General features: G+C 43.1%; 2 protein-coding genes and 4 long non-coding RNA genes across 12 annotated transcripts; 4 read left to right on the top strand and 2 right to left on the bottom strand.

The window, feature by feature from the left end:
* The first annotated feature begins 53486 nt into the window (after positions 1-53486).
* On the top strand, positions 53487-57302 carry LOC125415190 (alpha-1B-glycoprotein-like). 3 transcript variants are annotated; one of them, XR_014998030.2, is made up of 7 exons: positions 53487-53601; positions 53679-53729; positions 54379-54711; positions 54881-55174; positions 55633-55929; positions 56864-57012; positions 57153-57302. XR_014998030.2 is itself a non-coding variant. In XM_048457357.3 (7 exons), the coding sequence occupies exons 1-7, from the start codon at positions 53568-53570 to the stop codon at positions 57158-57160; spliced, it is 1305 nt and encodes a 434-aa protein (XP_048313314.3). In that variant the 5' UTR covers positions 53487-53567; the 3' UTR covers positions 57161-57302. The 3 variants fall into 3 exon arrangements, 2 of the variants coding, with proteins under 2 accessions (XP_048313314.3, XP_048313318.3); XM_048457357.3 differs by having other exon boundaries at positions 56725-57012; XM_048457361.3 differs by lacking the exon at positions 56864-57012.
* A 3243-nt stretch (positions 57303-60545) lies between these two features.
* On the top strand, positions 60546-68156 carry LOC148118914 (uncharacterized). Its single transcript, XR_015735602.1, has 2 exons — positions 60546-64386; positions 65427-68156. It is a non-coding gene; the product is annotated as an uncharacterized LOC148118914 (long non-coding RNA).
* Positions 68157-70584: 2428 nt separating this feature from the next.
* Positions 70585-78081, top strand: LOC125415156 (uncharacterized). Its single transcript, XR_007236539.3, has 4 exons — positions 70585-70718; positions 70806-70891; positions 72007-72119; positions 77690-78081. It is a non-coding gene; the product is annotated as an uncharacterized LOC125415156 (long non-coding RNA).
* Positions 78082-79027: 946 nt separating this feature from the next.
* On the bottom strand, positions 79028-99252 carry LOC148118915 (uncharacterized). Its single transcript, XR_015735603.1, has 3 exons — positions 98904-99252; positions 87238-87329; positions 79028-79371 (listed from the first exon to the last, which is right to left on the bottom strand). It is a non-coding gene; the product is annotated as an uncharacterized LOC148118915 (long non-coding RNA).
* Positions 98348-101555, top strand: LOC146891086 (uncharacterized). The gene is made up of 3 exons (XR_014998184.2): positions 98348-98469; positions 100503-100933; positions 101037-101555. It is a non-coding gene; the product is annotated as an uncharacterized LOC146891086 (long non-coding RNA).
* A 17184-nt stretch (positions 101556-118739) lies between these two features.
* On the bottom strand, positions 118740-124582 carry Lratd2 (LRAT domain containing 2). 5 transcript variants are annotated; one of them, XM_085678941.2, is made up of 3 exons: positions 124092-124582; positions 122347-123558; positions 118740-119791 (listed from the first exon to the last, which is right to left on the bottom strand). In XM_085678941.2, the coding sequence occupies exon 2, from the start codon at positions 123460-123462 to the stop codon at positions 122530-122532; it is 933 nt and encodes a 310-aa protein (XP_085535067.1). In that variant the 5' UTR covers positions 123463-123558; positions 124092-124582; the 3' UTR covers positions 118740-119791; positions 122347-122529. The 5 variants fall into 5 exon arrangements, with proteins under 5 accessions (XP_085535067.1, XP_085535071.1, XP_085535068.1 ...); XM_085678945.2 differs by having other exon boundaries at positions 122329-123558; XM_085678942.2 differs by having other exon boundaries at positions 124025-124582.
* Positions 124583-144179: the final 19597 nt, after the last annotated feature.

The following is a 144179-nucleotide window of genomic DNA, read 5'->3' on the forward strand; positions in this document are numbered from 1 at the left end:
GAGGCTACTCTTCTTAGTTGACTGACTACTAATTATAAGTCTTAACCACAGTTTTAAAAAACACTATGATAGAACCGTCTAGACTACTGTTTGACCAAGAAGTATGGCATTGAAAGTCTATCCACATTGGCACTTGAAGGTAAGCATCTTACAGTTTGTACACAGTTTCTACATCTTCCTGACTCATGAACTTTACTCCTTGACTAGATATGTAAAACATTATTTCTTTGTTAAGGAAAAAATTCTGAAGGAACCTTGAAAAAGATCTTGTTCTATTTGACCTGTTGCCAGTCACCAGTCAGACCACCTAAAAGACATGCTCATACCATGCCCAAGTACCCAATTGCCTTTTAAAGATAGTATTTCCTTATCATAAAACACAGGCATGCACACACATATACTCATGTACTCACTTCATATTCATATGCACACACACACTTCTATACACATATATGTGCTTATGTACTCATGAACATGCATGTACTCATGTACTCACACACACACACAAACACACATACAAACCTAAAAGGCACAGCAAGTTTATCAAGATTATGTATACATATAATACTTTGATTGTGGTGATGGTTTCAGATGAAATCACACATTCAAATTCTTCAAGTTGTACACATTAAATATATGGAATTTATTACATGTCAATTAAACCTTAATATAGCTAGATAACATGTATTTCCTGCTAAAGATGTGATGAGGAAGAAAAGAGACTACTCCAGAAAATGTAAGTGAGTGATACTTGCTGCCACTTTGGAATCCTTTGTTCTAACATGATCCAGGATGTCCTTTTACATTTTAACTAAGTGACCAGATGACTGAAATCCCTTCCTTTGCTTCTTGCCCACTTTGGAGCCTGCATACAAAGCAGGAATGGTTTCTGACTTTTTTTCAAGTCACTTTATTTCCATGACCTGGAAAATTATTCTAATAGAACATTCATGTTAAAAAATAAGCCTATATTGGTATCTGTTGGGAATTATTTTGATTTTTATTGTTCAAGAAGTTCATACAGGCATAAAATGGGTTTTAACCAAGTTCACCCCTGATTTCTTCTCCTCCAATTCTTCCTCTGTCCCTTACAACACTCTTCTTTTCTAGTTTTACATGTTTTCTTTTAGAAACTCACTGAGTCTGTTTGGTGCTGGCAGCCTGAGAAAGGTATAAGGCCACCTACTGGGGCCTAGGTAACTTCTCAGGGGCCAAGTCCTTGAGGGAAAGATGTGCTGGATAATTTTGATAATAAATATGTACATTTCTTCTACCTCTGATGTGATTGGTGCTCTCATTGTCTATTCAACTTGCACGTCTGCACACACAACTGTAGATGCTCCTGTTATCCTCATTGTGTAGACAAGGAAATAGGCTCCTGATGCTGAGAAACTTGGCTGAAATCATGCCAGGAGACATCACTATGCTTAGGGCCAAAGCGACCAATAGTGTCAAGTACAAAGTGAATTCTCATTAATGATTAATTGCCGTTATTTCTTTGCTGGAATTGACTCGAATAGATGAAGAAGAGTTTGGTATTGAAGAAGAGTTTTCTTTAAACGGGAGGGCATTATAATGAATAAATTAGAGGAGAGAGATATTTGCATACCACATATAAATTGGCTCACTTCTTAATTGCATTGTGCATCACAGTTTTTAATCTGGTCTTTTTACGTGGTTAAAGACTGCTAATTATTAAAAATCTTGTATCTATGACATACTTCACTCCCTTCGAAGAGTTCAGCAATAGTCCCAGATGACAAAGGACTCAGGCTAGCATCCATAGTTCACAGGGTGAATGGAGACTTGTACGAGCCCCTCTGTATTAATCACTAGCTGCTAAACATTTTATCCTCTGCTCGGGAACATAATGCATCCTTAGGGATCTGGCTCTCAGGCTTAGATCTCCACTGAGTCCTTCTGTCTACAATCCAATGTGTAAAATTTGCAATGACTAGAAGCTAAGGGTAGCACCTCAGTGAGAGAAAAGTTCACATTTACAGCTGATCCTCTGGCAAAGCCTTCCTGCCACAATGCTTGCAGACAACCAGAAGCCAGGCAGCCAAATCCCACTCATGAACTTGTCATGTTACAGCCTTTTGGTGGTTATTCTAGCTTTCAGTGCTTTGTTTGCTTCACTGTAGATCTGGGATTTGATCACACACCAAGGAGTTAGGAGCACTAGATGAGGTTCTGTATGGTAGGCATTCATAATGGTGCTAGAGACCTGTCTTCATACAAGTGACTCTGAGGATACATGCATCCACCTTCCTTTCTTAGGCTAAAATTATTTCTTCCAGATCAGTCAGGAAACAGGGAAGGCTTGAGAATGAAAGTGAATGTCCTGAAAATTTTTCTCAAAATAGTTAAACAAAATATTGCTTGGGAGTCAAGATCAGAGTGTGCAACACAATTAACACATTTCACCCTCATTCGACACGTTTCTGGTTTTGTTTTATTTTGGCACTGATGAGAATGGAATTCTCACCCACGCAAGACAAGTTCTCTACCATAGAACCACATCCCATGCTTATTCTCATCACCACTTTTAAACACTCACAAGCTCCTTATGGCAATTATAGCTTGCAAGTGACTGACAGAAACATTCAGAATTAAGAATATGTTTTGAAAATAGGAAATATGCTTGCCTCTTATTTAAACTGAGAATATAAAATGTTGCTTACTTTTTTCTTAGTGACTCAGGATCTTGCTACCCAACCCCAACTGAACTCAAAGCTCTCTGATCACTTCAATACTTTGGACACACGGGAAGTCCGAGTTTGCAAACTTGTGTGAGAATAAAGGCCCTTTGTTTTTACATGCAGGACTCGGTCTCCTAGTTGGTTTTGGGGGGACTCCATGATCTGGACATAACACTTTTAAGTTCCATCAACACATGAATTTGAAGATTAAGTATCCAAATTGTAAACATGGATGTATCCATTCAAATCATAGTCATACCCTACAGCTCTCAAAGCTCTCAAGACTGACTCCATAGTAGTAAGACTATCTCGAAACAAAATTGCAGGATAGAAATAGAACTAATTAAAAAAATGAAGAACCAAGTCCTGAGTCCTTTGCCATCTCTATATGGACCAGAAACAAGAGGACTTGGATTAGCAGTTTGTCACAAAAAAATCTTAGAATCGCAAGAGCCTACCACATTCTAATACACATGTGTTGTGTGTATGAGTACACAATGTGTGTGTGTGTGTGTGTGTGTGTGCACCCTTATGCATTTGTACAATTAGAAGCCAGAGGCTGACATCAAGCACCTTCCATCATTATCTTTATAAAATCTATATAATAGTTTTATTTCTGTGGGAAGTTTTTACGTGTGTACAGTGTAATTGGATCATATCTACTCCCTACTTTCTACCTCCAGTGCCTCTCAGACCACCCCATGCTCCCGTATCCAACTCTCAATTTCATGATCTCTTTATTAAAAAAAAAACAATTCTGTCTTATCATCTGCTATATGATTTCTCACTGAACCCAAAGCTCACAGTTAGACCAGCTGGTCAGAGAGTTTCAGGGACTCCTTTGTCTCTTCTCCTTCCCTCCCAGTGACAGAGTTACAGGTGTGCATGGACAGGCTGGCCTTGAATTCAGAGACCAGTCTGCCTCTGCCTCCTGAGTGCTAGGATCAAAGGTATGTGCCACCACCAACACCCAGCAAGATTAAAAAAAAAATGATGCATATTGGAAAGAGGACTGTCTTGGTTACTGCTCTATAGCTGTGAAGAGATACTATGACCAAGGCAAGTCTTGTAAAAGAAAGCATTTTCCAGGAAGTGGTGGCAAACATCTTTAATCTCAACACTCAAGAGGCAGAGGCAGGAGAATATCTGAGTTTCAGGCCAGCCTGATCTATGGAGAGAGACCCAGGACAGCAAGGGTTACATGGAGAAACTCTGCCTTGAAAAACTAAAATCAACCAACCAACCAAACAAACAAAATTGTCTTTGTCAGGAAGTGGTGGCACACACCTTCAATCCCAGTACTCAAAAGGCATAGACAAGGCGGACCTCTGTGAGTTCAAGGGCAGCATGCTCAACAAAGAGAATTCTAGGACAGCCAGGACTACACAAAGAAATCCTGCCTCAGAGGATTAAAAAATAGTAAACAGATAAATAACAACAACAATGGTAAAGGAAAGAATTTAGTAAGGATTTAATTGAGGGCTTGCTTAGAGTTTTAATATCATCAACACAACATAAGGAACTGTATTAAAGGGTCACAGCATTAGGACGGTGGGAACTGAAGCTCTAGAATTCTACAGAATTCTGTCTTTTCTGTAAAAGCATTCTACCTGGTTAGAGGGCAAGTTGTCTCATGGTCTCAGATATGGGATGTTTGTTTCTCTATCCTCATGTCTTAGACATTGTGTCTTCTTAAATAAGGGAAGGGAGGGAAAGGGACTTCCAGAGAAACACCGCAGTCTGTGGATTGAGAGGTTTGGGAGTGGTTTGGGGGTAGCTGGGCTCCTGTGCCTTGGTTGCTAGGATAAAATGTGTTTGCAAGTCAGAAAGGTATTTAAAGAAAATTTTCCCACAGACTGACAAAATGCAGACCCCGGAGCACCCAAAAGTGGGTCATCCCCTCAGAAACAGAGGGCTTACTGCGTTCCCACACTCCGGACCTCCAGGGTCAGCGTGTTTCCTCTCTTATTAACCAGGCCCTTCTCCTGGGGAAGCTAAGCCCACTCCTAGCCTATACATCTATGGGAAGGAATGTAGAGACTGCTCATTAGGACTCCTTACTGTCACCCCCACACACACAACACCCGCCCTACCCAGCCCTGTTGCTTTTGATGGCTAAAGACCTTTTGAATGGGAATGGCTTCAGGTCTCTCCCTAGCTCTTTTAAAGAAAGCATTGTTCAACACTTTGAGAGTCCTAGCAGACGTTATTATGATTCAGCCTGAACAAAATGTATGTTTGTTAAATGTTTGAGACCTGGCTAGGGCTGAGTCCTGAGTTCAACTTCCCATTCTCACATGTAATCATTAGAAGAATTGGAACAAACAGCTTCGCTTCTCTTAGCTACACCTCCTCGTCCGGGCAGGCTAAATGAGGTGAAGTTGGGAATTCTTTTTACCAAAGTATATGACCCAAATTAAACCTTCAATTAACAAGCGTTGTGAGATCTTTTGCATTTCATCAGCTCAGCTGAGTGTTAAGCACAGGTGCAAAAGATGAGGCTGAGAAACCGTCTGGGAAGCTCCTGATCCAATGTGAGAGACTTGTATACAAACAAACAGCGGCAATGGGTTTGAATGAGACAAACATTCCCTGGGAAAAAAAAAAAAAAAAAACCTCCGTACCCAAGGAAGCCATGCCAGGGCTGAATCTGGCAAGAAAAGCAGACAGCTGCCGGGTACCTGTGTGGAAAAGGGAAACACTGGCAGATGGCAAGGCGGGTGCAGTTAAGATGAAAGGTTAGCAAACACGTCTGATTTGAGGAGTAGTGGGGACTTGGGAGAATGTGAGTTAAAGGAAGTGTGAGTACTGGGGCTGAGGCTCTGCTCATCCTTAAAATGGACAAAACCCTGGGTTCTCTCCTCAGTGCAGAGAGGATGCAACTGTGCACAGATCCCCAAGCAGAAGCTGTGTAGGTGTGTATAAGGATGTTCAAATTTGCCTCATAGAAACAGAGAGGTCATAAACTCCTGCAGAATATGTGATTGTATGTTACCATACGGTATATGAGCCCGTGTGTGTGTGTGTGTGTGTGTGTGTGTATGTCTGTCTGTCTGTCTGTCTGTGTCCATGTTTTGAGGGAAGGTATGATGCCTCTAACACCATAAAACACAATACCATTTGAAATTATTTCTTTATAGCAAATTTAGAAACTTCTGAAGGCTGAACGTTCAAACAAAATTCTTACATCGAGGGAGTCATGTATCTTTCTTCACCATTTGCTCCTTCAGTATGCTCCATCCTGAACTTTAAATAATGTTCTGCCACCCTGCCTACTAGCCCGGGGCCACCACATAAAACTGATGTACAGCAGCCCCAGCTCTGAGCAATTGGCCATCTGTTTACTCTTTCTATTAGGAATAACAGCCACCACTTAGTCATTCAACAAATGCTCAAAGACTGCCTGCCACTTATGGGACCTTGAATGAAAAGGTGAACAATGAAACCCCAGTGCCTGCTTTCAGGGATGTTGCAGATTGTTAAAGCATTCTTACAAGGGCTATACATTTTCCCCATAGTGGGCTACTCCCAGCAATGCTCCATGAGGCCAGTTTGTTACCAGCATCTTGGAGATGAGGGGAGTGGAGGTGATTCACCCAAAGCAAACAAATAGAATTTCTTTTCATTGATTGTTCTGCAGTGCTATGCACCAATTCTGAGACCTCATGCAAGCTGGTGAAGTGTTCTGCTGCTGAGGTACAGCCCAGCCCTGGAACTTCCTTTCTGTTAGTTAATTTTCCTTTTCTTGTTAACCATTACCACAGAAAAGAAAGTCTTCTTTTCTGCTGTTGATGTCTCGTTTTACTACAAGGCAATTCTGTTCAATTCACAAGATCCATCTGTCCCTCTTTACCCCTTCCAACTGCAGAGGAGGGCCTTGAAATAATTGCAATTTGGGAGGAGAGATTTTACCAACTTTGCCTACCTACTCTTTCTCTCTTGTCTTTTCGACTTGACCAATTCTCAAAAGAAAGCTCCTCCTGTCTGCCTTTGTGTTCACTCATCAAGCACAAACCATTAGCATTGAGTGGGGAAGCCGCTTCTCCATGGGCATTTGAAGCAGGGTATCTAACCCCATGTTAGTACTGAGAAATGAAACTGCTTGTTCATGGGCACTGAAAGCAGGGCATCTCACCTGGGAATCCACATCCTTGGCCATTAGCTTAGTTTATTATTTAACTTTTCGTAGCAGGAAATCACAAGGACACACATTTTATTTCCCTCACATTTCTAGAGGATATGAGACTGACATCAGTGTGTTATGTTAACAGGGCTGCTTTCTGCTAAATTCTCTCTCCTTGACTTATTAACAAACCTTATCTTCCAATAACTACATGTGACTCATGTCTGTGTGTGTATGTTCTAGTCTATTTTTAAAATTTATTTCTTTTCTTAATTGAAGGTTTTCATTTGTTTTACATCCCAATCACAGTTGCCCCTCCCTCTTCTCCTCTCATCCCCTCCCCCTCTCTACACCTTCCTTCATCCACTCATCCTCCTTCTCCATTCAGAAAGGGACAGGATTCCCATGGGCATCAACAAAGCCTGGCACATCAAGTTGAGGTAGGACCAAGGTCCTCCTCTGTATCAAGACTAAGTAAGGCAACTCAACATGGGGAATAGGTTCCCAAAAGCCATCTAAAGCATCTGGGCCAAGTTCTGGTCCCACTGCTAGGAGCTGCACCAACAGACCAAGCTACACGACTGTCACATACATGCAGAGCACCTACATCAGTCCCATGCCGGCTCCCTGGTGTAGGTCAAAAGTACATGAGCTCCTATGAGCTGAAACTGGCTTCTCTGTGGGTTCTCCCATTATGACCTTGATGCTTCTGGCTCTTAAAATTCCTCCTGTAATGATCCATCTATCCCTTTAAGAGACAAGCCACACCCACTCCCTCCCCTGTCCATCAAGGCAACCTGATCTTCAGCTTTCAGCCTGAGCTCTTCCTTTTCCATCTCCCTTGCAAAGAGGCAGTTTCTGTCTCTCCCCACTTCTCCCTTCCCCCTTCTCTATTTCTGTTTCTCTCTCTCTCTCTCTCTCTCTCTCTCTCTCTCTCTCTCTCTCTCTCTCTCTGTTTCTCTCTGCTCTTCCCCTTCTCCACTTACCCCTTCTTCCCTTTCCCCTCCTTAACTCACTAAATAAATATTCCTTCTCACTCTGCATGACATGCCTATCCATCTGTCTCTCGTCCACCATGTGGCTCCCTGCCTGGGATCAGCCACCTTCAGAGACCTGAGGTGTGGTCTTATGCCCATCTTCTGTCTCTCCTTGTGAGACTGGCTGCCCATCGAAGTCTCTCACCCACCACACAGCTCCCTGCCTGGGACTCATAGACTGCTGCAGCCACTCAGAGAACTGTGCCATCCCTGCCTGGGATTGGCTGCTCTCAGGACCTGCTGCTCACTGCCTCTGCTTGGGAACCTGCAGCATTTCTGCCACTGTAGCCACTCGGGGATCTGCAGTTTTATTTAATCCATTACACCTCCTCCCACTCTTCGACAAGACTCCTGAAGCTCGTCCCATTGCTTGGCTGTAGATCTCTGCATATGGTTCCATCAATTACTGGATTAAGGCTCTCTGAAGACGATTAGGGTAGTCATCAATCAGATTATAGTAGATGTCCACTTCAGACACCCTGCCCATTATTGCTAGGCTTATCTGAGGTCATTCTTGTGGATTCATGGGAGTTTCCCTGGCACCAGGTTTCTCCCTAATCCCAAAATGCCCCCTCCCATTAAGACATCTCTTTAACTGCTGTCCACTGGCATCGAACCCCTAGCCCACTCAACCTGATCCCTCATGTTCCCATTCCCCCACACCCTCTGCTACACTTTCAGCTTATCCAGGAGATCTTTTCTATTTCCCCTTTCCAAGGAAATCCATGCATCCCTCTTTGGGATCTCTTTGTTACCTAGCCTCTCTGGGGCTGTGAATTGTGACGCTGTTATCCTTTACTTTGCACCTAATACCCATTCGTGAGTACATACTATGCTTGTTCTTCTGGGTCTGGGTTATCTCACTCAGAATGATTTTTTTCTAGTTTTATCTATTTGTTTGAAAAATTTCAGGATGTCATTAGTTTTACAGCTGAGTAATACTCCATTGTGTAAATATATCACATTTTCTTTGTATATTCTTCAGTAGAGGGGCATCTAGGTTGTTTCTAGGTTCTGACTACTACAAATAATGCTGTTATGAACGTAGTTGAGCAAGTATCCTTGTGGTATGATTGAGCATACTTTGAGTATATGTCTAAGACTGATACAGCTGAGTCTCAAGGTAGATTGATTTCCAATTTTCTGAGAAACCACTACATCAGTTTCTAAAGTGACTGTACAAGTTTGCACTCCCACTAGCAGTGGAGGAGTATTCCCCTTACTCTACATCCTCTCCAACATAGGCTGTAATTATTGTTTTTGATAGTAGCCATTCTTAAAGGTGTGAGATGGTATCTCCGAGTCAGTTTGATATTCATTTTCTTGATGGCTAAGGATGTTGAACAATTCTTTAAGTGTATCTCAGGTATTTTAGATTCTTCTGTTGAGAATCTTCTGTTTAGGTCAGTACGCTATTTTTTAATTGGATTATTTGGTTTTTCATGTCTAGTTTCTTGAGTTCTTTATATATTTTGTACATCAGCCCTCTGTCAGATATGGGGTTGGTGAAGTTATTTTTCTATTCTGTAGGCTGCTGTTTTGTCTTATTGACAGTGTCCTTTGCCTTACAGAAGCTTTTCAGTTTCAGGAGGTACCATTTATTAATTGTCTGTCTCAGTATCTGTGCTACTGGTGTTATATTCAGGAAGTTGTCTCCTTTGCCAGTGCATTCAAAGATATTTATCACTTTCTCTTCTATCAGGTTCAGAGTAACTGGATTTATGTTGAGGTATTTGATTCATTTAGACTTGAGTTTTGTGCAGGGTGATAGATATGGATCTATTTGTATTTGTCTACATTTCAACACCCAGTTAAACCAGCACCATTTGTTGAAGATGCTTTCTTTATTCCATTGCATATTTTTGGCTTCTTTGTCAAAAACAATGTATTCATAGGTGTGTGGATTTGCATCAGTGTCTTCTATTTGATTCCATTGGTCCATCTGTGTGGTTTTATGCCAAAATCATGCTGGTTTTATTACTATTGTTCTATAGTAGAGCTTGAAGCCAGGCATTGTGATACCTCCAGAAGTTCTTTAATTGTACAGAATTATTTCAGTTATCCTGGGCTTTTTATTTTTCCATATGAAGTTGAATATTGTTCTTTCAAGGTCTGTGATAAAATATGTTGGAATTTTGATAGGGATTGCATCAAATCTATAAATTGATTTTTTTAAAATTGCCATTTTATAAATGCAAATAATGTAAGACTACATTAAGACCAGATAGACAGTATAAATGGACCTATAACTCCTAGGGAAATGGAAGCAGTCATTAAAAGTCTCCCAACCAAAAACAGCTCAGGGCCAGATGGTTTCAGTGCAGAATTCTACCAGAACTTCAGAGAAGAACAAATACCAATACTCCTCAAATTGTTCTACACAATAGAAACAGAAGAAACTGCCTAATTCTTTTTATGAGGCTATAGTTACCTGGATACCCAAAACACACAAAGATGCAACAAAGAAAGAGGATTACAGACCCATCTTCCTCATGCAAAAATACTCAATAAAATACTGAGAAACCCAATCCAAGAACATACCAAAGAAACCTGTTGATCATGATCAAGTAGGCTTCATCCCATAGATGCAGGAATGGCTGAACATCCAAAAAAAAATCTGTCATTGTAATCCACTATATAAACAAACTGAAAGAAAAAAACAATATGATCTTCTCATTAGGTGCTAAAAAAGCCTTTGACAAAATTCAACACCCCTTTGTGATAAAGGTCTTAAGAGATTAGGGATACAAGGAACATACCTAAACATAATAGAAACAATATATAGAAAGCCAACAGCCAACATCAAATTAAATGGAGAGAATCTCAAAATGATTCCACTAAAATCAGGAACAAGATAAGGCTGTCCATTCTCTCCATATCTATTCAATACAGAACTCAAAAGTTTTAGCTGGAACAGTAAGACAATAAAAGGAGATCAAGGGGATATAAATTGGAAAGGAAGAAAGAAAACTTCGTTATTTGCAGATGATATAATTGTATATATATATATATATATATATATATATATATATATATATATATATATCTCCAGAAATTCTACCAGGGAACTCCTACAGCTGATAAACACCTTCAGTGATGTGGCTGGATACAAGATTAACTGAAAAAAAATACTAGTTCTCCTATATACAAATGATAAATGGGCTGATAAAAAATCAGGGAATATCCCTTATAATAGCCACAAACAAAATAAAATCTTGTAGAGTAACTCTAATCAAACACATGAAAGACTTTTATAACAAGAACTTTACATCTTTAAAGAAACAAATTGGAAAAGATATCTAGTCTATTTTTATAAGAACATCATACAATCAAACATTGGATTACAGTTTAGGCAAGCAAATTTGTCAAACCTTAATTACCCTTTAACAACTGTATCTCATAGGGGTGTGTCTTAGTACAATTGTGATGTAACAGCAGAATATCATAGAAGTGGTAATTTATAAGCAATAGAAATTTGTCACAATCCTGGAAAATAGAAAGCTCATGATCAAGGTATTTATTGGGAGAGCGTCTTTCTGTACTCGAACAGTGTGAAAGACATATTATGGGCAAAAGAGGGTCATTAAGGACTCAAAGCACTTTTGCAGCAAATACAATTTTGTGATAATGAATCCACCTGCCACAGCAAAATTAACACATTCTTGAGATCTTAGTACTTATTCCTGTTTCCAAGGGAAAGAACAGAAACATTAACCAGGGGAAAAAATAGCACTACAAGGACAAGTTTTGTTCCCATATTGAAGCTGTTGAAATGAACCTTAGTGACATATGGTAACTTAAGAAACCTGGGCTTGATCCTGTTCAGGTATCTAGCTGCTGTGAGATTATGGGTGCTGTAGCCATGTCATATTCTGTTGACAGAAGTTTCTGCCCTACCCAGTCCTGCAGCCATTCTGTCCCAAAGAAACACACAGAGGCTTACATTAATTATAAACTGGTCGGCCTATTAGTTCAGGCTTCTTATTAAGTCTTATATCTTAATTAACCCATAATTCTTGTCTGTGTTAACCATGTGGCTTGGTATCTTTTCTCAGAGACATTCTTATCTTGTTTCCTCTGTGCCTGGGTGATAACTGCAGACTGAACTTTTCCTCTTATCCCTTATCCCTCTTTGAGGTAAGAGTTGTGTTTTCGTGTTGACCTTAGTGTTCCAAGCATTTCACATTTGTTTGTTATTTAATTCTCTCTTGGTTCTGTGAGGTTGATTGTTGCAAGGAGCTGCTTGTTTGTCCTGGTCGCCCAGAACTGAAATAATCACACAGAAACTGTATTAATTAAAACACTGCTTGGCCCATTAGCTCTAGCTTCTTATTGGCTAACTCTTATATTAATTTAACCATTTCTATTAATCTGTATATTACCATGTGGCAGTGACTTACTAGCAAAGATTCATCATGTCTGACTCTGGCGGCTCCATGGCATCTCTGACTCTGCCTCCTTTCTTCCAGCATTCCGTTTAGTGTTCCCCCACCTAGCTCTGTTCCCCTACAGCTCTGCTATAGGCCCAAAGCAGTTCCTTTATTAACCAATGAAAGCAACACATAGACAGAAGGACCTCCCACATCAGTCGGTGATAACACTAACTATCTTAACCCTGAAACTGTGGTTCAGAAACTGAGATCACACAGCTAGTCATGAGAGTAATCAGGACATGATCCCACAACTTCTCTTCTTCCCAGTAAACAATAATGACAAATGGAGTCCCTTGTTGAACACTCTCTGGAGCTGAGTAAGGCATGGCATAACCCTTCTCCTTCAGGCCCCCACATGTCAGTTACATGGGCATTACAGTTCAGGCAATACAGTTCAGGCCATTACAGTTCAAAGCAATAACAAAATACAAGGTATTTTATGAGAGAAATGGCAGGGTATAATGGGGATGGTCCAAGAATTAGGATTCCTCCAGCTGCAGCCTCAGTGCCAAAAAGGACTCATCAGAACTTCAACCTTCTGGACCAGGGGGAAGACTTCTAGGCTCTCCATGCTTCACCCATCCCCCACTCCTTCAGCTTCCACCCTGAGCACTGGCCCCAAGAACCACGGAGGCAAATTCCATTACACTCACTTAGCAGTAGTGGCCTGATTTAACATGACCTCAAGTGAAATTGCTTTCACTAATGCAAACTTAATTGGGGTTCTTTTAATCCGCAGAAGTGATTTTCTACTTGGAGCCTAGGGTCAGCTCTGATAGGAGCTTGCTGGTCGGGGATCTGAAGTTCAGAATGCTTGGAGAATCCCAGGAATGCAGCAATGCTGTGGATACTCTGTAGACAACAGCTAGAGGCTTTGAACTAATCTCCACAGAAATGTTTATGGGGGGAAAAAAGCAACAGAAACCATGGTTCCATATTACTCTATCTATTCTCTGGATTTCTCAGAGTGTGTTTTCTCCAATAAAAAAAAATATTTGGGGGCTAAGGCAGATGAGATTGCAACCAGAAAAGACAGAAGCTGGAAACTTCATGCCTAAAATAACTTTTAAAATTCAGCTCTAAATTTCTCTGTCAGGCTCGGGGTACATGAGGTGAAACTACAAAATAGACCTGTTTCAGTGTGACTTCCAAATATGGCTCCCGCTGGCTTGCGTTTTTGTGAATAATCACAAGATTGCCCACCTCCTCCATAAGTGAAAAAACAGAAAGACCCAAGGCCTCCCCGGCAGCTGTGGTAGAAGCCTGTCAACAGAGCCAGCCCCATCTGAAGGAAGCTGTTCTTGTTTGTAAAGAGCAAGACAAAGAGATGAATCGTCTGCCCTGCCCTGTCTTCTCCCTGCCGCATTATGTCACCCTCATACTCGTCCTGCATGACTGGGCAATTAGTGCGCAGGCTGGTTGCTTCAGTTCACTGATAAGAGCACGAATGTGCTAGAGAAGCTCAGCCCATTTGGCTCCAAACCAAGGTGCACAGGCGTAGCTTCGGCCATAATTGAGCCACAGTCAGCTCTCCTCCCCACCCCTCTCTCAGTAAACTGATTCTGTGGGCCTGGCCCACTATCTAAGCTCCTCTTTGCGGAGTCTTTTTGATCATCCCAAAATAAGCTTCGGCTGAACCATCCTCATCCACCCTGATCCATCTGCTTGCTTCCTGTCGGCCAGCACTCCTTTTGATCTGGAACTCTCCGTGCAGAGTGACCTTTCCTCCTCTCCGCAGAAATCAGCTTGGCATGCCAAATGTCCATGATAGCTACTCTCCCAGTTACTCTTAAGAGATCCCTTTTTGTACTAAACCCGTTCATCTGAGGGAAGTCATTCAATGGTTGCCCCACACCCTCCACTTCCCTCACCCCCGCAGGACAGGGCAAGGTTGGAAGCAGCCATCTCAGGAGCGGTCCTGTAAATTTAGAAAGCAACTGTGGGAAGGTGGGGACTGGGGAGCCCATCCTTTCCTGTGGGTCCTTGCATGGCAATGTGTTTGGTCCTCAGATTAGCTATGACCCGGTGGCATTGATCTTGGACATATAGTTCAGGTTGAGAAGCTAACAAGAGCAATGCATGGTAGGTGATTGGGGTCTCTTGTGTTTTCAAGCGCCTTCTGAAAGCCAAGCAATTAGGAACAAGCCTACCTGAGCTTGCCAACTGGCCAGCAGAGGGCGACCCTGGAAACAGAAGCGTGGGAGTACAAAGGAGTCTCTAAGCCTGAGCTCCTGGCCCAACACAACCCATAAACATATTCAGTCAGCAGCCCTCAGATGGACACTCTGGAGGTGGCAGGGTTAGTGCAGCTGCTGCGGTGAGCGCATCTCAAACTTGAATTCATCCCAGGGAATTGATCCGAGGTACAAAAGGCCTTGGGTGCTTTTCTGTGTTGATTCTGGATCCTGGAGCAGCTGACCTTAGCTGTCAACCCCCACCACATCCTCTCGTCAAACAAATCAATTAAAAACATCAGTTGCTACAGGAACACAAATACAGGTGGCGGGATGGGGCCTTGAGGGCTGAGCTTTGTTCCTGCTGCTCTGGGTTTCAAACACATTCCCAAAATCTAACTCTGCCCACACCATGACAGGACCGCCTTTGGTAAAACACAATGTACGCTGTACGATGTTGACACACAACAGACGGAACTCTGAGTGTTTGAAATGTGTTTTTGGTAAAAGAGAACTAGACACAATACATTTAATGTTTTGCTTAGAATATGGACTCTTCCCCACACAGCATACACCCCCAACACACAGAGAATCCTCCTTTCTTTTCTCTCCTTTTTCTGTCATTGCTTCATTCTGTGACTGGGAGTCCATAGAACTCCCGCTGCTCACTAGCCAAATGAAACTAAATTTATTGGTCATGTTTAGTTCCCATCTGGCTAAAAAGCAGCAGAGATGGATGCTACCAAGCTGTGAGTGCCCCGGCCTGCAGCAATTAAGTAAGGGGTCCAGTAATGGTTCACAAAGCTCTGACTGGAAGAGGGATCACGTTTCCCTCAGCCACCCTACATAGTGTTATAAGCTAAGTGGAAAAGATGGGTGTCCTCTGACAACCTGGCTTTAGGACGCATCTCAACCCATCACAGCCTGCAAAACCTTCCTAAGCTGATCACAAAATGTCCCTTCCACGCTCTCCTATAACTGTAGATAAGCATCTACAGTTCAAATAAATTCAGGATGTTCTTGGGGGAGGAGGTGTCCACCCCCACATGCTTCTATTTCCACGGTGGCAGTTGTTGTTTGCCAGATTGTACCCAACACTGTGAGCTGCGGGTTCAGACCCTGTCATGACAACCCCCTATCGGTTTATTGGGTGGTTATAGATGTTACTGGGAACTTGCTCAAAATCGGTTTTCAAATTTAACTCATGCCAACATTTGTTTTCCTTTTGTCCTGAGAGAAAAATAAAAGGAACAGCCAGCAAATGTCGAATCACCCGACCTTTAATTGCAGCCCGACAGACTCCTCAGACACTTGACTTGATGCTTAGGTAGAAAGGAAGACTTCAAAAGGAAGAGGAGAAAGATTTGTTGGCTTTCTCATAGCCTAATCAGGTCCCGCCATTTTAAAGGTTTTTTGGATTGGGAGGAGGTTGAAGGGGGTGTTCTGGCTTAAGAAGCTGTTATTCATTTCTCTGTCCATGTTAGCATGGTTATTGGTGTCATCCTTCTTCAGTTCATATTGGTGAGGCTTCACGGATGTAGTTTCTCATAAAAAGTACCCTTAATCCTCTGGCTCTTCCAGTCTTGCTGCCGCCTCTTCCTCAAGGACCCCTGAGCTTTAGATGTGGGAATGTGCTGTATGTGCATCAGTCTGGGTGCCAAGACTCTGTGTTTTGATCAGTTGTAGTTTTCTGTAATGGTCTCTGTCTCTTGCAAAAAATAAGGTTCTTTTAGCAGACTATACCTATCTATGGCTATAAGGACAAATATTTCTAATGTTTTTAGAGATTACGCTGATTTAGCAAATGGTGGTTGTAGATTCTCCTACAAGACCCATGACATCACTAGCCTTGGTAGTTGGCTTGTTTTCCGGGACCGCACATATCTTCCCTCTTGCTGAGCAGGTTTTTCCATCCAATCAGAGTGCTGTTGGCTACCACCAAGTTATGTATGCTGCTACTATACCCTTAGGGCTATCATGCCATGGTGATCATTGCCAAAGTTCATAACATCAAGGCTGGGAAGGACTGTTGGTTGCTTCCCCCCTTTGGAAGCTTGCATAGTATCAGAAAGCTCAAAATAGTCAGCCCTACAAACAAATACAAGCAAGTAACAATATACAGACTGAATAGGTTATATTTACATATTTAGGAACATATTTACATAAATAGGCATATATAGAGTGTGTGTGTGTGTGTGTGTGTGTGTGTGTGTGTGTGTGAAAACAATAAAGAAGAAGAGGCCATGAATTTGAAAGAGAGCAATAGGTGCTATTTGGGGGAAAGAAAGGAAGGGAGGAAGTGATACAATTGTACCTTCAAAAAATAAAAAAAAATGAAATTTAAAAGGAAAACAAAAGCCTGGGTGGTGGTGGGGGACACCTTTAGTCCCAGAACTTGGGAAACAGAGGCAGCAAGTGAATCTCTGAGTTCAGGCCAGCCTCATTTACAGAGTACATTCCAGAACACCCAAGACTACACAGACAAACCCTGACTTGAAAACAAACAAGCAAACAACAAACAAAAAAAATCAAACAAACAAATAAGCAGGTACTCCATGCCTGGAATATGATTACAGCTGTTTTTCTAGTACAGCCTGAATGGATAATTCCTTCAAACAACCTCTTTTTTTTTCCACAGAGAAAAAAGAAATGTTAAGATTAATTAATTAACTTTTAGAGACAAGGAAGAGATTGTGAATGCCCCATATTGTGAACAAGTTACAGAAAGGGCCGCTTGTTTCTTCTGTTTTGCAATTCAGACCCTCTGTGGTATGTGACCAAGAGGACACTTACCGTTTTGTTTGACCTGTTGGATCATAAATGCTATGACATAGAATATGCTCAATAAATGCTTCGACTTTGTCAAAATTAAGAATTTTTTTTCAGACAGCCTTCTGGAGTCCATGACCATGTGATAAGCAGGGAGACGGGATAAAGGGCACACTGCAACCACAACAGTTAGGATACTTAAAGCAATGAAGAGGAAACACAATCTGAAAAGTAGCTGCATAGAACAATCTTCTCATTTTATGGTACCTGTGTCAGAATGAGGTGAGCCTGGCATGGCTTGAATTCAAATCCTTTCTTGAGCATATATGAGGATAGTGATGAAAAACTCATCAATTATAACTGGAAACAAAACTTTCTCACAAGCTGAAGAAAGTCATATGAAAAGCACTTTGTAAATGAGGTACTAATACAAGCAAGTAATTTTATTATAAATGATAAGAAATCATGCAGTTCTTACAGCATATTTTTGTTTTCTAAGTGTGTCTGTGTGTGTGTGTGTGTCTGTGTGTGTGTGTGTGTTTCCTCGGCGATTTGTTCCGCTATAATCTACTTGCACCCTTACTCAGCATAAAAGAGCTAGTGCTTTCAGACTGAAGAGATTTGCAAAGATCAATGGGAGTTCCACCCGAGGCAGCAGCAGGCACCAGAGAAGATTCAAAGACAAGAGTCTTTTCCTGAAAGAATGTAGGTGCCTCACCCTCTGCCAAGGAATCTGACCACGCAGTGCATCATGCACGGCAGGCTTGGTCCAAGCTCAGCAAAAACTAAACGGTTCTGACTAGGCAAAGCACAAAACATCGTCCCACACGCACCCATCCATAATCGTGACACATCTTTCACAGTTTCCAAACCTTCCACTGGAAAGCCAGATTGAAGGATGCTGGACTGAAACGAAGCAGTGTGACAGCAGTGACAGCAGTCTGTAGTGAAGCAGGGAAGGAAGCCCAGCCCCCCTTACTGTGGTGAAATCAATGCTCTTTCTCTGGGCCATTGGTGACTGGTTATTATTGAGAAACGAAACAAAACCTGCAAATTTTATTAGTTACATTACTCTTCCAGATCTGTCCCAGTGAGTTTTCGAGACTCTGTAACTCCATAGCCTTCTGCCACATGGCTAGGGTCAGCCTCTTGCTATGGGTATTAGTACGTGTTCAATGAGTAGCATTTTGAGGAAAGAAATACTCTCTGATTCTTAGACTTGAGCTCTATTTCTGATCTCCATCATACAGATGTAGCAACACAGGCTTGGCAAAAAATGAAAGGAGGTGCCTGGTGCTGTTGCCTTTAGCAGGATGCAAATCCTAGTCAGGTGATGAAAAGTTCCGGAGTCTTGAAAGCCCACTGTAGTAACTATGAAAGAGTGTGGGAACTCACTGCCTGGACGCTTGGGGCAGCCTCTCTGGGATCGGCATCCAGCTTTGACCTTAGCAAAGCATCACCCCTGTTTGTCAGATACTGTCTTGAACAGCAAACAGACATGACTCCTTCCTTCAAGAACCATGCATGCTGGTGTGGGCGCAGAAAATAAAGCCATAACAAATTTAGTGTTGTATACTCGAGCTTACACCAACCACTGAAAACTATGAAGCTGGGAAGGGAAGGAATGCTGGGTCTCAATGTCACTGAAATTAGGGGCCCTTCCTTCCCTGGTTGGCCGGTCAAACACTACCATAGTGATTCTGTGACACCAGAAGTCATTTATTAGTCGTCCCCAGAGAGATGGTCCTATTACCTGAATCACTCTTCCCCTTAAAAACCAGATGGAGCATGGGAAAAAAAATAAGTAGAGGAAAGTAGCCTAGGAGTATGAAAATAAAGCAGGAGTGCTGCCTGCTTGCTGGAGGGAGGGAGCAAGGAAAACACAAGGAGGAGCGTACTCTCGCATCATTATACCACTGTAACATGAGGGGCCGGCTTGTTGGGGTTTCTATCCCACCGGGTACCTCGTAGCCGGCAAATCCCAAGGAAAATCACACACAGGACTCCATAAGGTTATAAACTGATTGGCCCATTAGGTCAGGCTTCTTGTTAACTCTTATAACTTATATTAACCCATTATTCTCATCTATGTTAGTCATAATGGCTCCGTACCTTTCTCTGCTGGGCAAGTTACATGCTGCCTCTTCGGTGGTCTGTACAGGAATGGCTGAGAGAGCTTCTGCTTCCAGAATACTCCCAGTCTCTTTGCTCCACCCCTACTTCCTGTCTGGCTTTCCCGCCTATACTGCCTGCCTGGCCAATCAGCGTTTTATTAAAATGATTGACAGAATACAGACAATTCTCCCGTATCATACCACAAATACGCCCTGGTTGGCAGCCAGTTCGGGAACAGTGACTCCAGTTCAGAAAGCAAAAGGACTGAACTTTCCAGGCAACCTGAGGGAACTCATCAAGATGCCTCTCCAAAGACTTTGAATAAGAGCCCAGATTGCTAGGACCTTAATTTGGACTTGGGAAACGGGGAGCAGAGAGACCTGCAAAGCTTGGCTGGTTGTGGCAGTGCATACCTGTAGTCCTAGCATGTGGAACGTGGAGGCGAGAGAAGCTGGGGTGATGACCAGCCTGGTTAGGTACAGAGCTCGGAACTAGCCTGGGCTCTAGGAAACCCTGTTTCAAAGGATATGACAGAAAGACAAAAAGAGAGAAAAAGAGAGATAGACAGAGAGAAAGGAAGGAAGGGAGGGAGGGAGGGAGGGAGGGAGGGAGGGAGGGAGGGAAGGAGGGAGGGAGGGGAGTTGGGAAAGGGAGGGAGGCAGGCAGGCAGCAGATGTAATTCACTGACACATGATTGAATGATAATACACATGTGTTGTCCTAAATCACTAAGACTGTGGGACTTTGTTGCATCAAAAATAGAAAATGGAAACATTGACCTTTTGAACACATTTTAGGATCCTCTCTCTCTCTCTCTCTCTCTCTCTCTCTCTCTCTCTCTCTCCTTGCCTCTATCTATCTCTCTCTCTCTCTCTCCTTCCTCCGTGTGTGTGTGTGTGTGTGTGTGTGTGTGTGAGAGAGAGAGAGAGAGAGAGAGACAGAGAGACAGAGAGACAGAGAGACAGAGAGAGACAAAAGCTAAGTCAGTAAAGTTCTATGACCAGTTTCCTGGGGCCGAGGGTATCTATATGAAAGATCCGAAAGCCTCTCTGCTTCTTTCCTCTACCTGTGGCTGCAGAAACCTTTCCAGGCATCCAACCCAGGCAGCAGCCTTTTGAAGTGCTGAAGAGCAAACTTCCTCACTGAGCTCATAAAGCACAGAACGTACTCATGTTTCCAACTGAGGATTTTACTCTCCCACCACATCTACCCACCTACAGCTCCAGCTCACCTCCAGGAAAATAACAAGGAATCTTTATTTCTGGTTTGTTGTTCTTTCTTATTTTTTTCAACTGTGGTATCAGAGACTGAATAAAGGCGAAATAAAGTTTCCAATTTTAACCATTTTAGCCATTTTTCACATTTATTTATTTATTTAGTGCGGGTGCGGCAGTCATTCACATGCCACAGCATTGTGTGAGGTCAGAGGACCACTTTGTGGGGTTGCCAGGAAACAAGCTCAGGTTGTCAGGCTCAGCAGCATACACCTTTACTCACCAACCTGCCATATGGACCCCATTGTAACCATTTTTGAAATGCCGCATCTAGTCACACTGAGTGGGACACACTCACTGAGTGTAGGACTCACAGTGTCCTACAGAGATCACCACCGCCTAGTTCCAGAACTTTTCTTCCTCACACGCTGAAACTCCAGACCCACTAGCAGTTCCCACAAAGGAAAATTAACCCTTAAGTAGGCACAGTCATATCACATCTCTCTATAGAACACATCCATGCACGCTGTGACACTTGTTCAGCGTGCACTTGGAAGAATTAAATGTTGATGCTACTGTGCATCTAGTGGATTGGGAGGGACTGTGTATTTTTGTCTGTTTGTTTGTTTCAAGACAGGGTTCCACTGTGTAACATCTTTGGCTACACTGGAACTCATTTTGTAGACCAGGTTGGCCTTGGATTCACAGAAATCTGCCTGCCTTTGCTTCCCGAATGTTGGAATTAAAGGTGTGTGCCACCACCACCTGGTGAGAGGCTGAGTTTTAATGAATGAAGACCTTTCAGGAAGATTCCAAAGTCAGTCATCTTTCTGAATATCCAATTATCGTTATTGTAAATATAGATTTTTTTCTTTAACCACTGCACTGTAGCTGGCTTTAAGAACCCATCAAGGGAAAAGCTAGCAGACATAACATTAACTGCCAGGTACGGAATATATTGAAGTATTTAGCTCAAGACTTCACTAGCTTCAGAGAACATTTCTTTTTCATTTTCTGTTATCGAGAAAAATCTACAGAAATTAAGACCAAAAGATGTCATCCCAAGAGGGATATAGTCTAATGAAATGGAGATGGGTTTTTGTTGTTGTTGTTTTTTGGGGGGAAGACATGCATTTGTGCCATCAAATTCTAAGCTATATGACTCAATAGCTAGACGAGTTCAGATCTGCTACTTACCCTCTTAATTCCCAGTTGCTCCCCTGCAAACTGGGGCAGCACTAATACCTTTTTCATAGGGGAGTAATACATGGTGCAGCATCTCTACATGGTTAAAATCAACTCCTGAAATGAAACATGTCCAAATAAAACAGAATAGTCTTTTCACCCCAAGACATTCCCCTTTATCTCCTTCAGGGCAATATATGTCTAAAAATAAGCAAACATAGTTTGAAACATATACCACCTTCTAATATCAATGATAACTATTTATTATTTAAATACTTTATTTTACTCCACTAAAATATAAGTTCCATGAAGCCATGCATCTTGTTTGTTTTATTATTATGTATCTATAGCTCAGACAGAGTTTCTCAGTCTTGGCACTGATATTTGGAACAGGAAAGTCCTTTGTTTCTGTGCCCTGTAGGGCACTTCTGACTGCTACCCACTAGATGCCAATAGCAACTTCCTCATTGGAGCATGCTAAATATTTCTGTATTATGTCAAGTGTTTTCCAGGGTGTAAAATCTCTCCTTCTTCAGTATGAAGGATCTAAAATAGTGTCTGACCCAGAACAAATGATCAGTAAGCATTTGCTGAGGGAAGGATAACAATGCCAAATTAATTAGCATGCCTAAAACATACAAAACCATTCTTGGTGCATGGTAAGTCATAGAGAGATGCTAGTAACAGCAATGAACAGATGTTTTGCTATTGTTGTTACTGACTGCTGCTGGAATAAGGCTTGGATGCAATCAAACTATTACATTGAGACTTTAGGGTTTGCCTCAAATTACCTTTAAACATAATCATTTTGTAAAAGCTTCAACACAGACACTCACACTTGAAAGAGTTAACAGTTGAATACCACTGGCTCATTAACCTGCTTTTCCATGCTAACTCATTTTTGCAGAGACCTCTGAACACATCATCTTCTGCTATTTCAACACACGCACATTAATTTCATATACATGTGCACGGATCAGGAAGCCTGCAATTTGGCAGTGCTGTTTATTTTTACTTCTGTCTATTTCTGTTGGCTCCTGTGAAACTGTTTGAGCCAGTACTCTATGGTGAGTTATATTAAATGTACATTGATTGAATCTGTCCACATTCAGTTGTACAAGCTGGGCCAAAAAATAGAGAAGAAGCATAATTTTCATTCACATGAGCCCCTAAATGCAAGCCAATTACTTCATCTGGTGCTCAGTTGAAGCAACAGCAATCTGTTCCACCCTGGAGGAACAACTGGCCACAAGAGACAGTGAAAAGATGGGATGCCATGCACAGAACAAATATAACATATTTTGTGGCAGATAATGCTGCAAAACGTATACTCTGAAACCTCAATAATTAAAAAAAAAAAGACTAAGAGAGATCTAAACCAATGGGCACGGCTCACGTGTTCACAGATGATCGTAGAGACTTAAAACTAATGTAAGATGTCAGGGTTGTTCAAAGGGATCTGCTGATTCAGTGCACCCCTCCTTCAGAATCCTAGCTGACTTTGTGTGGAGGTGGGGGTGGATGGTGTGGTTGGGTGTTCATGTATTCACGTGAGCCTGTGTGTGCAGGCTTCATTTCCACCTTGTTTGGGAATGAGTCTCTTGTTGCTCAGTACTGTGTACCCACGCTGTCTGGTCTCTGAACTCTCACTCTCCTGTCTCCACCTCCAATCTAAGTATCACTGGGATTAAGACCCCTCCCCCCCCAACACACACACACACTGTTTTTAACTTCACAAAATTTATGGGGATTTGAACTCATGTCTTGCTGCTTACAAGGCATGTGCTTTATCTGCTAAACTATCTGACTTGTTTATAGAGCTACACACCTCCCCAGCTGACCTGTTTGTAGAAATTAATGTTCTTGCTGGTGTAAGTCTTAAATTCCATAACTGAAGAGGCAGAGGCAAGAGAATCTCTGTGAGTTCAAGCCCAGCCTCGTATACATAGTGAATTTCAGGGTAGTCAAGTCTACACAGTGATACTACCTCAAACAAACAAACAAACAACCCCAAAGAGCCCCCCCCCAAAAAGAGGTAGTGTTGGTTTATGCCTTTAGTCCCAGCACATGGGAGACAAAGGCAGGTGGATCTCTGTGTGTTTAAGACCAGTCTTGTCTACAAAATAAATTCTAAAACAGCCAGGACTGTTAAACAAGAAATCTTGTCTTGAGAAAAAAAAAAAAGAACAAAGGAAAGAAAGGAAGGAAGGATGGAAGGAAAGAAGAGAGAAGAAAGGAAATAATGTTCTTTTTCTGATGTTTAAAGATTGGCAAATGCATTAGAATGGGTTCTAAAATAATTCTAAAAAAGAACAAAGGAAGAAAGCTCACACTTGTCATTTACAAACTTAGAGCAAAGTGCTGGCCATCAGAAGAGTAAAGTGGTGTTTAAGTATAACCACAGAGACTACATTTAAGAACTCAGAGATAGAACGATGTACCTATATATAATGGTTTTTGGCAAAAGTGTCAAGACCACTTAGTGAGAAACTATTCTCAACAAAGAGTGCTGGGGCATTAAATAGTTACATGAGAAAGAGTGAAGTTGGATTCCTCCTCCCCAAATTAACTCAAAATGGATCAAAGGCATAGATGTAAAACCTAAACCTGCAGAGCTGTTCAAAGAAGACCCAGGGGTAAATCAACACCACATCAGACCTGGCAAAGGAGTTTTAGACATGAAACTAGGATCACAAGAAACACAACAAAAGTAAAAGCAATACTTTTCACAAAAGCTAAACCTTCTTGTGCTCCAAATGACACCATCAAAAACATATCAAAACATATAAAAATATAAAGATCAGTAGTGAATGTTACATACTATGCCTAATAAGGGACTGGAATCCAAAATACACTATAAAAACTCTTAGAAATCCAATAATAAGAAGTGAATCCAACTGAAAGACAGTCTTATGATCTCTGATGAAAAGATACAAATGGCCAGTTCATCTATGAAAAGATGCCTAACATCGAAAGTCTTTGTGGGGATGCAAATCAAAACACAATAAGGAAAAATGGCTCAGAGAGTAAAATGGAGTAACAAAATTCCCCTTATGCAGGTGTGATTGCAAGATTTTCTATGCAAATGGTACAATGTGCTAAAAATATTTACTATAACTAAAATGTGGGTTTAGAAAGATAATGGGCTATAAATTCAATTTACAAAAATCAACATGATTATAATAGTAGTAAATAACTGGACAGTAAATTTAGAATTTATATCAAACTGATTAACTTTTACCCTAAAAAAAAAAGTACGAAATGATAGTATTTACCAACAACTTCAAAAATGAAGTATTTGGGATAAATCAAAAAAAATATTTTCACTTTGTGTCTCTGTTGTCAAAAGCTATAATGCTCTGATGGCATAAACTTAAGAACTGAATAAGTGAATTAATAAGTGCTCATGGATTAAAAGTCTCACTTACATGTTGGTTCAGCTCAAGCCCAGTAAAAATCCTTGCAGGGGTTTGGTTAAGAGTGCTTGCTGCTATATGTTACAGTTGTTTAGCTTGATCCTCTTGTGGGTCTCCTGACAGTGGGAGCAGGGTCTGTCTCTGACTCTCTTACTGGCTTTTTGAAACCTTACTCCTCATATTGGGTCACCTTGCCCAGCCTTAATACACGGGGAGGTGCTTAGTCTTACTGCAAGTTGATATGCCATGCTTTGTTGACATTCATGGGAGACCTGCTCTTTCCTAAACAGAAACAGAGGAGGGACAGAGGGGGGATTGGTAAGAGTAAGAAACAGGTGAAATAACTTGACTGTGGTCATGGAAGATAGAGCTGTAGGTTAAATCCCATGAGTCTAACCCATGGTTCTGTGTTCCTTCCCAGTAGATCACAGCTTTCCTCCACAGGAGAGGTAGAGGACCTATCGTTGCTTTGGAGGAAGACTTATTTCAAAACCTAATTTTCCTCCTGAAAATTAATACCAACAACACATAACCTACGTCAGACAAATGGTAGTTTGCTGAATGCCGTTTCCAGTATGACTGATATCGGCAATGATCTTCAGAAGAAACACACGCACATTCCCTGGGGCTCCCTGCCAGGAATCCGGGTCATTTAAAGAACTCATTTAATATAACTATGCTTTGAAAGGCAACTGCTCTTAGCATGCTCAGAGGCACACTGCCAGAAGTAACCCACTCCTTAAGCATTGGTTGTTGACGACAAGGGCCATTAACTGGCACCCTCATTCTCCATCACAGAATTCTCCCACTGAGGGAGCTGAGTGATCTTCGAGTCAAAGGCCAATTGCCTGGAGTGTGTTTTCTGATGTTAAAATGTCTGGGCCTGGGTCACTGGCTGTAGTCAAGCATTATTCAGATGTTAGAAAATATAAACCTGAGTAAAAAGGGAAAAAATTACACCGTAATCCATCTGAGGTTGTTACAGCTGTGTTTAAAAACAGTGGGTAGGGAAGTAAATTTAGTAAAAAGCAGTCAGACTCTTAAAACAAATGGCATGGGGATGGGATGGGATGGCATGGCATGGGGATGGGATGGCATGGGAAGGGATGGGATGGGACGGTATGTCATGGCATGGCATGGGATGGCACGGCATGGCATGGGATGGGATGGCATGGCATGGCATGACATGGCATGGCATGGGATGGCATGGTGTGGGAATGAGATGGCATGGGGATGGGATGGAATGAGATAAGATAGCATGCGAATATATGGTATCGCACGGGATAGCATGGGGATGGGATGGAATGAGGTGAGCTGGAACAGAATAGAATAAAATGGGCTAGCAGGGCATGATGAGTGCCTTGTACCCATTATGACTATTTATTAATACCTACTTGTCCCTCATTTGTAAGTCTGTGAACTTCACATCAGCTCTAATGCATTTTTTCACTGTAGGATCATAGTAAAAAAAAATTGAATGGATGCAATCTAAAAAATAGACAACAGAATTTGTAAACAGAATTTACAGTGCTGCAAATGTGAAGCAAAATAGAGAAGAAGTTTTGAGAAGATAAGTGGGTTCTTCATCCACTGACTGGATTCTTCCAATGTCTCTTCGTCTCTAGCTCCCAGCAGTCTTTTCTTGGTTCTGCAGACATAACCCTGGGGAGCTGACCCTTCTGACTTCTCCAGGTCGCCTGTTCCCATCACCATTACACCCCACGCTACAACAATGCAGAACTACTTTCAGTTTGGATAACAAGAAAACGTAGGCACCCCCTTTGTTCCTACTTCTGCTTTTCCTCTCCCCAGAATTCTAGTTCTGATGGAGGCATTGCTTGGGTCACGCTATTTATGTTCCACTTCTCCATCATTTTGCTCTTTCTTCCAGGATGTGTTTAATAGTCACCTGACTTCCCCTATCTTCTCCCTTCTCTCCCTCTCTCCTCCCTCTCTTCGCCCCCCTCTCTCTTCTCTCCTTCTCTTCTACCCTTTCTTCATCCTACAACAGAAACTCAGAAAAGACAGACCTAGGTACTTAGGATCATGGCCAACAATGAAACTTCTGCCTCCCTGAAGCTGAATGCTTAATGGGCAGCATAAAAACAAATAATTTAAATACATACAATAATTCCACTAAAGAAAACTAAGGTCAGTAAGAAGAAAAATGGGCCGGTTAAGAAAGGTTATTCCAGAGAGATCTTTAAGCAGAAAACTGAACTCTGCTGCACAGCAGAAAATAACTGTATTTGGGAAGTGTTGGACTGATGGGACTTTAGGGACCCTGTTTCTGAGGCAGGACTAGGTTTGGTATGTCTAGATTTGACATGATGGATTGTTTCTCCCACAGGCTCCTTAGCACCCTCTGTGTACTTGCTTTACATCAAGTTATATGATTTCCTTTTTTTGTAAGCTTCCACTAAGTATGTATTTTAGTTACCTCTATATATTCGAGTGGGGAGGAAAAGGATATTAAGCAAGCAATTACCGGAATGAGTAAGAGAGGGAAGCGGCTTGAGTCCCCTTTCTTGGAGGAGAGGATCATGGGCTTCTGGCTGGCTGTGCACAGTGTTCTGCTCTAGGAAGACTAAGAAGTGTTTATCCTGGGCAGAGTTCTTCATAAAGAAAGAAACATGCTTCCTTAGACCTATCTATCCAGCTGATAAAGTAAAACCAAAAGAAAAGATGAGAAGATTAGTGCCATGATGAAGTTGTGCCTTTGTAGGTGGATCCCTCCATATTCATTTTGTTTGAAAAATAAATTCCATTTCAAAACATAATCACATTATATCATGGTTTAGAAATTCCTCTTGACTTCGCAAATACTATGCCCCTCAACATGTTATCACCTGTTTAGAAAATGTATCTTAGAATATCAGGGCTAAAAAAAAAAAAAAAAAAAAACACCACTATTCCAGAGTCGTTGTTTTATAACAGAGAGAGTCGCTGTCCAGATTATCAGAGGAAAGATTCAAATAAGATCACGTTGAATTATGTGTCGAGTAAAATGAGAGCTGGGAAATTGTAACTCCACAGACCTTCTGCCAATGAATGCCATGTTTTGAGGGAACTTCTGTGGGGGGTTCCAGGTCCTTGTGTATTGGTACAAAATACAGAGAAGAGACACAAGGTCACAGCAGAAGCTGGAACCGTGTTAGGAGATTGGATATTTACATGGGTGGTGAAGTATGAGGTGGCTAAGAGAACCTCATGGCACAGAGGCCATGCTATATAAAGAATTTAGGCTTGGGGGCTAGTTTGTGTAGTGGAGGTTTTTTCCACGCATGCTCCATTACACATAGTTCTATACAAAATGTCACATGTCATGTCTTGCTAGCATCTTAAACCTCCATAAAGAGTGTGTGCTTTGGTTAGTGGGACACGGGTCCTCTGGCCTACTTTTGTAGGCCTACCTGCAGAGGTAGCCACATATTCCAGTTTTGTAAAGTTTTACAAAAGACCTTTCCAGACCTGACTCAGCTCTGTTCTGCTTTGCCCCTATCTCGCTATTTCTCTTTGAACACCTATACCTCTAATACAATTTAATGTGGTCCCATCTGAACAATACTCAAGTTTCTCAGCAAGGATCTCTCTCGGATACTCGGATATTTATAAAACAGTGTACTTTTTGCCAATCTATTTACATTTCATTCACCTATGCTTTTGAAGACAGACTGTTGTATTTTGAAAATAAATATTTTAGTCAGGCATTGGTGGTCTACACCTTTAATCCCAGCACTTGGAAGGCAGAGGCAGGTGGATCTCTATGAGGTCAAGGCCAGTCTGGTATACAGAGTGAGTGCCAGGAAATCGAAGGCTGCACAGAGAAAGCCTGGATTGAAGAAGCATGAACAAACAGGTGTTTTTATTTTAGATTTTGTTGTTGTTGCAAAGATAATACAGGAATTTCCTTTATCTACCTCCCCTTGCTGCTAGCATTACATTACCATGCCACGTTTGTCACAACGAAGAGACCAAGACTTGTAATTAAAATCAATTAAACACCATTCTGGCAATTCACTAATATTTCCCTATTGTTCTGATCTCAGGGATCCACATTGGTGACTACATCGAGTTCTATCCCAGCTGTCCCGGGGCTTCCCAGACTGTTGGGATTTCCTGAAGCTTTAATTTACAGGACTTTGACACCTTTGAGAGCTGCCATAGATCAGGGAGTTCCCTTTGAGATCATCACTGATCTTTGTCAGCTAGCTTGGGGCTGTGAACTTTCCAGAGAGTTTTCAGGGCATGAGTCATCCCCTCGCAATATTTCAAGGACATGTTCTGCCAACAGAACTCCTCTGTGATGCTAGCGTCCATCGCCTACAGGAGACAGGTGTTGACCGGTTTCCCTAGGGTGCAGCTCACATCCCACACCCCATCCTCAATTCTTCAGGAGTTTCACTAAACTGCCTTCATAGGCAGGAGGTACATCTGTGTATTATGCAGGCATACTAATATTTGTACTCTGATATAACTGTGGACACACACACACACACACACACACACACGCTACCCCATCTTCAGTGAGAGCAAACCTTATGACTCACATCCCAGCAAATGAGAATGATCATGTATCAGTGAACTGAAACTGTCTTGAAGAGAAATGGATCACAGCACCTTATTTGCCAACAGTCCTCTCACTTCATTTTCCAAGGATGCAACTTCTTCCTCCTCCTCCCTTCCTCCTTCTCCTCCTTCTCCTTCTCCTCATCATCTTCCCTTTCCTTCTCTCTCTCTCTCTCTCTCTCTCTCTCTCTCTCTCTCTCTCTCTCTCTCTCTCCATTTCCCTCTGCTTCTCCTTCTTCCATTACCCATGCTGCTCCTCTACCTGGGACATACGTTTATCTTGAGCATCCCTTGCCTAATCATTCACCCATTGCTACTTCTCCTGAGACAAGCATGCTCGTTGCCCATTTATTCAGCTTAAGGTATGCTTACCTTGCTCTACAGTCCTATCTCTCATGTGCACAGCATGAGATTTCTGCTTCATGTGTGTTTGTCATTCTATACTCTCATATTTGTAAGCCTATTAAGGGATATGATTAAGTACTATATATTATTTTAATCTTTAGCATCTGGTATGCACAACAAACCTAGCAAACATTTGTGAAGGAAAGATTTAATGAATAGCTTTGGGCCTCAAAGCATTTGAACCTTTTAAAACTGAGACTTGATGATAGAAAGTAACTTCCTGATTTAAAGCCCACTAATAATTGTGGAGTCAGGACTCGATCTCACATTGTTTTCCATGTCTCTGTGTGTGTGAACATATGTGTGTGTGTTGGCATTTTTATGAATCTGAAACCCTAGAGGGACGGATATCTGCAAGCTAAGAAGAAGTATGAATCCCTGAGTATGTGGATATTGCCACTATGTTGTCTTAAACTGTTCCTCCAAGCACAGGATTTACTAATTGTGCTTTCATTTTGCTTAATGTACTTGATATTTAGTCCATGAAAGCACCAAACTGTCTCCCTAAATCCGGTGCAGGGTCCCCAAGAGATGCCAAAAACTTGTTTTCTTCAGGAGAGTTTGAGTGTGCTTGATGTTGAGAGAAAAAAATGTGATCAGTTACAACGTTGACATTCACCACCCTTAAGGTGTTCTACAGAGCAGTCATTGTTACCTCTAACCCAGCTCACAAGGACTAAAATTTTGACTTCTGCCTTTGTTTTACAGAGGGTGACAGAGAGCACCACAGTTTAACACCAACTGAAGGTCACTTGTCCAACTAGGAATGAGGGCCAACTCCTGGGCCTCTTCTACATGTTCTTTCCATCTCTCAGCCTCTCCTGAAATTGACTGAATTCCAAAACACTACAGAATATTTACAGTACATGCATTTGCCAAAAAAGGTGATGGAACTAACACTCTCAAGGAGGTGAAGGAAAAGAATATGGGTTATGAGTATAGCTCTCCCATCCTTTTCTTGTCTTTGGTTTGCTCTTCCCTTTCGCCCAGTCTTCCCACTACTAAAGTAAGTAGGTTACAGCAAGAGAGACCAAAGTGGGCAGATTTCCAATCTAATTGAAACAGATAAACTTAACCAGCAGCTAAACAAACACATGCTGGATTCCCAGGCAAGCTCCAATGTCAAGAATTCCATTCATTCTCTCTTAAGCATTTTTCACAATGTTGGATTCAAATGGAAAGCTCACCACCCAAGATGAATATGAATTTACAGAATAGTCTCAGCTAAATAAACTCTCTGAATCTTTCTGTCTTAGAATTTTATAACCAATTCATATTCTCATCCACAATTTCAGGCAACCAATTTTCCTTTTGTGACTACTACAACATCCTTTTCACTCATGTCCGTGACTCTGTACCCAAGTCAGTTCATCTCTGAGAGAAGTCATCTGATTGATCCCTTCTTACTGCTTTTCGTTGTCCACACAACTTGCCAATTAATAGAGGCTTTTTATGCTTTAATAATTGACAATAAATAAGGACAATAATACTTTGTTATGTGGAGATATTATATAAAATTCCAATTTAAGTGTTCATAAATAAAATTTAGCATTTTGTCAATAAAATATGCACCAAGTTAGTTTTCTCTATTTTATGTGAGTAACTGTATTAGTTATTCCTCTTGCTGCTGAGACAAAATTCCTAATCACAGCAATTTAAAGAAGGAAGAGTTTATTTTGGCTCATGGTCTGAGAAGGCAGGGTGGTAGACCCATGAGGCCGCTGGTCTCAGATTGTTGGCAGGCAGAGACTAAGAGTGATGAATTCTACCATTCATCTCATTTTCTTACATCATCCAGTAGAGGACCCAGTCTTTGGAATGGTACCACTTACAGTTAGCATGCATCTACCCATTTCAACTAATCTAAACCCTGGTTTGTCTCCTCGGTGATTCCAGATCCTGTCAAATACCAATCAACATTAACCATCACAATATCCATATAACATCATTGTCAATTTTATCTCTTGGCCCAGAAAGTCTAAAATATTTGCTCTCTCCTCCTTCACTTACAAATTTGCTTCTTGTTGCAGTGAAATATTTAATTTTTAAAAACACAAAATGTATTTATGTGTGTGAGGTCTTTGCCTTCATGTATCTCTGTGTGCCATGTGCATGCATGGAACTCTCAGAATTCAGAAGAAGGAGTCAAATCTGCAACCACAATTACAGGTCACCACATGGGTGCCAAGAACTGAACCAGGTCCTCTGTAGGAGCAGCCACTGCTCTTAACCAATGATCCAGCTTTCTAGGTCTTTTCGAAAGTTTTTGAGACAGGAGCTTGGTGGTTATTTCAGGCTTCCTAGAACTTGTAACTCCCCTGCCTCAGCTTCCTGAGGGTCAAGATTATAGGCACCCACCATCATGTTGGTCAAAACCTCAAGTCTTATAATCAAGCTGATTGGGATGGCAACCCCAGCTGAGGCACTTTCATAGCTGGGTGGCTTTGAACAAGTTACATGTCTCTTGAAAGGAAGAGGGCAGGGTGGGACTAATAGCTCATTCCATGTGGCAATATTGAGAGGATTGGATGGGGTGACATAGGGAAGGCAGTTTAGCTTGCACGCATTGGACACACTGCATTCTCAGCCTCCACTCTCTATACTTGCATCCTTGTTGTTCTTGTCACTCTTACTAACATGGTTCTACTGATGCTCAGAAATGAAACTTCTAACTTCCGTAAATGATCTCCTCTGGAGAGTCTACAGAAACAGTGACAATTAGGAGGTGGCTGATAATCAGAAAGTGTAAACACTATCTCCGGCTTCTCAGTCTGAAAAAGTCCTGATAATAGAAAGTTCCATGTGAGAACATTCTCTTTGTTAGATGTTGTTCTGATTATGTTTTTTCACAATGTGGAGACTAGAAGGCTTACTCTCCATAGAAGAGATATTAAAAGAGATATTAAAAGAGGTATTAAGAGATATTAAAAGAGTCCGTCATTGGATCAAATACACACTTTAATGGTTGAAACAAGTATATGATGTAGGACAGAAATGGGTCAGTAATGTGTATCTCATCTTGTGACACACAAAACAATCTTCATTTCACCCTTGCCATTTCAATGTCTTTTGCTAAATCTTGCTACACTCATTTAGTATTAGTCAATAAACTTTCCTCTGCCCACTTATGACTTAATACTCATGTGCATTTTATATAACACAAAATTCAATTCATTACCAACCAAATTGCATCTTTCAGGCACTATCATTTTATCTTATATTTGCTTTATTCACATGGGTGGTAAAACTGTATATCAGTGACCATTTGTCAACATGACTAACATGCCCAGCAGAGGCACCATAAGCAAGGAAGGTTTTGTTCTTGTTCATGGTTTCAGTGGGTTCTATCTTTGGTGATTTTGGTCCTGTTTGCTTGAGCAAGAAAGACATCATGGTGCCTGGAGCATGTGAGGGAGTCCAGCTGTTCATTTCAAGTCCACCTAGGAAGGGAAACAGGAATTGGGAATTGGCCAGGGATACTACTTCTCCAAAGCCCTCTAATAGCCCATTTCCTCCAATTAGACCTCACTGCCTAAACTTTTCTCAACCTCCCAAATTAGCACTACCCCAACCGTGGACCAAGTATTCAAACCAGGAGCTTGGGAAGGACATTTCATATCCAAGCCATAGATAACCAAATTACTGAAAATTTTAGAAGAAATAAAATATGAAGGAAAAGAGCCAATACCTCACATTAAACTTTATATTTACTAAGTGTGATGGCTAGTGTTAATCATTAATTTGACAGATATGTCATCAACAAGGAGACAAGCCTACAAGGCCACTTTGAAGGGATTATTTAGATTAAGGTTAGCCTCTGAGAATGTTAATGAGTGATTTTCTTGCTTAGGCTGCTTAATGTAGAAGATTCCATCTTCACTGTGGGAAGGTCCATTTTTTAGTTGGAATCATGGACTGCATTAAAAGGAGAAACCTATCTGGACATAGCATGCATTCATTCCTCTCAGCTCTCCAGATGTGATGAGATGTGAGAAGCTGCCTCATGTTCCTAATGCTCCTGATGCCCTGACTTCCCCACCATAATGGACTGTCGCTTTGAACTCTGAGCCAGAATCAACCCTTTCTCTTTGAGTGGCTTCCATCAGAACACTTTATAGCCATAACAGGAAATGATACTAAGCATATGATTTACTTTTTGTTCTTTAATTCACACCTAGTAAGTATACATAATATACACAATGTGGAATATAGATACCCATATTTATTGGGCTGCTCAGACCAGGGCAATCGGCACATGGATCACTGCAAACATTTATTATTTCGTTGTGTTAGTGACATTCTGGGTCCTGTCTATTGCACTGTAATATAAAAGTATGTGTCATCAAACATAATTACCCCAACGTGCTATACAACATTTAAGGCACTCCTGTTCAACTACACACCTATATGGACTTACTGTCTTCTTTCCATTCCCTATATGATTCTTCCTAACTTTACCTGACTACCATTCTGCTTCCTCCTCTCTGCTTCTGAGATAGGTTTTTTCAGCTTCCACATAATGTGAAAATACATGAGAATTAGGTTTGTGTGAATCATTTCATTTAATATAACTGTCCCCCAGTTTCAGCTATGTAACTGCAAATAACAGGAGTTTTTTCTCTTTGTAGCTGAAAAATATTCCATTGTGAACGCACACTATTCATTCATCTGTCAAAGGACACTCACAGTGATTCCCTATCTTGACTATTATTAATAATATGACAATAAACATGAAAGTACACATATTTCTTTGATACACAATTTTACTTTTCCTTTGGCTATATACTGAGCAGTGGAATTGTTGAATCATATGGGAGTTTTATTTCTACATTTCTGAGGAAACGTCCACTCTTACAGTGTCTAGATAATTAGAATTTCTGATTGATAGTTCATTAATTCTGACAGTTCTCCTAACTGTCTCCTCATGGTTGATAATGTGCTCTATTAACCCACAGAACTTGTGGAAACATTTGACTTATGTTTACTATGGTGGATCAACACAGCACCGCTGAACGGAAGCACTGTGTGAAGCAGAATATGGCGGGTGATGGAGAGACGGGATTCCAGGACCTTTCCTGCCTTCCTCAGGGAGAACCACCTTCCCAAAAGCGGGATATTTTCGGCAACAAGGAAGCCCATCAAACCTCACTGCTCCCGAGTTTCTATAGAGGAGCTGAAGATGTGGGTCAGCAGCTGAGAGCACCGGTGGCTCTTCCGGAGGACCAGAGTTCAGTTCGCAGCACCCATGGGTGACTTACAACTATCTATAACTTCAGTTCTAGGGGATTTGATTTCCTCATCTGGCCTCTCCATGTGCCCGTCACACAAGTGGAATACAGCTATACATTCAGACAAAATAGCTATATACTTTATGTAAAGTTTTATATATATATATATATATATATATATAGTAAAAATGAAAAAAGTTTGTATAAAGAATGAATCTCAATATTCCCTTTTTGAAGGTCAGTAGATGATGAAAATTTTAATCACATAATTACTTGGTTTCTCTAGTGACCAGCTACATCCTGAGACTGAATAATGGCACCATACTACTCTCCACACTAGACAAAGTTGGGTATCATTAAATTCTTATTTTAAATAATAAAACACACTTCATTAAATAAAAAATCCAAGAATTTAAATGTTCTGTGTTCCAAACAATTTGAACAAAGGCATCCCTGTTACCTTTATTATTAAGAATGTTACAAAATTTAGGAGTTATGGGTCCAGGGCTAAGAATAAAGAAAAAATATTTTTCTTATCTTATGACAGAATGCAAATGAGGAATGGGTCAGTGATTGGATATGTATTACTGGCACACTAAGGCTTATCTTGAAGGAAGTAGCTGAGCAATAAATAATACTAAAATAAAAGAACACCCAACTCTGCTCATGGTCTCTGTTCGTGGCTCCTTCCTAAGGATGAAAACTTTCACCTACTCATTTTCTAAACACAGAAGCTTCCATTTGGCCTCTGAAGTGTATGACATCATCATTATTTACACATTGGTTTATTGCTATAATAGAAGATTTCAATAAGCTCTCAGCTCCTATTTTTTGTACTTTTGCCTACTAGACATGCTTTTGTTATTGTTGTTTTTGTTCTTTTTCCTTCCATTGTAACATATTTCGGGGAGTGAATTCCCATTTGCACATTGGAAGTGAAAAGTACCCCACCGGAGATGGCGGAATGCAATGTATTCCACTGGGAGTACAGCGGAGTGTCTCGGGAAAATAAATGGAGCCAGTGGAAGAACTCAGTCAAGACAGGAGGGGAAGAATATAGGAAAATATTGCAGTAATCTTGAAGGAAACTTACCAATAATGCCTTAATTCAGAAGCAGATGTGGCAACTATCTTGCCATTCCAGGATGCACGCAGGGAATCTTCTTAGACGTTTCATTAGAAAATGCATGTTAAATAATTGACTTTCTAGTTTAGTGTGTGTGTGTGTGTGTGTGTGTGTGTATTTTATTTTTATTTAATGAGAAGAAACAAAAACAATAAAGTAGGACAGGGATAAATAAACTGTCACTTTTAGTTACTAGGGGGCTCTTCAAATTCATGAGTGGCACAGGGCATCTTTCAAACAGAAAGTGAGACTAACTGTCTCACTTTGTGTTGTGTGTTCATGTGTCTAAGGACATGTGAGAGCCATAGGCTAGGCGTCATTCTTGGAGCACTGTTTGGTTGTTTGCTTATTTGATTTGTTTTTCCCTAAAAGCAAATAAAAAACAAACAAACAAAAAACAGCATTTCTTACTGGTCTGGAACTGAACTTGTCAAGTAATTACGTAAGCTGCCTGGCAGTCACCCCAGGGAATCTGTCTTTCTCGGCATCTTTGGTCTCAGAATTGCTAGTACACACCACCACACTCAACTTTTATATGTAGTTTCTAGAGCCTGACAGACTCAGGTCCCCATGCTCTCACAGTCAATAGCTTATCAAGTCAGCTACTTACCCAGCCCAAAGACTGGCTGTTTTTCACAGTGACTCTCCCATACACTTCCCCAAAGAAACAAATTGCTGTGCTTACTGGACTGTGTGAAACTACAGTTTGACATCCATGAATCAAGTCAGGGTTCACCTAACGATCCTAGAATCACAGCCATTCCTTCACTTGGATAGAATCGCAAGCTGCCTAAAGAGGAGCCGCTTTTAATCTGTCTTCCTCAGTACCAGGAGCTATAACTAAACCTTATATAGACAGAAGGATAACAAACAGGTCCTCTCTGGATCCCAGCAAGGTAGAGGAGGGCTCCTGGCTTGAGCCATTTGAGCCAGACAGGAGTCAGATTGCTTATGCAGCTTGGTTCGTATGCATTACAGCTGCACCATGGCGCCTTTGATGCTAACATTGATTGCTGTCAGCATGCAGCATCTCTTCTCTCTCCAGCTCTGGCATGTGGCATATTTCAGGGTTGCCTCTGCCCAGGCCCCTTATTGTCCAGAAGGTTCTCTGATTAATGTTGTGACAAGCTTAGCTCAGAAGCCATGACCAAAGAAGGCAAAGAATAGTTCCTAAACATAGCTGGAAAACCCAACAGTGATTGAAAAGCGGGATCTAGCAATAAATATGGAAATTAAGTCTTTGATACATCCTGCAAAGACTTCTTTTTAAAAGAAATAAAAAAGCAATCTAAGAACCAGAGTTTAGGCCTGATTTTTACATCATTAAAGAGAATTATAGGAATCAAAACTTTTAAATGAAATTTAGGTCTTTTTCATTTGGAAGTTAACTTCTTGGTGCATACTAGGAAAAATTTATTGATACAGTCAAGCCAAAGACTTCAACTGTGCCCCAAGCTACCCAGTAAGAGACCTGGCAATTCCAGACCTAACACTCACCTCTCTGGAGATTAAAACTAAATTTGACTTTAGTTTATGTGGTACATTTAGTTCATGCTTCGAAGTTAATTTAGCTGTTAGATAGGGGGAGGAAATAGGGGTTTTTTTTCCTTTAATTTCATAGCAATGAAGATTTAGCTATATTTTGCATTTAGTTGCATAGACAGAGTTTAAGATGCCTGTCAGTCTGTTGATCACCGCTCAGCTTTGTGCATTTCCTGTCACAAAGGCTGGAGGCTTCCAAGATAGCTCTGCATTCTGTTAAAAAGAAAAGAAAAGGAGAGAAGATTGCATGAATACGACTTCTCCAAGGGACTGACTCCCGTACTCCCGGGACTGAGTTTTGTGTTTCTGAGTTCCGCTGTGTCTGAGAATTTTCCTTCTCGTGGCAAAGGCGCCTCGCTAAGATCACTGACATTTTTAGTCTTTGCATATCTATGCTCTAAACTTCTACTTCGAGCTGCTCTGGGCAAAGGCCAGAGTGGCCTGCCTTCCTCCTGGCACCCCAACTGCTTCTATAACTCCTAAAACATCACGGGGTAGATGGTTATTGAACGAATGAGGAAGTGGTGCCCTCAATAACACATGACGTAGTCATGATGTACAGATTCCGTGTATTGGAAGAGTTCACACTCTGCGCTCCTTTAGTTCTCCGCTTGTAGAATTCTTTACTGCCCTACATTGTTGAGAGATTGAAACTAGAAGACCAAAAAGACTCTTAGGTAGCCATTTTCAACCTGGTAATGACCAAAATTATGATCGGAAGTTAAAATATCAATTTCCTTATGAAATCCAAAGGTGGGGGATATAGAAACCAGTATTTTTTACTATAATCGTTACTATCGTTGCTTCCAAACTTTGACACACTTCTTTATATGGGGACGGTCCATCCTGTCAGTGGCCAGTGGGAATGCTAGAAGGAACAGAGATTTTTCTCAAAGCACAAGTAAAATTTGAAAATACATTTCCTGATTCTCAAGGGTTTTGTTTGCTTGTTTACTTTTTGGTTTTGCTTTTGTTTTTTGTTTTTTGTTTTTTGTAATCTCTTTTACTTCAAGTTCTTTAGGATGTACTACACACCTGTTTCATGTCAGCGCTCTGATGACTGTCGGCAGTAAGAGAAAAATAACAATAACCCCCCTTTTTTAATCATATCTGTGAATGTCCCATTGAGTGAAAAGTTCTATATGTGATACTCTGATAACACATTTATTAAAATTTATTTTCAGAATTTTAGCTTACAGAAATTAAATTTAAATTACGGAATTTTAACTCTCAAAGTGATTAAATTTCTCTTCAAGCTAAAAGACAAGGACTAGTTTTTAAATAGAGGTGTTTAGTGTTGGAAAATGTGGTCTCATGGGACAGACAGGTGTCTAAAATTGATAGCCTGTGATTAGATGGGGGTTCCCTCTCTGCATATTTCCTCTGCTCACTGCCTTTTCTAGGCCTGGGGACTTTGATAATGTCACTCAAACTGGAGATGAAAATCAGCCCAATTCAGCCTAATGAGGTAGAGAGTAGGTGACCGCAGGAAGCAGCCTGCAGAATGAAGATCCAGTTACTGCGATTGTGTTTAATACAATCCTCTTGAAAACTACAGTGCACGGTGATATTGTTAGCTTTGCCTCACCCTGATCTATCGTCTACATCTGAAAGCACCTTGAAGTTCCCTATCACTGCAAAATCAAATGGATGAGAAAAGACCTCATTTAAAGACATAACAAGGAAAGTAAAGGGCTTAAATGACTCAGAGTGGTGGCCGGTGGGGAAGGAAGACAGGCAGAGACAGGTGCTGCAGCTACGGACAGGGGAGAGGGAGGGGCTGCAAATCCTAGGGGTGACTCCAAGTTCATAGAAACAGTGCTCAGAGACTAGAACAATTAGGAAAGCCGCTCCAGAATGGACTTTGCTTTAGGGAACTCTGGTAATGGGATACAGAGTCTGCTCCCCAGGGCTTTACACTGGCTCCTTGGATTTTCTTCCTGCGGCTACTGGCTGGAAAGATGGCTCAGTGGTTAATAGCACTGGATGCTCTTCCAGGGAACTTAGATTCAATTATCTGGCACCTACACGGTGGTTCACAACCATCTGTAACGTCAGTTCAAGGGGAGCTGACCCTATCTGCAGGTACCAGGCATGCATGTGATGCACATTCGTGCATGTAAGCAAAATGCTCATATACATAAAATAAAATAAAAAATAAAAACAGTATACAGATATCTTCCATAACGAAGTGGAGCAAAGCCCAGGACAGGGGCACATCTTTTACAAACAGTAAGACCACTCTAGCACTCTGTGCAGCTGGTTAAAGAGCAGCTACATCCTCCTGAGGATCAAGAGTAGCGGATGAAGCGGTTTCAGAGAAGGCTCAGCAAGGTCACTTGCTCACTAGTGTTCGAAGATGATCCAAGCCTGACTCTAAGCTCCCAAGCACACAGAGGTCTGAAACAGGGAACTATGGAGAAAATGCTGTGGTGATACTGGCCTTGAACTCCAAACTTACCCAAATGCAGATGCACAGGCCTGGTCCTAAGAGTCTATCCACTACAGTACGGTCAGAAAGGACATTTAAGAAGAAAGAAAAGCAGGACAGTGGTGGAGCATGTCTTTAATCCCAGCGCTGGAGAGGCAGAGACAGACAGATCGCTGAGTTCAGGACAGCCTGGGCTACACAGAGAAACCACGTCTTGAAAAAGGAACAACTTTAGTTTTCTCAAGAGACAGCACAAGAGCAAGTTTGAAGATTGAATGGGTCATTGCTTGCAAAGCTGGTATCAGAGGACACCTCATTCCACAAACTAGTGTGTGTATGTGTGTGTGTGTGTGTGTGTGTGCACATGTGTACATGTGTGTGAGCACACACATGTATGTCCATGTGTGTGTGCACATGAGTGTGTACGTGCACATGTACATGTGTGTGTGCACATGTATGAGCATGTGTGTGTGAGTGAACATGCATGCACATGCTTCACCCAGCATTTCAGATGGGTTGGTTTGGGTAAAGCAGGAACAGGGAAACAGAAGCATATCTTTAAGACAAGTTGGTTAGTGTGAAGAGCTAAGCTCTCTGTATAAAGAGCCCATGCTGGTTGATGCTGCTTCTCTTCTTCTTCTTCTTTTCTTTTAGTTATACACTAATTGGCCCACTAGCTCAGGCTTCTTATTAACTCTTATAACTTATATTAGCCCATTATTCTTGTCTATATTAGTCACATGGCTCAATACCTTTTTCAGCGAGGCAACATCTTGCTTGCTCTGTGTCTCAATCATGACTGCAGACTGCAGAATCCTTTTTCCAGAATTCTCCTGTTTTCATCGCCCCACCTCTACTTCCTGCCTGGCTACCAGCCAATCAGCATTTTATTAAACAATACAAGAAACAAATGTTTACATGGTAAACACATTGTCCCACAGCGCTCCCCCCTTTTTGAAAAAGAACAAGAACTCTTAATCTAATATTTTTCATTTAGCTTTCTTCCTGACTATTATCCATAACAACTTGTAACCAACATTCTAAACAAAGGAAAATATCGATAGTCCATGTCTTGGGAACATAGGCGTATTTTATTCAGGCTACTTCCTGCTGATTGGGGGCACTGATAATCTTATAGGAACCTAAAGAAAATTTAGAGTCCTCATAGGACTTGATCATCTCAGCTAGCAGTTTTGAATCTCTTCTGTATGTGGAGCCCAACGTGTGAACACCTGCATCCACATAAAGTCTAAGAGAGCTTGGAAAGTAATTAACAGAAGATGTAGTTGGTATTTAGATGGTCCCTGAACCTGGATGGAAAACACTTTACATAGTACATATTTTTACTAACATCCAGCAGACGTTTTGTATTTTTAAAATTTTACATTTTGCCTGCATGTGTGTCTCTGTACCACTTACATGCCTGGTGCTCATGGAGGCCAGAGAGAGCATTGGCTCCCCAGGATGAACATGCCATCATGGGGGTGCTGGGACTTGAACTCAGGTCCTCTGGAAGAGCAGTCAGTGTTCTTAACCGCTGAGCTGACACTCCAGCCTGAAGTTTAGCATTTTGTGAATAGGCATCTAAGTAGATAGTTTGGATAGTGTAGGTGAAATCACCAGCAGAACCTACAAATTATTTTCAATGACACCTTTGTAATAGTTTAAGTAAAAATGCTGCAGTGCCCCGAGGGGTGCAGCAGCAGAAACACTGCAGATCCCTGACTGGTGGCAGTGGGCAGCAGGCCATGAGACCACAGCAGGCCATGAAGGCAGCCCTGTCCCAGGCAGGGAGCCCCTGAGTGGCCCACAGGCCATGAGGGCCAGCGGGTCCAAGGCAGGAAGCTGCATGGGGGGTGAGAGACTGAGACAGATGGGCACACCATGTAGAGTGAAGTTGGATATTTATTTAGTGGGTTATGGAAGGGAGGGGGAGGAGAAACGAAAAGGAAGGGACTCAGGCTGGAAGCTGAAGATCAGCTTGCCTTGGTGGATGAGGGAGGGAGTGGGTGTGGCTTGTCTCTTAAAGGGACAGGACAGACCATTACAACCTTACTCTACAGTAGATATTTCAAAATAATATTTATGCTAAAACTGTAAGTGCTATTAAACTTAGGATCAAATTAAATTTTATGTATCAATCAATAGGCCTACACATTACTTATAAGAGGAAATACATAATTATGTGAATAGTAGATAATATAGTTCCTTTCTCTATCCCTTAATTATAAATATTTATCCCATATTGACATATTTAGAATATATTGGTCTGGAAACATACACATATAATATAAAAGACAAAACAAAATTCTATTTCTTACAGACATGTCTCTGTTCTTCTAATGCAAATCTGGTGTCTCCGACATCAGGGACAAGAGGTCAATTTCTGAAAACCTGTGGGGTCTGGTTTGGAGTTGAGTACATGTGCGTGATTTTCTAATATATGGCAACTAGAGGGTGAAGAAAGAACAATGCATGAAAATGAGACCAGAGAATCAGCCAGGCTAGGGCAACTCTTCCCAGGACACCTGATTCTGGAGAGCCCAGGAATGCCACTCTCTCAGTCTTGCAGGTGGAGTCACAGTAAAGCAGTACCCACACCCAGCAGCCCAGCTGGGGTTTGGTATTTACTTCTCACAGTCACTGTGGGCTCCAGAAGGAAAGGTCCCAGGGTTTATATGCATGGCTTCCCTTGCCTGCCTACAATCCAGACCAAGAATGGGAAGGAAAACAGAGAGACTGAAAATCACAGCACAACAAAACAAAAAGGTGAAATTCCAGGAAAGCAAGATGTGGTTAGCCAACCAAAGATGGGAGCCAGGGATTCCTGCCCCCTTTAGCTTTCGACTCCTCTGGAAGTCTGGTCTGATCCTCCCTTGTAAAAGAATGAAAACGTTCTTGGAACCACAGAGGGAAAAAGTAGGCAGGCAGACCTACTGCTTGATTTCAAGTGTTTTTACTTGACCTTGGCTTGTTTTCCTTGTAAGCCACATTCACCTGTGGCTCCAATGAACAAAGAATTAAGTTCAATAGCTATTTACTATAAACCAGACAATTGACATATGTGATGTTATATAACCTGCTGCCCTGTTCCCCACTTGACAAGAGACCCAGACAGATAAAGGTCACCCTGATTGGCTCAAAGGGCCACTTACAAACCCTTCCTGTTTTTCACAGTTCAGCACAGTTTCTCTATCCTATACCAAGGAAGGTTTACAATTACTGGTGGAGAAAAATTACAGGTCATGTCTCTTTAATTACAAAATCAAACTAAAGATGACAGCATACACTCACATATTTATTCAGAGATCCAAACAGTAAAAAAGAGAAGAAAGGGGATATTTTAAGTACATATACTGAAGGACAAAGAAACCTAGAGGACATAAGTGCAACAACATGTTAGAAGCTCCAAAGCAGATCGATGACCGATGGAGACATAAGGGAAGGATGCTGACCTGTGGAGGAGCTGGGTGGGAAGGCTGATTTATGCTATATGTATCCCCAAACAGCAAATGATAGAGGTTCTTCTACAAATAGAAAAACTTACAGACTAACAAAATGGGGTGGGAGGGGGGAGGAAGCAGGCTTGAGGACTTTAAACTCTTCTTTTGCTTGGGAATGAATCCCACCCTGATGGTTTATCCTTCAAAAGGGACCAATTAAAATTGACTGGGGTTTTTCTTGTTTGTTTTTTCTTTTCTTTTCTTTTCTTTTCTTCTCTTCTCTTCTCTTCTCTTCTCTTCTCTTCTTTCTCTCTCTCTCTCTCTCTCTCTCTCTCTCTCTCTCTCTCTCTTTCTCTCTCTCTCTCTCTCCCGTGTGTGTCCTGTATAACAGCAGACAGTGCTAAATATGGAACATCTATCCCATAAACGATTATATAATGGGAAGGCCTGCAGATGTTTTGAGACCACCTTTTTTTTAAATCTAATTCTCAGAACAAAGTCATCTTCAGAAAGCAGGAATGAAGAAGACTGTTTGGAGACTCTGACTAGCTCCATAGTACATGGAGATTCACCACCCGGATCTCTCTTCAAGGAGCACCTAACTACATTTGAACAACTGTGTCTCGAGTCCTTCAGGTATCTGTCTCAACTATGGAAATGAAGTGGTCCAAGGTGACACTTTCCCTGAGATGCCACTCATTCAATGATTATTGGATTTGTCTTGGGTCTAGTCACTATCCAAGCTGGTTGTGAAGAAGTCAGCCACTCTTCCAGCCCAGTAAGAGGGGATTGATGGACAAAACCCCCCCGGTGACTCTGCTAGGGTTGCTTGCATGACAGTTTCAAGTCTTACCTCATGAGACCCTCACCCCTTCTCTCCATTACATTGTTGGTCTCTAACAATTGTTTTACCAGTAGTTCTGATTTGGTGTTGGCTTCCAGGGAAATCACAAAAGTTCCACCAAATGAAGAGCTAAAGAAACCATTATCAAATTCCTAAAGATAAAACCAGGCAGTATTTCTAACCATGAAATTCACAGCTCAGGAGTCTAGGATATGCACCGAGGTTTCCAGTCACCTTTGTGGGGTGACCCATTTAATATGAGTCAGTGATACACTTAGATATGAGATATCCAAGTGTGGTTCAACAACATAGGTAAGGCCTTACCATAAGCAGTTAAATGCAAAGTGGCAAGTCTGCATGAAATAATAGTATCAGTATAAGACACAATACCCACCAACCAAACAGGAAGCAAAAACGTGTTCTAGAACCATGTAAATCTCCATGAGCTAAATGGGTGTAACTAGGAAGAGTAAACAAGCATTTTGAAAGGTTTTAAAGGTGAAAGTATGGAAAGATTTTAGTATGTAGGGGGAAAAGACAGTGAGAACAAATACAAAATAATTTAAACAAAACAATAAGTTTAAGAAAATAGTGTTTGTGCTTTAGTCCTGGAGATCCAAAGTACCAATGACATCAATTCTAGAATAATAAAGCAGCAAAATAAAAAATGAAAACTTGACAAGTTGGGACTGGAGAGGTGTCTCAATGGTTAAGGGCACTGGCTGTTCTTTCAGAGGCTCCAAATTCAATTCCCAGCACCCGCAGGGTGACTTATAACTGTCCCTAACTCCAGTTCCGTGGTCTCCATGGTTAATACATACACAGACATACATGTAGGCAAAATACCCATTCACAGAAAAAGTAAATAAATATTTTTTCTAAAAAAAAGAAAACCTGAAAAGTATTTCCAGAATGGAATAGTAACTATCTAATTGACATTTAATACCTAACTAATTACTAACAAATCGTTGGGTTTTTTACAGTCAAAACACCAAAATCAAGGAAAAATAAATTGACACAAATTTGCTGGAAAAGATGAGAGTCTTTTCTCTGTAGAGGGTCCAGAATCAAAAGGTTTCATGCACATGACATTCAGAAGATATTCTCACTGGGAATCGTCCATGCCTTGCCCACTGCTGAGAGTATGGGTTTCCTAATGTTTTATTTATGTATTGAATAAGTCTAAGTCAGGATTGATGCATGACCTTATTTTGCTTGTCTACCATAGAACACCATATACAGACTGGCTCATAAATGCCAGTAATTTTCTCTCTTTGGTCCACACTAGAAGCTTGAAGATCAAGATGAAGAGTCCAGTAAAGCCAATGTCTACTGTAGGCCCTACTTTCTTGTTCATACATGGAAAATCCTAGCTGGGTCTTCAGATAGTGCAAGGGGCAATCAGTTCTGTGGGTCTTTTTAAGAAGAGACTTCCCAGAGGTCCTAGCACCTGACATGACCCCACTGGGAGTTCGGACATAGTATGCAAATGTGGGGAGAGAAAGAAGCATTCGTCCCATGCCAACGTTCAACAAATATGATTTTAGGCTTACAACATGTAAACTGTCAAATCCCATGTTCCTGACTCTTTGGTACCCAAGTTTAAGATGAGAGTTCTGAACAGAAGAAAATACACTACCAAACCAAGGATGCTGGGGAGGAGATGGTTCAGTGTATAAAGCACTCATCCCGCAACCATGAGGCCTTGAGTTCTAATACCCAGGACACCATTTAAAAGCAGAGATGGGATTTGGAGACTTGTGGCTCTCTAGAAGTTTATAAACCAATTAGCTCGTATACATAGTGACAGTCAACAAGAAAATGTGTGCCAAACAAGGTCTCAGGCAAGGTCCAAGAACCAATGTCATCTTCTTATCTCTATGGTACAATCAAGCACATACACACACACGGTGGTGGGGTGGAGGGACAAACAAACAAACAAACAGAAGATTCAAGGGATGTAGGAGTTGAACCTCATAGCAGAAAGTGTGACACCCTAGAATGATGGTAAGGGGGACACAGACACGGGTGTCCTAAACGCTCTGAGGCAGTCTTCTTCACTAAGCTCCTTTCACGTCTCAGAATTAAATGAAAGGGACAGACTCAGCAAGAATTGCTTACCAAGACACCCAGCAACGGAAACAAGCAGGGAAAGGCAATCATTAGCTCCAGCATAGGTAAAAAGCTGTGTAAGAAAAAAGGTGGGACCATGATGTCCTCTATGATTTTTACATACTTCTGTACTATACTGATGTAACATCCAATGCAGAACAGTAGCCTGAAGACAAGGGAAAATTCCAGTAACACTATCATTACTGTGCCTTTTCCATGTTTATATCTGTTGACATACATAAATGCCATTTACAGTGGCCTACAGGATTTAGCACAGGACTATACTGCACGGGAAGGTAGTTTTGAAGTCACACTCACCCACGTAACCTGGGTGTAGAGCAGGCGATACGATAATATCAGGCTCGCTGTGACATCTGCTGTATGGAACAATACAATGATTCCTTTCTCAAAATGTATCCCCACCAAGGGCACGTTGCTGTACATATTTGCATGGAGGCATTTAAATATATGAATGTGTACATTATGTTCATAGGTTTTGATAAATGAAACTCTCGCAGGCTCACTATAATTAAACAGGAGAACAGGAGCAAGGGAAAGCGCATCTGTGGTTACAGTCTGAGTGGGAGAGTGAACTCACCCCTCAGTCCCTAGAGTAGATAGAAAACAGTTAAAATATGCTGTACATATTTTACCAAAAAATGATATTTAGAGACATAAAGAGAATGCCTCAAGAGGAAACAGCTACCAGGTTTCTAATGGCTGTCTTTCGGAGCTTACAGATTGGAGAGGTACAGAAAACAGGCTTTTGCTTTATTTAAATAAGCCTTGGGGTTATCTGACTCTTTAAGCATGTTCATGGAGCACTTTAATAAAAATAGAAGCAAATTGTAGGAAGAGCAGAGGTAACCCATTTTCTCTCTCATGACCAACCATGTTAAGCTGAGTTAGTCAGAGATGGCCACCCATGACCCCCTCCTCCGTGGGTTCTTCACTGATGATCTCGTTCAAACCTGCTGAGTCTGAAGATGGTGCTACATGAGCCAGATCCTCCAGCAAAATGACCATCATTTAAGAAAGGAGGATGTATCTCGGATGGAGAGGGCAGAGGAGCAGAAAGGAAGCATAAATGACTGAACATGTTCCCAGAAAGGCTGATGCCAACAGCTGTTGAGGTGGGGAGGGCACTGTCGACCGTGTCAGCTTAGTGGCAGCTGTTCCAAACAGTTGCCAAACTTATGTGTGTAAATTACTCCTGAATTCTTCCAGCAGGACTTTTGTGCCCCATCCTTATCTGTTAGCAGTGTGTGGTAAGTGTTTGCACAGAGTCCTAGCACCAGGACAGTCACCTGGCTCAGCATTGTCCTAATGTCGAGGAACACGAGGAAAAGGTACACTTGGAGGGCCAGCACCTTGTGACTCGCTGCAATCATGCCTCAAATGCCTTCTCTGAAGTAAGACAGCAATGAAGAACCCTGGAGTCTCAAGGGATTGCTCTGGACAGTAGAAAATAATGTATCCTTTCCGTCCCCTTTTTTTACTTCTACCAGCAGGTGTTGAAGTGAAAAGACTAGCAGTGGGGGAGCTTAAATGTTTCTCCCAATGTCTCTGCCTTTCTAAAACTGAGTATTGGAGGTCTAATGGCACAATCTGGATACCAGCTCCTTGGGAGACTGAAGCCAAAAGATATCAAAATAAAGACTTGGCTGGGTTGGGAATATACCTCAGTGGCAGAATGCCCTCTTGGCATGCTCCAGTCTCTGTGTTCAATCCCCAGTACTGATAAATCAACCGTAAGTATATATAATAAGTCACTAATAAATTTAGGAACTTTGGCTTAGTCCAGAGAAAGGAGTTTCAAACCACGATCTAAGTGGAGAAAATTGAAGCCAAAGAAAAAAAGGTTTTCTGAAAATATAGTACTATGGTTTTTTTAAACGAATTCCATTTCTGTGTCCCAGAAAAGGGGGCTAAATCCTCAAGGTGTGTTTCTGGGATTAGAGAAAAGAAGAAATAGAAGGAACTGGCTACAGGGACGATCAGTTCTCAGTGAATAGAACGAATCAGAATGGGATATAATAAGGCTGTAAAAATGCCCTGTGCTTGGCAATGGAGGAGGAAACTTAGGGAGAGTAATAGCTCTTGCTGCAGTCACTCAAAAGGTATGCCAGGGGATATGGTCCCCTGATATTGTTTTAAATAAGGCGTTAAAAACCTTCTTGTAATAGTGTCCTTCACAAAATGGAAACAAAAATGAAAATTAAAGGATAGTGGGAAGTCAGGTTGTAAACTACAGATCCTACATTCATTGACCCATAAAAGTCCTCAGAAAACCAAGGGCGACATATTGGACTTCATAATTATGACAGAGATTTGAGTTCATGTGTGTAGATGTTAAAGGAAGGATGATCTGGCAGGAGGCAGAAGAAGCCAAGAACACCAAGAGAACCATGTCTCTTAACCACCAAAGAGGCTGGAAGTGATTATTATCTCTTAGCCATGGACTTCCCCCTTTGCTTTTGATTTATAGATAATGTCTCTTAGTCATTTCTCAGACAGTACAGCCATCAGAAAGAGTCAGAATGTCGAGCTCTGCCCTGCCAAAGCACGTATTCTGCCCCAATGTAAGCCTGCGAGAATACCCAGAAGCTTGGTGTTGAAAAGTGACTCGAAAGAGGATTTTATTCTATTTATTTATTATTAGGAAGCTATTTAGTTTTAGTGGCAAAAAAAATGATTGAGTTGTTAATAAATCCCAGAAAGTGTTTGAAAGTCAATGAGAAGCCTGAGAAACCTGCAGAGGAGAAGGAAGAGAACGAGAGAACTTGAGGAAACACTGCCTTCCTCCTGCCCCAAAAATGCTCTCCACCCAGAACACAGCCGGCTAAGTAGGGCCATGATGGGAGAATGAAGAAAGTTACATTTACTGACCTAGAAAGTTTCTCATGGGAGACAGTCTTGGAGGAACACGGGGATGAAGATCCCCAGTATTATATAGACAACCCTACCTTCTGCTGGCTGGGCCCATGGTGTAGATAAGAAACTATAATTGGGATCAGCATTGTTTCTCTTGCCAACACTCAGGTTTTCTGCCCCAAAGGGACTCCCACTAGAGCTGGAGCACTGAGCCTGTAGCTTGGCAGGGCTTGTGGGAGTGAGACTGATATGGCTGTACTGACCTTCACTATCTGCATGCCACTTTAGGTCGATCAGAACTAGTTTCTATTCCCTTTAGAAATGGCTCATTTTCCTGGATAATGGGGATATCAAGACCATCTTCCAAAGGTTAAAGTGAGTGAGTCCACACAAACACTTTGAAGACTGGATGACCCGGGTAAGGCTGTAGTTATTAAAATTGTGGTGGTGGTTATTGTCACCATCACCTAACAGAATTATTGGAATATGAGGCAGATTTGGGAAATAGTTGTTTATTTGAACACCATCTGTCATGGGAAAAGAGCAAACAGGGAATAAAAAATGTTGCTTGATAAATAGAAGCATGGGGGTGGCAGGGAGTGTCAGGTCCAAATGTCAGATCTAGATCAAAGCACCAAAGTCATCCTTCTCACCCCTAAAATTGAGGCAGCATCTCACTATGCAGTTCTGGTTTGACTGGTTGGAAGCCCACTATTGTTGCTCTTCGGCCCACAGAGATCCACCCACCCCCGCCTTCAAAGTACTGAAAAATGGTGCTCTTGACATAAACTCCATAATAACTCTTCAAGTTTATACTTTGTGGAAAGTGTCCTACTCCCTTGAAAGCCCAACCCAAGGCACCGCTCTTTGCTGACAGTTTCTCACACACAGAGAAAAGACATTCCACGGTGTGCAATAGACATGAGAGAAACTGGATCTGGTATCTGTGGTCCAAAGAGACCCTTAATTAGCACCAAGCCGATTCTTGTCTTCTGACTGGCTGCAGCCTCGTCAGCCCTCTAGACAGCTGTTGTGGGCTGCACTGTGTTCTCCACATGTTCGACTTCTAATCCAGCTAGGAGTGTGACCTGAGAGAGGAGTAGATCTACAGACACCTTCAAGCTTTGGGTTCAATGGACCCTAGGTCAGGTACTGGTGTTCTCATAAGAAGGGAGAAATTTCGTCAGAGAAGGAAAGACACACCAAGGACACTCAAAGTGGTGCATGTGTAAGCTAGGCACTGCCAAGGATTCCCAACAGCCCCCAGGCCCTAAAAAAAGGCAAAAACAGACCAGGACCTTCCCAAAGTCTTCATTGAATAGAACTCTAAGGAATACCTTCATGCTGTTTTAAGCCCCTGGGTATGGGGTAACTTGATACAGCAACCTCAGGAAGGTCTGCCAGCAATTAGCACTGGTCCCATTGTGTGCTGACTTCAGATGAGTCAGGGCTCCATTGCTCACTGAGTAGCTCTTTCCTGGAATCGTAAAGGGACAGAAGGAGGCATCAGTCTGTCCTAACTTGAGCCCTGTGTACTGCCTGACTATTCAGCACACCACAGGGAAGAGCAAGCAGGAGTCCTCATAGAATGATGTAGTGGGAATTTTGTTTCTGGTTCACCTTTCTTTCTGGGTGGGGTCACCTGGTATATGCTTGCACACTTAAAAAAAACCCTAGCAACCACTGATTTAACCTTTGTCATTTTACCCCTACCTCTTCTCAAAGTATCAAGATACATTTTTCTCAGCTTCACCAGAAAGAGGAAAAGTAAATTAATCTCACCAAAATTTTTCCAACTTTTCTCTCATGTATTGATGGCAAGAACGGGGACCGGGGACAAACTGACGCACAGTGATGGAAAACTCATAGTGACACATGTTTATTGGAGTCGAAGTCTGGCTCCTTACACAGCAGGTTCTCTGTGTAAAATGAAAAGAGAAATGGACACTGTGCAGAAAAAAAAATGTGTCCACTATTTTCTTTGAATTCCAATTTTGATTGTTTCTCTCTGGGTATTCTAGGAAATGTCGTGATCCTCGTGAGATAAGGGCATATTTTAAGTCAAGTGTGATGTGTGTCATACTTGATAGTTCTAGAAATTGAACAGGAGGATCTGAGGAGAGATGTTAGAAACCAGAGAGGAAGAAAGGAGTAGCTTTAAAATAAGATACAGGACACAAGTCATTAGGAAGAAACATCTCAAAATGCAGGGTCTTCAGTCCTGTTTCGAGGCACCAGGTTATAACACCAGGCAATGGGGGCACAGTTTAGAACCCCCTGCAATGGTCATGTGTCCACTCTTTCCTGTCTCAACTCTCCATTAGCTATCACCACTTGGAAGAAACATACAGCTTCAGCAAGAGATCTCTGGACAGAAGGGAGTGCAGAACAAAGCCTTCCTCAGTTGTGCCTATGGGGGCTGCTGTGTCTAAGCCCTGTAATGACAGCCTTCTTCTCACTATCTTCTCGGTGGCGATCCCACTGAAGTAGGAAGCCATGGCCAGCTAGGAGATACACTGTCAGTTTCCTGATGGAGGAGGTTTTGTGGAGAACCCTAAGGGCTCACTGATAAGGAGTAGGCCTTACCTACTGAGATCCTTCCCAAGTCTTATCTCCACTCTGCCTCCCTAGTGAAGTCTACAGAGCAGCAAGGACAGTCAACCTATCTTGAACCTTCCAAAGTAATAAAGGAAGATTTATTCTTTGAGTGACAGTGGCCACATCGCTCGTAACTTAGCACACTCAATGAGGGTTACATCTCAGGTCTAGCTTGTCCCCACCCCTGACTCTAGTCAGGACACAATTCTTTGTAGGCAACATGCAAGGCAAGGCCTCATTGCTCATTCTGCTACATGCTGAAACTCTTTCCTGGTTCCAGCTCACTAGGGAAGGACCCTATAAAAGACCAGAGAAACCATGGACTCTCTTGAGGAAAAGTGTCCAGGATCAGGGACCTGTGAAGCTCACCGTCAATGGACACAAACTAACACTGGAAGTATTGACAAAGCACCACTATAAATGTTGTGTTTGTCACCCAACATACACTCATGAACTCACACATACAAACATGACCAGATATGCACAAAAATACAAAAATTTTTAAAGATAATGTTTATTTTATTCATTTTAATTCATTGGGCTCTCAGCCTTTGTTGTTTTCATAGACCCTAGTGTATGAACAGTTTGAGAGATTGTGGAAGTCAAACTCCCATGTCATCCATGAGATAAACTATTCTTTCTTTGCTGGAAAGGCAGTGGGAACTGAGAGAGAGAGAGAGAGGAAATGCCGACATCCCCTTCCTGCTGTTCCCAAAGGGAGAGAAATTCTCACTGAAGGAGCCACGGGAATGGGAGGAGGAACGCACAGGGTGACTGTGACCCCCAATACTTTAAACGATCGAGGACAATTTCTGGATACCAAAATGGGTTTATGTATTCCTGGGTTTTGTTTTGTTTCTTGCTCTTTTTTAAATAGGGTCTGGCTCACAATGTAGCCCACACTGGCCTAGACTGACGGATTCTCTTACATTAAGAAAATATATGGTCTTTTTTTGAGTCTAAAATTCTGTTTTGCTTTGTGTGTGTGTTTTTTTTTTAATCTGAAGAAGAGAAGACTTTTTTACTGTTATTATCCATTAGGCTTGAAACTTTACACATTATTATTGATTAGCAGTGTTGCTGAATCCTCCTTGTCCCCATGCCAAGCAGCTGAATCTCTGTCCCTACTTTCCAGGAAGGGCAAACAAAGTGCAAGGTCAGGCCTGCAGATTAAATCGCCGCTGCAGGTGCTCCCTGCAGACACTCCAGCTGGACTGAGACCCAACCATGTCTCTGCTGGCAGCTGTGCTGCTGCTCTGGGGTAAGACGTCCTGGGGCCCGGGACCTCTGGGGCAGGTGTGGTATGGACGCAAACTCACAGACTCTGTTCCATTGTAGGTCCAGCAACAGATGCAGCCCCCAGCGTGTTGAAGGATAACACAGGAAACAGTGAGCATGGGTTGTGGGAAACCCCTTTCCTAACAGCAGCAAGCTAACCCTGGCTCCTTTGCACTCCAGGCACCACCAGTTAACCTAGCCTATGGGCAGACACTGGGTCCCTGCTAGAAATCTGGGCAAACCTGTCTCTGACTTGGAAGGACGTGAGGCTACCAAAATCCTCCAACTGCTCAGAAATGGGATGTCCCAGTAGCTTGCCCATGTTGACCTACCTCCCATGCAGACCCACTCCCACTGGGAGCAATTACAAGTGACAATAGGGACCTCTACCAAATTCAGTAAGGCTTGGAAACCTTTGGTGGATGGATAGAGATGAGCAATCTCATAGAGGTGACAGGGACAGATAGACAGGACCTTAATGAGGTAAGAAGACAGTGGGAAGGGGTAGATGGAGGAGCCTCCATCCATGCTTGCTCATCTGTTAAGTGGGAATGTTTATGCTGTCCTCAGAAGCTTATGAGTAAGTCCTATGGAGTGCTGGGGACAGGTGTGGCACAGAGTAGTGTTCTGCTCCCTGTCTCCAGCTTTCACCCCCACTCCATCCCTGCCTCCCTTCTATTTTCTGAGTCTGGAATTCATACTCTTGCTTCTTCTAGAGTGAGCCAGAAGTACTCACTGACCCTGCCCTCCCCCTCCACAGAGCCCTTGCCCAGACCCTGGCTTTCTGTTGAGCCAGTGTCCTGGATCACACCTGGCCTGAGTACATTCCTGGTGTGCCAGGCGCCACTGCCAGATGTAACCTTCCTGCTGAAGCGGGAAGGAGATGTTGGTTTCCCGGAAGTAGCTGAAACCGATGGTTTCCTGGAACTAGCTGCACCCGATGGTTTCCTGGAAACAGCTGAAGCCAGGAAAGGTGACAAGGAACTGGCCACTTTCCTAGTCCACAAACCTGGCACCTATAGCTGCAGCTACCTAATTCACACATCAGCTGTGCCCTCTGCGCCCAGTGATACTGTGACTATCAAGGAATATGGTGAGTGCTCGATCCCAACACTGAAAAGCTGGGTAGAAAGACCTGATGCATCATGTCCGAAGAAAAGCTGTCCCTGGGGGTTTGGGGTCAGACAGAGGACAGTTCTTCGTGGGACCCTACAAAACCGAGTGCCCTAGATTCCTGCCTCAGGACCTTCCCTGCTTTGCAGTCATACCGCCTCCACCGGTGCTGACCTCTTCCGGAAGTTTCACGGTGATCCTACTTATGAAGGTCCACAGGACCCTTGTCTGTGAGGCTCCACTGATGGATGTTGAATTCCAGCTGAGGCAGGGCGAGCACAAGCTGAACCTCCCCTCCATCAGCACCAGCCCAGAGCAGATCAAGTTCTATCTGAAACGATCGGATCTGGGGGACCAGAGCCCATTCACCTGTCGCTACCGTCTACACAGCAATACAGCTTGGTCCAATGACAGTGAGCCCGTAGAGCTAATGTGGAGTGATGGTGAGCCTCACGGGGGGACTGCAGATCCAGAGCAGGGGGTAAGGAGAGAGGGGTGTCAGAAGCAAGCAGGATAGGTACCTCAAGGCAGAATCCCCAAACCAGAACAAATTTATCCAGTTAGCCTCATTTTCCCAAGCCTCAAACAGGACAAATAATACAGCAACCTTGAGATCTGCAAAGAACTGGAACACCACAAAAGTCAGGCTCAGACCTTGATGGGATGCCTCTTGTCAGAGTATCCTAGAAAGAATTCAACTGCACGCCCAGGGTTTGCCAAAGCTAAGAGCCTGAGGCAGTGGCACAGTATTAAGTATGGTCCTGGCTGTCTTTCAGAAGCAGACAAGAAAGCAGGATGGGAGGTCACTTTAGGCATAAGACTCAGCCACATCACAGGCTGGACCACATATGGGTCCCTTGCTGTGCCTTCAAACTGGGCCAATGTGTCTGATCCTCTACAGAGACACTGCCGGCCCCGGAGCTCACTGCCGAGCCATCGAATCAGACCATTGAACCTGATTCCATGGTGCAGTTTCGATGTACCGCCCCTAAGGCTGGCCTGCGCTTCGGCCTGCACCGTGAAGACCCGGACGAGAGCATCCTGCTGCAGACGCTGAAGACAGCTGGCAACGAGGCTGTCTTTCAGCTGCACAACGTCTCAGCAGAAGACACTGCAGATTACAGCTGCATCTACGTGGAACTAGCCCCGCCCTTCTCAGGATCCGCTCCCAGCGAGTTCGTGGAGCTGACTGTGGATGGTGAGCTGAGCATAGCCACGTGGGTAGGAAGTCCCATGGGGTGCTCCGATAAGGGATCGGATTCCTGGACTGTGGTCCTGTGAGGGGCCATTCTTTCTATGCTGTGCCTTAATGAGGCTTTGGACTTTGAAGTCCTTGAAGTTACCTCTCTCAGATAAGGCATGGAACTCTGGTCTTTCTTCCTCTCCCCCTCCCCCCGGCCCCCGAGTTGGAACTAGAAGTGGGCAGGCGAAATCGTGTTCAAGAGGGTTAGGGTCTGAGCTGCTCCTGTTCAGATACACCCTGCTCTCTTTAGTTTCCTTGTGCTGCAAGTATGTCAGCTTCACTCAGTAGCAGCCACTGCCTGTTCTGACCTGGGGCTGTCCCTACGGTTTGAGCTAATGTGTAATTTTCCAGAGCCCTGGAGGCCCTGGGGTCTATTTGTTCCTCTGATTTCCTCATTGAGGTCTCCTTGGGTCAGAGGTCAGACAGGCAGAGAGACCACACAGAGTTTCCAGTCAGGCTTAAGTTTGACCCCAGACCTTTGAACTGTGCTTCTGCCTGAGCAGAATCCTGAAGGTTTCTTCACCTATCTGGGGAGTCAGTTAAGCCCTGGGGTAGGCTAAAGCCTGGCAGATCTCATAGCGCTTGTGATGCTGGAAGAGATACAAATGGGTAGCAAAGGAGCGAGGCAACAGAGAGAGCTGCCTGACCCAAAGTGGGCAGTGCAAACAAAGTAGCTAAAGTAAAGTCACCATGGGGCCAGGCAAGAAATGTTCAAACTGAGTATCTTCCCTCACACCCACCCCCAACCAGGGCCACCACCACCACCAAAGCTCCAGGCACTATGGACAGGTAAAGTACTTGCTGGCAGTGATGTTGTTCTACGCTGCCAGAGCAAGGTGCCTGGGGTCATCATGGAGCTGCTGCGTGGTGGCAAAATTGTCCCCTACAGGATACACAGAGTCACAAGCTCCTGGAGTGACCTGGGGCTACCCTTAGTGGGTCCCCGACATACAGGGAACTACACCTGCCGCTATACCTCCTGGGATCCTGATCCCTTCCACTCAGAACCCAGCAACCCTGTGGAGCTCATAGTAGAAGGTATGACTTCCAGGGAGCTGAGGTTGGATTTTGCCTCGTCGTCTTGGCTGTGCTAGGCACTGGTTAACTGTGTAATCCAAGCTAGTATGCAAAGTCCCTGTGGCAATGTGCTGCATCAATTCATCCATTTCTTTGTCTAGGAAGGTGATGTAGCTGCAGACACAGGACACAATGGTATTCTTGGAAAGAGGTGAAGATGGGCAGAACTCCTATGCTTCCTTCCCACTGCAAGACGCATTTCCCTCAATCACCCTGTACTTATTAAAGGTTAAGCAAGAGTTTACTTAAAATGTGTGTCTTCCACTTGTGGGTCCAATGTGCCTGGGGAGAGGGCTGTTATTCTAGGCCTGGTGTAGTCAGAGGCTGCTTGTTCATTTTTCAGCTGCCTAGACCCAAAATAATCAGTTGAAACTATATTAATTAAATTACGACTTGGCCAATCACTTAAGCGTATTGCTGGGTAGCTCTTATATCTTAAATTAACCAATTTCTATAATTTGTGTATCACCACATGACTATGATTTACCAGACAAAGTTCTGGCATCTGTCTCCTCCAGCGGCTACATGGTGTCTCTCTGACTTTGCCTTCTTTCCTGCTGGAATTCCCACCTTGCTCTATTCTGCTAAGCCACTGGCCAAAACAGCTTTATTCATTAATCAATGAAAGCAACACACATACAGAAAGACTTCCCATACCATTTCCCCTTTTCTGTTTAAATAAAAGAAAGATTTTTAACTCTGACATAATACAATTTCATATAACAAAACAGGTATCAAGCAAGAATTACAGTTATAATACTTTATCTTTTATCATAACTAGGGAAAACTATAATTATAACTATCTATTCAACTCCTTCAAAGACCCCAGAAGGATATAATATTACCTAAATAAGCAGGAAGTGCATTGTTAGCAACTTCCAAAACTCAAGAATTGACAGAGACATCTCACTGCATGGACAGTAACCCAAAGTTCTTCTGTATCATTGGGGCATTCATCTTCAGCCTACAGGTCCATAATATCCAGCAAACTTTTCCATGAAGCAAGAAATTTCAAAGACAGTTCCACCTATATTGGCAGTTTGTCAGTCACTTTTTTCTGTTTCCTGCAGAATGTCTGGCAGACTCTTTCATGAAGCAGGAACATCACCTTTAAGCAAGTTCAGCAGTCATTTTTCTATGGGTCTTGCATACCCAGTTCATAAAGCATAACATCAAGTGTAGCATGAGGGCCAGCTTGTTGGGGTTTCTGTCCCGCCCGGTACCCCAACAGCCGGCAAATCCCAAACAGAAATTACACACAGGACTCCATAAGGTTATAAACTGATTGGCCCATTAGGTCAGGCTTCTTGTTAACTCTTATAACTTATGTTACCCCATTATCCTTATCTATGTTAGCACATGGCTCCGTACCTTTCTCAGCTGGGCAGGTTACATGCTGCCTCTTCAGTGGTCTGCACAGGAATGCTGAGGGAGCTCTGCTTCCAGAATACTCCCAGTCTCTTTGCTCCACCCCTACTTCCTGTCTGGCTTTCCCGCCTATACTGGCTGCCTGGCCAATCAGCGTTTTATTAAAATATGATTGACAGAATACAGATAATTCTCCTGCACCATTTCCCTCTTTTTTTTTTAAACAAAGAAAAATACCCATAGTCCATTTGTTGGGAATGTGGGCGTAGTATTTCAGGCTACTTCCTGCTGGTTGGGGGCGCTGATGATCTTATGGGGACCTAAAGAAAACTTAGAGTTATAATTCAAGTCCTGACTGGAGTATCCTGTGAGTCTCGATCATCTCAGGCGACAGTCTTGAATCTGTTTTGGATGTAGAATTTAGACATCTGGGCCATCTGTTCCTGTCAGAGATTTTTCAGGTGGCCTCCCTTGATCAAAACTGATTTTTCTTAATTCAGAATGAATCCATAGCCTCTCATTTTCTGTGGAAACAAAAGCAAAATCTCTTCTCCAAAGTAACATACCTTTTGACTTCAGTTTTGAAGCCAAGGTATTTTCAAAATGTCTATCTTGGATTAATTCTGCAGCATTTATAAACAAAAGTCTTTTAGCAGCTGTTTCTCCTTCCTCAGCATTCAAACAATTTAAAGAGAGCATAATAGCATACAGTATCAAGATTCTCTGTGTATTTTCCATCTTTATGCGGCTTTATTTCAACCTCTATTTCTTTTAATTTTACCTTTAACTTTTGGCTTTTTGAGACAGGTTCTCTGTATATATCTTTGTCCTGGAATAACTCTGTAGAGCAGGCCGTCCTTGAACTCACAGAGATCCGCCTGTCTCTGCCTCCCCAGTGCTGGGATTAAAGGTGTATGCTACCACACCTTGAACTCACAGAGATCTGTCTCTGCCTCCCAGGCATTGGGATTAAAGGCGTGTTCTACCACACCTTGAGGTCACAGAGGTCAATCTACCTCTGCCCCTTGAAGTCACAGAGGTCAATATGCCTCTGCCTCCCAGGCATTGGGATTAAAGGTGTGTACCATCACACCCAACTACTCTCTTTCTTTCCTTTTAACTTTAAGAACTTTAACTTTAAACCTGCATATATTTTTAACATACTGTAAACCATTTAGAGGTTTTCTTTCTCTTTGAATCTCTCTTTACTGTATATCTCTCTTTTTTGACCACATGAGCCTTTAATTTACAAAGCAATACGGAAAGCCGTGGCTTTGAAGGCTAGATCCTTAACTTTCCAGCCTCTACGGAGGTACTGGCTGTAGCCATTTTTGTTGCCACAACTCTATGGCGTTTCAAGGTCCTTGTTAGCAAGTAAGCTGGAGCATTCTGCTCACAGACCACACTTAGTAGGACTGCCTGTCTGAAAGAGTCAGAGATTGCCCTGACAGGACAGCCCAGAAAGCCTGCATTTTAAAACAGCGCAGCTTTTTTCCTGCTACTGCTGAAAACCCGAAAAGCATGCGTTCAGCTTTTCATCAACACCATTTAAGTGCTTCGCGGCAGGACCTCTTAAAAGAGCTGCAAGGTTTTGCAGCTAAAGCTGAGTCAGGAAGCCTCTCTTAGATGAGGGCACTTGCTTGCCTCTAGCAAGCAGAGCAGACCCGAGAAATTGCTGCTACCAAGAAACCATGCATAATGCTGTTATTTTGTTCTAGAATTACTTCCCAAGCTGTCTCAGGCTTTATGTGGATACAGTTGTCCACACGTTGGCGCCATTTGTAGCATGAGGGCCAGCTTGTTGGGGTTTCTGTCCCGCCCGGTACCCCAACAGCCGGCAAATCCCAAACAGAAATTACACACAGGACTCCATAAGGTTATAAACTGATTGGCCCATTAGGTCAGGCTTCTTGTTAACTCTTATAACTTATGTTACCCCATTATCCTTATCTATGTTAGCACATGGCTCCGTACCTTTCTCAGCTGGGCAGGTTACATGCTGCCTCTTCAGTGGTCTGCACAGGAATGCTGAGGGAGCTCTGCTTCCAGAATACTCCCAGTCTCTTTGCTCCACCCCTACTTCCTGTCTGGCTTTCCTGCCTATACTGCCTGCCTGGCCAATCAGCGTTTTATTAAAATATGATTGACAGAATACAGATAATTCTCCTGCACCAATCAAGTATCTAGGAAAGAGTAGTTTTTGCCCAAATGGCTAACCAACTCCACAAGGAGTCTCTTCGATGCCCATCTTCCTTTTGAAGTAATTAGTGCTGCCAGGATAGATGTGACTCATTGTCATAAAAAGTCCTAAGTTTTTAAAAGTTTAAATACCATATTCCATAGGTCTTTGAAAGGTTTGAAGATTATTTATCTAACTGAAATATATCGCTATATATCTAGAAAACCTAACATGACTACAAGTTTGACTATTATAGATGACTATATATCAACCTGTATTTCTTAAATATACATTACATTTTTAAATGAAGTGCACAGACACAATACCTTAATCAAGAGCAGAAATATATATATACGTCACAAAATTGATCATAAATTTTTATTAATAAACCAAGATTCATACCAATGCAAAGTATCCATATCTATAGCATATCCTCCTTTTAATGTAAATGAACATTTACCAACAATATTTAGGGATTTGGACATAGTTATTTTCAAACTGCTTACTGCTTTTGTTGGGTGAAGTAATTTTGGGGGTTTTCACAGAAATCTTTTGAGTGGTCTTGGTCCATCAAAGCACATTACCCTGGCAGGAATCCACAGGTTCTCCTTCTCTGTGGAAACAAAAGAAGAACCTCTTTTCCAAAGCAACATATTATTAGGCCCAAATTTTAAAGTCAAGATACCTTTAAAGTATATATGTTGGTTTAAATTAGCAGCCTGTACAATGAAATGTCTCTCTGTACTTAGCTCATTCATAGTAAAAAAATTTCAAAGAAAACACAATAATATACATAATCCAGACTCTGTATATAATCCATCTTTACAGTTTTTTTGTTGTTGTTGTTTTTGGTTTTTCGAGACAGGGTTTCTCTGTGTAACAGCCCTAGCTGTCCTGGAACTAGCTCTTGTAGGCCAAGATGGCCTCAAACTCGCAGAGATCTGCCTGTCTCTGCCTCCCGAGTGCTGGGATTAAAGGTGTGCATCACCACTGCCCGGCTTGTATATTCCATCTTTCTGTGGTTTATTTTTCTTTATCCCTTTAATCTATGACTGTCTGAACTTTGTCTCTTTAAAGACTTTTTTTTTAAAAAAAAAAGATTTACTTTATTTTAATAACTCTCTGTGCTCTTTATTTCTCTCCCCCTAGCCTTCATGCATTTTTTTTCAACACACTGTCAAAGGTTTGTTTTTGTCTGAATCTGTCTTTACTGCATATATGTAATTATTTTCTGATCAAGAGTGATTTTTTTTCTTTTTAAATGCTAAGCAGGCATGACTAGTACTAACTCCACTGTCCTGCCTGTTGGCTCGGCCCAGTCCAACATGGAGGCATGTTCAGCACCAGCTCTCCGAGCCATGCTCACAGCCCCATTTTCTGGCACAAAGCAGGTCTATGATGCCATTAAGCAAATTGCAGCACTCTGCTCACAAACACCATTTAAATGCTTGGTGGCTGGACCTCCCAAAAGAGTCAAAGCCATTTATGCTGATAAACCATGAAACCACTGTTCTTAAAGAAGTCACTGTTTATACTGCATCTCTCTCAAAGGAACCATGGAACCCCTGCTTACCACGTGCAAACAGAGCTCATCTGAAAAAAAATGTGAATAAACTTTTTGTGTGTGTGTGTGTGTGTGTGTGTGTGTGTGTGTATCTAGAATTCCTTTGCAAGCTCTATCAGTTTTTCTGTGGATATGTTAGTGTGCCAATCTGTAGTCTGAGGCTGCTTGCTCATTTTCCAGTGGTCCAGACCTAAAATAATCACTCAGAAACTATATTAATTATATTACTACTTGACCAATCACTTAAGTGTATTGTTGGCTAGCTCTTATATCTTAAATTAACCCATTTCTATTAATCTGTGTATCGCCACATGGCTGTGGTTTATCCGGCAAAGTTCTGGCATCTGTCTCTTCCAGCGGCTACATGATGTCTCCCTGGCATCTGGCATCTCCCTGGTGTCTTCCTGACTCCATCCTCTTTCCTCCACTATCTGCATGGAATTCCTTTCTTTGTTCTGCTCAGCCACTTAATGAAACAACTTTATTCATTAACCAACAAAAGCAACACTTGTATAGAAGGATTTCCCACACCAGCCTGGAATTCAGTGTCCTTAAAAGGAGTAGGCTCCGAATTGGATCCTAAGGGCACAAAGGTGGGAGCCTGGCCCTGATTGCACATTTCTAAAGATCTCTTTCTCTTTCTCCTTTGTCTGGCTGCCTCTTACTTTCCAGGCACTCTGCCCACTTCTAGCAGATATGTACATGCAACTTGGAGTGCTGGTCATGCCTATCTTAGCTTGGAAGGGTCTAGCCCCACCCTGGCAGTAGGTTAGAAAAATGATACATTAAAGACTTTTGGCTGTGTTTTCATTTTTTACAAAAAAGCGCTGATGGGTGTCATCGGAGTGTGTCCAAATCAATGCATTATCTGAAGGGACTCAGCTAGAACAAACCAAAACAACAAAACATCTTCAGAGCTGAGCCAATCTTTTGTTCCCTTCAAGCCTCAGTGGAGCCTGAGACTAAAGCCTGAAGGACTGATCCCTGAAGCAGAAGTGGCCCTCAGCTCAAAACTACCCGGCCCCTGCCTTGTATCCCAGCAGTCCTTGCTGCTTCTGGTTCCCAGGATAACCTCAGAAACACTCCACGCCTCCCTGTGCCCCCTGCTCCTTCAGTGCCTTTGTTCAGAGGGCTCATCCTTCTCCCTTCACCTCTCACATGCATACTAAAATACTGGCTCATGCTTCAAAGCCGAAGGATCGTTCCATTATTTATTTTTTTACAAGTTTTAATTGGAAGTTCAGGAGCATAATTCAGTGGCCAATTTGGTTAGTGGAGACACCAAAGATGAACAAGACATAGTTCCTGTTCTTAAACAATATTCAGTCTAAGGCTAGATGAATGGTTTAGTGAGTAAAAGCTTTTAACCCACAAGCAAGACCATTTCAGTTGACACTCAGAGACCATAATGAAACGGATAACTGGGAAGGATGTGGTGGCAGGCATCTGTAACCCCAATGTTCCTACAGTGAGATGGAGGGGAGACAGGAGAAAAGAACACCTCCAGGCTTGGAGGACAGAGTGATCTAAAGGAAGAGACATTCTGTCTTGACAGAAGAGGTTGAAAGAATAAACTTCCCACAACCATCTTCTGATCTGTCTGAACACAATCATGTACACACCTGTGCTCACATATACACATATAATAGTAAATCAATGGTTTAGTTATGTGCAGTAAGACACACTCATAGCCAGACATGCAGTGCAAGAATTTTAGTGAACTCACAGTGTTGTGTATAGACCTCCATCTTGAACTCCTTGAGAACATCATAATAGGTCACACAGGCTCTCTGGGGTTGTTGGCCTCTGACATAGCCTGAGATGTGAAGGAGAAGACAGGAATTCTAGGGGATAGCAACCGTTTCACCTAATATCATTATTCCCAATTTAGAGCTGAGCAAACACTGAGTGAGTGTCCCCAAATGCTGAGTTAACAAACAGCAGAGCTGTTTCCTATCCCAATGCACAGCCTAAGGCAGTCTCTAACTCATTAACTCAGCCTGGCTTTAACTTATCCTGGGAATCCAGGCACAAAGGATCCAGGGGGATGACCTTTTTGATTTGTCTTGAGACAGATATCACTATACATCGCAAGCTAGCTTTGGACTCCTGATCTTCCTAATCCTCCTGCCTCAGCATCCAAACTACTGTGAATGCAGTCATATGTCACTGTGCTCAGTCCTACTGTGAAGACAAAAGAAGCAGAAGGAACACAGCAGAACAGGTATGGGCTGTTCTACACAGGGTCACACCCTAAGCACAGAGAAGGTTTGTGGTGGAAGCCAGTTAGTGTGGGACTGGGAACACCCTGATGGGATGAACTTTACCTTAAAGCAGGGGTTCCATGGTGTTCATGGAGCGCATGTGTGTGATAGGAGATGAGCATCCATGCTTTGAAAGTGGAACAAATTGGAGATGACTTCTGAACTGTTTGGTCAGTAGGGGAGTGTTTTTTATTTTTATTTTTATTTTTGAAAACATAATGTGGGTCTTCTCTTCTATACAATGGTGACAACTTGATTTACATATTATAGAACTGTGATAAAAGTCAAATTAAGTAATAACAAGTGAGAGAGTACCAAATCCATTTCCTGATACACCACATTAGCTGAATTCTCATGAACTTTTCCTATGTCTTGCAAAGATTTTCTACCCTGCTAATGAGGTGGATCTGGGCCCATTCATTTCCCCTGCCACAGATCAGGCAAGAGTCTGAGACCCTTCTCCATATATCAGGAGAGACCCTGGTCACAACCTTGTCATGGAGTGGCTTGGGACAGATCCCCAGGGCACTGAGCAGAGCTTGTTAGAGACAAAACAGGAGAAATGGGGTTCATCCTTAGCCATGGACCAAGGGAGCAAGGATCCACTCAACCCCCGAAGAAAGGAACAGTTAATTGTATCATTAATAATACTTAGCATAGTCCCACTGCTTTCTCAAGCTAATTAATTTTGCTCCAAATCCTGTAAAGCAAATGACTGGGTGTGTCAGAGAAGAGCTCTGTTTCTGAATTCGGTATGTGAAGAAGCACGGTCTCCACAATGTCTGATGAAGAGAAAAGCTGTATCTCTGCTTCCTAGAGCCAAGTTACACTAGACAAAAAGAGGCCATTAGGCACTGGTGGATATTCACCCCTTCACCAAGTCTGTCTTCATATAAGTACAATTACCCAAGGAAATAACAACACAAGAAATCCCATTTTGTCATTTTTATTCTAACAATGTCCCAAGAGACAGTACCAAGAAATCATATTTTCTTTTCAGCTGGTATGATGGTGGAAATCGGTTTTATTCTGGAACTTAGTGTTAAGCCCTTGTGCCACGACAGGACTCACAGTTAACTGCTCAACTCCACAGCCCTTTACTCCGTGTGTTTTGCCAACAACAATCTGAGGATACTAAGGAAACACACTTCCTGTACTTACATATCAGCAGACTTTCAACTATGAGAGACTAGAAGAGACAGATCAAGTACAAAATAAGGGTAAATCCTCCGAGCACAAAACCAAACCAAAACAAAATCACATACATGAACCTCGTTCCTGGAAAAGCCATATTAAACCGTTTGGAAAGATGGCGAGATGGAGCAACATCACTGGGAGACTGAAACTTCATCCTCCAGGCATGATGTGACCACTGCTGCTTGAAATCACAGCCGAGCTTGAAATCTGCTCTCCAAGCATCAGATGATCAGGCCTATAACATAATACTGGATGACAGGAGTCATCTGCCCCTCGGCGGAGAGTCCAGTGAGCATGGGCAGTACTAGCGTTAGAGACGATGGGAGGTGGAGTTGGAACTCTAGTGAAAGCGCACCTTTGGTGAGTTGTCACCAGTCCCAGTGTGGAGTTTTCCAATGACACAGTTCTCGTTAAGTCGCCCATGGACCTATAAGTACCCCTCACCCACGCTCCTTTTCATAACTCCACACACTCATTGGTTCAAGAACTAGATTTGGATATTCAAAAAGTAATCTCAAAAGTTCCGGCTCCTGCTGTAGAGGCAGCCATGACACTGTCAAAGGGGTTTCACAACTTCCTCTCTGAAATACAGAAAAATATCTGACATAACTTTCAGAAGAGTGTGACCCTGTCACAAAATCCTGGCAGGAAGAGGCACGTCTTTTGAGAAGGCACAGCCATGCTCCTAATGCAGACTTTCAGTCACATGACACACATTTCTCTAAGGAATGGAACTGACCTCGGTCTCTTTATTGGAAAATGTCCTCTGCAGAGGTCCTCAACCATAGTAACATTGTGTGGAGACAATCTCCTTATGACACCCATGTCCTACATTCTCTCTTTAAACAGCAAGTATCTGACGTGTAGCTTGTCGGATGTGGCTTGTAGTTGTAGGCTGGGGAGGTTTCTGGTGTGTCTATAATGTGCTGCTGCATATATGAAATTTGTATGTGGTCCGTGAAAAGTGCAGTGGACATAAGAAAACTCAGTTCTGTGTCTCTGCTCCCAAAAATGTGATTGATGATCTTTGTTTCAGTCTTAATGAAGGAAGATAAGTGCACTATTTATTTATTCATAAGTATTAGTCAAGCATCACTACAGGATAGCAAGCACACTCTATGCTTTGGGAGTCAATCGACAACATAACATTATACTTTTTCCCTGGTGGTATAATTATAAATGAGGCTGTCCTATCCAATCACCAATGCTCAATCTTTGGAATCATCCCAGAAGTTTCTTCCTTCTTCAGTTCTATACATCAGTTATTCTAGATCTAGAATCAGTTATTCTAGATCAGTTATTGTAGCTCTATCTACAGAACTTCTTCATCCCTGTTTGTTGGACCGATAAAGCTTTCTAGGATCACCCTGTCTCTCATATAATCATGCATGCTCCTTTTCTCCCTTGATCCTCACTGAGTTTCCTCAAACAAACCTAATTCAAGTACCACCCTGTTACACGGTCTTCCCTGATTTCTGGGAATCATTACAGTAACGATGGCTAATGTCGGCTACTTCCTATGTGTCGGTGACTGTCCTAATGGCTTCACTAACTTGATTCATCAGGTGAGTTTCATAACGAGCTTCACTGCGGTCATTCATTATCTCTTAGCGGACAGCTTTGCTCCTGCCCACCAACGTTCTCCATAATACCATACAGGTGTATGACGGCCTGCGAGCTGCGCTTCCCAAACTGCTGTGTCAACTGCCTTCCCTGAGGCTTGGTGTAGAAGTCCAAGAAATGAGCCATGAGTTTCTTCTTCCGGTGCCTTTGCCAGTGGTAGGAGTTGAAGCAGATTCTCTAGTGTATGTTACTGTAGTGATCACCGGAGAGCAGCAACCACAGCATCCTCCGGGAGTTCAGTAACAGAAACCTACCATGGCTCTCCTAAATACTGAGCCACACTCGCTGACTGAGATTGGCTCCCTTCTCCCCCTCACTTCTGTATCTCTACCAAAGCGTTGCCACAATTTCTCACCATCAAGTGTCTCTTTGCTGGAAATATATGCAGGGCGTCTTACTTTCTTCACTAGGCACCGGTACCTCATTTAAGGCACAGAGAGGTGAAGTAGTGTGTTCCAAAGTAGCCAGGCAGTAACCTAAAGTCCCAGTTTAAAAAGAGGCAAAACCCAGATGGAAACCAAGCCAGGCCCTCTAAGCACATTGTGAGAAGACTCAGTTGCTGTTTTTCTCTCTCCACCTACATCCCACAGTTGAATGGAAGGGGGGCCTCCCAAAGGAGATTGCTACGTGACTGAGATTGCTAATAAGTGAATGGGTATACATCACTCACACAAGCTCCATGTAAACCCCCACTGTGATCTTTGGCTGTAGTGAATGTTGGGTCAGTGAGTGAATGCATAATGATCAAATGAAGATGCTCCAAGTCTGGAGCAAATCAAGTTGCTCTCAGACCCAGAACCTGACTGTGCCTAAGAAACCGAATACTCCCATCCATTATATAGTATAAACAGCCCATAAGCACATATTTGTTAAACAAATAAATCACAAAAGCAATCAAATGGGCAATCAATCACACAACTGTGTGATGGTGTTGACAATTCCAGTTTATTGACAAACAGTTTTCCGGGAATAAGGTGCAAAAGCAAACCATTGCATTTTCTTAAAACAACAATGAATAGGGCCTCTAACAGAACAGTCAGTGAATAATTAGACATTAATGTCTCTAACTTGAAAAAAAATATAATTCATTCACTCTCAGGGGAGCTCCTGTGAGAACAGGGAAAACAATGTGTCACAGATTCTAACCTATTTATAACCTGGGACCACAAATGATCTGTTGCTAAAAGAGAAAAAATCCATTAATCTCCCAACACAGGGAGTAATTTTATATTTTGAATAAAAACGAAATAAGCAACATTAAGGCGGGAAATGAATCAGATATGCAGTAATTAGTTGGAAAGAGCCAGATTTTGCCGCCTAACTCTCCCTGCAACTCCAGCCTCATCCATCAAAGTAAAGTGCATCGGATGACGTGGGGATTTTCCATTCTCTTTTCAGACTGAATTAGCCAGTTGATGTGAATGGTAATTTGACAGGACGCTGGAAGGGAACACATGGGTGATAGGATTATAGCAGAAGTGGAGAAAATGCCTAGTAAAGTTTGGCGATGCCCCTGCTCTGTGCTTATAACCCCTTCCCTTGTGCAGTAGCCCTTCATTCATTCATTCCATTTCCCTTCCCTTGTGTTGTAGCTCTTCATTCATTCATTCCATTCTCCCTTCCCTTGTGTTGTAGCCCTTCATTCATTCATGCCATTCTTTTCTCTCTGGGAGATCTTGAGAAGCTATAATTTCTCTCACTAGAATCTGAGAAGGATTATGTGCATTTTCTAATCCATCTTTACAGACTTCAAAAGCTCAGGCCATGACAGTGACTGATTTGTTTATGTTGGTCCAATACAATCAACTGAAGCTCCAGGACCAAGCTGCTGGGCACCTGTTCCCAGCCCTGTGTCACACAGCTCAACAATGATAGAAGTACAGGCAGAGATGGCAAAGCAGTTCCTTGCTGAAAGCAGTCTTGATCTCCAGAGCCCTTTCTGGGTGGGAGCCCTCCTGTATATTCATGATGTAGAAGACTGGGTCTTCCTTTCTCAGGCTCCACATTCTGCATGCTGTTCAGACAATCCACCTCCAATCACATGTCCTCCTGGACTCTTGTCCACACAGGCAGCCTTTGCTCTGCCTTCTCCTGCTAACACTTTCTCCCTTCCTCACTTTGGCACATCCTGATAAGAGAAGATTTTTCTAGAATAGCTCAGTAACTGGTTCAGTGGTAGTAGAGGTAGAACAAGCCCTTCAGTTGTACTTATGTGCCTAGAACAGCTCCCTTGCCTAGTACGCAGGGAGATCTGTGAGCTAGCTGCAGGTGAGCAGAGAGAAATAAAACATACTAGATGCTTCTACTCCATGAACAGCAAAAGAAAGCATTAAAAACAAAAACCCAGTGATGAGTTTGAAACAGAAAAGTAAGAGATGATATTAGTACTTAATGTACATTATATTATGTTCTAGCGCATAAATTTGAATATTTTGATTATGTTGGTGTTTCAACCCAGGGTCTTTGTGGACTTCACTTTGGAGTTACAGCCCCAGCTCTATACAAGTCTTTTCTATTACATTTTGTGTTTGGAGATATATATTTTTAAGAAAAACAACGCATAATTGCTATTTTTAATAGAAAGTAATACACATAAAGAATTGCCCTGCCTACCTGAGAAATGTTTAAGAAATTCTGTCCAAGTGTTCTCTATGAACATGGAAACACTGCACTGTTGAGCAGGGCCTGTCACCCCAGGTTTTGGTGAACTACTTTGTTTCCTTTTTCCCCCCATAAGCTCTCAGGCATAGATGTGGGGGATGGTCTCTGTGGTTTTCACAGGTTTGTATCTATGAAATATTCTCTGTCGGTAAGGGAAGGGCCAAGTATTGAGACTTTCTATGTCTCAGCTGTTTGTGTGAGGAGAATTCTGAGTGCTTGTGAGAAAACTTCAAGAAAACAAGACAAATGTCTTGTGACCTCAGTTTCTTCCAAAATACGAAATTGTTCTTGGACTGCTTTCCTGCTCCTCCCAGGTGTAGTGGAAAGGAGTGAATTTATTCCAGATTATTCATTACAACTGATTAATTTAATGTTAAATGTTATCTGTTTATATGTCTCTGTGGGAAAACGTGTTTTTGCCATGTACAGCTTGTCTGCCCCATGAGGCTTGCCCTTGTGATTGTACATTTTATACATGTGACCCTCTTGACGCCCAGAGTATACATATTGCATGAGACTTTAGTCGGCCTCTTTTATGGACTCCTTTCCTCCAGGTTCCGCTGCTTCTAGAGTGGGGAGTAAACCTGTGTGCTGACCGTCCTAGCTCAGAAAGGCAGGTGTGATTTCTGCTACTTCAGACGCTCAGTCAGATTTTCTCCTGTGCCCAGGTTAATGCAGGTGGATGGCAGTAAGGGAGGAACAGAGAGGAGCAAGCCCTGTCTTCTCGCCCACGCCCTTGGTGACATGTGTGTCTCATCACTGCCTCAGAGTTTGGAGACATGGTCATCAGGGTCTCACCACAGGAGCTCAGGTAGTGATAAAGTCAGTACAGAAATGATAAAATAAAAATGAATTTAATGAGCGCATACTAACCCCATTAAACCAATGTTCCTTTTAGATTAGGGAACTTGGGCCCAGACACAGACAACTATGTAAGATGATGAAAGACAATGTGAGACTCAGAGAGAAGATGGTTATTACAAGGTAAGTAGGGGGGTGTTGGACAGATATTTCCCCCAGAGCTCTCCAATGGAATCAGTCCTTGATCTTGAACTTCCACCACCCCCCCCCCCACAGAATTCTGAAAGAGAGAAAAAAAAACTATTATTTGAATCAATGATTTGACGGTATTTTGTTATGGAAACCCTAACAACCCAATAGGATACTGTCTTAGTTAGTGTTTCTATTGCTGTGAAGAGACATTATGACCACAGCAACTCTTATAAAGGACAGCATTGAATTGGGACTGGCTTGCAGTTTTAGAGGCTTAGTCCACTATCTTCATGGCAGCTTGCAGGCAAACATGGTGCTAGAGAAGGCAGCAAGAAGTGAACTGTCAAACTGGGCGTGGCTTGACCATATATGAGACCTCAAAGCCCGCCTCCACAGAAACACGCTTTCTCTGACAAGGTCACACCTGCTCCAACAAGGTCATACCACCTAATAGTGCCACTCCCTATGGCCCCTATGGCCCAAGCACTGAAACACATATGTCTGTGGAGGATATACCCATGCAAACCACCACAAACATATTAAAGTCAATTTTGGTGGCAGAAAGATGCCCTTTGGTGCACAGAGAATTTGGGGTACTGGGGGTGGAAGTTGGAAGCTCAAAAGCAGATGGAAGAGAAGGTGGGTTTAGAATATGGGTCTATGAAGCTGGCTTGCTTTCTGCCTGTACCAGCCCTGCTTCCACAAATAGATCCGCGGCACAAATTATTCAGAAGCATGTTCATTGAAGCCAGAAATGCATTATTTAATTTTTTTTGCAACAGATGCACCTTTTAAATTCAGTTTGGGTTTAGGCCAAAATTACAATATTAAATTTTAATATTCAAACCTGAGCATGGGTTTCCATTCCTTGAACACATACTCACTTTCTCATCCAGAATAGGCTGGGAGGCAAGAGGAAAGGGATCAAAGTGGAGTCCGCTGGGATGGATGTACCTAACTCTGCCTTTAAGTGGTCATGTGGCCTAGAACCAATCAGTTCCCTGATGGAAAGTATGGTTGTACCTTCTGTGGAGTAGTGGGAATGGCCCGGGTGTTCTTTACGGTTCCTACAGCTGATTGTGATCTAAAGTCTGTGTATCTCATAGAGTGGAGGGAGGTGGATGAAGAACAACAGACAGCAGCTGAGCAGGAATTGACCTCGTTGTCAGAACTGGGATGGGTCTTGGAGCGCCACGAAAGTGAGCATTGCTCAGCTCTGGTAGGTATAACAACAGCCTGAATAGGCTTTCTGGGATGGCTAAGATCCCTGCACAAGAGAATTTCATAGCGGCTGCTCTCTCGCCTCTCCTGTAAATGGCAAAACTTAAACATAATGTAAGTGTCAAAATGAAAGATTTCCTGACTATATAATCTTAGATAATTTCCTCTGGTTCTGCTGCTGCCTATGTGTGGTTGTGCGAGAGTGTGGATATTACATATTTGCTTTGGTTTCCAAAGTTTCCCAAGCAAGTTCTTCATCGTTTTTTCAGACAATGGTGCTTGGGAAAGTGGGCTTTTTAGTATTGCATTTCCCTGTCTTTTGTAAGGGTTACCTTTGGATTTCTGCTGCTGGCCAGAGCACACAGTGATACCACTTTTACAGTCCTTGCATCTCCCCTTCAGTCCCCAAATAGACAGTTCCCTTGCATCTTCTTCCACGGGTATCACCATTAACATCATGTGTGTGAGGAAACTGAAGGTTGAAGAGGCTCGTCAACTTCCATTGAGTCCATACAGTGGGCAAGTATTGAGGCTAAAGTTAACCCTGAATTTGTAATCTCAGAATTTAGAGTTTTGAGCTCCACTGGCTACTGCTACCACCTCAAAAAAAGAGGGTAGGTTTTTGTTAGGATGTCTGCCTTCCCAAGGATCAGCATGCTAACCCAGAGTGGGAATGGTACTGCCTCCTTCAGAAACAGTCTGCTGAATTTTAACAGTGCCACAAAATGGAGCATCTACAACAAAACGGGGAAGATAGGAGACTAGCACCTAACCTACAAGTTTAAATACTGAACTAAATGGGCTGCATGTTTGGTAACACACAGAGAATTCTGTTAATTCTGCTGTGGCCGTTTCCTATTGTTGCTGTAGCAAATTACCATGATTTTAGAGGTTTAAAGCATTCCTGGTTTATTACTTTATGGTCCTGTAATATAAAATGGCTATTGTTGGACTAATAAAAAGTGTTGTCAAGACTGCATTTTTGATGTCTTTAGGATTAAAGGAGTGAGTGGTGAGTGTGAGTGTGTGTGTGTGTGTGTGTGTGTGTGTGTGTGTGTGCATGTATTTTCCAACTTTTGAAGGTTACCCATATTCTTTGAATTTTCAGTTCGTGACCTTTTGTTCAAAGCACTTGATACTGGATCAAGAACTTATACTGCTATTTCTTGGATTCTACCCCTTTGTTACTCTCTTTCCCCATTAAGCATCAACTTTATAAAATTATTTTGGGTCAATCTGGATAACTGAAGTTCATTGCCTTATTTTTAGGCAGGCTGATTAGAAACCAGGATTACACCTGTCATCTTAATTATCCTCTGCCGTGAAGAATAACATATTCGGATACAGGGGCTCTTAAGAGATGTGTTATTCTGGATGCTAAGACTATGTATTAGGTGAAGGCTGTGGATTATCTTGTGGTTTTTTTTTCAATCTTTTTTGGAAGCACATAGTGTGTAATTTACAAATGGTCACATATGATACTTGAAGTCGCTTCTGAGTGATGTGCCGAAAGAAGTTGCCTTAGTCAGTGACCTGTTGCTGTGAAGAGAGGCCATGACCAAGGCAGCTCTTACCTAGGAAAGTATCTAGTTGGGGGTTTGTTTACGGTTTCAGGTACATAGTCTATTATCATGGCAGGGAGCATGGTGGCAGGCAGGTGTGGTATTGAAGAAGTAGCTAAGAACTAACTATACTCTGATCTGTAGGCTGAAAGAGAGAGAACAACTCTGTCTCGTGTGGGCTTTTGGAACCTCAAAACCTACCCCATGCTTCCTTTAACAAGGTCTCACCTCCTAATCTTACTTCTAAACCTTTGAAAGGGTTCAACTCTGTGGTTTGAATACATTTACATTTTTTTCTAATAGAAGCACAAATAACTGAAAAAAAAATCAAGATAATAACAATCCTTGACCTAAGTCTGTAATTCTACATGCCAGGGACTCATGTGGCTCTCACGCAACTAGTGAAGAAAGTTCTCTTACATACACAGCACACACACACACACACACACACACACACACACACACACACAAAAGACTTGATGACTTGAAAAGCTAAATGCCTTTCCAGGTAGACTAACACGCAGGTACTGAACCCAGAGTTCCTTTGATACTAAAGCCTATGTTCTTAATGACTGTTGCGACTTAAACCAGCAAATGTGGGTTAAGAGCTGACATGGAGCTCTGGTGAGGGGAAGATAGGAGGAAAGAGATAGCTTGATCTTAAAGAGAACAGATCAAAGTCCTACAAAATATCTGTTAGTTGGTGGTTCTGGCCTTGGCTTAGCCACTTACAAAAGAAGAAAGGCCAATTATCCGAGTCCGTAGACGTGACGCTCTTCATCTATACAAGAAGATCATGAGATCCTTTTGGCTACTCATTGAAGCTCAGATGTAGTCACTTACACCACAGTTTAACAGGGAAGCTGGCTGTGTAGCTAAAAAAGCAGCAAATGCAGGCCCTGTCGGGATGTCGGTGTGAAGATAAAATGCTCTTAGGAGTGAGGACTGCGAAGCACAGTGACGTAGGAGAGTATCTACGGGAACGCCACCCTCACCTTACTATGCTAAAAATCAATTGAAGCATGAAGAACTCTTCCTTCATATAGAAGCATATCATTTTAATAGTTCCACTCCATTCCTCAAAGTCCTCTGCTTTTCCTTCATGAAAACGCTGCAGCAAACTCATGTGTAGAATAGCTGGCCCTAGGAGTAGCCAGAGACGTCATCCCAGAGCAAGTGCAGAGAATCCTGCTCATCAGACTGTTGCCTCCTCCCCTCAGCTACTGTGCCTTCTGTACGGGAATTCTAGTTGATATGGTGACTTGTAAGTTGTGATATGAGGTGTTAGTGAGTAGATGAAAACTGATGGTGTTGGATGCGTGTCAGCTTTGAACCCATGTTCTGCCAGAGCTGGTCAGTTTTCATAACTACCACATGAATACTTCAGGCATCTGCCCTCCACCCAGATCTGACCCCAAATACAGCCTATGGGAAAGATAAGCGATATCCTTGTCCTCTTAATTACAACTCTCGTGTAAAAATCCCCTTCCTCTGCCTCTTGTCCAGTTCTTCTTGGTTTTTAAGATTCAAGGTGTCCGGGGGCTGGAGAGATGGCTCAGCAGTTAAGAGCATTGCCTGCTCTTCCAAAGATCCTGAGTTCAATTCCCAGCAACCATATGGTGGCTCACAACCATCTGTAATGAAGCCTGGTGTCCTCTTCTGGCCTGCAGACAGAATACTGTATACATTATAAACAAATAAATAAATATTTAAAAAAAAAAAAAAGATTCAAGGTGTCCTTGATTTCCTAGCTAGAGCTACGGAGGACCTTCCTCAGCACTTCCTCAGGGTTCAGAACAGGAATTTTACGACAAACAAAAAATGGCTTGGAAATAGGATGTGAGGGGTAAAACAAACGGACTGATTTAGACATTGTTTTTCCTGCATGCTTCTATTCCTTAGGAAAGGATGAGCATAAGAGCTTAAGACATAAGGGTAAAAAAGGGTAAGGGATAAAGGTAAAAAAAGGGGGTATGATCTCCACAAAGCTTTCAGTTTATATGGGCATACAGAGAAGTTCCATAGGCGGCAACAATAGTATCAAGCATGTATTTTCAGAGTCACAAAACACTGGTGAATCTGGTAAAGATACCGATGTCTCAGAGGGGGCGTGGCTGTAAAGTTTCCCTGCAGCTGGGAACACAGCTTTGGTAGCTAAACTAACCTGCCGGCTTGATTTGCATTAGCATCTTGCTGGTCAGGTTAAAAGAAATCTCTTTTGGGGCCCTTGCTTTTGACTCCAGCAGAGTGCCCAGGTGAGATTTTTTTCTCTGAAGCTGGTTTTAGCAACTTTAGCATTTTTTGCTGTATAAACAGTTAATTTCCTGGGCTACAATCCTATGTTAGTTGAAACCGAGGTAAAAGGGAACACAGGATGTCAGTAATTTGTTAAGTCAGAGCAGAAGACTAGCAGAATTTCCCAGTTAAATTGGATACCCTTAGTTTCCATTAGAAACATGGGAGATAAAACACAAGTCCTTTTAAATGGGAGCTCGCCCCCCCTCCCCCATCACCACCAATTTGGCTTCTGCTGAGTCCTAAACTTCAAAGTATGCATTCACTGTAGCGGACTGCAGGAAGAGCTGTTGAGGGCGGTGCCTGATGCTCAGAGATGTATTATTAGTGCCTAAAGGAGTGCAGAGCATACAGTCAGTGGTTTATGATTATTTTCCAAATGAAAAATAGTATTATGTCACAGAAAATAAATCATGCAGCCTACTCCTCCTTTTCAAGAATTCGGGTTTGTTTGTTTTTGCCGTTGAAGGAGTCTCTGCTAATTGCTGCATGGGACTTGAGCAAATATAGAAATAGCAGCCTGAGGTCTGTGGTGTTCATTATTATTAAGATGTAGATTGAAAGCAACCAGAGATCAGCCATGGAGAAATCCTTCAGGGAGGGTGGGAATGGGTGGCTGCATTTGTTTATGAATGGCTTACAACTGTTACAGATACACGGGGAAACAGCATAGACTGAAATACAAGGGAACATTTTCATCCACACAAAGTTTTCTTTACTTATTTAAAACTTTGTTTCCTGCTCATGTAAGACACTCCCCACCCCATCTGACACACAAGGCCCAAAAGACAAAAGGTGGAAGTTCCAATTAGGATTGGGATTAGTTTTTGTTGCTCAGAGGTACTGACTGGGTCGAGAGGTCTCCGGACTTTAATATCCAGCCAGCAGAGGGTGGAAGAGGGATGACTTGACCCAGGATGCTGTGAGCAGCAGCAGCAGCAACAGCAGAAGGCATCCCCTCTACCCACATCCCACTCTCAGATTCCTCTTGTGCCTGCACCTAACTGCAAAGAAATCTGGGAAATGCCGGCGAGGGGTATCCAGGAACAAGAGAAAAGCACCTTTTTAAGGAACACGTGACTACCACAAAGACTGAGGGATGAGAAATATTTTTTTAAAAATGATTAGAAGCCTGAGCAAGCCTAAAAGAAAGAAAAGTGTGTAAGAGAAGAAAGGATACATCTGAAGAAATTTGGGATGAGCCGTGTTGTGTGACCTCCATTTTATTTTGCCTAAAAAGACCTCTAGTCTGCTCTTTTGTTCAGTAATGACCGTCCATGAGTGGGCACATTTGTGGAGAAAAAGAACAAAGCTAACATGTGGGCTGCAGAAGGAGTAATTTTGGAAACGTGCACGCTCCTTTCAATTCTTATGGCACTTGTCAAAACATGACTGACACCCCTGTTGGATTACTGCCTCCACAGCAGATTCTCAGCCTTCCCCCCAAATAGCAGAGCCTCTTTGAAAGGGAATGCCACTAACTGAAGACACTAACGGCAGAATCAAGATGAAGACCCAGCTTCTAAGTCCAGGGGCCCCATGGTTTATTACAGACAGGAGTGAAACATGAGACAAGAAGAATGTGACCCCAGAACACCTTAGGAACTGGCAAGATACCTTGCTTTGATCTCCTCTCTACTGCTGACTTGCTCTGTTTGACTAAATCCCCCCAAGCCCTCAGTAAAAGAAATACTTCTTTATCCATTTACAGATGAGGACTCAAACTACCTGGAACATGGAACCAGGACTAAGAATCCAGACTGCTCATAATATCAACAACAACATCCAAATAACTTTTCGTGCCCAGGAGAACACTCAAAACATCACCTGAGTTACTAATCTTTGAGGCAAACAAACTGGGAGTGGAGAGGCAAGTAGTTAGTATTCCTGCTTGGAGGATGGGAAAGCCAATATAGGAAAGGTGAGAGATTTAATGTTGTTTTCCTCAGCTGTTGTGCACTAAGGCCAGGGTTTACTCATCAGTGTTCTGAGAAGTCTGGACTGGACCCCTTCTCCCCTTGTGTCTGTCTCCAGCCCTTCTATCCGTTACAACCCAGTGATTCTTGGCAATACATTAGCCTTACGTGGACCCACAAAAACTCCCCAAAGAGAGGATGTATTCTGTTATGATCTTCACATCCTGAACTACTGTTTTAAAAGTTTTTACTATTTGTCTGACGAAAGGACAATTCTCTTGGTTTGTCAGGAACTGGCCTAGTTCTACCTCTTAGAATTATTATTCATCCAGGAGAATCCTCATTCCTGCACAAGTCAAGACTACTGTTCCCCTATAGTAATTCTGAGATATTGGTGTACCTATATCTTCTAAGAGATGCTCTTCTCTGTCCTGGAGAGATAAAGACTGACTGTACACATCCTCCAGATTAAATTAAAACATGAAATAAAAGGAAGACATGACCACTCCTAAAGTATGGAGATATAAAGGGAGAAAGCAGGCAGAAATAAGAGTCCAGGATGAACCTGGCTGTCAGACTAAACCAGACCATGAGAACTGAGAGGGAGAAAGAGCAAGAGAGAAGCTGCCCACTAAGAGAGGCAGCCCATGCCAAGAGATTAAGAGACCAGCATAGCCCAGATGACTGAGTTATGTAAAAATCAGGATGAAGGAAGGGAGGCTGAAGCCCAGCCCCTGGGAGGGAGAGGCTTAGAGTATGGAGTAGAGCGAGAAGTGTTAAGTGGCATTTGTCCTGGGTTTGAGACCTAACACAGATCTTACCTTGCCTCTCAATTGGTCAAAGCCAATCAAACCAAGAGGCAATGCCATTGGCAGCAATGAGGATTCATCATGTCAGTGGGTTATGAACTTTTCCCCCCTATAATGGCTTGATAAAATAAAGGGATCATCTTTTACCTCTATTGAGTTGCCTAAGAAGCTCAGTAGGACTGGCCACCCTTAAAAATTAGCAAGTCTGTGCCTGGTCTGCACTGTTCCTAAAACAAGAGGATGAGGGGAAGCCAGGAGCAGAGGCTGAGATGAGAAGCACTGGGGTGGGGGGGGGGAGTGTCAGTATTCTCCAGCGCCGAGCAGCCCCAGACTGAGCACCACCCTAGCCTGTCACAAACGAGGCCGCCCAAGTACATCAGCTGCAGAAACGTCAGAGTCTGAAACAAGAACACACCAGTAAGATATACATAGGGGAAAGGTTACCTGGGTCACCTGAAACTTCGTGTTAGGGTTTTGTTCCTTTAATTGAAAACCTATAATAAACTTTGTCCATCCCTGTTTCTTCAGCTGAAGCAGAACATCAGAGCGGATGATGCTCGTCGGGCTTCATCATGTACTGCTGTGTTTCCAGCGAAGGAGCCGCTCTGAGCTTACGGGTGGACGACACCTGTCTGCCACTCTTGGTGATGGAGCTCCAACAACTCTTCCTTTGGGAGACAATGCAGTTCTGATAAACTTTTCATCTCCGAATAATTTTAAATTCACTAGACAATTGTAAAGATAGCACAGAGAGCATGCACATGTCTTTCACCTAGGACTATCTTTTGTTTTGTAATGTGGACTTCGAGTAGATAGTTTAATTACCTTGAGTCGTGGATTAAGAAAAAGATCAACACCGAGTTTCGGTCACCCCTGCATGACGTGAACTGCACACGTGGCACATAGGGGATCAGTAGCACATATAAGTGTTTGACAGATGGCAGCATCCTTCCCCTACAGTTTGTCTTTGTTGTCATTTGAAGGACTGTGCTTAAATAATATCAACTGCTTTTTGTACTTAATCAGTGTCCATAGGGGCCTGGGGAGATAGCTCAGTCCTGAAGTGCTTGCCTTGTAAGAATGAGGACCGGAGTACAATCCCCAGATCACACACTTGGAAAAAAAAACAGTCTGAGCACTTCCTATCCCTGCCTAGGGATTACAGCCCCCGCCCCACTCGCTCCCAACATGAACAGTGCCTGACATCCAAGATCGTCCTCTTGCTTCCACTAGCATGTGTGGGCACACGCACCTGCACACGCATCACATACAAGACTGGGGGAGGTCCAGTCTGCCTGGCCACAAGGAGTGTGTGGCTACTGCAAAGTCGCTAGTTCCTGGCTATAGGAATAGTTTCCAGCCCACCCAATAGGTGCTTTTTCCTATAATTTTTCCCACTAGAGAGAAAGTCCATCTGGGAAAACATGAGTTACCTGTAGCCATACTTCTTATTCTGTGGAGCCACCAGCATAAAATAAGAAATCAACATACACGAAGAGTCAGAGCTGACTGGGAGCTGGAGAAAATTTTACATGGAATTCTGAGGCTTCCACCCTATGGACCCACTGGCCAACTCACCTCTGGCCTTTTACATTTGGCCTTTCTCATAGTTCGGTGACTTAAGCATATTAATTAGTCCTGTTTCTTAAATTGGTTTTGATTCTGCTATTATGAAATACAACTAAACCGATCTTTATAGATCACTGTCTTGATCTAATCTTGGCATGAATTCACTGTTTCTGAAACCAAATACTCAAGGCCTCTAATTGATAAGATAAAGGGATTTGTTCATCCCTCCCTAGTTCTGAAAGTCTGAGAATGTGCTGGGCTGTCTGGTCAGTTATTGGTGGGAGTTGTCTATTGTTCCATGCACTGAGGAATACAGAGGGGAAGTGGGTGTGTGTAGAAGGCTGATGCCTGTGAGAAAAGACATGTCACCACACACACACACACACACACACACACACACACACACAAATAAAAACCCTGGTCTCACAACAACTTCTCTCTGTTCTTCATGGGGGTGGGGCCTCCATGGCCTGGTTACTCAAAGATCATGAGTTCCTAGTGGTCATGCCACAGTGGGAACCAAACCTCTATTTAACAGGTGGAGGTGACCCTGGGGATCTTGCTCCACTGGTCCTATCTCTGCCACCTTCATCTGTGTCTTGTGTTCTTGGCATCAAGAATATCTCGTCCCCTTTAGCAGTTTTCCCAGCACTGCCTCTCAAGTTAAATGTGTAAATGCCTTTGAGGCACAGCAGACAAACTCATAAGAATCAACAGGTCTGGAAGCTGTCTGGTAAAGATATGCCAAGGACAAATGGAAGGGTGCCTTGTACCCCGCGGACATTCTGAACCCCGACTTGGAACCCACTGCATCCAACTCACATTCCACTCTGCGACTCAAGAGTTGAATGACATTGGGCCATTTATGAAACTCTCAGAACCTCAGTTTCCTCATTTGAAAAATGAGGCTGAGGATTCCTTTCTTGTGAAATTATGTGTGGATTCAACTAAATGATGACTAAGGCTCCCACAAGCCGTCTGAGTCCCCTGATGAATTGTATTCTCATGACAAATGAGCCTGAGCTGTCATGTGAAACACAGAACCACTCATGAAGTTTCTGGCCTAAAAAAGAAGTTTGGGTTTGTTTTTTTTTTTAAAGCTAAATCCAGCCTTAAATCCACACGCAGTAAGCACTGTAATGGACAAACAAATGGAATAAAGTACAAGGAAACAGTGAGATATCTGGAGGGTTGAGGGTTGAACATCTTGAAAGACAAACGGCTGATTTCAGCAATAGATTGATGAAGAGAAACGTGGGCTTCATGAGACGGACTGTGGTCATCCTGCTGTCTTCCCACATATTCAACTTAAAAGAACACCAGGATGGGCCAGTGCACAGATGACCAGGGCTTATGTGATGTATCATTAGTAAAAACTCAGAAAGGAAAAATGGGGTTCAACCTGAAGATCTCCAAAGCAAAGCAGCCAGCCACCAGCTCTTACATCTGTCTTAGTACAAACATGGCCATCCTGCCTTCAGGAATCTCAGAATGAGACTGTGACTGAGAGCTGTCTCCTCCTGTTTGAAAATCCTCTCTAGGGCTGAGATTGAAGGTGTGCACCACTGGGATTAAAGACATGCACCACCTGGTTTCCATGGCAAACTAATGTGGCTACTGGGATTAATGGTGTGTGTTACCGCTGCCTGGCCTGTAAGACTGACCAGTAGGGCTGTTTTACTCTCTGACCTCCAGGCAAGTTTTATTTATTAAAAGACAGATGAAATGCTACCACATTTATGTCCTGCCTCAGTTGTCATTCAGTCAAAAGACTTGGGGATGGAGGAGGAGGAGACTCATAATTCAGAAGTCATGTGAGAAAAGAATTGTCACATCTTTGTAGAAGGAGCGGTGGGCCGCTTCCCTCCGCCTGCCTTCCAGCTAGCTTTACCCCTGAAATAATTACACGGAAACTGTATTCTTTTAAACACTGTTTGGCCCATTATCTGTAGCCTCTTATTAGCTAACTCTTACATATTGATGTAACCCATTTTTAATAATCTGTGTAGCACCACAAAGTGGTGGCTTACCAGGAGGATTCTAACCTGCAACTGTCTCGGAGAGGAGAGTCATGGCGACTGCCTCATTGCCTTCCTCCTCCCAGCATTCTGTTCTGTCTACTCCACCTATCTAAGCTGCTGTCCTATCAAAAGCCAAGGCAGTTTCTTTATTGACCAATGAAAGTAACACATAGACAGTTAACCCTCCTCCATCACATCTGTATGAAACTGTCTGCACTACCTCCTTTAATAATGGTTGTGTATGTGCATGTGCTTGTGTGTGTGTGTGTGTGTGTGTTTCTCCCTTTCCTTGTCCTTCCCCATGAATCTGAAGCCTCTGTGTAGCCTGACTTTCTCCCTGTGTTGATTCTATGAAAATGCTTTGCTGAGTGGCCATAGATATTTGAAGTGGACACACTGGTAAGTGAAGTCCTTACCTAAGAGTGTTCATGAAAAAGGAAAGAAAAAAACCATCAGTCACATAACAAATGAAGAAAAAAATCAACAAAATGATGCTCGAGGTTTGGGACAAGTCCCACATTTACTAAGCTCGTCACCACCATTGCCCAGTGTGTGGGTCAACCTCACTCTCCTCCTTCCTGTACAGAAAGACTGACTTATGAGAACATCTCCAACAAATTCTGGGGTTCTCTGTTCTATACTAGGGCTTGCCTTGAGGGGACAGCTTTCTCCCTGAGGTGTAACTTGGGACTACCTTTATCCAGTCACCTAAAGTTTCTGCCCTACCTAAGGAAAGCCCTGCCTGCAGGCTTCTTGTCATGCCAGAGTTGGGTATTAGGTAGGGAGCTGCAATTTAGCGTGGAGAGGGAATCAGTCTCTTTCTATTAAATGCCATAATGGCAGTTTTAACCACTAAATGCACAGGATTTATAGAAATTAGTGCTCGTACACCATTAACGAGGCTGATGATCTGAGCCTCCAACAGGGGAGAGCAACAGAAACAAAATTAACTCTGATAGGTTGAGAAAAAGTGATTGGCAAAGGGGAAAAGTACAAGAAGAAAAAAAAAATCATTGTAACTAGCCTAGAACTATTTAAGCATCCAGCTCACATCCCTGTTTCGCCTGGCTTAGGAAGGCTCAGTAAGGCCTAAAAGTCAGTTTTTACCTCAGGGACCTCAGTGAGATGGATTCTGAGCCCTTCTTTATGATATGGAGGCGGGGGAGAGTGAGCATGCCCTGTTGTGTGGTTTAATAACAGAGGTCACCTTGATATGTGGATAGCTTTTTGTTTGCTTTCTTCTGGAGTGGGAAGCTGAAGACCAGTGTATTACTTCGGGGGAGTTGTGTAGATATGAAGGTGTTCAAATAATAGAGACGGGAAAACAATGTAGCGTCCCTAAGCATAGATCTTCTTTCATTTTCCTGGCCACTGCCACTATTTCACTACAGTATGTGGTGTGTATCTGAGCTGGGTAAGTGACTTCCTCAATAGCCTTGCAACTGTAGAAGGACTTAATTTAAGACTTCCCTGTCTTTTTTCCCTTCCTTTTTTCCTTCCTTCCTTCCTTCCTTCCTTCCTTCCTTCCTTCCTTCCTTCCTTCCTTCCTTTCTTTCTTTCTTTCATATTGGTTTTTTGAGACAGGGTTTCTCTCTGTACCTCTGGCTTCCTGCAACCTCACTCTGTGAACCAGGAGAGCTCAAACTCATCGAAATCCACCTGCCTCTTCCTTCCGAGTGTTGAGAGTTAAAGACATGCACCACCACCACCCGACACTTGTCTTCTATGTGAAGTCTGAAGCTCAGAAACACCAAGGGACTTCCTGCAAAGTCATTTTGTCAAAGAGCAACAGAAGTGAAATAATATTCCTGGCATCACTGGATCTCAAACCTCTGAGGATTCTGACTATTTATATTATTTCTGATTCCTCATTCTACTTCTATTTGCTGGCATTGGCTACCAAGTGCCAGGTACAATGCCAGTGCAAGACGTCCCCAGATGAAAAGGCAACATTCTCTGGACATCCACTGCCTAATAAAATAACCACCTTCCATCATGGCACCAACCCTGCGCTTAGGCTACCAAGCACAACTCTAGCCTTGGGAAGAGTTGCTGCGAAAGAGAATTGTTTCTTTCTGATTGTGTGTGTGTGGGTGGGTGGGTGGGGGGAGAATATGAGTGTGTCTGTGCTATAACCACACGTGTATGCAGATACAAAAACCTATATGCATGCATGGAGGCCAAAGGAGAAACTTAACTGTATTCATTTATCACTCTGCCTTATTCCCTTGACTCAGGATCTGGTACAGAACCTGGATAAGCTGGGACCAGCAAATCTCAGAGATTCTCCTGCCTCTGACATCCCCAGGACCGGTGTTAAGGCCGACAGAAGCCACACCCATCTTTTTTACTTGGGGTCTAAGATCCAAACGCAGGTCTTCAAGCTTACACAGGAAACCCATCTCTCTAGCCCCTCTCTCAGTTTTACGAGAATGGCATTGGGGAAACAGCTAAACACTTTCTTGGAACACAAAAGCGCTGTATTCAACAGTAGACTGTATTAAACAGTAGCTGCTTTTATTGGGCTAAAGTGATAATACTCTTATCTTTAATTTGTTATTCTGCAGCTGTTCCAAGCAGGATTTGTAAACTTTGCTCGTCTCTTTTGCCTAGATTGAAGTCCAAGCTATAGGGAACTATCTTTGTCTGGTCTCCATAGTTCTTTCTTTTGCTTCAGATTCTAGATTCTTAGCTTTGTCTGTCTGATCCCGTTTACCTGCAGGGATTGAAATTCTTTGTCTTTAGAAACCTGATCTTAGTTTCTTAAGGTTATGATAAAGGACTAAGGCCACATTAAGAGAGAAATCAAGGACATAGAGTAGGTCAGAAGGGTTCCCCAAAAGCTGAAGAAGACAGTCTGGTTGCAGGGATAGTCCAAGGAAAAGGAGACTAGAGCTTTGGAGTGTAACATTTCTAAAGAGCAGCCTTGCAATCTAAAACCTCTAACTTGTTCTTGTCTCCCTAATTTGAAACAGCATGGCATTGGCAAGAATTGCTTCTTTCCTTGATTCTGGGAGTGGTAATAACAAATGGTTTGGATTACCCTGCAATCTATTTTTACCACAAAATAATTATCATCGTTTATTCAAGAAATCTTAGAGTACCATAAAAATACTCAATGAGAGCTGGGCAGTGGTGGTGCACACCTTTAATCCCGGTACTAGGGAGGCAGAGACAGTTGGATCTTGAGTTGGAGGCCAGCCTGGTCTACAGAGTGGGTGTCAGGATGCCAGAACTGCTACACAGAGAAACCCTGTCTTGGGGGGTGAAGTACTCAATGAGACATACTCCTCACCATCTGAGTGTTGTGTGCTTGGGTAACCACTCATCCACCTTTCTCCCCAGTCCTCTAGGGGTAGGGAGCAGCCTATTGGTGTGTTATCAATGAGTTTATTGTTACCTGTCCATTAGAAAACTATCACCCACTGTCTATGTTCACCTCCCTGTGTCTCTAGAACCACAGTCTACATTCCCTTCTAGCATAGCATGACCTTCCTCTCCAAGCAGAACTCAACTAGAAGCCAACAATGAACTTTGTTTTGTGTGTTATTGCTGATTTCATGGCGTTTGGAAGACTAAGTTGGGGCAAGGTTTGGTCTTATATGTTTGGGAAAAAAAGGATCAGATCTAGATGTCAATCAGAAATAGAGAGTGTCCTTGTAGCTTGACTTGAATGGTGCATCCCCTGTCACACGAAGATTTCACGACAGTGGTTCTACTTTTAAAGACCTGACATACATACATAATTATTGGCATTATTACGTCACCCAAGCAGCAATATGTTGTATGGCCCCTTTGCTACAGAAGAGGAAATTAAGGTTTGGAACGTGTAAGTATTTCCCATATTTAGGAGTGGGCTGGTCACATGTGTTATTTGCCAAGTTCCCAAAGCTGTTCATTTTCTAAGTAGTGAAGGTACAGTTTGGCTTTCATTTTACCATATCTAGGTAAGTTATCCATAGACATTTTCTGTATTTGGGACCGTATTCCAGACAGCTAACGTTGAAATATAAACGTGATAGTGTTAGTTGCCAACTTGACCGGCTCTAAAATCACTTGAGAGAGATGGGCCTTTGGGTATGCCTCGGAGGGATTAAACTGGATGTGTTAACAGATGTGGGAAGGCCCATCTTAGTTATGGCTGGGCTACTTTCTGGAGTCCTGGACTGGTTAGAGTAAGTGAGCTGAGCGTTAGTGTGCTCTCTGCTTCCTGACTGTGGGTGTGATATGAACAGCCGCCTCAAGTCACTGCTTCTGAACCATAACCTTAAACTGTAAGCCAATATCAACTCACTTTTCCTTGCGCTGCTTTTTGACTGGTTATTTTGTAATAGCAACAAGAAAAGAAAGTAAGACTATAAATGTCCCTTGAAATATTGACGGGACATGGGACTTGGTTCTTCTTCGGCATAGAGGAAGGTTGCAAGAGAGCCTTTTCACTTTCTGTCTAAGGAAGTGTCTGCAGAACAGCACCTGCGACTGGCCTGGCATAGCTATGATTCAGTGGGACCTCCCTTGTGTGGACAGAACAGGAAGGGAGGATGCTGAAGGGCTGAAGGGCACGTGATTACGGAACTCTAGTTGAGCGTGCGCATTCGGGAGCTCTGGGACATGGGAAGTCTTTAAGGAAGACTGGAACGTCTCACAACAGCTGGGGCTTTACGCAGAAGCTAGGAACCAGACCCTGGAATGGAAACCAACATTCTTAAGCCCTTTCTGTATTTGAAGGTTTAATTGATGAGAACCACGATACCCATTTGCACTGCTGTAGCAATATACAGAGAAGTAATAAAAAGGCTTGAGTTCCACCCCTGGAGAACTCCGTTCATTCTGATCATTAGATCCATTGAACCAGGGGATTAAGCAGAGGCAAAGAGACAGCTTATAAATGGTTAATTTCTTCCAAAGCCTGCGAATTCAAGTGAAAGTACGCATGGTCCATACCTGGCTTCCTCCAGACCCTTCTGCTCTTCCTCCTGATGAGGTCTTTACCAAGGTCCCATTGCCTGGCTCACGACTGCTGATTTCAAGGCACTCTGAAAATGAAAATAAAAATCCCATTTCCTTTCTGCAGGGGATGACGGCCTGCCCGCTTTGAGCTGGGCCAGAAGGAGCTTCTAGAACACATTGCTGGAAGTAAATGGACTTTTACAGCTATTTTCATTACCACTCACCCCTGAAAACTCCATTTTATCAAAACTGCTGCTTAATACTATTTTCCGTGCTCAGGTATGTTCCTCAAATGCACAGGAAGGAGGTACAGGAGTCCAGGGGAGACAGTAGCAAGGACAAGTCCCTTGAGGAGGACTTAGGTAGTAACATCCTCTGTGAACAAAACCACAGCACAAGAGGAGTGGCCCTGGCCGTTGCTCTGCCAGGTTGGTAGACGCAGAACACAGGTCTCCCTATTTAGAGTCAGAGTTGTGAACACGACGCTCAACAGCTGAGTACTTAAGAGCAAGCAATACACTCTGTCTGGCCTTTGTTTGTTTTGTTTTTGTTTTTTGTTGTTTTGTTTTGTTTTTTATAATTTGGATTTCTAAATTGAACTTAGGAATGCCTCTGTAACATATACCAAAGGGTTCTCATCTGAATTAGTTGGATTCATTCAAGTGAAAACTGCTACATAAATCAGTGCGGGTACAAACGAAAATCAGCAGCCAGGCAGTGGCGGCGCATGCCTTTAACACCAGCACTCCTGAGGCAGAGGCAGCTGGGCGGATGTTTGTGAGTTCAAGGCCAGTCTGGTTCACAGAGCTAGTTCCAGGACTGCTAGGGCTGTTACACTGAGAAACCCTGTCTCAAAAAACAAACAAAAACAACAACATCGAAAAAGGAAAACAGCTGAAAGTTCTCTCTCTAGTATGAATGCCCAAGAATTTGTAATCACGACCCTGGAAAGTATGACTCCAGAATGGCTCTCAGACTTCTTGATATATAATCCCTCATTCCCTACCCCTTGTGAGCAAATCCTGAGATTGTGATAGGATGGTGGCCCTGTGGTATGTTAGTCACCTTTTCTGTGGCTATATAGTATAAACACTTGGAAAGGATTAGAATAATTGTTAATTTTGCCACCTGCTTCAAGAGATTCCAGTCTACAACGCTCTGCTCCACTGATTCCTAGCACCTGGGAAGGCAGAGCGCCCATGTTGTAGAAGCTACTTGCCTCCTAGCATAGATAAAGCAGAAATGGCCCAGGGGGTCAGTGTAACATCTCAAGTCTCACCTCCTGCAGACCCACTTTCTCGGGCTAAGCTGTACCTCTTAAAGTTTCCACAACCTCCCAAAATACCATCACCAACTGGGTCCTGTGTTTAATTAATGCATGGACCTGTGGTGACATTTCACATTCAAATGTAACACATCATTAGATTATGTTATAGATAGGATTACACATTTGAACAGAATGGAGAGAGGTTTCTTTTTGCTTTTTAATTGTTTTTATTGAGCTATCTATTTTTCTCCACTCTTCTTCCCTCCTCTACCCTCTCCCGTGGTCCCCACGTGGAGAGAGGTTTCTATTGACCAGAATAAGCTTCCAGGGCAGGATAAGGACCTGAGGGTGGTCTCTAATAACTAAGATTCACTAGAAACTATTCCCCTTCACAATTGCAAGATACTGACTGAATCTACATACAACCTAAATGAATATGAAAAAAAACACCTTTTGCTCCCAAAGATAATTACAGTCCAACTAACTTGTTGATTTGACCTATTAAGCCTCTTTACAGAAATATGTTACTCAGTGACAGATCTTTGATTTATAGAAAACTGTGAGACAATAAATGAGCATATTTTTAACTGCTATGTTTGTGATAATTTGCTACACAGCTAATGAAAGCTAATATGTAATCGACTAGTCTAAAGGCCTCTGAAATTCATTGTTCTATAAAGGCAATGAGGAAAGTAGTGAAACCTGTCAAAATCAATGTTTTAGAGCATTCGACATTCACTAAAGGATTGCAATCAGAGAGTCAATTATTCAAAAAATACTAACTGGATTTCATACAGTGCAGCACCATGACATGGTAATTTCCCCCATCGCCTTCTCTCTGGGCCTTTGGTAACATTGAGAACCATCGGCATCACAGTCATGGTTGTTATGAAACTCAGCAGTTTAGTGATCCCTGGAGAGAGAAAAGGAGTGGAAGCTTCCCAGAAGCCTCCTCTCCCTAGGGGAGTGGCACGATTTGATTTTGGGGAAACTATGAAAAGCTCTGATTTTGACCGTTGTCTTTATTTGATCTAATCCAGAGTTTACTAGTCTCTTGGAGAATAAGCGTCCCCACGTGGATAGCTGTCACGCATGAACAGTGACAATAACTACGAATTGTGGCTGCTAGAGAAAATGGTACCACTTGGGGCTAAGAGCAGGCTCACAAAAATGACCTATGTGACATCAACCATGGCCCTGGAGCGCACACATATGCATATTCTCAAGACTGTCGTTAGACCCAGAACAGACTTGAGAATTGATGGTTCTGTCCTCTTCTCGACTGTCTTGCTTCTCTGAATTGTCAGGAAGTTAAAGCTAATGCAGAGATATGAACCACTTGCCAGTATGCTGAGCTTAACACACACACACACACACACACACACACACACACACATACACACACACACACACACACACAGTCTAAGACATTTTTAAGGAAACATGTTTCTAATAATTAGCTAAACATTAATTATATGAAGACTTCAGTGGTCACACAAGACAAAAATACTGATGTTAATTATACTTTATTCTTTCATTTTGGTCAAGGAAGTCACTAAGCACACAATAGCAACAGCAGTCACTAACAACAGAAACCAAGGGGAAGAGAAAATGTGATTTTCAGAGATGACCCAGTACGTAATGTAAAAAGTCCAGTTTCTCCTAACAAGAAAACAAAACAACAACAACGAAAAAAACACAACAGGACAAAACAAACAAACAAAACAACATAAGCAATAGCCACCATTGAAGCCAAAGAACATCCACTGTACTTACCAGACAAAGACATAAAAACAGTTATTATAAACGTATTCAAAGAAATTATACTTAGGAAATTAAACACAACTTAAGAGCGGTTCGTAACTAACTTGTTTATCCATACAAAGATACAAATGATTTTAAAGCACCAATGGCAAGTCTCGTGGTCACACTGGAAATGGTGACACAGGCATGAACTCCGAGAACGGAGGAGCTGAAGACAGAGATAGCAACACTCTTCACACCGAGTCTGTGGCCAGCCTAGACTGTGTGAGACCTTGCTTCACAAGCGCCACCACCAAAAGGAAGGATGGTAACTGAGGCAGAAAATGATCCGCAGGCGTTCAATTGCTTATTTAATCAAGCAAAAAGAAAGAATCAATAAACTTGAAGACACATCAATTCAGATTATTCAAAACAAAAGAATGAAAGCGAAGAAACAGAGCTTCAAAGATTCACAGGACAGCAGGACTATGGGGACCATAGCACTCATATAACAAAACTAGGTTATGGGGCCCATCCCACCCATTTAAAAAAAACAAAACAAAACTAGGCTATGGAACCCATCCCATCCATTTAACAAAACTAGCAAAGACACAAAAACAGAAGGAAAATGATGTTTTGCCTGAACATGAACTTTTATAAATCCTTAAGAAAAAAAAATTCCAGCAAAACTGAATTTTCCAGCATACAAAAAGGGTCACATATCATCAGCGAATGTGAAATTTATACCAGGAATGTAAGTTAGTTAGCATTTCTATTGCTGTGACAAAAACACCATGACATGGCAACTCTTATAAAGGAAAGCATTTAATTGGGGCTTACTTATAGTTCAGAGGGTTAGTCCATTATCGTCATGGTGGGACACATAGTGGTACACTGGCAGAAATGGTCATGAAGAGGTAGTTCTACATCTGGATCCACAGGCAGCAGGGGGGGGGGAGAGAGAGAGAGAGAGAGAGAGAGAGAGAGAGAGAGAAAGAGAGACTTTTGAAACCTCAAAACCTGCTTCCTCCAACAAGGCTACACCTACTCTAACAGGGCCACAAGTCCTAATCCTTTCAAATAATGCCTCTCCTTATGAACCTATGGGGACCATTTTCATTCAAACACCACAATATTAAATGCAAATAATGTAGTATGTGGCATTAATAGAACAAAGTTTTAAAAATATATTAGCATTCGGATGTGGTGGCACATCAGGAGCACTCGGGAGGCAGAGGAAGGTGAATCTCTATGAGTTTGAGGCCAATCTGGTCTACAAAGTGAGCTCCAGAACAGGCTCCAAAGGTATGCAGAGAAAGCCTTCTGCAAAAACTTGAAATATATCTCCACAATAGAAAAAAAGTAGAAAAATCCAATGTCCATTCATGATAAACACATACACACATACACACATACATACACACTCAGAGAGAGAGAGAGAGAGAGAGAGAGAGAGAGAGAGAGAGAGAGAGAGATTTTAAACTAATCCATCTGTTAAATACCCATAATAGACAGCTAGCTAATGATGAACTGAACATCATACCATCACGACCAGGTATGTGACATGCATTCTAGCCATGATGCATGTCATGCATCTCCAGTGATGGCTGTATTGGGAATTGTAAATAAGTGATTAGACAAACACCATCTATACTGAAAAGGAGATTATAGTACTCAAAGGCTAGGCCAAGAAATAACAACAAAATAAAAACATCATAGGAACATCTATCAGATGCCCTTCTCTCGTAGGAAGAGAAATTAGTGTAGGCTTCTGTGGTGTAGTTCCTTATTCAGGCTTTGCACGGTTATTTCCAATATGAAGCAGGGCAGCTATGGCGATGTACAGGATGCTTGTCCTACAGTCACGGGCATGAAATAAACAGAACGGGAGACAGTACAGTTAGTCTTTTCGTATTCCAAGGCATGTTTCTGTGCTCCAGATTTATGAGTGGGTGTTGTAGTTTAGAAAATGCGGTGGCGCCAGAGAGAAAGATGCCATGCAACAGAGCTCAGGTGGAGGGGTTTTCATTGGGGGAAATGAATGGAAAGGGCAGGGGAGGGGAGACCACCCTCTGGGACAGGAGTGGCCGAAGAGACGAGAGAAGAGAAAGAGAGAGAGACAGAGACAGACAGAGACAGTGAGAGAAAGTCAGAGAGATGGGAGGTGGGCAGGGCCCTTTTGAAAGGAAACATAGTGAACGTGCACAGGAGGCGCTCTTAGAGGCTACATGTGAGGATGTTTACCCCAAGGTCAGGCCAGGACGGACGCCTGGACACTAACAGATGTAACTTAGAGACAAGCTCATGAAGGAAGGGCTTCTGTAATCCTCCAGCATCACATTTCACTCTGCGGAGCCCAGGTGTTCCCAAGCCCTGGAGAGAAGGTCACATCCTTGAATGACAGAGAATCTGAGGTGGAGCCTATCTAACAGCACCCAGCTAGCAACAGGCTGAAGTCCATTCAGAGTATCAAAAAGAGTAAACATGAAAGAATGAAATCAACAAAAGAAGTACAAAGTACACTAACAATTATAAACCAGTAATGAATAAATAAAAGAAAGCATCATTAAACAGAAAGACACCTCATGGAAAGAGTTTGGAAAACTTAACTGCAAAGACAGCAGGTTTAACTTCATCCCCCAATCTGGTCTGCAGATTCAAAGCAATCCCTTTCAAAATTCAACCTTGCATTGTCACATAAATTCACTAGTCTACCCTAAAATGTATATGGATCTACATGGGCCTGAGAATAGCCAAGAGCCCTGAAAAGAAAGAGATTAGTAGAAGTAGTTATGCGCTGACAAAACAAAGCAAAACAGAACAAAAACCATAACGAATCTGTAGTCCAGACAATGAGGATCGGGAACAAGAGACATGAGTCAAAGAAGGATTCGGGGGTGGGGGGGAACCCTACATTTGTGTGACCTGAAATTTTATCAGAATGCTAAGTCCACTAATAAAGAAAGAACGGTATTTTCAACAAATAGTGCTGGGGAGCTAGATTTCCACATGCAAAATTTTTAATTGGGGCCCCTTCTTAACACCTGCCCAGAAGTTAATTCAACATGAATCATCAACCTAAATGCAAGAACGAAAACAATGAAACCCTTAGAAGCAGACATTAGACAATAGATTCTTAAAATATATAAAACACATAATAAATAAATAAACCACACTAACAAAGTTTTCAAATGTTGTTCTTCAAAAGAAAGTATCAAAAAGCATCATTATTCATAACGGCCAAAAGTCAGGAGCATAAATGCTCACCAGCTGCTGAGCAGATAAACAATATGGCACATTTAAGTAACAGATTTTTGTACTCAGACACACTTTATGTTTGATGGTATAAAAACCATATCTCATTGTAGCTGGTATTAAAGAAAACCTAAAAGATCTAGGCATGATAGTGCAAACAATCCTGTACTTGGGAGGCTAAGGCAGGAAGATGTCTTGTTGAAGAACAGCCCAGGCTACATAGCAAGACCCAGTTGCAATAATAGCAACAATAATAGTTATCCCGGCCAGTGGGATATGAACGGAGGGTCCCTGGTAAACCTAGAGATGGAAGAGGAATGGAAGGGCACAAGAGACACGAAAAATGACGGCAAGACAAAATTTCTGATCAAACCATGCTTTGTTAATTTTTAGAAGCTGTTATATAGCAACCGGGCAAGAAGGAGGGGAGGGGTGTCAGGTCTGCTGGAATTCAGGTCCAGAGACATCCCTAGCTGATAAGTAAATACTGAGAGTCTGTGATTGTTGACTAACAAAGGAAAATGTTAATTGTTTCTGAAGCCTGGTGCCTGGTGCCTAGAAGATAAGATGCCAGGTTGATTTCCTAGACCCTGAAGAGGAGATAGAGGTAAATATTTTACCTAACTTGTGATCTTAAGATGGCTGTAAACAAAATGCAGATTTCAAAATACAAGTCTTCGCTTCCGGCAAATAGTAATAATAATAAATTAAAAATTAGATTAAAATTTAAAAATTGAAAAGGAAATTAACACACAGGGCATGCTTATGTAAAAAGTGTATCTATCCTTGCAAAGGTAAGTGTCTTCATTGATTACTTTACTTAACAAGAATCTGAAAAATAAGGGCATTGAATACAGGCATGAAAAGGACAATCCAACAGCCTTGGAGAAGGGAATGCATGATTGTGAATGCAACAGTTTCTTTGAGGAGTTACAGCAAGACCCTGTTACTAGACAACCACACTGACAAGACGGACACACTCCCCAAGAGGCCAGAATGACAGTGGGAGAAAATTTAGTGACAGACTGATGTGTGACTGTCATACTGCAAACCCCCTGACTTTACTAAAGCTCTTGAACATCCTCACTTGACTTTCAACTTATTCGGGAGGTTAAATGCCACCTGTCACTTCAGTGGGCTCACCAGGGCTTTACATTGCTTGTCATGTGTCGCATCGGGCCTTGCTCTTTAATTCCTTCCTGAATTGAGAGAAGTAAGGTTCCTGGTGCCATTTGACAGACGGTGAAACCAGTTGGATCTTGTACCCAATGTCAGAGGCAGTATCCATTCATGGGGCTTGGAACTGAGACACAAGACATGTGCTTTCTCTGCTGCTGTATCTTCTGACTGTCATTATTGCAGGCTCTGTTCATATTGGGGAAAGTGGTGTGATTATAAACCTCGCCCACAGCCATAAGATTCACTTGAATGTTGATTCAAATCCTAAATTGAAGGTCATGTGACCCCAACCAAACCCCACGTAACTCCCATGCAAAGGAAAGGCCAGTTATGATGATAGACCTGTTTTTGTCTGGCTTGCTCTTTTTTTGGGGGGGGGGTGGGGGAGGCATTGGTATTAGGTAAATAATGTTGGGTAATAACTCCACAACTCAGCAACGTAAAATAGCCCAATGTGTTTCTCTCTCTCTCTGTGTGTGAATGTGTGTGTGTTTCACAGATTGAGAGTCAGCTACAGATTAGCAGCCTTGGGGGAGTTTGGCTTCTGTCTTACTGTTGGGCACAAGTCTGAACTACATGCTTCTCTAGTGTCCTGAGGGCAATGGTGAACTTGACCCAAGGGGCACTCTTTCTCATGGTGATCATGGTGGAAACTCAAGCTCAAAAGGAAAACACATTAATTCTCTCATCACCTATGCCCGCATTCTAGTGGTTTACAAACAGTGGGGCAGGGCAATATACCCACATGCTGCCATGTGGGCACAGTGAAGGAATGAACTAGAAAGAGAAAAAAACAACACTTCCAGGCCCTCAAAGTAAGATGATATCTATCTATATTCTCTTAGTATTATAAGATTCAAGCGCAAAGCCAAGCAACTATTTACTCAAAGGATAAGCTCAGCTACTACTTACCTAGAAGATAATGCTTTAGTAAAATGTTCTATTGGATTTCTGCTCATTCACTAGCGTGTCATTTTAGGCTGCTTTCATGCTGCGACAGCAGCGTTGTCACAGAGATTCTCAACAGGTTTTCTAACCCCTTTTCTAAGGTATTTGGTCATTTTTGAGATATTTCAAAATAATACATTGTGTAATCTCTCTCTCTCTCTCTCTCTCTCTCTCTCTCTCTCTCTCTCTCCCAATTTGACAGAAACTTGGACATACCTTATAAAGAGGAAATTTCAACTGAGGGATTTCTTCAATATAACTGGCCTGTGGGCATTTCTGTTGATCATTTTTCTTCTTTTTGTTTTTTTCAATTCATAAATTATTCTTTTATTTTCTGTTTGCCTTCTGGCTGTTTCACCTACATGTTCCTGTGTACCACTGCAGCCTCTGAGGAGGCCAGAAGAGGATGCTAGATGCCCTAGGACTGGAGTTACTGTTTCTCTAAGCTGCCATGTGTGTGCTGGGAATTGATCCCAGGTCCTCTGCAAGAACAGCAAGTATTCTTTATTGCTGAGCCATGTTTCAAGATCTACAAGGCATCTTCATTATTGTTAATTGATGCAGTAGGGTCCAGTCCATTGTGTGGGGTAACATCTCTGGACTGGGGGAAGAGGGATTGGGCTGTATCAGAGGGGTAGCTGAGCAAGCCAGTGAACAGCATTCTTCCATGGTCCTGTCTCTAAGTTCCTGTCTTGAGTTCTTGTTCTGACTGCCCCCCCCCCTCACCATGATATACTGTGATTCAGAGTTGTAAGTTAACATATACCCTTTCTCAAATTCCTTTTTGGTCATGGTGTTTTCCCAGAGACAGAAAGCAGTCTCCAAATTTTTCTTGCTAAGAAGCTGTAAACTATATACTCAGGCATCTGTGACCTTGGACAAGCTACACAAGCTCTTCTAGTCTCAACATCTTTGCCATTATCATAGAAATGCATGTTAATATTTATCTCATTGGGTTGCCATGGAAACTGAATAAGGCAGTATGTGTTGTTATGTATTGACATTATTTTCTTTGAGAAAAATGAATGGTGAACTCCTAACTCTGAAGTATCTCCGGCTGTGACTGACTTAAAAATAAAGTCATCCTAGAATGTTTGAGTTAAGAGGAGGTCATAGCAGAACAAGTAAGACAGGGCTGTCTTCCAATGTGACACATTTGCTTAAAATGAGATGGGCATGTGAGAATACAAACGCCCAAGGAGAGTACTGTATGTCAGTGGGAGAAGAGATTAAAGTGAGGCTCCAAGTCAGGTAACACCTAGGCCTATCAGAAGTCAGGAAGAAGCAAGGAGGAAATACCTCTTAGCAGTTCCTGACAAAGTATGGCACTGCTAACACCTTGACTTTCTAATCCTCAAATCTGTAAAGAATTGTTTTGTTGTTTTAAGCCACCTAGGTTCTTTGTTGTTTTTTTTTTAAATATTCTTTTATGATGGCCTCTTGAGGCTAAAATACACGTGAAACTCTTCAAACAAAATCTGGCAGGTGATAACTCTGCGATTAACGTTAAAAACCAGTCTGTTTTCTTTGCAGTTGTTATTTGTCTTCCTACTAATTTTATAAGATAGATATATTATTCTCTCCTTGCGGCCATAACTAAAGTGTCATAGACTGAGCATTGTTGAGAACAAAATTTTGTCTCCCACAATTCTAGAGGCTGGTAGTCACGGATCAAGATGGCACGTGGGCCAGTTTGGGTGAGGATCCTCATCTTGACTTGAAGATGGCCAGCAATACCATCCTCGAAGGGGGTGGGGAGAAGAAAGAATAAGCACATAAGCTCTGCCTACCAGAGATCCCCACTCACGTGAACTCATCAACTTTGATCACATTCCAAGGGTTTCTCCTCCAAATATAATCATAGCAGAGATTAATATTCTAATGTATGATTATTTGGATTTAATATGAAAAATGCTTTATAACAGTTATTACTTATTATTCTCTCTTTATAGGCAAACTCTCCCTCTCCCTCCCTCCCTCCCTCTTCTCTCTCTCTCTCTCTCTCTCTCCCCTCTCCCTCCCTCCCTCCCTCTCTCTTTTTCCTCTCCCTCTCTCTCCCCCTCCCTCCTCTCTCTCTCTCTCTCTCTCTCTCTCTCTCTCTCTCTCCCTCCCTATGAATCAGGATGTAATTTTTAGCTACTACTCCACCATTTGCTTGCATGCCTCTGTTCTCTGCCATGATGATAATGGATTAAACCTCTAAAACTAAGCAAACTCCCAATTAAATGCTTTCTCTTATAAAGGTTGCCTTGGCTATGGTGCCTCTTCACAGCAATAGAACAGGATCCAATAGCCCCTCCAAGAAGGTTTAACTTTTTCTTAGTAGTAGGCCCCACCTGCTAAAGGTTCCACCATTCCCCAATAATATCCTGGGCATGACCAAGCCTTTAAGACATGGACATTTAGTGGGCATTCAAGATCCAAACTATTTGTCAAAGATACAGCTTAGTGGTAGAGCCCTAGCATGCCATGTGCAAAGACTCTGGGTTTGATCAACACTGCAAATGAGGGATTTTTAAAAAGATCTTTGGTGATATGAATGGGAAATGTTTGGCATAACCTCCTGTCTTTGAACACTTGGTCTCCAGTTGGTGGCACTGTTTGGTGGGAGTTATGGAACCTTTAGAAGGTAGTCCTTGCTAGAGGAAGAATGTTGCCAAGGGCAGGTTTTGAGAGTTTATAGCCTTGCCCCTTCCTGTTTCCTGTGTGAAGATGAAAGGTGTAATCAAAAGGTCTCTTTCTCCTCCCACCTGCTTCTGCTTCAGTGCCTTTCCTGCCATCATGGACTCTCTCCCTCTGGAACCAGAACACAAAATAAGCTCTTCCTTCCATAAGTAAGTTGGTTTTGGTCATGGTGTTTTCCTACCACAGCGGAAAATTAACTAATACAATATCCAAACTACAAACAAACCCAGAACAAGACGGGTGTGTAGTGGCATTGTAAGTTTGGTTTCTGTACCTGTCCACCGTGATACCCGAGTGGAGGGATTTCACTCATCCAGGTGTCTGTTGCCTGGTAAAATTAAAAATTCTTACAATATGGCTTTCATTGAGTTGCTCTGTGGATTAAGTAAAATGTAGTCTCTGCAAGATGCCTAAGACATTCTCCAGCACATAGCAAGCACATGGTAAACAACCATTGCTGTCTTATAATTCTGTGTGCGGAAGGAAGGCTAATTGGTTGATTTCCAGAGAGAAGATATATAACTACTGTTTTCTTTAGGGGGTAAGAATGGAAAGCAAGGGAGAAAAGAGCTTCAACATTTACTTTGTTCCTCCTGGAGCACAGAAAGCAAACCAGTTCTCCAACGGTCATTTGTCTCTTGATCTTTCTACCCCACACTAGGAAAAGCACACATAAGTTGGGTGATAGCCTTATTCTCCTTCCAGGCAGGATGTCTTTTTAGCTATACACAGAGGTACAGTTGCTAAAAGGGGCCCATAGAAGTTGATAAATAACAGAATTCTTAGTCCTCTGTTCCATCATCACAAAGGTTACCTAGGGCATTCTGGGTGTTTCTGAGGTGCTGAATCACAGTGTCCCTGTTTGGTTTGCTGCCTGTGCAGTGGTCTAGGTCATTAAACATTTTATCTTATTCCTAGTACTAGGCACCGGGTTCAGGGCTGGGGCCCATTGTATTTCACTCTGAGTAGCTCTTCAAGGTAATTGCTCTCCTTTCCCAAGTGATAAGTGAATGTAACTCATTACCCAGTTTGCCAATAACACAGCTCACTTAATGCGGCCTCTGTCTGACTCCTGTGGCCATGGGAGTCTTCATTTTCATTGGATGGCATTCTTGTTCCTTGACTATTTGTATGCTATGCTTCCAAAAGCTATTTTCAAAAAGTTTGTTCTCCTAGCTTTACGGTTCTGGCTTGTCTCAACTGGTTCAACAGTTTCAAAAGAGGAGCAGAGTCACCAGCTCTGTGAATAATTAACTGGCTGAGTCTGATCTCTGGCCTAAAATGGACCACTGAATCTGACTATTTGCTATGAAACAAGAGACAAGAAAAAAAATGTCTCCCTACAGGAACTTTGTAGTACCCAGATAGACAAGAAGACAAAAGAGCTGCTCTTAACACCCCCTGCCCCTTTGTCTGCTAGCTGGTCTCTGTCCAAGGTTATAGAGCTCAGCCGTAAGTTCTTTGAATCCAAGGAGACTGGAAGAGGTTTTGGAAATCAAACACTCTCGAGCTTGAGTCATTATTTGCTGTGTGACCTTGGGCAAAGTTACACAATTGCCTCTCTCCGCTTCTCTCTCATTTGGAAATGAGAGAAATGGCATCTGCAGTTGCGAGCTAATATTCCACAGTGATATGAGCAGTCTAAATTGTTGCCACCCAATCAAAATTCTGTACACCACTGCAGCTTCTCCGGGTCTTATCTCTACAGAAATATAGCTGGAATCGTGGTGTTTTAGGAGCACCTGTAAGAGTCACCAAGGACAAGCCATATGGCCAGTGTGGTGGAATGAGCTGACAGTATTGGGGGGGCGGTCAGCAGAGTGTCTATTTACTATCCGGGATGGGGATGGACCACAGATCAACAAGTGTGCTTGGTAGGATGAGAAGAATGGGCTCTCTGTTTACGAGTTTGCATTTCTAGGGAAATTTACTCTGTGCTTGGAACCATGGGTACCTTAGCCTGTTTGGGTTAGGCAACAGTTTGAAGATTGTTTGCCTCCTCTTCTAGTTAGGTGACAGATACCATGACCGAAAACAGCATTGGAGAGGGAAAAGTTTACATCATCTTACGCTTGTAAGTCACAGTCAGTCACTGAGGGAAATCGAGGCAGGAAGTTGAAGTGAGGACTGCTTGCCATTCCACACAGCATGACGTCTAACCCAGGAACTCACTCAACCACAGGACACCAGACACCATGGAAGAACGCTTCTTAGTGGCTTTCTCACAGTCTTATGCTTACCTGGCTTTCTAATATGGCCCATGACAACCTGCCTCAAGATGGTCCTTCCATAGTTAACTATCTTACAATAGTTAACAATGAAGACAAACACCTCAGATATGTTCACAGGCCAGTCTGATCCAAGCAATTCCTCAATCAACACTTCACTCTCAGACGACTCTACTCTGCACCAAGTGGACAATTAAAACTAAGACATCCCCCGAATGTTGTGCTCAGAGGTGCAGTATGGGAAAATGGTGCAGAAACTGTAAGGAGGTGACAGCTAATGGCAAATCCTTATGTTAAAGGGGTGTGTGTTCCTGGAAGGGGTGGTGGACCCCCATTCATTCTGGTTCCCTGTTTCAAGAGGTGCTCTTATTATGACGAGATACAGGTAAGGGGACCCTCGCCAGAGGGAAGCCAATGACAGTCCACACCCTAAACTTTGTGGGGTTTTTTGTTGTTGTTAAAGATTTATTTATTCATTATATATACAGTGTTCTGCAGGCCAGAAGAGGGCAACAAATCTTACTACAGATGGTTGTGAGCCACCATGTGGTTGCTGGGAATTGAACTCAGGACCTCTGGAACAGCACACAGTGCTCTTAGCCACTGAGCTATCTCTCCAGCCTGTGAACTTTGGTATTAGATTTCTGACTCTGGGACAACTTGAAGAATGGAGGATCAAAAGGAGGGAGAACATGAGCAAGGAAGTCAGGACCACGAGGGTGCGTCCACCCACTGAGACGGTGGGACTGATCTAATGGGAGCTCACCAAAGCCAGCTGGACTGGGAGTGATGGAGCATGTGATCAAACTGGACACTTGAATGTGGCTGGCAATGAAGGCTGACTGAGAAGCCAAGGACAATGGCACTGGGTTTTGATTCTACTGCATGGACTGGCTTTGTGGGAGCCTGGTTTGTTTGGATGCTCACCTTTATAGACCGGGATGGAGGGAGAAGGACCTTAGACTTCCCAGGGGACAGGGAACCCTGACTGCTCTTAGGACTAGAGAGGGAGGGAAAGGTGGGGAAGGGGAGGGAAAAGGGAGGCGGGGAGGAGGTGGAAAGTTTTAATAAATAAAAAAAGAAAAAAAAAGAAAAAAAAAAGAACGAAGGAGTTGGATGATGTGTTCGGAAGTCTCAGCTCATGTTTGCCTGGATGTACTGTTCTCCCAGCAAAGTGAGGAAGGAAATGGTGGTGTAGAATAAATAAGATGTACCCCTCACATCAGCAAGGTAAGCAACAGGAAGGGGGAAGAGCGAGGAAAAGGTAAGCACATATACATCATGCTTCCAGTGACTGACTTCCTCCAAATTAGACCTCTCTTCCAACTTTCTACTACCTTCTAGATATTGATCATATTATGAATTAATTAAGGTATTAATCCTGATGAAATCAGAACTCCTAAGATCTGATCGCTTTCGACCACCCCTGCCTCTGAACGTTTCTCCATGGGAAACCAGGACTTCAACCTCTGAACCTTTTCAGACTTATTTCATAGCCAGACTATAACAACCTCCCCAACTGTGAGCTAAACCAAATAGACATTTCTTGGCTGTCATAGAAAACGAGTGGATACAGGCTGTTATAGTAAACTCCCACAGGTTAGATGGCTGTGAGGCAAACAGGAAACCGTTGGCGTGATCAGGTTCTCATAGTCACCTGCTACAGAGTTTTAGATGGCTGACTTCTAGTTACATTATTATCTAGTTAGATATCTATTTCCTTCTTTTGGAAATAGATATTTTTCATTCAATATATTCTGGTTATAGTTATCTTATGTACAGGAAAGAAAGAGTTCTCTCTCTCTCTCTCATTCTAGGTTTGTTGTTGTTGTTGTTGTTTTGGGGCAGAGTTTCCCTGTGTAAGAACCCTGAAACCAGGCTGGCTTCAAACTTACAGAAATCCACCTGTCTCTGCCCTCCCCCTCTAAGTTCTGGGATTAAAGATGTGCACCACCATGCTGGGCTTCTCTCTCTCTTTTCTTTTTTCTTTTCTTCTCCTTCTTCTTCTTTCTTTTTTTTTCTTACATAAAACACTAATACCCTTCATGAGGACTCTACCCTCATAAGCTACCCCTCTCATCTATCAATACTGCCATATATTATTCCAATGCTATTCATATTTTATCACATGAATTTCTAAAAATTTCCTCTTTCTTCCTATAGCCAAACTCTTTTCCTCACATGGTTCCGTGTAATCTCCACAAGTATTTAGAAGTGGTATTGCAGGCCTACATTTTGATGAGAAAGTAGTCTTTCCTGACGTTACAATGGCTAAGAAATGGTAGACCCATGATATGAGTTCTGCATATACAACTGGGATAGGCAGACATTTCCATAGTATTGGGGAGAAGACCTTGTAGAAGAGAGGTGGTCACACAGGCGGGAAAGAATGTGTGTATAGCAAGGCTAGACATTTGGGCTCCTGGACAAAGAGAAAGTTCAGTGTATCCCATTTACATCTTACAAATGGAACAAAATGTCAACGAAAAATAAGTAGGTTGACATCAAGGTTAGGTAAACATTGTTTTTTTTTTCCTTATTGATGTGTTCATTTGTTTGTTTATTGGGAAAGAGTCTTACTCTGTAGACCATGCTGACTTGAACTCACAGAGGAAGTACTGTGATTAGTGGTGTACACGACCATGCTGAGTCAGCAAAACAGGCTTTTTTTTTTTTTTCTCTTGAAGCACGGCTGTTTCCCAGGCTCTACTGATAATTAAATCAATTAGTACTCACAAGTTCCAAACAATGGGGCAAACATAGAGCACATGCTCAATTAAACTACTACGTCTCCTTACCAGAGGCTCAGTTTCCTCACTTCCTCAAGAGGGTGGCAGTAGCACTTTGAGGAACAGATACAAAGGTCCAATGTGAAAATCAATGAATAATTTGGAAGCACATCTTTTATAAATGAGTGTTGTTTTTACTTCTGGACATAACCAAAAGTGGTCTAAGTCTGCTCTTCCCTGAATTCCGTCTGTGAAATGTGTCCTACTGTTTGTTACTCACATGCTAACTTCTAGCTATTCTCTCTTTTTTTTATCTTATACAATCTTTTCCCATTTTACATAGCTATCTCCATTCCCATTCTCTCCCCTCCTCCCGCTCCACCCTTCCCCCCTCCACCCTGCCCCCCTCCCGATATTCACTCCTCAGAAAGGATAAGGTCTCCCGTGGGGAGTCAGCAAAGTCTAACACATCACTTTGAAGCAGGACCAAGGTTCTCCCCCCTATATCTCGGCTGAGCAAGGTATCCCTTTAAAGAGCATGTGTTCTAAGATGCCAGTTCAAGTATTAGGGATGATATCCTGGTCCCACTGCCGGTGGCCTCACAGACTGCCTAACTCTCTCCCACATTCATTGGGCCTAGTTTGGTCCTATGCAGGTTCCCCCACTGTCAGTGCAGAGTCAAGGAGCTCTCATTAGCTCAGGTCAGTTGTTTCTGTAGGTACCACCATTTTGGTCTTGACCCCTTTGCTCATATTATCACTCCTCCCTCTCTTGGACTGGTCTCAGGTAGCTTGACCCAGTGCTTCACTGTGGATCTCCGTACATGTTTTCATCAGTTGCTAGATGGAGGTTCTATGATGACAATTAAGGTAGTCATTAAGCTGATTACAGGGGAAGGCCAGTTTAGGCATCCTCTCCACTGTTTCTTAGCGTCTTAGCTGGGATCATCCTTGTGGATTCCTGGGAATTTCCCTAGTGCCATGTTTCTCGCTAGCTCCCTCAATCAAGATATCTCTTTGCTTCCTCTCCCTCTCAGTCTTTCCCCCTTCTTGAGTAATCCATTCCCTCATGTTCTCCTCCTCCTCACCTTCTTCCGTCCTTTTATGCTCTCCCTTCCCCCCTCCCAATTTTCTCAGGAGATCTTGTCTCTTTCCCCTTCCCAGAGGGATTCATGTATGTCTCTCTTAGAGTTCTCCTTGTTACCTAGCTTCTCTGGGATCGTGGAATATAGGCTGGTTATCCTTTGCTTTACTCACGCATAGGTGAATATTAGATGTAAAGCTTCTAACTTTCCAATCTGGTTTTTCCTACTGGCACACACTACTGAAGCATCCCCTGTCCCCTACTGTCCTTACTTCAGGGCTATGGATATACTACAGCCATGGTGAACATTTGTGCTTAAAGTCACCCGTTCCTTCCATTCATGAAACCTCCCAAACCTCTTTCCTCTCTAACAACAAACTTTCCTTTTTCCCAATTTCTTCCCATCCCTTAACTTTCTTCAGCCAAAACCCATCCTTTATGCTTTCCTTTCCTTTATTCTGAGACCCCCACTCTTTCTGTCATAGTTTCTCTATCGATGTACACAGAGGCCATCTTGAACCACTTGATTTATTTCCTGGTTATCTTCCGCTGTCATCATCAATTGTGGAGCTACTTAAAATGACCCTAACCCCCATTCTTACTCCCTCACCCTCAAATAAGACCATCCCAGTTATAGCCACTATGCTGGGCTTTAAAAAATCACAAGCCAGCTCAAGCAGTGCCCCCAAATAAAAAAAAATTAATAGGTTTTTATTTAAAGTAAACTTTAAATACTTTGCCATTTTGAAGCCCAAACATTTATATTGTACTGCCACCAGGTAGGTTCATTCACCAATGAATGTGTATTGTATATATGAGAAGTGCTGGCCGTTGAGAAGGAGAACAGCAGACAGAAGTCCTCGTCCTTGTGGATAGCCTTTCAGTGCAGCTTTCTACCTCTTTAACCTTGGCCCACAGAAGCACACCTCACTTCCTGTCCACACTCACAGTGCCATTTATACAATGAATGGTTTGTCCAACCACATAAGATAACGCAGGTACAAAAGCACTATCCAGTATGACTGTTGCTAAGATACCTATGGCGCACTCTGATGTTTTCTCAAAGGAATCTATTACCAAAAATGAAAATGTGTTCCCAATGATTGGAGCTGATTTTTTGACTCAGTGGAACAAATCGCTGTGCTCATAAGTCTTACCAGGTCTCCTGATACTGACATTGTGACCCCAGAAGTGTCACCTAACTTGTAAGACTTTTTCCATCTTTTAGAGAGTGAGAAGCTTTCATGAAGAGATGAGTTAGCTTGTTGAAATGCCCAATGACAAATCCTGGGAGGAGGTGGAAACTTAGCACATGGCCATCTTAGCTCATGCTAAGACCTTGGAGACATTTCAGCTCTGTCTTCCTGGGGCTCTTTTCCCCCAAAATATCATCTGGTTGTTCCTCACTTTTAAGAATCTTAGTTTTGGTATCATTTCATTATCTCTCCTGGATGACTGTCTCATGAAACTATCTTCAGTAATTGTTTTAGTTCATTAGGCAACATTTTTCTGGTTTGTTGTTGTTCTGTTTTTCTCAGTTCATGTTCTGTCTCTTCCCCAGAGTAGGGAGTTTGTGTGAAAATGAAGCTCTGTCTGACTCTTTCAGAGCTCTGATCACACCACTTAAACGTCTGGACAAAGGTAGCTGCTGGAGACACACTCACCGAGTAAACGGGTGTTCCAGAGGACACATACTCGCCAGAGTCAGGCAGTATGGAGAAGTGTCAGTTGAAAAGACTCCCCCTGAAGATAACAGAGGATTTGGATCTATAAGCAATGGGTCCAGGTTTTTCTTTACTAGCCCCCTAACTTAGTCACATCCTCAGAGGTGGGCCCCAAAGCTCTAATGTCACAGCCCCACTACTTAGCTTCTCAGACTATGGCTGCATTGGCATCGATCCTTTAGTAATCTGTGATTAAATGAAGTAATCAAGATTAAATGAGGTTATTAAGATGAGTTCTAAGTTAGGATGACAGGTACCTTTTTAAGGAGAGGAATTTAGACTCAGTCAGAGAGAAGGTTGTGTGAAGAAGACACAGGGAAAGGACAGCTGTGTACAAGAGACCTTAGAAACCATTCCCACCAGCACCTTGATCTTGGGTTTTTAGTATGCAGAGCTGGCAAGGAACTGAGAGGGGCTAGAATCCTGCTGTTTGAGTCGCCAGTCCCATCAGGACTAATTATGAAACATCTTTTCTGCTCCTTAATTTGTAACATGAAGATGGCACTTCACACAGGAGTCAGTTTTGCAAACTCACAATCACAAATCACAATAGGATGTTGGCACAGGTTTAAGCTTGCCTGCCCCAGCCAAATCTTTCTTTACTCTTAATTTAAAATTATGGATTTTTGGAAGTTCATTAAACCCTACCAGATCAGGTGGTACTGGGATCCGCACTGCCCTCACTATCCTGATAGTCCTTGGAACGAGAATACTTGCATGATAGCTGGAGCCAGGGCATCTGCAGGCCTCAGTCCACACACCCAGAAGAAAAAGAATTACCCATGCTGTTGTTTCCCTTAGACAACAGAATTCAATCTGATCTTCCAGTTTTCCATGGTTAAAGAAGAATGTCACAGAATCATTTGACTTGTTCTTCATGCTAATGTAAACCAATGTTTTGGGAGGGGCTTTGCATCTTGAGTCTCCTTTGGGTCTTCCTCTTCTGGCCCCACAATTTCCAGTCCTGCACTTAAGGGACTCAGGGAAGTGCAGGACATCTTATACACAGGACATGACCTCTGAGCTCCAGTGGCCACACTGTATGTCCTAGATTCATTCACACAGCCCTTCAGGGAAGCACTCATGAAGTGCCCTACTCTCTCCATACCTGTGGGTGCTCTCTGCAATGAACTAACTCTCTATCCCAGCTCAAGCTTCCCAGGACTGGTCCTTGCCCTGGATGATGTCCAGAGTTTCTGCATAAAATGGAAAGAACATCTAACAGTAGATTTTTGCCAACTTACATCTCTTTCGAACTCCTCTCCTTTGCTCTTCTTGCCTGTCACATCCTTAGCCTTTTCTCTTATCTCTGCACACCACCATTTGGACCTCATTATGTCCTACATAATCAAGAACCCTGGTACCACTTGCAAATATCCCACACAGGGGAGAACATCTTAACCATTGCCAAATGCTTATGACCAAACTCTGCATACTGGAGTTTACAGATATACACATGGTGTGTGTGTGTGTGTGTGTGTGTGTGTGTGTGTGTGTGTGTGTGTGTATAAATTATATGTGATGAAAAATCTAAGACACTCTTGCAATTTGAGAATCCCATTTCATTAGGTATCCTGTATTTTAACTGGCTTTTTAAAAGTTAATTCCAAAGGAAAATCTCTTTGAGTCAGGATTCTCAAACTTGAGCTTCCTAAGACCCTCCAGGGCGCTTGTTAAATCAGATAGCTAAGCATCACTCTGAGATTCTGTGACTTAATAGATATAAGCTAGGCCCAAGAACTAACTTCTTCAGCAAATTTCCAGGCACCAGGAATCTTGCTTGTTCAGAAGTCACGTGTTGAGAACAACTGTCCTAGAAAATGGAGGAAGAATAAAGGTCACTTGAGTTTAGCAAGCTATGGGACTTGAAAGCGTTTCTTTTATGTGCTGGTTAAATTCTGTTGTGAACTTGACAAGACTGAGAAATCCATAGGTTTAGGGCACTAGTGAAGCACACCGTGTGTGTGTGTGTGTGTGTGTGTGTGTGTGTGTCAAGGTGGAGATTGGGGAAACATTTCCAGAGAGGATGAACTGAAGCCCCTCTCTGAAAGTGGGTAATACTTTCTCACGTACTGGAGTCTTGGGCCAAATAAAAGGGGAATCAAGGGCAAAGGAACCATGCATAAGCATTTGCCTGCTTCCTGGCTGCAGCGGGCAGATCATGACTAGGCAAAACATGCTACTGTCCCCGTGCCTCCCTCACCAGGATGAACTGCATCCTTCAAACTGTGGACTAAAACAGTGAGCCAAAGCTGAGAGGCAAACAAGTTCTTTCCTCTTTCTTTTCTTCCTTCCTCCCTCCCTCCCCTCCTCTTTTTCCTCCCCCATTTCCTTTCCTTTCCTTTCCTTCCTTTCTTTATTCCTTCCTTCATTTACTTTCTGTCAGGTGTTTGATCGCAACGAAGAGTAATTTAGCAGATATTATAATAACTGTAGCATGGAAAGATTAATAACAAAAACCTTCACCTACTTCTTAGCATTCTTTGTAGGATTAAATGGGTTTACAAATAGAAATCTTTTAGTAGAGCCTGGCACTTTGGTGTACTGCACAAGGGTGAGCATTTTATTATCAATGATATCACCATATTACCTTTGTCTACAGATTTAAAATGTATTATTCTTTCCCTGACCTTAATTTTCCTGACCATACAGAGTTGCCAAGAAAAGTCAAAATGATAATATAATGTGTAGCTCCAGATTTAAAAATAGAGAGCATTGTATATTAGAAGTAATTAACTAAAAATGATAAAATTCATAGTATAACTACTGTGACTCTGGCACATGTTCAAAAATTGATCATAGGATCACCATATGGACCATCAATTTTACTTTTACTGATAGTCCCAAAAGAAGCGAGTACAAATCAGGAATTTAAACAGATACCTATATGCCAATAGTCCTAGCATCGTTTTCCCCAGAAGACAAAGGATGGAAGTGGTCCAAATTTCCATCAATGGATGAGTGAATGAACAACATGTTGCACAAACCTCACAGATGCGTTCCAGTCACAGCGAGAGACGAAGGACAAACACAGTGCACTACTGCTGCTCTTGAGAGATGCCAACCGAAAACATTCAGACATGAAGAGCTGTGTATGGTACAGTTACATGACAGATCTATGGTAGGTCTGCCTATAAAGACAGAGAAACTGGTAGTTCCCATAACCAGAGAGAAGGGGCTCGGAGTGGCTACGTAATGCATATGGGTTTCCCATTTGTACAGACGGAAATGTTCCAGAACGACACAGTCATGGCTGTGCAGCGCCATGAATCATGTAATTTCCACTGAGTTGGACACCTGAACTGGTTGAAATGGTAAATTTTACACAACACATTTTTACCTTTCTTAGGAAACAAAGTACAAAATAAACCCTTGGAAGTAGATGGCTTGGGTTTTGTTTATTGGAGTTTACAAGATCCTAGGAAGCATTGCCTTGTGCCTTCTGGACTGGGTGGCTTCCCAGTTGAATAGTTAACATCTAAGGCCTGGTTGCCCTTAGCTCCTGTCTGTAGCCACTTCCCTCACATGTGCAACCAATGTGCATTGTCATTCTTCCTCTGTGCCTCAATTTTCTCATTAATAAATGAATTTTAAGAATATTTTAAGGAGCACATTATAGATTCTAATTCTTCTAAGCTATGGTGGGCATAAATGTTGAGCAGGTGTTTGCAGTTCAAATATATGTATCCTTTTCTTTTTTTTCCATTCAAAAAATTTATACTTCCTCCCCTCCTCCCATTCCCCTCCTGCTCCCGCACTCACAGGTATCATTTTCTCTCCAGGTTAAAGTGGGTCTGTGGATACCCAAACTTTAGATGTTCCAATCCCTTCTTTAAATGCCATAGCAACTGTATATAACACTTCCCACACACAACTGAAATACACTACTGAATACAGTGCAAATGCTATGGAAATTCTCATGCTGTATGACAAAGGATGAATCTTTACAGTATAGAGACTTTCCAAATATTTACAATTTGTGGCGGGTTCAATCTGCAGATGAGTAAACCACTGAAATAGACAACTGGCCACAATCAATTCGCTAGCTCTGCGAGCAAATACCGAGCATCGCTATAGCAAATTAGCACAAAACTCTAGACTTCAACAGCACAAATGTTTTATCTTGTATTTTTCGTACTCAGAGGTCTGACAGAGGTCACGGTAGACAAAAGTCATTAGAAGTGCTACATCGCTTCTATAGGCCCCATGGGTTTTTCAGCATGCTTGCCTTTCCTACTTCTAGAAGTTGCTTGCCTGCCTTGGCTCGTGGCTCCTTCATCTGTCTTTAAAACCAGCAGATGTACCATCCTGTAATCTCATTATGTCATTGATTGCTCCTACAGTCTTATTCTCAAAAGCCTAAAGGTAAAAAAAAAAAATTAAATAAACAAAAGAAAGTTAAGCGTCAATTAGTGAAAAAGCGAAGCATGCTGTACAAAAACAACCACAAATATTATTCCATTATTCAGCATTGAGAGAATGGAGTTCTGATACACAAGGCTAAATGCAAATAGTCTCATTCTCCTGCCTCCTTCTCATAAAACTCTTGAGGTGACTTTCTGCAGGATAATCTCATCTCTAAATCCTTAGTCTCTTGCACCACAAAGTCCCCTTTGACAAGGAAGATAAGGTATTCACAGGCTCTGGGAAATTAGGTGTGGGAATTGTTTTGCTTTGAAGGGGAGAATTATTCTGTCCGTCATCATATTACTACATGGTAGGAAAGCAGAAACACTGATCTTGTGACATCAGTCCTGCCCCTTAGTGGCCATGCTACCCTACCTACCTAATCTCCAGCATTGCCCTTAACGTGGGAATGACAGCTGCTCTCGGGGCCTGGATGAGGAAAATGGGATGAATTAATAGGACCCAGCACAGGAAACTTCCTCAGGGTTCTCAGCGTATCATAAGAATATGTTATCATAATCCTCTTTCCTCTCAGCAGGATTACGATAAGGCTTAGATATTTGCAAAAACCATCAGGTGAAATGCGAAGTTTTATCCAGATACTGGTTGTGGATTTTTTTTTTTTTTGTACATTTCTTTTTTAACGTTTTTCATCTCGTTCCTGGTCATTCTGGGATGACAAGGAAGGTAAAACTGGACGGACAATCTGCCTGGTTGTCCCTGCTCTTCATGACCACACATTCTGTGTCTGGAGACAGCATAAGCGTGGCTACCTTTTGATTTCTTATTTAGAGGGAGAGAGCTGGGGCGCTCCTGATTTAAAATTTTACCGAGACCTTTCCTGTGATCTAAAGCAGCGGCAGTGTAGATGGGACTTGCTGGACTGTGACATGAAGGAAAACAAATTCACAGTGTGTAAAATACGAGCCCCGTTGTTCATGTGTAAGTATTTATGGAGCGCTTACTATTTTCCGAACATTATCTTGCATGCTGGATGGACTGCGGTGAAAGATGCAAACAAGATTCTTGCCCTTCGTCTAGTGAGGAGAGATATACAATAAAGAGATGGAAATGTTATGTAAGTAGGTAATTACAATTTTTGAAAATTGGTATAAAGCAAATAGAGTTCTGTATTGGAATAATGAAGTTGGCTAGAACAGCAAAGTGGGATGTTTATTCTGAGACACAAAAGGCTTGAAGGAGAGCCAAGACCTCTACCTCCAGAGGGAGGAAGCCTGGGCATGCTTCAGGCACTGTTTTGCAAACACTGGGTCTTGCATTAATAAGTTGTCAGATTCATTTAGTGGCTACTAACAAGTTTATTTCCCCTCCAATAAGTGAGTCAGAATGAAGTAAATCAGACAAGGTGACATTAAAGTATGCCATGAAACAAGACAGAATTGCCTAGCGATATTTTAGTTTGGTTACATGCAGACACATACCTATGCGGGAAAGAGTAGTCACGCAAAGAAGAGAAAGGCCTTGGTGTGTTTAAAGAGACCAAGAGTGTCATAGATGGACCCTACCCTTCAAGGGGAATCAGTAAGAAGCCACATGAACAGAAGCCAGATTGTGCAGGCCGACAGGCCACTGTCGGGAACTGAGACTTTAGGCTACATACTACGGGAAACCACGGGTTGATGTAAGGTGGTGGATGGCACACTCTGCTGCACACATTTTAAAAGAAGGATAATTTCTGAATACCTACCGCTAGTGCCTCTCCACTCTTCATCTAATTTCATAGGTTGGATTCTAGAATTCACCGCACTGACCCAACAACCAAATGCTTTGGCGGGCATTCAAGTGTGCAATAGAAGAATGTTGGTGAACCACTGATTTCAGTCCTTGCCAAAATGTCTGTGACCAGGTGGTAAATGTGAAACACAGGGATGTAAACATCAATGCAGTATCTTTTTTTAAAAAAAATCTATCACTGAGCAAAAATTTTTAAACACTTGAGAATGTCATCAGTATTCCCCAAAATGTGCAGACTTTTGTAGAGGACCATAGGGTCTTCCTATCAAGTTTAAATTGTGCACAACATTTACCAAGAAATCTCATGGTAATGATTATACCTTTTACACACACACACACACACACACACACACACACACACACACCAGGAACAATTATAGCAAAGTGTATGTGTTATACTCATTATTATAAACCATTGGAAACACTGTTAAAGAGCTATTAACAGGAGAAGTGGCAAATAAGAAACAGAAGCTTTTACTGTGTTAGATAGTTGAACATATCCTTGATACTTCGCATTATAATACAAAAGTCCTAAAGTACTGACGAGAAAAAAACAATTGAGAAATATCAATAGCATGATGTAATCTTAGTTCAAATCAAAACCAAAATGGAAAAGGTCTGTGTGAGATGTAAAGATAGCGGAATGCATACAGAAAAGCCAAAATCTAAGCGGGACACTGCCTTAGTTTGGGTTTCTGTTGTGTGACAAGACACCATGACCATGACAACTCTTACAAAATAAAACATTTAACTGGGGTGGCAGCTTATAGTTCAGAGGTCCAGTCCCTTATTATCATGGCAGGAAGCATGGCGGCATGTAGGCTGATGAGGTGCTGGGGGGATAGCTCTTGTAGGCAACAGGAAGTTAACTTAGACCCTGGGCAGTATCCTGAGCATAGGAAATCTCAAAGCTCAACCACAGGGTGACACACTTCCTCCAACAAGGCTAGAACCACTCCAACACAGCCACACCTCTAAGACTGCGGCTCCCTATGAGGTTATGGGGGTCAATTACATTCAAACTACCACAGACACCCAACAAACCCAGTAGATGAGAGTGAGAGGGAGTGGCTGAAGAGGCTGCTCTTTTACTTCAAAAACATTGACACTTGACTTAATTTTACACTAAGCGCATCATATTTTTTGAACATGTAAAAAATGATAACAAAAGTATCTTAGGAAAAAGATATTCACAGGCAAAGCAAGCAAAGAAGGGCAGTTGCCAGGGAGGTAAGAAAAGGGTCATCAAAGTGTCTCAGCTGCTAGATGCTTTCTTTGAAGGAAGCTGTTAGTGTGTACATGTGAACACATGGTATATATGTCTACAAAGGTGTTTTCTCAAAATGCTCAGGAATACATTTTTCCCCCAGAAAAATGAAATGTTGAACCATTTTAATTGGATTTAATACTGAATGGCCAACTACTTTAACTCCATTTGAGTTTGGCTGAATCTGTTCCGATCAGAAATAAATCTATGAGATTCTGGTGTAAACTCACAAACCTTGGGGGAAAGTAAGACAGGGACCAGGACTACGGACATCCCTGAGCTTGTAAACCCTGTCAGGACTCAGGGACTGGAATGCACACCCTGACTCTAATTCTGACCTAGTAGCTGCTGTGTTACTGTCACTTTGCAAATGAAGACTTATGAGCTTATGTGTGTGGGTGGCCCAGCGAGGGGAGGTCCTAGAGACTTGTGTCCTGACTGTGTTGGACCATCAGTGCTATTTTCAAGACAAGCTGAGCGAAGGTACTCAGGCAAGAGATCGATTTTAATGTAGTAAAGTGAAGATCAGTGCAGTTGGTCATAATGCATTTGTTATAATAATATAGGTTGTACATAATATTATATAACCTATGTGGCTGAAATCCATATCAGAACTATGAGGGGGCAGTGGGAGAGCTTCTAAGGAAATTACAGTACTTGTTTCTATGCCCCTCTTCCTATTTCACTAGCCACAGAATTATAACCCAGGGGTGAAGAGAATAGACCAGGATCAGGCTGTTAACTGATAAGATCTCCAGACCTTAAATCATCCCTAGAAGCTTCTCCTGGAATCTTCCCCCAACAAGGTGATACTGCTCCTATGCCTGGGGCCTGCCTGGCCACTCATCACACTTTGTCACAAGCCAGTCTGTCTTCTTTCATGGAATGTGGGTGTGCACCTGGACCATGCAAGATTCCTGGTGGTCCAGGCCTGGCAGGTCTCACAAATTCCTTAAGCATGAATGAACACCCCTGTAGCCAGGAATGTTATCGGGACTGTCGAGGAAAGCTAGGTGGCTCACAAGGAAGTTTCTATTAAGGATGAATAGATGAATAAGAGGAGCTGAAAACAGCTCAGCCTGGGGGAGGAGGAGATGAAGGAAGAGAGACTAGGGTAAAAGCTGTAATGGTGGCTACAGCCGTCAAAGTTTGTAGAGCACACCCCACACAGTGAACCTTAATGTAAACTGTGGGCTGGAGAGTTAATGATGCATCAGGGTGAGCTCATGGATCAAGACATGGGCACCACAGTGATGCTCAGAGTTAGGTGCTACTGATGTGGTACACAAAAGCTCTCTGTGAACCTAAACATAATTCAATATTTCATAATGTATGTCAGTACAAAGAACAACCACCATTTAATGCTTTATGGATTTATGGACAAACATCTCTGTCTGAAGTGTGATAAGACTCCCTTCCTAGAGATTTATGTATGTCCAGTGAGACTATGTCCCATAGTCTATAACGCACTGGCCAGGGAGAGAGCTGGGCAGCAAAGGGAAACACTCTGATATGGAAAGAAAAGGAGAAAAAAATCAATATTAAATATAGCAATACTGAAAGCAAACAGAAACACACAATCCCTTTAAATGCTTTTTCCAAAATAAAAAAAACCTAAATGAATTTACTATTTCCTTTTTTTCCATTCATGCTCAGCCTCGGTTTCTTTCTTTCTGTCTTCTGTCTTTTATTTTTGAGACAGGCTGACCTTGAACTCATAGAGACAGGCCTGTCTCTGCCTCCCGAGTGCTGGGATTAAAGGCATGTGCCACCATCGCCTGCCTTCAGTCTTGTTTTCTAATATTAAATATAGTGATAAATCTTGCCAGTACTAAAATAAATATAAGGAAATAGGTTTGAGACTCTTTTCTGAAAATTAGTCAATTATTATTGCTGTGTTAATTTGATAATTAATTATATGATTGCAGAATTAATTTTTAAAATAATTCTCCCTGAAAAGAAATTCTCCAAACCTAAAGGGAAGATTTTTCTCTCAGACAGTAACTTGAGTAAGAATTTAGAATATATAATAACCCACAATTTTCTTCCTCTCTGTGTGTGTGCATGTGTGTGCAAGTGCACACGCATCTGTGCCTGATTGTGTGCATATGTGGAGGCCCAAAGGTTGATGCCAGGCATCTTCTTCCATTACTGTACACATTAATTTATAGGTCACTCTCTCTTGCTGAATCTCAAGCTTGCCAGTTTGGCTAGATAGGCTGGCTAGTGAGCTTCCGGAATCCGCCCATAACCCATGGGCCTTACAGATAAGAGATGTGTGCTGCTCCAGCCAGCTTTCACGTGGGTCCGGGGAATCCAAACTCAGCTGCCATGTTTTCCCAGAAAGCACTCTACCAAGTGCGCTACCTGTGACGGCCTGAATTTTCCTTCCTAATCCCAGTTGTTATTGTTGGGGGACTCCAAGGACTTGTTTCATTTTGCCCTTATGACTGACATTAAGATTAAATATAGGTCAAATGTATATTAATTATAATATATATATAAATGTTTATACTAACTTCTGTTATTATTAAGTATTAAATGCTATAATGTCATATACACAGAAGATTATTATACAAATATGACTGAAATAGTGCATTATACAAAAGAAGAAATCTGGTATTCTAGAAAGTATGTAATTTCTCCCTGGTTTCATGGGCTAATAAGCAAAGGCCACAGTAGAAACATGTAGGTCCTTTGACTGTGAAGTCTCGGCCATGTTTTGTGTCCAGGCAGGCCTTTCCCCTTAGTGGAGCATCCTAAGTTACAAGACTAAAAAGAATGTACTAAATAGTGAGAGAGACACGATTGAGTTCTATGCTTCCCAAAGGACGTAGTCTAGAGAGCATGCTTGGAGCCATTCATGACCACTCATGAGATCATTACAGCAGTAGCGATTCACAACAGCCGCTTACCAGCTGAACACAATTCCCTCCTCCCCAGTAATGAGTCCAAGACTGTAAATCCTGCTATTTCCCTCTCATCTAGCAGTGTCCACCCGCGTGTCGACTCTCCTGCATTGGGCTGAGGCATGAATCCACACTCTACTCCCTAACCTAGTAATCTAAGGCCTGCATAGTAGTCAAAGGACAGTCTCCAGCTCTGACATTCATTGGCTGTCCACCCCCAGGCCTCTTAAAAAGCCACTGTGAGATGATGGAACGTTTGATCTAGCGAACCCGACTTGATACACATCCAGCCGTTCAGTCACTGCCTTTATTCTGCTCCCAGGAACAAAAGAACTCATGAATGAGTTGGAGAAGTCCATGAGTACCAGCAGGTGGAACAAAGGCATTTTGAGAGCACTAAGAGTCCATTCATTTACTCTCCGGTTTTCCTGCCTTGATGAATGTGTCTGCACTCGCTCCAAAGCACATGATCCATCCCCTGCCTCTTGACAAGTAGCATTCTGACTCACAGGTGGAGAGCACCTCTTCTACACACTACACATCTTCCCTGAACTCCACAGCTATGATCAAATACTTCTGTCATTTTACGGTTGTTACCTGTCATGTCTATTTAAAGGGAAATGACTATGGATATACTTCATCGTTGTACATTACGTACTCTATGTGAATTGAGGAACCTCCCAGCTAGGGACTTAGTAAATATCACCCTGTTGGTGACATCATAATCTCTATCATTTATACTTGTGTTTCTGTCTGATTCTATGACAGACTTCTTTTCTGCCAGTTGCAAACTCTACTTAAACATGCATATGCTTCCTTTATTCATATACCTATAATCCAGCAGCCTTCTGCAGAACCATCTGTTTTATAGCCCGTCCCACATATATGATTTCCTTTTACCAACAAGTTCAAGGACTGGACCATTTCATACATATTTTAATAAAAATACATATATTTTAAATTCTTTGTGTTCTGACTCCTAGTGAGAAAGACGAAAATTATACCAGAGTCAAAATGGAGTCTCTTGGCCAGGAAGTCATGACTAGTTATTATGTGAGTCTCTGATAGTCTCTGTCGCAAAAGACTCTGCCAAAACCACAAGCTTACACAGAAGCCATGGAACCTTCGACCAAACAAACTCTAAGGGGCAGCTGCCTGGCAACTGTCTGCTCATCCACTCTTCTTAACTACTGTGGCTAAGGGTTACCGCTTCTCAGACCCTGTGTTTAGGCCCTCCCCTTGGCCTCAACTTGTTTGAGCACACTCATAGTTTAGCATGGCACATGCTAGCCTCAAATAAGCATCATTCTTCTTTAAATAATCTTTCCTTTTTCTTTCTCTCTCTCTTTTCTTTCTTTTTTTTTTTTTTTACGCAGGGCTGGGCTCAACATCCTCTGGTCCTTCCTAATGCTCAAGACTGTACCCTTACTGTGATTGCAAGTGCATTTATTCCACAGGGAAATTGCTATATTTGTTTAATAAGCAGTTTCCCCAGCGAACTCAGTAAAAGGAAATAGAAGCCTTTTGCACCTATTCTGAACCGGTTCATTTTAGAGGTCCTTTTAAATGCTCCGGAACATGTCATTTTCCTACATCAGGCAAGCTAAGTCCACTTAGAAAAAGCAGGAACTGCAGCCTCTGCCAAGACTACCAAAGAATTAGCACAAATTCTACATTAGGTTCCCCTCCCCAAGGCATCTTGTGTAAGGAGAACTGTAGACTCCAGTAGGGAAAATGGCCTCTTGCTGTTTGGGCTTCTTGTCACCTCACTCAACTTTGTTACTTAGAATTCTCAGCCTGGATTGAAACCTCTTGAGATGGTGGTGATACTTTCAGAGGCTGGGGGGCCTCCAAGGAACCCTCTTAGATGTCGTGTTTGCTCTCGCAACTTCATGCACCTGTATCCGTTGTCACGCCAACAGTACCACGTGATAAGGACGGTGCTTTACCCGAGGCTGTGAAATCAATGAAAGTTCAACACAAGTTGCCACAACACAGAACTTCCCATTGTAGACTCCATGATAAGTATATCTTCTGGCCACATTGGCATTGTTTCTGAAAACTGTGTCTTGAAGATGTGTGGTCTCAAGACACTTCAAGAACGTAGACAGTATAAAGCAATGGATGATTAACTCCCATATGATAAATACATGAGTTTGGACCACTAAAGGAATCCACCAAACTATTCCCTGAACACGAGGAGGACACACACTAATATTTTTCAGATATATTACAGTAAGCTGCTGAATAGCTTGAATTAAGATCAAAAATGTCAAAAAGAAAAGGTGTGTATGTGGAGAAATGAATGCAATGAGCTCTGATAATAGATGGTTTATTGGGAACCCTCATAACATTTTTCAAAAGAATTTGACAGCGTTTATTTTAATAAGACAGAGTGAACAGGAAATGGCTTAAAAGATGCCACCAATCTTTTATTTAGCTAAGTACTGCCCTTCATTTTGAAGGAAATGATACAATTTCAAACTAGAACCTCCTCCTCAAGAAGTGGTGAAAGACAATCGATTTCACATACAACCTTCAAACAAAATTAAGGTTTCTATAATTTTCCGGGAAACAAAATGCATGTGGAGTGTGTATCCTGATGGTAATTCTACACAGGCCACAGAATGAGAACCAAGAACAAAACAGCATAATGAAAAGATGAAGAAAGCAGTCAAATTTATCATTATCCTGATTTTTAAACAATTCACAAATAAAATCTAACTTTCCAAACAAATCTGTCGGATGACTATTAGCACTTTTAATTTGTTTAAAAAAATGGCTAGAGAAGCACATACTATATCAAGAGTCTTCAACACAGTGGATCCCATTTTAAGAAAACAAAAACAAAAAGAAAAACAAGTAGTTCTTAAATTTTCTTAGCTTTCCATAGTATATATCATATAAAATTAAAGTTTTGCTTCCAAAAAATATGTTTTCACGTGGTTGTTCTTGTCCAAGGGTGCCCTGAGGCCCAGAAGCACCGATGCTTTGAGAGGCTGAACCACTGAACCATTTTCATAAAAACTAAAAATCATCTTCAAGATCTGGAATAAAGTCTTCTGCTAGACATTTCACGGCTACAAAGTCATTTTAAATTAAACGTGGAATAAGAGCTACAAAAGTATCAGTTCCTCCCATAGAAAAAGTGGTGTAGCCGAAGTTGTAGACTCCTTTGACATACATAAGCAGTCTCAATAAAATATTTGCTCAGGTAAGAAAATAGAATTTGTCTGGTTTCTTTTAGTGTGTATTCCACAGGGTCCTGCTCAGCCCTTCCATAGCTTCAGAAGAACCTTGGAATCAATATTTCTTTCCTTCAAAGAGCGTCCATAATTCACAGTACAAAATAGTTCTATGTCTTATTCCTACGGAGAAATAAAAATTATTAAATATACTTTTGTTTTCTAAGGTGCCAAACGTAGCCATTGCCAGGACATTAAAAGAAATGATTTTTTCCCCCACAACACGGATGTCTTAAAAACCAAGAGCTGACACAACTCTCTTCTTAGAGCCCTAAATTGATGCTATTTTACTTCAAACCAGCGGTTCTCAACCTTCCTAATGCTGAGACCCTTTAATACAACGGTGACTTCCAACCCTCCAATGACCTCATTGCCACTTCATAACTGTAATTTTGCTACCGTTACGAATTGTAATGTAAACATCTGATATCCAGGATACCTGGTATGTACCCCAAAGCGTCTCGACACGCAGGTTCAGAACCACTGCTAAAAGACCTTCTGTCCCCTAAGAGGATTTCCAATGGGATAGCTCTTCCTAAGCATGACATACTTGTCCTCACTGGTACCCAGCTGAATGGTTGGCAGCACAGTCCAAAAAATACCACCTGGAAAACATCTAGTTCCAAAAAGTAAGAATGCTACAGGTGTGGTGGCAGAAGCTATGGGTTCTTCCTTTGGGGGCACTCCACGTATAATACAAATCACCTGCTACACTGAGTGTGAACAGACTGTGTGTGTTTGGGGGGGAGAGGATGACGACAGGGAAGGGAGAGCAGGAAGAGGTGGCTATTCCAAAACCACTGGGGACAGCTGTTCTGATCCTTCCCCTCCTGTTGTCCACACAGTGGGCATCTATTTCCTCTTTCACTAACCGAAATCTGTTAGACATTGGTTTTTCTAAATGTCATTGCCTGTGTGTACCGTGTTCTGCTGTTCCAAGAACAGGGCCATATAAACAAATAGCTATGAGTACACAGAAATCAGATCTACACTCCCATCAGAAACTGATTCTCCGGCAATGCTCCAAACCATGGCTGGTGTATACTCATCTTTAACATTCAAAGGAGCAAAGACTTGTTCGGTAAATCACCATGAAAGCAGGAGATTTATTTAATGCCTTTATAATGAAAAAGTTTCATGCTGAGGTACTAGGAAGATCTAGGCTTTAAAAAAAATAGCATAACAACTTTTATGTCTAAAAAAAAGTGGGATTTAGAGATTCCTAAGCAAGGAGCCCAAGAATGGCCATTGCTTCAGGGCACTCAAGTAAGATTCTGCTCCAATGGGTAAGAACTAAGTCATAAATGACTTGTCCGGTATAGTACAATGACTGTAGGAGGCAGGAAAGGCCTTTAACCATGCTCAACTTTTGAGAGCAGTTGACAGCACTCTGTTGTAAAAGGCCTGCCCACAATTTAGGAGACAGGCTACAGCCATCATAAAGCCTTGCACTGAAGTGCACAGGAGTTCAGCAGCAGACCCAATGGCTAACTGCCAGTCAGCCACCAACACATTCCACCATCACATCACCAGCACCATCACATTTGGGACCATAACCAAAACCTGTGTGATTCATGTCACCACTCTTAAGCCACAGAGAAACTGAGTCCATATAACAAGACTTTGCATCGTGAATGAAACTTCTCAACCATGGGTGGCAAAGTGAGCCTAATCCTAACTGGACCACAACACAACTGTTACCACCAGGCAGAACAAAGCCATGGTGAGGAAGGTGGACCAAGAAGAGAAAAGCAAAAAGCAAAAAGGATCCTAGGTCCAGCTTTATTTTTAAAATAAATAAAAATAACTCTCACCATTCAGCAAGGGGATACGGAGAGATTTTAATTCTTGCCAGGGCATCACTGGCGGATTCCCTAGAGGATATTTTACGGGGTGGCACAAGCCAACCCCATCTGTGACCTGCAGATGAACGTGCCAAGCAGGTTTAATTAGATCAGAGACACAAAGGGCTATTGCCTCCCTTGATAACGCCGCCATAGCTCTAAGAGTCCACAACAGCAGGCCAAAAACAGAGGCAGCAGAACGGCACCTTAATTGAATCCTTTCTCTGGCTGGCCCTTGACAATGATTTACTTGTAACCGGGGGGGGGGAAGGGTTGGGAGCCAGAGAATCTGCTTAGAGCCAGCTTTCCAATAGGAGGTACTTGGGGACGGAAAGAACAGAGGTAGAAGATTCTGTTTGTAGCCTGTTTTTTAGCCTGAGTTTGCTAAAGTATTTGTTGCACTTAATAAGGGGGCTGTTTGGTTTCGGTCTGCTGCTCCCAGATCTTGTGGTTTCAGCAGCCCTGTGCCCCAGGAACCCATAAAATAAATCACTCCAGCCTCTAGGATCCTAAGCACAGCTCAGTGGGGGAAGCTGATAAGCAGCTCTTCCAGCTGCCCAGCACAGAGGCGCCTCCCAACCCCCTCTGGCCTTTGTACCCGGCATCCTCCAAGCAGAAAGTAGGGAGGGACACAGAGAGGCCAAATGCAGGGCACAGTTACTCTGCAATTCCCCAATCCTGTATAAGGAAGGGTTGAATTTGGTCCCAGATCTGTCAGGGTTGAAACTCCAAGCAAGTTCACACTTTACCTCAACTAGAAAGGAAGGCAGACCTAGGTCCCCTCCCCCCGGAAAAATGTTCCCCATCGCTACCTACCAGCCAAAGTGCTCCTACCTGCTCCCTCCGTCCCCTTCCTCCTCCCCCGTTCAAAGTCGGCTGTGCTTTTCTCAAACTCTGCGTTTTCCAAAAGGCCCAGGAATCTCAAATAAGGCCCAGGCGAAGGGGGTGGGGTGGGGAGGAAGGGGGCGCGGCCGTTGCAAACAGCTCCCTTTTGCAGCTCTGAGTCTAGGCTAACTATCAGTGCACCACCGAGTCTCCATTCTCCTCCTCGGAGCCCGGTGCAGGGGGGCGCAGGGGAGACGGTGTAGTCCGAGCCGCGTCGCTGTCGCCCTCATCTGGCTCAGCCGGGTGCAGGTGCGTGGCGAGCTCCTGCAGCACCGCCGCGCGTCCGATTTGGTCGTTGCGCCGCTTCTCCATAATCAAATCCTCCAGGCTCTGGAACTCGAGAGTGTGGCTGCGCTGGGCCGAGAGCTGAATTTGCAGACGGTAGGGTTGCTTGCCGATACGCAGCTCGCCACCGATTTTAAACTCGCGTTTGCCATAGCGGCACCAGGCGGCAAAGCTCTCCGAGTTGCGCCAGCTGAGCTCGCGCTCCTTGGCGCCCACGTGCGCCAGAGCGTTCCGCACCACAGCGCTGGGGCTCAGTGGTTTGTAGCGATACAGATCGTTGACCACGCGGCCACGTCGACCCTGGCTTGCATCGGTCAGGAAGCTGTTGCTCACCTCCAACCGGTGCAAATGCACCACCTGGAAATTACCCACGTAGACAGCCCAGTGCGGGTACTGCGCCTGCGATACAAACTCCACGAGGTCGCCCGGACTGCACTTGTTGAGTAGGTTCTCGGGTGTGTAGGTGCTTAGTGCTGCCGACCCCGGCGCGAAGCTTTTCTGGTAGATGCACTCGTCGCGATAAAACACTGAGCATTCCACTTCATGCTGCCGCGGGTCATAGGGCTGCGGCGGGGGCAGGGGAGACCGGTCCCCCGAGTCCGGCAACGCTCCGCCATCAGGTCCCTGGGGCGGTGGCTGCGGTTCCACGTCCTCGTCGTCATTGGAGAAAATATAAGAGACTCCTATGCGGGGCCCATCGTCTCGGTCCACGCCGGTCGGGTCGGCCGTGGGAACTTCCTTGTAACTTAGGTGGGTCAGTTTCTCCACCTGATTGCCCATCACGCTGTGGACACTCGTTCACAGGACTGCGAGAGGAGAAAGCGAAACCACCGCCAGAGTCATTGGCACTGGTCCCGGGGCAGGGGCTAAAGCCACCTGTTGCAAGAGGAGACAAGAAAAACATATTTGTAGGTGCCCACTTAAGGGAAAGACGTTTTGTTCCGGAGAAAGAACCGGGGGGTGGGGGTGGGGGTTGTACCTGGAGCCATTTTAGGGGTATTCTAGGGAGCGAGCTTCCTCGCGTTTCTAGAGCTCTAGGGTCACGATTACCGGAGACATGGTCACTCCAGCTGCCCCCAGCCTCTAGCTATCACCTGGCCCCGGTCAAAGCCCATTGCATCAGCTGTTCCTACAGCTTCCGCCCGCGCCCTACCTGCCAACCCAGGTCGGGGGTGGGGGGAAGGAAATGGAAACTTTATTCCAATTTCCTTCTCTTTCCTAACTTCCCCTCCCACTCCGGGTCCCAACTAGCCCTTAGACGTCCCACCATGCCTGCACCCCCTAGGAATCAGAGAAGCTCCCGCGGCGTGGCCGTGGCAGGTGAGCCACCCACCTGGCTCACCTGCGACAAGTCCTCGCTGCGGCTTGCCGGCCCCTCCCTCGCGCGCCCGCCCTGGGGTTCCGATTACCTGCGCCGACTCACTCACGGAGAGGTGGAAACCCTGGGGGACCGGGAGGGGCGCCCTGCCGCACCCTGGGACTTCTAGGACGAGTTCGCAGGTGTGGGCTCCGCAGTGCCTCCTCTCCCAGCGCGGACCGGGACGAAGTCAGGCAGCGGGGAAGGACGCATTTCTCCCCTTCCCGCTCCGCACGGCTGCGTAGCACCCCAAGAAATGAAGACGGTGGGGGCAATGCCTGTTCACGCTCGCTGCTGTACAACCCCTCACGCAGATCTCCCGGAAGGTGGAGCACGAAGAGAAAAGGAGAAAGAGGTAGCTGGGCTTTCCGCGGTCCGCAGCTCCCGCTCGGACCGGGCGAGCAACAAGCGCCGGAGCGGGAGGGAAGGGATTGTAGATCCGGCTCCGGGCAGCCGGGCGGGAGCAAAGCCCTTGGCATTTAAAGAGACAGACGCTGGCTCCCGGAGCTCCTGTCTTTCTTGCACCAGGCTTAGCCTCCCGAAGCCCCGCCCCCGCCCCGCCTACCCGAGGCGCGCCGCCCTTCCAGAGCCACGCCCCCTCTGTAGCGGGTTTAAATCCCGCTGGTAACCAGTCTTCCCACCGTGGGAGCAGGCTTCCTGAACCGCCCGAGTCTGCCTGCCTTCCTGTTGGGGTTCTGAGAACTTGGAAGTTAAATGCCACCTGGAAGTAAAGAAATGCGAAATGCGAGGGGCTAGAAGAATTTGGTGTTTCTTCCTCCTCGCCTTCCAGTTCTTCTTACGTGGAGTATCTAAAGAGGGAGGGACTGCGTTTTCTTAGGCAGAACGTATTTATGACCTAAAGGAAGGATTCTAGGCTGCAACAGCTATGGAAATGCCTCCGCTAAGATGAGTTTCCAGAACATGTAATATTTTTGGACAGTAGAAAACAAAACAAAACATATTTGTCTTGTTTTGTTTTCAGAAAGAGGAAGCAGTATGAAACAGTTATTGGCTGATTCCCAAGGCCGATGATGATTATTACGTGTTCCTTCAAGTGAAGCCAAAGTTAATTTCATAGACTACTTTGTTTCCAGATTTTTTTTTATTTATTTTTATTTTATTTTTTTATCTAGTTGTGAGAGAAAGCCTGCAGAAGCTAGGTGGGAGTGTAGAATTGCCTAATTGCCCTTAAATTGGAAACAAATTAGCAAAGGCTCCTGGTGAATATATTTCCTTCCACCCGTGACTTAGAGGGAAGTCACAGCCCTGATGCTTATTAACCTTCCTATGAGGATACTTCCCCTCTGCAGGGTTCATTTCTGTACCCCAGACCTAAACTTGTAAGTGACCTTTGCTTTTTTTTTTTTTTTAAAAAAATGTGTCAGAATGGATAGTGTAGAATCCTTAGTGCCACTCACAATGGACAAGCTAAGGAAGCACCCAAACCAGTTCACAGTGCAATTCAAGACCAGCACCTTGTTTTCCATTGACCAAAGTTTTCCAAGTAACATTATTATTTATTCATTCGGTGTACACCAGCATGTGGAAACAGGAATACACTAACACTGCTATGATCCTTTTTAGTTTGAGAAGGGAAAACAAAAATCAATCTACTTATGTCCCTTTAAGCCAGATCAATCGATATTGTCAGGGCTGTGATGGAAGTTAGTTCTTGGGCAAGCCTAAGATCACAGTGTGCGCTAGACCAAAGGAGAGATTTGTGTGGGTTCTGAAGCTTTAATTTCAATATTTTCTGACTGACTGTGGATAGATGAGGTTAGGACAACAGTTCCTGGACCTTTGCAAAACCTGATCCAGGGGCCACTGTTCCTACCATGTGAGCACAGAGAGGCGAGGGTTACACTTAGAACTTGTCTGCTGAATAGGGAATCTATGGTCAGATAGTGTGGGGCCAGTTTGTCCCTGGGTGACACAGGATAGGCTGGCTGGAGATGGAATCTATGGAAGAGAACAGTTACGTAGTAGACTGCTGCCCGCACCCTGGGGTCAAGTCCTAATGAGAGAGAGAGCCGGACTCCCTTGACTCGTGTTCTCTTATTATCACAGTAGTGGTTCAGCTGTTCAGCTGGCCAACTGTAAAGTCCAGAAGTAGCAGACATCACCTCATTTTACTTAGCAGTCATTCAGTTAGTAAGTGTTTAGAAGATGGTGGGGAACTATGCCATAGACCAAGAATTGGTTCCTAAGAGCTGGATGTATCGATGATAGACTACTTGCCTAGAATGTGGGAAGGCCTGGATTCTCTCTCTCTCTCTTACACACGCGCGCGCGCACACACACACACACAAACACACACACACACACAAACACACAGAAAGAGAGAGAGATAAAAAGAAGGGGAAAGATAAGTAATGTCCTAATTTTATGAGGCAATCAGCAAGTCAACACGTGATACCTTTGATAACCAGTAGATTTTTTTTTTTAAATTAATGAATGTCTAGCTCTCAGCCTCCATCTGGCCAGCTAGATCACTGGGTCAGAGGTTGCACAAAGGCTGCAATAAAGACTTTATTCATCTCAAATAATTATTTAATAACAAATGTCATTATCAGATTCATTGAAGAAACCTAAGGATATAAACCCATCAGACCCATTACCCAGAATGGTAAGCAACAAGGAACTCGAACTGAGGTGGCTCACAGCAGTTCTCAGCCTGTGGGTCATGACCCCATTGGTGGGCAGATGGCCCTTTCACGGGTGTCACATATCAGATAGCCTACATATCAGATATTTACGTTATGATTCATAACAGTAGCAAAATTATAGTTAGGAAGTGGAAGTAGCAATGGAACTAATTTTATGGCTAGGGTCACCACAACAGGAGGAGCTGTATTAAAGGGCCTCAGCATTAGGAAGGTTTTGACCAATTGCTTCAGAGCTAAGGCAGATGTGGGTGGCTGCCTTACAGCTGTGTGCTCTGCAGTTGCGTCCACGCCTGCCCTGTTACCTCATCTACAAGGTCTGCCTGGCCCTAGAAATCTCCCTGCTGACCCCTTTCCCCTACGGCATACACACCCTTCCTACCTTATCACTTGATTAAATATTATTCACTTCATGATTATCTGTTGTTTCTCATTGTTTCCTAATTCATTTCAACATACAGTCTCATTAGGTTAACTAGGCTGGCATTGATTTCTTTATGTAGCTAGCCAAGGCAGGCCTTGAACTTTCAATCCTCCTGCTTTGGCCTCCCAAGGACTCTGACACTAGTCTTAGCTCTAATTCAAATATTTAATTTTCTTTCATTTTATTTCTAATTTTTAAGATTTATTTTATTTTTAATTTTGTGTGTGTGTGTGTGTGTGTGTGTGTATGTGTGCATTTGTTCTGAGCTACCTGATTTTGGTGCAAGAATAAACCCTTTAGTGCTGAACTGTATCTCTAGTCCTTGTTCTGCCCAAAAAAGAAAATTTCATTCAAAATATATTCCTGGAAGATATTCTAGATGTGTGGCGGTCACATCATTCATTCATTCTACAAGTCCACCACATACCCTACTGGATACTCTGTCCCCCAAGAGCGCAGTGCAGTGGGGAACAGAGACAGATAGAGTCTTTATGATTCAGTGACCTGTTCTACAGGAACAGAAAATAGAGGAGCCTGGGGGGCGGGGCAGGGTGAATCCCAAAGTCTATGGGTGATAGACAACCAAGGGCTTGTCATTGGGATTTTAGACTGTTGGGCTGACAAAATTTGAAAATCAAGAGCAACAACCATTGAGTGGCCTCTGGGAGTGAAAGCTTTAGAGAAGCCACATCATCTTCCCAAACTGGGAAGATGGAAGGTCACACATGTCTGCTTTACTCTCAGGCCCATGGTTTCTTAAGCTCTTATTGTAAAGCAGAGACAGAGTCTATGACATTTGACAAAAATTGGAGTGTCTGCTTTTATCTAGCTATTTGCATATCAGTTATTGGGTCCTTCTCATCTTGAAGGCAGGATTATGGTGATTTGAATGTAATTGGCTCCCAGAAGCTCATAGCGAGTGACACTATTTAATGTGGTTTTGTTGGAGTAGGTGGGGCCTTGTTGGAGGAAATGGGTCACTGTGGAGGTGGGCTTAGCAGTCTCATATAAGCTCAAGGCACACCCAGTGTGTCTCAGACCACTTCCTGCTGCCTGTGAGTCAATATGTAAGACTCTCGGCTCCTTCTCCAGCACTGTGTCTGCCTGTATGCTGCCTTGCTTCCCGCCATGATGATAATGGACTAAACTTCTGAACTGTAAGCAAGTCACCCCCAATTAAATGTTTTCCTTTATTAGGATTGCCATGGTGATGGAGGAGGGTCATCTGTCTATTGTTACTTTCCTTGGTTAATAAAGAGACTGCCTTGGCCCTTTGATAGGACAGAAAATTAGGTAGGTGGAGTAAACAGAACAGAATGCTGGGAAGAGGGCAATGAGCCAGACGCCATGGAGCCAGCCACCAGGTCAGACATGCTGAATCTTTTCCGGTAAGCCACCACCTTGTGGTGCTACACAAATTATTAGAAATGGGTTAATCAAGATGTGAGAGTTAGTCAGTAACTAACTCTCTAGAGATAATGGGCCAGACAGTGTTTAAATGAATACAATTTGTGTGTTGTTATTTCCAGGGCTAAGCTAGCTGTGCGGGAGTCAGGCGGGATGAAAAGCAGGCCTTCCCGCAGCTCCCTCACTACACCATGGTCATAATGTCTCTCACAGCAGTAGAAGCCCTAACTAAGGTAAGGAGACAATTGATGAATAAACAGATGAATATTAGATCAGGGGTGTGTGGAGGGTAAAATAGCACCCTGGGATCGCACAGCTGTAGTGAAGCAAAGAGTAACAGGGAAGCAGACTACTTTACACAAGACAGTCAAAGAGGACCCGCAGGAACTGAAATTTGGGCTAAGACATGCAAGATGAGAAAGGTTGGCGTTGGCATCCTCTCCAGAAGGAAGACTGAAAGCAAAAGCTTACTAATAGGATGGAGCTGGGAAAGACGGAAGAGGAAACAATAAGGCTGAACCTAGAGTACCTGGGAGACAGGTCTTGGAGAAGCTGACAGAGAAAGACAAGTCTAGGGTCCCGCCTTGTCCCTCTGGTCACCCAGAACTGTAGAACAGGAAAGGGAGCAGGTGTTGTAGATGACCCAGACATGAGAATGAGACAAAACCTCCTGAGCCCCAAAAATAGAGTCAGTGAAGACACCCCCTCAGTGCCATTTAGGTTTTTCACTGTACTTTGTAGTTTTATAATTCAGCACAGTATCCCAAATGTCTTAGTCTCTACACCTCCTCTAAGAAGAGATTAAGTAAAAACAAGCTGTGTCGAATGCCAGTGAGTCACTCTCAGAGTCCCTGTCTAAGCCACTGAGGGTGAACTGAGAACTGACCTTTCTGCCCCATGAGACCTGGAGTCTGCCGCTGCAGGTACGGTGAGCTACTGGGTTGAAAAGCATGACTCCAAGAAGGTGCACCATAGAGGATCAGAGAACTATGTGGTTAGGCAATCTAGATGTCTGCCTGTCCCCAGGCTGGGCCTCAGGCTCACAGACACGATAGCCTTTTCTGAAAACCAGCTTCCTCTGTAATACCCTCGGTCTCAACCCCTGTAGTCTGATCTCTATCTATTCTCCCTGCGGGGTTCTGGCCATCTTGGAAAGTGAACGGTGGCAGAGTGGAGCCGATAATTTGTCATTCCCAGTGTTTGCCAAGGGTATGATGCTATGATGTTAGGATTGTCCCTTCTCCATACTCACCTGGTTCATCAGCCTTCCTGGTAGGGCTGGCAATCTCTGTCTCACTGTAGATGTCCACAGGAAAGCGATGTGCAGAAGCACCCTGGAAATCTTAAAGGTCATGTGCATGCTGGCCGTGGTTCACAAGCCAGGTAAAAGCCAGGCGGCGACTTTGTGTAAGGAGGCTTCGCTGTACTAAGTCTCCATGCAGTCCCGACTCTTGTGTCTCCCCAGTGAGCACACTCTATCCAAAGCAAGTATGACTCCTGCTTGTTATCAAGGAAGAGGTCTGAAGAAGTCAGACTCAGGTATGAACCTGGCTGCGTCCACGTCTGGTTTTCACATTGCATCAAGTAGATTGGGGTAGGGTTAGCGCGCTCCCATCCTGTGTGTGTTTGCTTGGCTGGAAACCAGCAGATCTGAGTGACCGGCTTGTCTTGACTTGCTAGGGCCTTGCCTGGTTTTAGCCCTGAACATTTTCTGGTCAAATCAAATGGTGACAGTGGTCATTGTGGGTGCCTTCCTGTCCTGGTCATTGTCCTCCCTGAACCAACAGCTATCATGAGAACTGAGTTGGGCAGGTTGCAGGGAGGGGAAAGAGTGGGCATAGAAAGCAGGAAAATTGGGTGTTTAGAGATCTCACTTTTAATAGGCCTTATATAGGGGCAGAGACAGAGTCATTCAATCAAACACTCTATACTTTGAACACTCATTCTGGGATTTTGCTTTTCAGTCTCCGGTCTTTGGGATAGGTGATAGCTGCTGTATCCACCTCATCTTTGAGAACTACTAACCAGAAACTATGTTCCATCACCTTCCAAACCAGCCAGATGTTGGCTACAAAATCAACATAGGAGCATTACCCATTCACACAACCCCCAGCTTAAGGAGAGAATCGTCAGAGGCTGCCCAATCAAGAGTTTCTGTTTCATTTGTCCTCAGCTCACTAGACCAGACTCTTCCCAGCAGGCTGGGCAGGAGCCACTCCAAATATGGACAGGGATAAGGGGGAGAGCCCTGGAGAAGGGGCTAGGAGCTGTACCTGAGGACTGGAACCTCAGGCCATCCTGCCTTCCCTTCATGTATTTCTCTTGATGCCAGACCCTCTCTGAGAGTGAAGAGACGGAGCTGGCCCCTGCAGCAAGCCCACTGCCTCAGGGGGCCTGTGATCATATTGTCGATGTTGCTGAAAGCGTGATTTGTGCTCAGGAGTCTGAGCTGGTAGCTGGGCTCCTGCAGGAGTCTCATGAAAGATGCATTTCGCCAGGCAGTTCCAGGGGAGAGACTGGCTTAAATTACAGCACTCCGAATCCAAATATTGGCATATCTGCAAATCCAAATGTGGGGATTAAAAGAAAAAAAAATCTAAATTCCAAGAATCTTATTCTGCACTTCCTGTGTATCAAAGGGAGGATGAGATATTGAGAAAGGAGAGACTGTCAATAGTCTGGGACTTCAGAGAGCGCACCCCACCCCCTTTTCCTTTCCTCTTCCCCTTCGTGCTCTCAAGGAGACAGGCTGTGACACAAAATAAAAGACAGCATTTGTTCAGTGTCACGCTCCTCAGGGCATGTCGGACCCAGAAGGGCTCAGCAATCTACAGGACCAATCCCTGTCTGCCTTCCTCAATTGAGCCACTTTTCCAGGCCCAGGCCCAAGGCTTCCCATGGATCAGTATCTGCACTACCAACATTCAAAGCCCAGCAGGGCCAGGGATCCTGCACTGCTGTGAGGAACGCCAAGTGATTTCTGTGCTCAGAATCTTCATGTGACTCCCCATCTGCCTTGGAGAGGAGCAGGGAGTTCCCAGCATAGTCTCCAAGGTCCTTCCACTAGCTTTCTCCCCAATACCTCAAGGCAAAGTGACCCTTTGTTACTCCCGTCCCCATGACAAGCACACTTGTCTCCCAGAACCTAAGCTTTCCCATGCCCTCTGCCTGTGTACTCGCTCTTGCGAATCCTATCATCCTCTTTCCAGTCTTCGGTCATCTTTTAAGATGCCAGCTTCCTGATACGCATCCATGGCGATGTTTTAAAAAAAACGGTGTCTTCCGATACATGTTCTCATGCCTCTCAGTGACTGACATGTACTGCCAATGACCCCTGTGTCTGTAGCTTGATCATTACCATCGCTGAAATCATGGCACCTTTAAAGAGTGACATCTCCTCAGAGGCAGTTAGATCATTGGTGGCACTTCCAGAAGATAGAATTATGTCAGTTCTGGATTCTTGATTAGTTCCCAAGAACATAAGTTGTTAGCAAAGACCAAGTCTGAATTCAGAAATCTCTGTTTGGCTTCCTGTCTCATCATGTGACCTCTCTCCTGCACATGCTACAGCTACTGTGATGTCATCCACCATGAGGCATGTGCCAAGCAGGAGTTGGTACCATGGTCTACCTTCTCTAAAACTGAATAAATAAACTTTTCCCTTTGAAAGTACCTAGCCTTGGGTGTTTAATTATACTGGTGAAAATGGAGAACCTGTTTCCTTTTGCTATTTTGTATAACTTAGTAACTTTATTTGGTTGTCATCTCTCATATATTATAAGCTCTGAAATTATTACTCCTTGTTTTGTTTCCTGGAATGCCCCCAAAATTCAGGGAAAGTTCTTGGTACAGGGTAGGCTCAGTCAACTACAGTTGAATGGGCAATCGAGAGTACTTTTATGGGCCATCTCTATCCATCTATACAACTGTCTTCATAGTATGAATTCTTTTCAGTTTGCAGAGGGAATATGAATTCTAAAATTTAGTAAGTGCCTATATTGTGACCAGCACAATAGTCTAGACATTTGGCCTTCCACGAGGTCTTTGAGTTGGATTCAGGTACATTGAGAAATATAACTTTGTGCTACCTAACATGGTATCCCTAAATTAGGTATGGCTACTGTGTATCTGACTTGAAATATGTCCTCGATGCAAGGTGCTCAGTGAATTACAAGATATAATAGAACAAACCAAACCAAACATAAAACTTTACTTTGTATATTTATTGCACATTGAAATGGTGATAATTAGGTTTTCGGTCACACAGAATATTTTATCCAAATCAATATCATCTACTTTTATTCCCTTTGAAAATGTGGCTGCTATTAGAATGTAGATTATATTTGTGGTCGTTGTGTGCTGAACTGCATTTCTCCAGCTATTTTCATTGCTCTTCTGTGTTTGTCTTCAAGGACATTACTCTTCGGATGGTGACCTTGTCCTTCCTATCAGAACAACAACAAGGCATAGAATGTATCAGGTCCCAAAGGTGCCAAAATACCTGCCCTAGTCAGTTCTGGTCTTTATAACAGCATTGGATAAAAAAGTGTGTGAAGAGGTGCAGGGGGGGTGTAGAGACACAGAAAGTCACTTCTCACAATTCTGTCCTGGAGTTGGGATGTGTGTTGGTTAGTCTGGGGTGGTTGTTGGTTTTTTTTCTCTCTACTTTACACAGTCTATGGTAATCCGGGAAGAGGAGATCTCCACTGAGAAAATGCCTCCATTTGACCGGCCTGTGGTCAGATCCATTGGGCATTTTCCTGAATAACAATTGATGCTGGTGATACCACCCCTCAGCAGGTAGTCCTGGGCGTGTAAGAGAGCAAACTGAGCAAGCCATGAGCATGCGCAAGCTGGTATGCAGTGCTCCTCTATGGCAACGAGTCTCAACCTGTGGGGGTCAAATATCAGATATCCTGTATATCAGATATTTACTTTTATGATTCATAACGGTAGAAAGAATATAGTTATGAAGTAGCAATGAAATAATTTTATGGTTGGATTCACCACAACATGAGGAACTGTATTAAAGTGTCCCCAGCATTAGGAAGGTTGAGAATCAGTGGTCTAGGACCTCTGTTTCAGTTCTTTCCTCCAGGTTTCTACCTGGAGTTGCTACTCTAACTTCCCTAAAGGGATAGACTGTCATCAGAATATATAGGTCAAGTTAACCCTTTTTCCCCAAGTTGCTTTTAGGCCATGGTATTTTACTGCAGCAATAGAAAACAAAGTCAGATAGAGAACCTACATGACCAGGGCTCAGGTGAGAGCTGTCTTCCGGGTTGCAGACTGCCATCTTCTGGTTGTACTTCTTAAGGCAGACCAACGGCAAGAGAACTGTCTGGAATCTTGCACAATGGCACTAATTTTATACACAGAGTCACCGTCTTCATAACCTAAGCATCTCCCAAAGTCTCCACCTTCAATACCACCACATTCTGTAGACTAATACCCAAATCATACATAAACTTTCTGACTACAGCAGCCAGCTCCCTGAAGAACCTGGAGAGGTGAGGAAGTGAGGAGGAATTCCCACGGGGAGAAGTTGCCTGAAGCTACCTGTCACTCACTGTCAGAGCATTCAACATTCACTTGATTGAGCACGTTCAACTCCCTGATGACAAAATGACCCTCGGCGTGGCATTTGGCTTCTATGTGGGAACACTTACAGAGACTGCAAGTCAGCCTGATAATTTATTCCCTTTCTTCTTTCCTTCCTTTGCTTCCTTCCTCGCTCCTCTCTCTCTCCCTCCCTTCCATCTTTCATCTCTGCCTCCCTTTCCTCTGTCTGTCTTTGCCCATCAGCAAGCTGCCAGTCTGGTTTATACCAGATTCTGTGTACTGTGTGACCATGAACCGCTTCAATGGACTGACAGAGTAGTGATTCTGAGCTTGTGAACTTCGACGACCATGACAAGTAGCAACAGCTAGTGACTTTTAGTGTTACTGTACCCCTACCCCCTGAGAGCCGCATATGTCTCCCCATGTCCTTGCATGGAAAGCAATTATTGCCATTTCTTCATTTTACAAATGAGAGAACAGGGGAAGGAATATAAGTAGCTTGGCTATGGGGACACAACCAGTGTTGTGCACAGTCAAAGTCAGACACTGGCAGTGCCATGGTGTGGACCTACCTCTGGGCAAGCTCCTCACCCCAGCGCAGACACTGCTATAACTACTATAGCTGAGGGGCTCTGTCTTCAACTTAGCGTCCTTCTTTGATCCTTGGGTGAGTCACCTTCCAGCCCTCCCCCTCCCTTGCCAAGTCTAATATTTTCCTGTTCTTTTAACCTCATTTACTCCTAGTTTCCTGTTTCCCAGCTCTGCCCAACAGCCCCAGGCCTTGCTTTCAGTTTCACAGGGAGGTCAAGGTTACCTCTGCCTAGACAAGACCATTTTCAGGACCTGAGACACCTTGAATCCTACACATTTCTAGACTGGATGCTTTGCATTCTTTATGCCTCAATCCAAACCCTCCAGGCATCAAGCAAACCAGCATCTTATCTACCTCACTGTTCCTCCTCAGCCCTCAACCTCTTACAGAACAGCCGCTGGAAGGGGTCTCACATCCTTAAACCTCCTTGTTTCTTTCTTTTAGGAAGTCGGTCTTGGACTGAACTTGGAACTGGTAGAGGGCTGGCCCATCTAGGAGCCTACTCTATGAAATGCCACATCTGTACCCCTATCTTCCAGTGTCGTGACCTCTTCCTTTTTAAAATGCTTAATAAATAAATGTAGTGTAAATGATTCTTTGGATGAGTTCAGTAGTCTACTCTGGCACAGGGAGGTGGGTAAGAGATACCTTCTCCAAAGACAATCATGCTGATTTTTACCCATATATTGACCACTTTTGCCAAACTGAGGCATTCAGTGGAACCAGGAGAAAGTTAACAATAAAATGTAATTCAAGATGGAAAGTAGAGAGTGAGGGGGAAGAAAGAGAGGAAGTGGGGGAGGAGAGAGGAAGAAGGAATGAGAGAGAGAAGAGGCAGAGATGGCAAGCAGGAAAGACAGATGGAAGAGAGAGGGAAGAAGGAAGGGAGGGCAGGGAGTAAGAAGAGGAGACCGATGAAGACTTATTAAGAATATATAAAGGATTTTGCTGAAGCTGGTTCCATTGGGAGTTGGTTGATAGTTTTTTGAGTGACTTGAATGAGGAGTGTCATAGAGCTCTTGCTACAAATAGCCAGGAGTTGTCTTTGGTTTAATTAAGGTAAGGGTCTGTATTCTATAGAGCAGCCCAATAGAATCTGGCTAGTTCCTGGCAGCCATGTAGCCACCAAATTAATATGAAGGAGGCCTGAAACCTGGCCCGACCCTCTAACTAAGACTCTCATTCCTATATGCCAAGAGGCACTTGGTGATCAGTAAGCATTTTGAAGTAATAGATTATGAGTGTGTGGAATTAAGCTATGGAAATCGGTGGAGGATGCCAGACAGGGATTATTTAGAGATGAAATCTAAAGCATAAATTTGAAAGCTGTATTTCCTTAGCTTCGGCAAATCAGAGTAGCCTAAACTGCTCTATGCTTAGTTGTTAACTTGCAAAAAGGAGGGAAGGGGAAGGGGGAAATTATGTAATTATATTATAATGTCAAAAAATAAAAAAATTAATAAAATACATCTTCAATAAAACCATCTACTTTTCATGACCAAACTAGTCCTGAATTCCTCCACAGCTTGAATGCCATGTTGCTGGTTTGGCCTGAGTGTGGTCCCTAAAAGCTTACTGTAACTCCTCATTGTAGTCATGGTGGCATCTGTCTCTGTCCCCTTACTACTGACATTAGAATTTATCAGATTTTATCTTTTTTTTTTTTTTGAGACAGGGTGTAACAGTCATGGCTGTCTTAGAACTCACTCCATAGACCAGGCTAGCCTTGAACTCACTGAGATCCACCTGCCTCTGCCTCCCAAATGTTGGGATTAAAGGCGGCGTGCACCACCACCTCGTGGACAGTCTTTATCATTTTGTGTGTTCCCCTAATGCATCCCCTGACTGTCTGCATACTTATCTACCTTCTTATTCACCCACCCTACTTACCCATGCTTGGTTTGGTCTCTGTGGGGAACCCTGATGGTAACGCATCCCCGCACTGCGGGGATTAACAGAATGTGGACCCAGGCAAGACTGACCCTGAACCACCTGCACAGGCTACCTTCCTACTCTAGCCAGCGTCCACCCTACTACTGTCACAAATGTGTGACAAGAGAGAGCTGTTGGGCAAGATGAGATACCGCTATTAGCAAAGGCTCCCTTACTCCTCTTCCTTCTCAGACTCCAAGCCAACTGTGAGTACCCAGAACAACCAGCCCAGTGCTTCTGCTGGGACCTTAGAGTTCAGCCTACCCAGGGAGATTTCAGAAACAGGTTGAAGGGAAAAGGACCAATTGGGACATGACCTGACATTTCTATACAAGAATTGCCTGGAGTAGGATAGGGTGGAGGGTGACCCAGGGATCCTGACTAATTTGACAAATGAATTAATTACCAAGGGAGGATGTGAATCATTAGCGCTCTGGGGGCATGCCAACACAGATAAATACATTGGATTTCAGTGTGCTGTCCTGAATCACTGAACTCCTGCAGGCACTTACACCAACCTGAGCATGAAGGAGTCCGCTCTTTTGCCAAGGTCAAAGCAGATCCCTCCTATTCCTACCAGGCAATTTACCCTCCCCTAGTGACCAACAGATTACTGTGCAAATTGTCAAGAAGTAGATCCATGTTCCACCAAAGACTCTTTAGCAACTTCCTGTCATTATCCACAAGTCCCAGGAGGGCTTGGCTCCTTCATTCATTATGTAAATATCTTACAGACAGAATCAAGCAGATTCATTTGCAGTGCTCTCCTCTGAATATCTCTAGCTAACTAGACTTCTGTTTAACTGGAGCTAAGTAAAACCTGCCCGGTTGCATCCTTCGCTATTGAAAATCTTTCTAAACTGTGTTACATCATGTACCTGTCTGGGATCTTGGAGCAGAATGAAAATAATTGCATTTTTGCTTCATGATCAGGTATCTTGCAGTGCCCTGAGGGCACTATCCTGCCTCTCTAGGACAATTCAAATTTAACCGCAGTTACAGAGTTTGGAGAGACATCAGCCCCGCCTGCTCTGAGTTGAAGAAGAAATCTATGGGTCTTTGTGGGAACTGCAGACCCTGGCCTTCAGAGCAAGCTCAGAAGCTTGCTCTCAAAATTGCTGATGAAACCCAGGAGTACCTGATATGGTGTTTATTTCTGGTAGGATGTGCTTCCCCATTATTGCAAGCATTTAGAATTTTATTTTTTCATCTTGTCGGTGATTGAGAGACACGTTAGAGACTGGGTGGCATGACACACCGTTTCCTTTGAGTGATCGCACAATGACTGCTAGTCTTCATGGGCTTTCTCTGTATCCTACAGATGAAGAGGAACAGAGAGACTGCGTGACTGGCTTCATGATTCTCCCAAACTGGCCATATGGGCATACCTGGGAATGCAAGCAGCAATATGACCCTAAACTGCTAAGATGTGATGCACTTTAGCAATGTCTCCAGGCTGTTTGTGTGTATGTGTGTGTTGTGCATATTTGGTTGGGTGTGTATGTGTGTGTGTGGTTGGGTGTGTATGTGTGTGTGGTGTGTGTATGTGTTGGTGTGTGGTGTGTGGTGGTGGTGGTGGTGGTGTGTGTGTGTGTGTGTGTGTGTGTGTGTGTGTGTGGTGTGTGTGTCCTTGGAAGCACTGATTTAAGCACAGCCTTGGGGAAAACCACTGGCTTTCATCCAGCCTCCAGCACTTTCTTTTATTTCTCTGTGGCCCTAGGCAACTCACTTGCAGTCTCTGGGTTCAGTCCCTAATGTTTACAGCACTTTCCTCTCGGCACTTCTGGAGCCTCCTAGGGAATGTACCTGGAGGCCTGAAGAGAACTGAGAACAGTACACACGTGCAGGGCATACACCCGTGTCTGTAGCAAGTATTCATGTATTCCCAGTGATGTTCCCTTGGCTACACTTCTCATCCCTGAGGTCCAGGTGCCTATGGCAAAGATCTTTACCTTGATGGTTTGAACTACTTGTTAACTTTATAGAAGGTTTTCCCCTTTTCAGATTGAGCCTGGCCACTTGGTATTGGGACTGTCAATGCCATCGACATCCCAGTTACACATATTTTTTGCCGTGGGGCATCATGCATTCAAACTCACCACTCCAAAACAGTGAATTTACCAGAGGTGAGAAAAGTTCTGGATCTGGTTCCCCAGGCTATCCAGAGCAGGGCTCTCCTGCTTGAGTGGGTCTTCCCAGCAGGTGGTATCTGGACACACCCTTGCAAGGAGAGGTTCCTGCTGCCACAGGGACTGTGACCACCCTCTCTTGCCTTCCATTGTCTCTAAAAGTGAGGGTGTCCTCCAGTACAAATGACATTCAAGGACCTGGAGCCAGCAAAAAATCTTGAACAAAAGTGAACAGCTAACCAAGCAGAGTTTGTGAGAGATTTACACAGGAACCGATCCCCAGGCACAGCCATGGGATTTATAACACGGCTGGGTAATTTGTTCTTGCATGCTAAGATAAGGGTAAACAAATTTCATGCTGAGATGTAAGCCCCTATCTGCAGAAGTCAGGGAGGAGTCTGTGCCCTGTTGCTCAACTGCTGGCTTGACAAATTATCCCCAGAAGCTCATTTCTTGCAGACTTTATCAAGAGGTCACCCTGAGACCCAGGTGTGAAAGGTAGAGGTGGCTTGCCTTTATGCAGAGGCGGTCCTTGTGTGCCTCTGCGTGTAAAAGCTCAGGAATGGAAGTGACCACGTTATTCGGGAGACCATAGAAGGGCACTATGCTAGTCTTGAGCACCTCTGTGACACCCGGCTGGGATGCAAATACATGGCAGAAGGCCAGAGTTGGCCTCGGGTCGGAACCACATCCACAGGGGACCTGACTCTGGTAATTAAACATTCTGTCTCTTGTGGTTCTTGTCCTATCAGCGTGGAATGGACCATCCAGTGAGCTGGTGCATCTGTGCAGCTTGCCTTCCTCACAGTGACGTCCATCTGTAAGGGGACAGAACCACCCCTCTATTGTCTTAGTACCCATTCATAGGCATGATCTGGGCACTTGTGATGTTTTCACAAATAAGAAATCTAGAGCTCTGAAGCTAAGATTCTTTAGAAACACATGGCAATGAAACCTAAAATTTGGACAGTGTAGGGATAAGAGAGATGGCTCAGTGCTTAAGAGGACCTACACTCAATTCCCAGCATCCACAGGGCCACTCCCAATGTCTGTAGCTCCAACAGGGCCTCTAACGCCCTCTTCTGGCCTCCTCAGGTACTACATGCTTGTGGCGCATGGACACAGAAACAGACAAAACACTCATATATGTAAAATAAAAAATGCAGGTTTTAAAAAAATTGTAACATTAGCATCCAATACAATACCTTTTTGGTATTCTCTGTGCTTTTTAAAAAAGTGATTTCAAACCGGGTGGTGGTGGCGCATACCTTTCATCCCAGCACTCAGGAGGCAGAGACAGGCGGATCTCTGGGAGTTCGAGGATAGCCTGGTTTACAAGAGCTAGTTCCAGGACAGGCTCCAAAGCTATAGAAAAACCCTGTCATGAAAAACAAAACAAACAAACAAATAAATGATTTCAAATATTCTGTGATATAAGTATTATGACTCCCACATTACAGATATGGGAACTGAGGCTTCAGAAATAAGGAATTCAGCCCAGAAAACACAGCCAAAGAAGGTCAGATCGGTCACGGGGGAGCAGAGCATTGGCTGTTTTAACACATTTATCAGGTAAGTCAAGCCCGGCTGTTCACCTGATGCTGAACCTAGAAAGACTGAGGAATGCAAACCAGGCAGAGCAGATTCTTGTTTTGCTTTCTAAAAGGAGATAGCTGTGCCTACTGGGCAGAGTTCCCAGAATGCCCCAAGTATGCAGGGCAGGGCTGGGACCCGGCTAGGAGAGAAGACTTCATCGAGAACTTCCTCTGAGACAAACAGGGGTGTGCTCTGGTAGTTGTAGGTCTTATTTAATTCTTACCTGATCGTTTAAGCGCCGTCCCACTTTATCCATGAAAAAAATCAAGACATCAAGATGGTAGGGGTGAATCAGCTGGCCCAGAGCTCCCAACTAATGAGGTAGAGTCACCACTTGACCTTAGGTCTTCGTGAGGCCAAGCTTTTCCTAGTACCCTATAGAATAGTGGTTCTCAACCTCCCTAATGCTTCGACTTTTTAATACAGTTCCTCATGTTGTGGCGACCCCTAACCATTATTGATTGCTTTTGCTACTTCATGACTGTAATTTTTGCTACTGTTTTGAATCGTAATGTAAATATCTGATATGCATGCTATCTCATGTGCAGTCGTCCCTGTGAAAGGATCATTCAACCCCCAAAGAGGTTGCAACCCATAGGATAAGAACGACTGATCTAGAAGCAAAGGCGCTGGGATCCACTGCCCACCAGAAACTGGCAGGGGAGTGTTGTAAGAGAATGGCTTTCACTGCTGGCAGCTTCAGGACCGTGTGCAAAGCTTCAGGGCCGTGTGCTAACCCTACAGCTGGACCAACTGCCAGAGCATCTGGCTCAACAGGTCAGGGATGGGGACAAAGCCCCTGCATCTCTAGCCGCTGATGCATCTCTCAGCTGATGCTGAAGTCGTGGTTGGGGGTTTCACTTTGAAAAGCATTGCTTTAAGTAAAGATAGAAGAGAGGGATTCTGAAGAGCTCGTGTGGTGACACCGGCTCAAAATGTGGTGAGGAAGAGCGATTCCACATGGTTTATATTTCTTTCCCTTGTATTAGTCTTTAGATTTCAATAATTTTTCTTTCTCTCTCTCTCTCTCTCTCTCTCTCTCTCTCTCTCTCTCTCTTTCTTTCTTTTGTGGGGTTAGAGTTGTAGTTCCCTTGACAGAATGCTTGCCGAGTCTGGATAAAGCCCTGGATTCAATCTCCAGCCCCCAAAACACTGAGGATAGAGCACACCCCTGTCATCCTAAAACCACTCAGGCGGGGGTGACAGGAGTATCAGAAGTTCAAGATCAGCAATGGCTCTATCAAGTTTGAGGCCGACTGGGCTACTCTACTGACCCTGACTCAAATCTAAATACTTTGTGTAAATACCTATTTATCTCAAGCGAGAGAGGGACAGGACTTTATGTTTACCCATATGCTAGAGAGAAAATCCGATCTGCTTACCTTATAGTATAACCAGACTCAATCATATTAATTATTATTAGTCCTTGGCTAGAAGTGACGGAAGTCAAATCCATGTTCTTTCTTTTGAGATCATATTTATCTGCATATAACAAATACCTACTTTACACAGATGTCCAGAAAGCACCCTTCTGTTTTCCTTGTACAATAGCGTTTCTAGAATTTGGTGACCACTAGCAATCTTTAGTAGCCCATTAACATTTCTTAGTAGCCATTTGATGCAATCTTTCCTGGCCTGTTATTATCCTCAGACATTTCCTCTGATATTCAGGGTCTCAGTTAGCTGCTATGGCCCAGTCATCTTATGTGTGTTCTAGTGATGGCAAGAAGAGAACCTCAAGCATTTATCTGTCTCTGCTTTCTGACTCAACGCAATGTGACCTGCCATCTTCTGGACCCACTGCCATCTCTGTCTGTTGTGTTGAACCCTGTTGCCTCAAACTGTTGTAGCCAGAATAAGCCATTTCAAAAAATGAGAGGGAAGGAGAAAAAAGAAGGAAGAAGAAAGGAAAATAAAAAGGAAGGGGGAAGGAATGTGATCCATGTTATCAGGTGGTCAGATCCACCTTTATGGTTTTAACGACGCCATCTCTATAACATATGTAACCATATCTAGTAGCTGGGCAAATGGGTAAAGTAAGTGTTTAGTTGATAAATTGTTTTTCCTCATGACATGTGAATTTTGTAAGGAGAAGGGGTGATTGCCTATTAGGAATCCTCTCAATAATCTTGCTAAAACAGTTTGGGCAAAATCAGCAGACCTTGGCTCTATGAAAATGACAGGAATAGAAGAGCTGCTGAGGAGGCAGAGGATCTTTGCTACCCCAAAAGGATGTGACTTTTAAGTTTAAAAGTGAACTCAAACAGGCACCTATCTGCTTCCGCCTCTGGGTTGGAAGGCGGCGCTGGACTCACCTGGAGACACACCTCGGCTGCACGTGGTGTCAGCCTGGTGTGATGCTCTCCAGGGGCTCGGCAGGACTGCTAGACAAGGGGTTTCGTTCTACACAGTGTCCAGTCCTGCAGTCCGTCTTCCCACAAGGTAAAGGTTTCAGAGAGCTTACAAGTTACCCACTACTGGGTCGCAGAAGACACGGAACCTGGTAAAAATAACCATTTTATTTATTTGCTCATAGCCGCAAGTCCTCATTTGAGGTGGACTCAGGGTGATGAGTCTCTGCTGATCTCCTCTTGTCTCCTCTGTGTGACTTACAATGACCAGGGATGGGCTTCTCAGGACTCTAGATGGTACTGGGTTATTGACTGGGATTTCTGTCCCTAGGAGGCTATATGGGCTTCATATGGCGAAAAAGTTCTCGGAGCCACAAGCAAAAAGCTAAGTTCCTGTGTTCAAGTGCTTCCCAAGTCTCTATTAGCATTCCATTTGGCTACATCCACTGGCCGAAGCAGCACCATGGGAAAGCCTATGGTCAAGCCCCACAGTCAGATCTGGGGTTAAGGTGAGAAGGCCTGAGCATGGTAGTGTGTGCATCAAGATTAACTTTTGGAACAGTTACTATCTCTCCTCTACCATGTATGATTAAACTTGGCATGTATAGCCTACAGCCTTGAGCTGTGTGCCCTTAGGATAGTTGGAAATGTAGTCCAACACATTTCTAAGTGATAGCGATATTGTGTCGCAATGTTAAAAGATTGAACAACCTTGAAAGGACTCATCTGTCCCTAGGACTCTCCCTGCCACAGATTTCCCTTTGGATGCATATTTTCCTCATTACTTTAAATGCAGTCCAGGTCCCTCAGTTGACCTCTGCCCCAGGAAGCACTTCTTTTGCTTCCCAGCCAGAGGGAAAACTCGCTTTCTCCTTAGTTCTATTCTGAGGCTTGCTGGGGTGAAATGGGCTGATTAATGATGGGGCAGATGCATGTCCTGAGGCTAAGCAAGTGGGCTACTGTGATTGGCAGTTCCCATTTGAACTTCATGGTTAGACAGACACAGTGGAAAGAGGAGTTTGGGAGGCACCATTGTAAAAATGAGGGGGTGTTCTTCTGAAACGAGGGACATACTGGCCAGATAAATAGGCACAAGGTTAAGAATTGTGGGAACCAAAGCACTTTCTTCTGGGAGTGTCCTATTTGTTTTGTTAGATGGCTAGGATCTAGGGTCTCGTTTCGAGGAGAATTTTAGTAAGTTTAAATCCACTTTTTATCTTTTCTATTACTCTGGTAAGCTAGTATCTACAACATTTTCTTTGAAAAAAATGTGCACTGCCATCCCCTGCTGGCCCTGTAGGATAGCTTCCGACAGGGCGTTCTGTGTGGGAAATGTGCAATAGCAATTCCATTGTCTTGTCACTCATATCCCCTGAAGTTGTGCTAGGAGCCAGAGCAAAAGGCAGAACAACAAAAGAGGATCCGGGGCCTTAATTGCCTTTCATCTTCCAGTCTGGCTAAGACGTTAAAACACACTAATGATG

The sequence above is a fragment of the Myodes glareolus genome, chromosome 19 (genome assembly GCF_982192425.1).
Source record: "Myodes glareolus chromosome 19, mMyoGla1.1, whole genome shotgun sequence".
Taxonomy (NCBI): Eukaryota; Metazoa; Chordata; class Mammalia; order Rodentia; family Cricetidae; genus Myodes; species Myodes glareolus.

Coding starts and splice junctions, on each gene's coding strand:
- LOC125415190 (XM_048457357.3), top strand. CDS start 53,568: ATGTCTCTGCTGGCAGCTGTGCTGCTGCTCTGGG. Junction 53,602..53,678: donor AGCTGTGCTGCTGCTCTGGG/GTAAGACGTCCT, acceptor GTTCCATTGTAG/GTCCAGCAACAGATGCAGCC. Junction 55,930..56,724: donor CGTGGAGCTGACTGTGGATG/GTGAGCTGAGCA, acceptor ACCCCCAACCAG/GGCCACCACCACCACCAAAG.
- Lratd2 (XM_085678941.2), bottom strand. CDS start 123,462: ATGGGCAATCAGGTGGAGAAACTGACCCACCTAAGTTACAAGGAAGTT.